At 38.6% G+C, this 125,260-nt stretch overlaps 9 protein-coding genes, 1 long non-coding RNA gene, 6 other non-coding genes and 1 pseudogene across 17 annotated transcripts; 2 read left to right on the forward strand and 15 right to left on the reverse strand.

The window, feature by feature from the left end:
- Positions 1–3,653: 3,653 nt before the first annotated feature.
- LOC102797018 (toll-like receptor 2) lies at positions 3,654–17,763 on the forward strand. Its single transcript, XM_087832678.1, has 12 exons — positions 3,654–3,692; positions 7,722–8,002; positions 8,874–9,030; positions 9,138–9,287; positions 9,820–10,026; positions 10,119–10,241; positions 10,366–10,516; positions 13,980–14,144; positions 14,249–14,428; positions 14,503–14,643; positions 14,720–15,228; positions 16,758–17,763. Exons 2-12 carry the CDS (start codon positions 7,723–7,725, stop codon positions 17,158–17,160), a joined length of 2,466 nt encoding a protein of 821 aa, XP_087688804.1. The 5' UTR covers positions 3,654–3,692; position 7,722; the 3' UTR covers positions 17,161–17,763.
- Positions 17,764–23,438: 5,675 nt separating this feature from the next.
- Positions 23,439–25,156, reverse strand: LOC148103630 (uncharacterized). Its single transcript, XM_087838165.1, has 2 exons — positions 25,151–25,156; positions 23,439–24,256 (listed from the first exon to the last, which is right to left on the reverse strand). The coding sequence occupies exons 1-2, from the start codon at positions 25,154–25,156 to the stop codon at positions 23,501–23,503; spliced, it is 762 nt and encodes a 253-aa protein (XP_087694291.1). The 3' UTR covers positions 23,439–23,500.
- Positions 25,157–29,631: 4,475 nt separating this feature from the next.
- LOC148103631 (serine protease FAM111A-like) lies at positions 29,632–30,691 on the reverse strand (annotated as a pseudogene).
- Positions 30,692–32,821: 2,130 nt separating this feature from the next.
- Positions 32,822–38,603, reverse strand: LOC102794100 (serine protease FAM111A-like). The gene is made up of 5 exons (XM_087839164.1): positions 38,574–38,603; positions 35,086–35,151; positions 34,910–34,972; positions 34,664–34,717; positions 32,822–34,570 (listed from the first exon to the last, which is right to left on the reverse strand). The coding sequence occupies exons 2-5, from the start codon at positions 35,143–35,145 to the stop codon at positions 32,822–32,824; spliced, it is 1,926 nt and encodes a 641-aa protein (XP_087695290.1). The 5' UTR covers positions 35,146–35,151; positions 38,574–38,603.
- A 3,596-nt stretch (positions 38,604–42,199) lies between these two features.
- On the reverse strand, positions 42,200–44,036 carry LOC148103632 (serine protease FAM111A-like). Its single transcript, XM_087838166.1, is given in 3 exon segments — positions 42,200–43,374; positions 43,377–43,926; positions 44,031–44,036. Coding segments are annotated over 3 exon segments (1,731 nt in total).
- A 358-nt stretch (positions 44,037–44,394) lies between these two features.
- On the reverse strand, positions 44,395–45,535 carry LOC148103633 (uncharacterized). Its single transcript, XM_087838167.1, has 2 exons — positions 45,495–45,535; positions 44,395–45,148 (listed from the first exon to the last, which is right to left on the reverse strand). Exons 1-2 carry the CDS (start codon positions 45,533–45,535, stop codon positions 44,395–44,397), a joined length of 795 nt encoding a protein of 264 aa, XP_087694293.1.
- A 5,712-nt stretch (positions 45,536–51,247) lies between these two features.
- LOC148103634 (serine protease FAM111A-like) lies at positions 51,248–53,072 on the reverse strand. 2 transcript variants are annotated; one of them, XM_087839166.1, is made up of 3 exons: positions 52,488–53,060; positions 51,369–52,457; positions 51,248–51,283 (listed from the first exon to the last, which is right to left on the reverse strand). In XM_087839166.1, exons 1-3 carry the CDS (start codon positions 52,962–52,964, stop codon positions 51,248–51,250), a joined length of 1,602 nt encoding a protein of 533 aa, XP_087695292.1. In that variant the 5' UTR covers positions 52,965–53,060. The 2 variants fall into 2 exon arrangements, with proteins under 2 accessions (XP_087695292.1, XP_087695291.1); XM_087839165.1 differs by having other exon boundaries at positions 51,248–51,301; positions 51,342–53,072.
- Positions 53,073–66,047: 12,975 nt separating this feature from the next.
- On the reverse strand, positions 66,048–78,444 carry rnf175 (ring finger protein 175). The gene is made up of 9 exons (XM_087839167.1): positions 78,217–78,444; positions 77,844–77,881; positions 77,522–77,663; positions 72,078–72,232; positions 71,487–71,594; positions 69,793–69,913; positions 69,353–69,486; positions 67,534–67,635; positions 66,048–67,221 (listed from the first exon to the last, which is right to left on the reverse strand). The coding sequence occupies exons 1-9, from the start codon at positions 78,235–78,237 to the stop codon at positions 67,101–67,103; spliced, it is 942 nt and encodes a 313-aa protein (XP_087695293.1). The 5' UTR covers positions 78,238–78,444; the 3' UTR covers positions 66,048–67,100.
- Positions 78,445–79,179: 735 nt separating this feature from the next.
- Positions 79,180–82,407, reverse strand: LOC102794754 (uncharacterized). Its single transcript, XR_437553.3, has 7 exons — positions 82,119–82,407; positions 81,800–81,910; positions 81,214–81,335; positions 80,931–80,992; positions 80,667–80,729; positions 79,711–79,768; positions 79,180–79,498 (listed from the first exon to the last, which is right to left on the reverse strand). It is a non-coding gene; the product is annotated as an uncharacterized LOC102794754 (long non-coding RNA).
- On the reverse strand, positions 79,573–79,665 carry LOC118455502 (small nucleolar RNA SNORD14). Its single transcript, XR_004844164.1, has one exon. It is a non-coding gene; the product is annotated as a small nucleolar RNA SNORD14 (small nucleolar RNA).
- LOC118455508 (small nucleolar RNA SNORD14) lies at positions 79,839–79,930 on the reverse strand. Its single transcript, XR_004844170.1, has one exon. It is a non-coding gene; the product is annotated as a small nucleolar RNA SNORD14 (small nucleolar RNA).
- On the reverse strand, positions 80,800–80,892 carry LOC118455506 (small nucleolar RNA SNORD14). Its single transcript, XR_004844168.2, has one exon. It is a non-coding gene; the product is annotated as a small nucleolar RNA SNORD14 (small nucleolar RNA).
- LOC118455504 (small nucleolar RNA SNORD14) lies at positions 81,066–81,158 on the reverse strand. Its single transcript, XR_004844166.2, has one exon. It is a non-coding gene; the product is annotated as a small nucleolar RNA SNORD14 (small nucleolar RNA).
- Positions 81,423–81,515, reverse strand: LOC118455507 (small nucleolar RNA SNORD14). The gene has a single exon (XR_004844169.1). It is a non-coding gene; the product is annotated as a small nucleolar RNA SNORD14 (small nucleolar RNA).
- On the reverse strand, positions 81,980–82,071 carry LOC148103635 (small nucleolar RNA SNORD14). The gene has a single exon (XR_015718696.1). It is a non-coding gene; the product is annotated as a small nucleolar RNA SNORD14 (small nucleolar RNA).
- A 1,905-nt stretch (positions 82,408–84,312) lies between the features above and the next one.
- On the forward strand, positions 84,313–107,760 carry LOC102798201 (tripartite motif-containing protein 2-like). The gene is made up of 14 exons (XM_087832682.1): positions 84,313–84,480; positions 97,493–98,170; positions 100,001–100,149; positions 101,245–101,425; positions 101,568–101,827; positions 102,991–103,129; positions 103,225–103,410; positions 103,979–104,174; positions 105,483–105,586; positions 105,667–105,834; positions 105,961–106,129; positions 107,033–107,103; positions 107,234–107,374; positions 107,466–107,760. Exons 2-14 carry the CDS (start codon positions 98,072–98,074, stop codon positions 107,616–107,618), a joined length of 2,016 nt encoding a protein of 671 aa, XP_087688808.1. The 5' UTR covers positions 84,313–84,480; positions 97,493–98,071; the 3' UTR covers positions 107,619–107,760.
- Positions 107,761–114,141: 6,381 nt separating this feature from the next.
- Positions 114,142–116,239, reverse strand: LOC148103636 (uncharacterized). The gene is made up of 2 exons (XM_087838168.1): positions 116,210–116,239; positions 114,142–114,957 (listed from the first exon to the last, which is right to left on the reverse strand). The coding sequence occupies exons 1-2, from the start codon at positions 116,237–116,239 to the stop codon at positions 114,142–114,144; spliced, it is 846 nt and encodes a 281-aa protein (XP_087694294.1).
- Positions 116,240–125,260: the final 9,021 nt, after the last annotated feature.

The following is a 125,260-nucleotide window of genomic DNA, read 5'->3' on the forward strand; positions in this document are numbered from 1 at the left end:
GACTGTGGGGATGGTCTTCTTTGGGTCACAGTCCACATTACATTCCCTCCAAAGCTGTTTGGCATGAATTCAACCTGCATTTTTGTCTTCTTCTGACCACAGCATTTTTGATATTCTGTGTCTATCTTAAAATAAGAGAGAGAAATGAATCTACCATAAAATTAGAGACCATAATTATTTCCTCCATTTTAAGGAACTGGATTTTTGTTCATATTTTGGTTCTATCTTAAAAAGAGAGAGAACTGAAACTACCATAAAATTAGAGAGATGAATTATTTTATAATTCATATCATATCATATCATATTTTATAATCACTATAAGGAACAGTGGTTACACACATTAGGAACAATTTATTGTCTGCTACCTGAGAGCTAACTGAGATTAAAACAATACTCAGAAGTGGGATTTGGTTGTGGTTGTTGTTTTGGTGGTGTTGCTGGTTTTCTACTATAGGTCTCGTCCCAAAGGCACACATTCATGCAGCGCTTTTATCTATGTCTAAGTGCAATCTAGCATTCACACATGCTCTGATGTATGCATCAGAGGCAACTTTGGGTTCAGTATCTTGCCTGTGGATACGTAAAGCGTCATCCACCAACTTTCCAGTTGGCAGATGACCTGCTCTACCACCTTAGCCACAGCTGATCCAATTTCTTTTGGCCCAAATGTTTGCTGGTTGACCAAAAATTCTTCAGCACACCTGATTGTTCTGTAAATAGTTTTAAATGGTTATATAAAAAACGGCTGCATTTTATGCTCTGAGTCAATAAACTTAGCTAGCAAAGGGAGGCATCCACACTTAAGCCAAATCTGGTAGGAGGTGCCCTCACCTCTACTAAACCCTTAGCTGTCAGTGGGTTTCTGTTTTTTGTTTGTTTTCCAAATAAGATCAAAACTCAAGAATGAAAATCTTTCATCTTGATTTTGCATGCTGGCAACTGGCAATGACTGCTAACTACGGAGCCCCGCAAGGGACATGGGAGAAAAAAAAATAAGACGGACTTTTGCGAGATCTCTCAAAACAAACTCGGAATCTTGCAAAACTTGTTTTAGCTGCATTCTTCGGAGGCCGCCAGCTCGAAGCCGACCGGGAGGTCGAGGCACGATGTGCCGCCAAAGCGGTGTTCCTCCCGGCTGTAGTAGGTCTCGACCTCCCGTTAGCTTCGAGATGGTGGGTGTCAGATCTCCGAAAACGTCGGAGCACTTTTGCAAATATGTGATGTTTTGTAAACCGAGCAGGTATCTGACGTTTACACAACTACATTCACGCCTCAAAATATCTTAAAAGTGTATTTTGTGACCCAGAAAAAGTAATATTACAACTAAGTAGCTGCCGCCATTGTTGGAATTCAACTTTTGTTTGTTTTGTGAGCTCTCGCAAAAGTCCATCTTAATTTTTTTTTCTCCCATGTCCCCTGCGGGGCTCCGTAGCTAGCCGACATAAAGCTGTAGGTAGGCTTTAGGTTTTAAGTGAAACTGGAAATTGGTAATTGCTTTGCTTTGGTCACTAGATTGTTGCACTTACTTGTTGTTTATAAAATATGTCCGCTGACTTGAAAACACTGCAACTACAACCACGAGATCCAGCATTAGAGAAACTGTGAGGCAAACCAGGCTACAGTCCCATCATGTGGTAAGATACCTGTATTGCAAACTACCATGCAGGTATAGTCACAATTTGGATTTTTAAGGAAAATTTAGGGGCGCGTGTCATTGTTCCTCAAATGTTGATTCTGTGTCGAATTTTTTTTTTTTTTTAGTTTCTGTCTCAATGTTGTTTCCTGTTTTATTCTTTATGTACTTTGTAGTGAATTTAACTTTCGTTGTCTTGTTATTTCTGATGTGTTCCCATTGCATTTCCCCCCTTTTCCCTCTGCCCTCATTACCTGGTGTATATTTATTGCCTCCACTTGTCCTTTGTTGCAGTCTCCTTCAGTTCTGTGTGCTCCATTGCTCTGTTTCCCTGGATTCTTAGTTTTGTATCATGAAAGACTCCAGCATGAAAGCTGCTTTGAGTTCATTTCTTGACTCATGAGTCCTGGTCCTAATCCTCCCTGCCACACAGTTGTTTCATGGCATTGTTATTGACACATGTGCTGCTATGGGCAACTGTAGCTAGTCCTCACCTCCAGTAATTGGAGTTACTGTACTGGAATTATTTACCATGTTTGTGCCTTTTTATTGTCTTATGATTTTTCATTTAAATGTGTTAAGCAACCATTTACATCACTCTGGTTTAGAAAAACAGTTTTTTTCCTGTAATTTTGCTAAACAACATGGAGGATTTCACCAAAAAATGTTGTGGAAATCATGCCAACAAAAAAGAAAGTTTTGAACCCAATCTTAAAAGTAGAGAGGGTTTTTGTCTCAAACTGGGAGCTGGTTGAAAGCAGGCATGAAAACTGAAGGCTCTGCCTCCCATTCTACTTTTAAATACTACAAGTAGGCCTGCAGTCTGAGAGGGAAGTGCTCTAATAGGGTGATATGGTACTAAAAGGTCATTAAGGATGACCTTATAGTACCTGTTTATTCAATAGGAGAAGGAGTATACATTCATCTCTGGATTTAGCAGGGAGCCAGTGAAGAAAAGCCAATTGAGGAGACTAACAGGGACTAAATATATATTAGTCCCTGTTAGTATTCTTGCTGCAGCAAATTAGATTAACTGAAGTCTTTTACAGTAGTTCAGCCAAGAAGTAATAAATACATCAACTCCCGAGTCATAAGAGAAAAAAAATGATATAAATGAATGGTGAATGACCCTGTGTACTGTCATCATCAGTCTCTCAAATTTTTGTCCCTGTCGACATGGACTGGTGTCAGTTTGAAACGTTGAAACAGATCGCTATGTCTGTTTCCCTACAAGTATGACACAGTGCACTAGGTTATTTGTTAATAATTAAGCCGAAATGCAGAAGAAGTCTGCGTGAAAAACTAAGTACACCCTTACTGCTGACTGATGATGATGTACAACAGAGCTGCCTGTATCTCGTTTTTCAGTTTAACTATCATCAGCACTGTGTGAAATCAAAAAAATATTTATGCTCGTCTGGCCATTTTTGCAGCGAGCGGTTCGGGTTGAGGGGAGGAAGACAAGACACTGTACACTATAAATATAAACATTTATTTATTATTTATATGATTACAATTACCTTTCTCCAGTAACATCATATTAAAACATAGACAAGTGCAATTTTAATGTATATATAAATATATATGCTTGCCTACAAACTATGCATGGTAGTTGTTTATGTGTGCCAAAAGGAAACAGGAAATCATGGTCATGGTACTGTGCACACAGCGGTTGAAGCATGTTCTGGAACTGAAACCATGTGCATGATAATAATTTTATAATACTGGTACTTCTCCAGCCAGTTTTTTTTCCTGATAACAAATAGTATATGTGATTAAATTTAAGTTTATTTTTCTCTTGATACAACTTAGCCTAATATAATTTTCCAATTTTAGTTCAGAAAGTCTGAAAACAGTTAAATAGTACATTTGAAATATATTTTTAAACTTTTGCACTCACAAGGTTTCCTCCCAAAGTTCACGCTCACTACCTCTTTTCACACTTGGTTCCAGCTGTCACCCCTGAGATTTATACTTCCTCTTTATGAAGTCATAAAACACTTTAACTCATCCTGTTGTCTTTAACGAGTTTCAGCAGTCAGCTCGGCAAAAATATAAGGTAAGACTTTGACAAACTTCTGACAGAATCCTAAGACAAACCATGAAAAAAACGTTATGCTGTAAAGTTTTGCTGATTTTTACAAGATTGTTTCAGTTTTTATTTTTAATTTTGCAGCAGCAGTGATGATACCATACACTGATTGGCTCTGTCACAGATACAGAAAAAAGGGGAAGAACTTGGGCTGAGTGCTGTAAAAGGCTCAGTAAAAGCTGTTTGCACACCAAACTAAGGTTTGCTTAATGTCTCATCCACCACTTTCCACCGAAAGATAAATATTAAAAATAGTTTTATGGTGACATACTGCAGAGTAGCTGCATTTATTGTGAAAGTTGAGGTTCTGAAAGTGCATTTCTATCACCGGGATTGAAAAAGAATAAGAATAATAAAAAATTAGAAATTAATTAGGACTTTATTGTCAATATTCAGTCCTATGCAATGGTTTCTGAGTCACCTCATTTTAAAAAAAACAAGAAGAAAAAAAGAAGAAGAAACAGGTTCAGGGAAGCAATACTGTATATAATCACTTCTGTTTGTGTGTTTGTCTGTCTGTCTGTTTTTTAGCGGTCTAGCATCCACAGTTTTCAAGATATCGCTCACAAATTTAGTATGGTAGATGGTAGATGGTAGATACCAACAACAGCTCAAACTAACTGAACTTTGATGAAAATTGGATAAAGGTCACACCAAATGTGAAAATCAGTATAAAAGTTATACTGTTTTTCAACTGCAGTTAGTCCAGAATGCTGCTGCACGCCTTTTAACTGGCACTCGTAGATACGAGCATATCGCCCCAGTTTTATATTCACTTCATTGGCTGCCCGTGCATTTTAGGATCCATTTTAAGCTGCTTTTATTTGTTTTTAAATGTTTGTCCAATGCTGCCCCTCTGTACCTCTCTGAGCTTCTTCATCCATACATACCTTCCCGGTCCCTCAGGTCCTCCTGAGTGTGCCCAGGACTAATCGTAAGCTCAGAGGGGATCGGGCGTTTGCTGTGGCAGCACCAAAATTGTGGAATGAGTTGCCTTTACATGTTAGACAGGCACCTTCCTTATCTGTTTTTAAATCACGTCTTAAAACATATTTATTTACCTTGGCTTTTAGCACAGCAGGACTTGTTGATGTCTCTTAATATGTTTTCTTATTAATTACATTATTTTTAATTTTAAGATATTTTATATGTATTTTAAACTGTTTCCTCTCTGTTTTATATTTGTAGCACTTTGGTCAACATTGTTGGATGTAAAGTGCGTTATAAATAAAGATGCTATGCTATGCTATGCTAATACCCACAACATGTTATGGATCGTCTTCAAAGTTCACAAGCACATGTTTAGTCCTAGGGGACACGAGTCCCTGGGTTGACTAAGCATTTGACCATAACCTTCAGTTTTTAGCTCCCAAAGTCAGAGTTAAACTTGAAAAAAACATGTACAAGAAATTACATTGAGAAATACATCATGTGTAGGGGCATGAGGAGATCTGTATAACACACCTTTTTATTTTCTCAATACGATCCCCTATGACATCACAATGATGCCATAAAGTTTCTCAGTTAAAGTTTAGTTAAAGTTATTTATAAATATATCCTAAAATCCCAAGTTTTTACAGCTCAAAGGAGCCAGCAGTTTGAGCCAAGTCTGTTTCTAGGTAAACATTATAAAACAGACTGATTTAGGATGTAATACTTTAATGTCTTAGGTGACAGCTTAGGGTCACTTGAATTAGAAAAAGATCATTTTCCAACTTTAAGCTGTTTTAATCTGTTTTAAAGAGCTCTTTTTTAAGTTATTTAAAACATTATCTTTAAAAACAAAATTATATGACTTTACAATGAAAAGAGAAGCTGAATAAACTCGAGTAGATTTCCATATTAACAATGCTGACATCACTGATGTCAGCATTGCGGATTGCTAATGTCAGTATTAGCAATGCTGACATTAGCATAAAGCTGTTCTATGTTTCCCCTTCAGGGGGAGTTATGGTCTACCTGAGTGCTCTTGTTGAAATGTTCAAATACAACTGGAAATACAGTATATTAGGCAAAGAAGTTTAAAAAAAAACCTTTAAAAATTAGTATTTGGCATGACCTTTTCACAGTATCAAAAACAGGAAAAAGTTCCATGTGATGATATCACAAGGTCATTTTTAAAGTCTGCAAGTGAAATCAATAGAGAGCGCTGCAAGTCCTTCTGTGATGAACTCCATGAAGACGGGGCAGATGAGATGAGCTCTGTATGAACAGGTGAATCTAATAAAGTCCTGAGTCATGACTAAACTGTTTCTGTAACATGTAATCTGACAAATAAAAGGGGAGAAAACCAGAAACAGATTAATATATGAAGATATAAATGAACCATCCTGAATAAGGACAGTGGGGACAAGTCGACAGTGGTGTGTTAAAGGTTTACATCTAGTTATAGATTTTAATGCCCCATTATAAACACAATCCAAAGGATGAAGAGAATAAGTAGATATATGTAAATTATATCACCATAATCCAGGAGGGGTAAAAAGTTGGCAGCAACAAGCCTTTGACTTGCAGTGAAAGATTTCATAAAAAGAACTTCAACTTAAGCCACAGTTTGTTTATCAGGCGGTCAATATGTAGCTTTAAGGAAAAACTATTATCAATCACAATACCTACTGTAAGTATTTGTATGAAGCCACAGTTTCAACACAAATTGTCTTGAGCAAATACAAGAGAGGTAAGTACAGCAGGTATGCTGTTTCTATTTGAGAACAACATGATCTTGTTTTTTTCAGCAATTAAAATCAGTCTGAGCTGACACAGCTGTGACTGTATAAAATCAAAAGCCAGCTGTAATTGTTTAAAGACCATCTTGATGTTTGAGCACAATAAATACTTGTATCATCTGCATAGAAATGTACAAATGCATTAAAATTATGTCACAAGCCATTAACATAAATAGTAAATAATTCCAGCCCCGGGACAGAATTCAAAGAAACCTCAAATTCCTGCAAAAATCTCCGGCTATGATATTTGTTTTGCTGTGATGAAACATGACCTTCACTGCAGGATGTGAAACAGATTTTTGCCATATTTATGTACATGTGTTCAGATCACATTTAGCCCCGGTTTCCTGTCCACAGCTTCATATCTGTGCTCATCCGTGAATGCAAAATCTTGATACAAATCATATACCTTAAATAGATTGACAGGCCTTTCTTTAGGACCTCACCTTTATGTTTAAGCTAGCTTTTAGGCTTGGCGAAGGTGTTGATCCCTGTTTGTGTGTGTCCGCATTAATTTGCAGAACAAAAAATTGATCCTAATGGGATATGCAGCCTGGTTTAAAATTTGCAGTGGTGTATTTGGCTTTTTGGACCCACCTTTACATCAATTTACATACTACATATTTCTATTTTAACATTTGGAAAATTACAAAAAATTACAAACAATTACAAATATATGTGTTGTATTTTATACAATTTTCATTTTACATTACATTTTACATGATATGTAAAAATGTATGTATCGAGTTGTGATTAATGTATAAAAAATGCACAAATATTAGACAAGCATTTGCTATTTCTGAAGTGAAAGGTGGAAAGGTTCTTTTTCCCATGGGATGAACTGCTCTATAAATGTCTAAATATAAAATGCTCACAAGTCGATGCTTTGAGATGATATTTGTTGCTTCCTGCTCTGATTTCAATGCACTGGCTTTGTTCAATGAAGATCAATACCCTGGAGCCATAAGAATGGAGGCTGTTATTTACAACATGACTGAAAACTTCATGTGCTTATGCTTTAACGGATGAAACCATTTTGTGTAGGGTGTGTGACAAGCTGAAGACATCTCTGTTTTCTGATAACACCTTTCACTTTGGCAGAATTGTGTTGTGAATGAAACTTTTTAGGCTTCCTCTTTGAAATTGTGCTTCTTCCCTGTTGTTCTTTCACTTCTGTGTGTGGGTCCTCTGCATTCTGTATGACTCACTTTCTCCCTGATTTATAAATCCTCTCAAACACAACTTCATGTCCTTCACTGATTTCATGCAGCATGAGACGTCCAACCAGCTGCTCCTGTGCTCTCTTCTTCATCCTCGTCCTCCTCTTCCTCTCTGAGAGCTGGGGCCAGAGGTTGAACACAGACGACAAGAAGCCATCCTGCGATCACTGCAACCAACAGCTCTTCTGTAACTGCTCCCACAGTGGATTCACCAGTGTTCCCACTGTAACAGGCAGTGCCTTGAGTCTTGATCTTTCCTTTAATAAAATAACAGCTGTGACGAACGATGACCTGACAGGCCACACGCAACTGAAGGTTCTTGATCTCCACGGTAACACATAAAGTATTGATTGAGTGGGTGTTGGTGGACAGGCAAGCTGTGGTGATGAAAAAAAGTGAGAAGAATACCAACAGCTAACTATAAAAAAAATATTCTTTTGACAACATTTTATTTTGAAAAGTGAGACTATTTCAGCCTTTTTATCTGCTTTTTCTGTAACTAGTAGGATCATCAGCATATCCCAATGGACAAAATACTGGTTTTGTCTACTCACTCTGTATTGTGCAGGTGTTGCTGCAAGAAAAATCTTCTTTTTTTAAAAAAAAAAAAAGGGAGTCAGTTGGATTTGTGGTTGCATGTTTTAGTCATAAGGGATGTAATTTGAAGCCAGAAGTCATATTGTAGTGACTGGGTGAAAATCTACCAAAAGTATATACATTTGGATGTGTAAATTATGCACGTCAAGGGACACTATGGCCATGAAACCTTGTCCTGAAATTTACTTTAAAACATTGAAAAGGTGATTTCAGGTTAAGTGCATGGCATCATCACACTCTCACTTGAAGACTCTAGGGGGGGAGGAGGGGGGGGGCAGTCATGCATAAAATGTGAACTATGATTGTGAAAAACTTGCAAAAGACATCAAACCCCCATAATTGAAGATAAAGCCAAAGTCTTGTTATCTATTTAAATATTTACTTTACAACAAAGTGTGCCATGAACAAGGGCTCCCAATGACATTATGATGTTTTGTAACAAGTCATTACAAATCCTTTATCTGCTACAGTTATTTTTTACTTGTTTGTTTTCCAGTTGCTACAAAAAAGACTTGGCCGAGCTCTGGGATTTCAATTGAGTGTTTGATTTTCATCAATAAAATGTGTTTAAAATTTGTTTTAAGATAGATGTTACTATCCTCCAGGCAATGGCTTAGCTGAGATCCATCCATCAGCTTTTGACTCTCTGTGGAGCCTGGAACAGCTGGATCTCTCTTACAACCAGCTGACTATGCTCAACCACAAATGGTTCAGCAAGCTGGAAGCTCTGCAGCAGCTCAACCTACTCAACAACCCATACAGGTAATAAGCTAAAGGTACCAAAATTGTGACAAGACAAAAAAAAACAAAACGTAAGTTATTATTATTATTACATCATGGTTATTTTCTTTTCCTCTGCTCTCATCTAGTTACCTCGGTTCTCCTCCGGTATTTGGGGCCCTAGTCAGACTAAGGAAGCTGGCCCTTGGAGGTCCTTCTCTGAAGGAGCTTAGGGGAGGAGATCTGTCTGGAGTCACCCAGCTGGAGGAGTTAACTGTTCATGCAAACAACTTGACCAGGTTTGCACGGGTTTTGATAGTGGTGTTAAGTTACTGTCTTTACTAGTGGTGGTAGCTTCAAATTAGCATCCTTTATTCTAACTGCCTTGAGTCTTTTTTGTTTATGGTTAACTGTAGTGAGGCTATGAACACATTTTTTATAGGTGGCTATAGATGGCTAAAAGTAAGTTACTTAGTAGGTTAATGAATCAACACGCTTTATGAAACCGTTTCCATCTCAACTTCAGACATGTGTGTCAAATTAATGAAGAATAACTAAGAGACATCTTTAAAGACTCCTATTTATGGCATAACTCTTTTATATATAATTTCAGTTATAAATAAAAGTTACTTTTTTAAAACAGTTCTTTAAAATGTGTTGGTTATGGTCTATTTTTATGGATTTTTTATCCTTATTTGGGCTAACAACACAACACTTCTCTATGTGCTTTTACTAAATATACAAATCAATATCTGATGCTGTTATTATTGTGTATACTGTCTTCCTTTTCACATATCCTCAACATTTAGCTTCTGTATCTTGCTTCTGCAGCTATGACGCTGGTACATTAGCACACATTTGGCCGCTAGGTCATGTCACTTTGAGTCTCCATGGTCCTTTTCTAACAAATGTGACCTTGGCTGGGTCTATGATTGATGATGTGTCATATCCTGAGACACCCATCATTCTGAAAGACATCAATTTGATTGGAGTTCAGTCTGTTCAGCCCTTTAGTAAGGCAGCCAAAAGGAGGATCAGGTATGGACATCACTTCTACTTGGGTAAAACTAATATTCTAACAAACTGGGAAACAAACCAACCTATTCTTCCTCTGTGTTGTAACTCTTCAGGTATTTGACCCTACATAATATTTCTGTGTCTGACGAGGCTATTGTTGACTTCCTGGTGGTATTAGATGGAGTTCCACTGACCAAACTTACCATAGAAGATGTCACACTGATGGGCGAAGGCTGGTAGGAAAAAAGCACATTATCTTTTTGGCATATGTCCCAGTTAGCAACTTTGGTTCAAAAGAAACGTTTGTGTATTATACAGGAAATTGATAACAATGAACCTGTCTTTTTTGGTTGGGGTTAGGTGGGGGAAAGCTAGCCAAACTGATCTCAGAAGCATAGATGAGTTCTACATCCGTAACGTTGTAATTCTGGATGTCTACCAATTTACCTCACTTCTACAATTGGGTTTTCTGCTGGAATATCCAAGAAGGGTGTCTGTCATAAACGCCAAGGTAAAAATCATTTTCTCAATATGTTCCTAACTGTGGAAACAGACAGCTTAAATCTCTGAGACAGCTTTCTGTATCCTTCCCCTAAACCATGATGGTGAACAGTCTTTGTCTTCAGGTCATTGAGAGTTGTGTTGAGACCCACATGTTGCTACTCTTCGGAGAAAATTAAAAGAGGAGGGAAACTTACGATTGACAATGTTTCCTCTGCAGGCACGGTCTCTGTGCACAGAAAGTCTGCGTTGCGCGAAAGAAAAAATTTAACCTGAATTGAAATTAAAATTAAAACTTCAACAATTCTGTTTTGCAGTGTTAGTCAGTGAGTGACTGGCTGCTCCCGTATGGGATTAGAACGATGCCACCTTATCCCATAGTCCAGCCAATGATGCGATTCACATTCATATACGCAGCTAATCAACATCGACAGGCTATGACAGCGTCTTTATGTGCCGACACCGGTGTTTTAGCTAGCAAAGCGGCGTGGCTGATGTGGAGTGAAGCCACGTTAATGACAACGTGTACAACCATTGGAGATGTCGACCAATCAAAAAATGATATGGCAAGTTGTTAAGAAACGGGGGAAGTTTTAGGAGTGACAGTGTTTTGAGATGTGAGAGATTTGCGACGTTTAGCGCAAATCTTGTGTCGTTAGTGTGTAGTGTAGTCAATAGTTTTGTAGTGTGTGTCAGAACAATGAGGCGACTGCTGAATGTTACAAGAGTGATACATCTCCTGTTGTCAGGCCTGCAGGTATCAGGCTGTTGTTCTCCTTTATCTCACAGTGGACAGAAATTATTTTTGGAGTGGCACAAATAATTTGTGTGGCATCAAATTTGATGCAGAACAGCTGATTGTTCTGTAAATATTTTGAAATGTTTATTTTAAAAAAAACGCCTTGGCTGCATTTTAAAAAAAAAATAGCTGCAAAAAACTTTGTTGTTTGCATAACTGAGTTACTTTTTTGAAGAAGTAACTATATAATGAATTGCCCAACATTGGTCTTTATATACTGTATTTTGCAGACAGAGATTTACAGGACTCTCTCCCAGACCACAGACTCATAATACAAGTTAGAGCTTTATAAAAAAAAAAAAAAAAAAGAAGAAGAAGAAAGTTGTGTTTTCAAAATTCGAGTTCAAGTTATTTTTACTTCCAATAGTGTTAACATACTGCACAGGTCAATGACTACATTTTTGTTTTACATTTTCATTGTAAGTGGGCTAAAGCAGTTAATTAAAAGTAGTCGAACATAAATGTAAATGCTGTAATTTGATTATTTTAATAAACCATGTAACTTTGATGGATTCGATGCTGGTGTAACCACAGTGCACACGTCTAATGTTGCTCACAGTGGTCCAAGGGACCGCTCAGGGAGTTTGTGTGTTCGCTCAGACACATGGAAAATTAGAGGGAACATTGACGATTGACTCTCTTAGATACTCGTTCTCATTATTGGATTCACCTGTGTATGTAGGTCAGGGGTCACTGAGCTTTCCAAGCCAATTTGAGTTCCAATAATTAGTTCTAACGGTTTTGGAATCAATAAAATGACACGAGTGCCCAAATTTATGCACCTGCCTGACTTTGTTTAAACATTTATTGCACACTTTCTGTAAATGCAATCAACCTCATTTCACTTCTCAAATATCACTCTGTGTGTCTTCTATATGATATATTTAACCTCCTAGGACCTGGCGTCCACATATGTGGACATCACATTTTGGGATGTCTAGACGAAAATACTTAATTTTTCTCTACAAGGGCCTGATATCCACTTACAAGGACATTATACTGCCACTGTTCTATCAAAATTTAAAACCAATGTCCTTATAGGTGGATCTCATTTGTCTCAGAAACAAAAATTAGGTTAAAAAAAATAATCTGGTAATTCTTTGTTTTTACATTCATCAGGTCCCAATCACCCCAAATGGCAAAGAAGATTTAAAATGCATGCCATGGAAGAGTTTGGGTCTTAGGAGGTTAACTGACATTTTTAATTGTAACAACCAACAATTTATACAAGAAAATAATGACAAGGTTGCCCAAACTTTTGCATCCCACTGTAGTATGCCGTGCCAGTCTCTAAAGTGACCAGCTCTGTAATGTATGCTGCTTGTGTAACATTTTGGAGAACAACTCTATGGAAAATATTGATTAGTTTACCCCCTAGAGACATTTTTTCAGGATATCCATACAGTGATCAACTATGATTTTGAAAGCCTTGGGTTCATTGTTTTCAGTTAAAGATGGATTTTTTTAAGCTGACAAAAAAACTGGTCAGATGAAATTAAAACAAATCTGTCTAGCGGAACATAAACAGACACCTAGATGGTCTCTTTATTTTGTTACGTATGTTTAGGTCATCTGTGAGTTTGGCTTTTGTGGAGTTTGTGTGAAGATGTGGATAATTTTCAGATCAGCTTGTATTCAAGAGAAAGGTTTTAGCTTACAAGTTTTACTTGTATATACTATTTATACATACCATAGATAAAGATGGCCATTTCATCTAAAAATTCTTGTTTTTATTTTCTCTTACCCTAGTGCAGTTGAAATCAAAGCCAGAGATTTGTTGAACTATTTACTGATATTATAGATTGTATCAACACATCCCTTTCATTTTAAGTTTTCCTTACAGAGTTAACCTCTTCAGGAGACATAAAATCAAACTAAGGATACTTGCAAACATGTTTATAATGGCCTGCAGGGTAGTTGGATGTTCTTTCAAGTTTCTACATGAAACTTTTTTACCTGATAGTTGCTACAATATACTTTGTTCATAGTCTGTTTTCTGCATTGTACATGGAAATGGAAATGATTGCCAAAGATGACCCATTTTCCTGTGCATGCAATATGTCCACCCATTTTCTTTAATTTGGCTAATCCAGGGTTATGCAGGGGCCCGGAGACTATCCCACCTTATAGGGTAGCAGGGTACACCTCGGACAGGTATCCAGTCTGTTGCAAGACTAACAAAGAGAGACAGATAGCTATTCGTTTTCACAATCAGACCTGTGGCCAAATAAGAATCAACGGTTTACCTAACATGTCTGTCTTGTGGACGGATGTTGGAGTTGTAATGCAAACTGGAGGAAAATACTAGGGGAGACACTAATGGAACTAGTCTCTCCCCTTACCTTACAGCTTCCCACTTTGCAGTCTTATTAATAATAATAATGGATTGGATTTATATAGCGCTTTTCAAGGCACCCAAAGCGCTTTACAATGCCACTATTCATTCACACACTGGTGGAGGCAAGCTACGGTTGTAGCCACAGCTGCCCTGGGGCAGACTGACAGAAGCGAACCCTCTGGCCAATACCAGTAGGGTAAAGTGCCTTGCCCAAGGACTCAACGACCAGGACAGAGAGCCCGGGGATCAAACCGGCGACCTTCCGGTTACAGATACGCTTCCCAACCCCCTGAGCCATGGTCGCCCCATTTGATGAGTTTTGGTTCTTTCCTTTAGGTGTTTGTGATGCCTTGTCTTACGTCCCATCTGCTGAAGAACCTGCAGTATCTGGACCTGTCCGACAACCTTCTGACGGACCTGACTCTGGAGGAGACGCTTTGTGGTACAACACAAACTTTGAAGGACATTCGAGTTTTAAACTTCAGTGGAAATGCTCTGAAGGTGAAGTATGAAACTGAAAATCTGCGTTACCTACAAGTATTCAAGAATTCTGAGGATTGATGACGACAAGTACTTTCCATCTTTCATTCCCCATTTCTGTCCAGTCTTTGTCCACCGTGAGCCGACTGGTCACAAAGTTCTCTAAACTGACACACCTGGACATTAGTAGGACCGGTTACAGCTTCATGCCCTCAAGCTGTCCTTGGCCTTCCACCCTGCAATTCCTAAACATCTCCGGGGCAAAGTTCACAGCCATTACCCCCTGTCTACCCCAAACCCTGGAGGTATGAAGACCATGTATTGACCTGGCAGATTGACCTGGCAACCTATTTTTTTCCTTATGCTTTATTCTTTACAGGTGCTGGATTTGAGCAACAACAACCTTAAAGATTTCACTCTACTTCTGCCTGTACTCAGGGAACTGTATCTCTCTGGCAACAAGTTTCTGAGGTTGCCCTCTGGGCTATCCTTCCCCAATCTACAAACCCTGACCATCCAGGTAATAAGTCAGATCATATGTTTATGCTTCTGATCCTCTTAGTGTTTCCATTATGATACACATTTTATTTCCACAGTCAAATACCCTGAACATGTTTGGCAAAACAGACCTCCAGTCATACCAGCGACTCGATAGCCTCCAGGCTGGTCAGAACAAGTTTGTCTGCTCCTGTGACTTTGTCAGCTTTGTCCAGTTGGAACTCCGAGGAGGTGGAGGTATACAACTGACAGATGGAGTGGACAGCTACATCTGTGACTCCCCTTTCTATCTACATGGACAGCCAGTGGATCAAGTCCGACTCTCAGTTGTCATGTGCCATCAGGTTTTGTTTGTGTCAGTGAGCTGTGGCTTGGCGTTGTTTGTAGCCACTCTGCTATCTGTGGTGCTGTGGCGCATCCATGCCTTTTGGTACCTCAAGATGATCTGGGCATGGCTCAAGACCAAGCGTAATTCTCGACAACGGCAGCAACGCAGAGATGAGGCAGACACAGAAGCCCTGATATCCTTTGATGCCTTTGTTTCCTACAGTGAAAGAGATGCTGGCTGGGTGGAAAATTTTTTGGTACCTGAGCTAGAGGAGCCAAGGTAAGTTCATCAGTTTTTGTGATATTATTTGACATAATTTCAGCCAAAGTGTCCACATTGTCATTACTGTGTTCATCAGTGAATAAAGGTTTCAGTGTAGTTTTTCTAAACAAATACAACTATCCGGCAAAAGGGTAGTTCTGACATCTGACAATGAAACTGCTCTCTGTGTAAATGCTGCATGATATAGGTAACTAGAGCTTTGGTTTGTAGCTGGCTATTGTTAATGATGGTTAAGAAGACGAAATTGGGTTTCAAACATAATTTAACCCAAATAAACTGAAACACTTCCAAACTGGGTATATCAACCTCTTTAACCCTTTAAAACCGGTGGGAGCGGGCACGCTCTGTTTTGTGTAACTATTTTTAAATCCCGGTAGCACTGCAACCACGTAAGCTAGCGCAATAAATTTTTTTGCATATGAAACCGGAGGAGTTGTACTTACATCGTATACCATCAGCTTGTCCTAGGTCACAGTTTTCTTCCACATATAGCTTTGCAAAAACTGCATAAAAAGCGCTTGCAGCAACAAAAACATAATATTCCAGAAACACGCTTTGCCGATCCGATCAGCTGTTCATAACACTTCCTACGTTGGAATAGATGTCAGTGCGAACTTTTGCATGTCCGCCATTACCTGCCCGAAACCGGAAGTGACGTCATTTTCGCGGAAATGTAGTTTTTTTTTTTTTACCATATAGCTTCATGAGCCTATACTGGTGTTTTTAAAAGTTATCTTTGACTTTATGACTTTCTGTGTCGTTTCTGGGATGCTTAGGACTATAGGAAATAATTTATTTTGATGCATATGCTGCTTTTTTGCAAATTTGCACTATAATATTTATTTTCGTTTTTCCTGCAGTATATAAAAATTGGTGTATTTCAAAAATAAAACTATGAAGACACTCAAAATAAATTTCCTGTGGTGGGAAACTATTTTGTGCAACTTTTTTGTATTTACAGTTTTGAGAGATAAGCCTCTTAAATTTCTCTAACTAGAAATAAATGTTAAAAAAGCAAAAACGATTTTCAATTTTTTTGTAGTTTATTGCACTTTTTTGCAATTTATGTAATTACTATACACTTAATGCATACATATTATTACAATTTGGGCTATAATGGTTGTATTGATGTATAGCAACTTGAAATGCTCCCAAAAATGGCTCCACAGCATGTAAAAATATAATATAAGCTCTGGCGGACTTGGTTCTATGGTAGGTCTTAAAGGGTTAAAAAGCTTCCATTTTTTAATAACCTAAATTTTGGGGTGATGTAGAACACTTGACATGGAAGATCGTAGATCAAGATCTGAGTCCAAAACAATGTGTTATTAAAGCAAATGTAATCCAGTTTTTTAAATTCTTGCATTAACCATTTTTTTTAAATCATACAGATTTAAACTCATGAAATGATTGTAAAACTTTTAAAGTATATTAATTATTTTGATTGTGCAGTCTCTGGCTTATATGCTGTTTACCAAATTAGAAAGTAGAAAGACTGAAAGCTGCTTTTTTCTTCACTTCAACAGTGAAAGCAGCTCTGGGTCTAGGTCGACATCCCACCGGCCCTTGACTCTCTGCCTTCACAAGCGGGATTTCCTTCCTGGACAATGGATTGTGGACAACATCATGAATGCTATCGAACGCAGTCGGAGAACTGTCTTCATCCTCTCCGAGAATTTTGTGCAGTCTGACTGGTGCCGCTATGAGCTTGACTTCTCTCACTTCTGGCTTTTTGATGGCCATGCCACTGGTGAGGCGGCCATTTTGATCCTACTAGAGCCGTTGTCCAAGGATGATGTCCCCAAACGCTTCTACAAACTGCGCAAACTGATGAGTTCCACCACCTACCTAGAGTGGCCACAGGAGGAAGAGAAGAGGGAGGAGTTCTGGAGGAGTCTGCGCAATGCTTTGAGAGGAAACGATAACTAAAAGAGCAGAATATGATAAAGAATGAGAAGAAAAAGAAAGAGTTGGACAATAAGGGATCCAAGAGAGGGATAAATAAAGTCAAAGTAAAGCTGTAGCATTTTAATTCACTGATATCCAAGTTATCATTACTGAAAATCACAACTCTAGCTCCAAACCCCAAACTTATTCCTGTGTTTTGGAGAAAAGCAAAATGAACGGGGTTGTGGTTGTTATCAGTTTCTGTCAGTCCAAGGAGGTGGCCTCCTCCACCAACTAGGACATCATTGTCACTAGGGATGGGCATTGATAACAATTTAGCAATCCCAATTCTTGTTTCACTTATCAATCTCATTGTCTCCAATGTGAGAGTCACCACCATCTCTAAGCAGCATATCAAAGAAATTAAAATCATACTAATTAATTACATGCTGTATGCTCAAATGTTTGTACATGTCAGAGGCATTTTCCCTCTTTGTTGTGATCAGTTTTGGGATCATTACAAATAGATTGTATTCAGTTAGATGAAAAATTACACTAATATGAAAAAAAAGTCTATTAAGATTGCTAACAAAAAGTCCTCTATCAGTGTACTTTCAACCAAAAGGCAAATAACCAAACCACATGAACATCTAATAAAAGATATAAATACTGAAACACTGATCTAACATTATTGTCGTCTTGATTGACGGACCATTTGATTTTACACTTTTACCTGAATGTGGCTCCTTTTTTTGAAAAAACTTCCTTATATCCATTATGAACCTGGCTGTCTCTCTGTACAACACACACACACACACACACACACACACACACACCTACACACACACACACACACACACACACACACACAACAGGAGTTGTAAGGTTAATGGGCATTCAGTCAGTTAGCTAGTTAGTATCAATTTCAAACAGGACAGTGGTAACCAACAGTAGGCTGCGGACAATTTAAAGTTTTAGATTTTAAATAGGCTGTATACATTTCAATGGGAGCAACAGGACGGTCATATGTCACTGATTTTTACTACAGAGCAGGACTATATAAAGAGTAACTGAAGGTTAAATGCAGCTAATATGTCCTGTTTTAAGCCAGGCACTTACACCTCCGCTCCGCTGTGTCTCAGCCAACATCGCTCTGGCAGCAAGAGCGCTAGAGCCAGAGTAGGGGAGAGCTGGAACAAACCATTTTGGGAGGGGGGGTTATCTATACTTTTGTTGTTAAAATGTTACGTCTCAAACAAGTACAGTACTGTATGCTTTTTATATTTTTAGTAGTGTGTCACACAAACAGCAAATATTGTCCAAAAAAAAGTAAGAAATCTTTGGGGGTGCTTTGATTCAGTGCTGAAGCACTGAATCAAAGCACCCCCTGGAAATTGCCCCTGGGCTACAGCCCTAAACACCAACACAAATCCCTATCCTGATGACACATATAAGCTTTCTCTTAGAATTTAGGTATGAACACAAAACAAACAGCACAAATCAAAGATGAAACCAGCACAACGAGTCTTAAAGTGATCGCCTCAATGATTCTATTTTAGAAACATCAACAGATAGAAACACAGGTTTTTTTTACCTGTTGAAGTTCAGCAGCAGCTGGCTTCACCGCAAATGACACCTCACTTTAGCATGGTCCTGAGCGTGGGTCAGCATTTACTCAGCTTTAACGTCACTCTGGGTTCTTGCTATCTTAGAGGTAGCATGCTGCCTGTGCAGGTGCATGGGATGAGCCAAAGTTGTGTTAACAGTATAATGCTGTTGTTTCTCTCCTGGAGAAGTCTCCAATTTACCATCGTGCTCTCATCATTGAATGCTATAAAAATAAAAGTAATGCCCACATTTCCACACTGTAAACTCCTCTGACATACAAACAGAAATCAGCTGACCGTAGAGAAAGTGCAAGATAAGCAGGATCGATAGGCAGGCAGACTAATGATTCAAAGGAATTGGTTTACTAGGAACCGGTTCTTGGTTCTCATCCCTAATTGCCACAATATTTGTCATTTCATCCTGCTGAAGCAGTGCTAGCAGTATTCTGTTTGAAGGTCAAAATTAAAGCAAAAGGCCACAAATAGATGGTGAAGAGATGTCTCAGTGACTCAAATAACATGAGTGGAATACTTGGCCTTTTAAAAATTGTAAACATTTATTACGTTTCTTTTGTTTTTACAATTGTAATTCTGTTGCCTTACACATATAGTAATCTATATGTGTACCATGTGTTCCTATTTAAGTCAAGAATCAACATGGACCTTTTGCTTATAATGTGATGAAATAGACACTTGTGAGAGCAGGTGGTTTATTATAGCCTGATGAGTTGCAGATTGCAGCAATAACGTCTGAATCAAACAAAGAAAAGTGACACACACTGTCTTTATAGTTTTGATTTCATTAGATTTTTTATCATATTGTCTTCATTTATGAACCAAGTTTACAGTAATTAAATTCAGGGATGTAATGATAAAAAGATAAAGGTGTCAACAAATATATTTGTTGAATAAACCATTTAGATCAAATTTCCCAAGTAATCTGTTGTTATTTTTATACAGTACATTTTTTAAGGCCCTCTACCTTTTTTATATGTCTATAAGTATTGTTTTCAATCATTTTTATTCTGAAAAGAAGTTCAAAACGTACATATTTGCTTATGAAGAATGGAATTTACTTAGGCAATTGCTTCCCGCAAAACACATTTTCTTCCTCATTTTAAAACTTAAAGCATGCTTGAGTAAATTTTCTATTAACATTAACATTAAACACTGAATGAACGTGTGCCTCTGTAATACTTTAATCAACAACAAATTCTAATGAGTCAAAAGCAGGGTGTTTTTTGTTCATTCAGTGCTTAAATTTCAAACTATATCAAATGCTTGGATTGTAGATGTGAAATATTGAAATATTTCATCCAGAAAAACATAAAGTTAAACCTTTTGGAGCTGTAAAGCTTTTAACTGTAGGTGTGTTAACCACGATGCTTTGCCAAACATCACAATAAATTATTTGTAATAAAGACAAATTACAATAAAATTAAACCTATAAAAACATACATCTATTTTCATTATCTTGCTGTTGTTTTTAAAATACACACAAGTACAAGTAGAGCTGGGCGATATAAGATTTTTTCATATCACGATATGTTTTTTCATTTCAGGCGATAACGATATATATCACGATATAAGCCAAATAACTATATTTGTAAGATTTAAATTTTTCTATCGAGAAAAAGTTATTTTGCAATACATATCGTTATCGTTCTATTGCCCAGCTCTAAGTACAAGTGACTTTTTATTCGTCATGTTCATTCATCATCTGTACAATAATTTACAAACAGAATATCAATCAAAATATACTTTAGGAAATTTGGCTCTAACACCAAATGAAAGCAACCTTCCTTTATGAAAAAGAGGAAAAGTCACATTAAAAACATATTTTAAAGGAAGCGGGACAGCTCAGTGTTCAAACCTAAAGTCCAAAATGAAACAAGAACTGAGCCTAAAATGTCATATTAAAAACAACAAGAACTTGGACCCAGGGTTTATGAGCTTCTAAGATTCTTTTTTATTTAATGTATTTATTTATTCATCTATTTATTTATTTTGCTTTTAGTCATCAGTTGTGTTTCTTTATTCTTCTTTCTTTGGTCCAGTTGTTTGTTGTTTGTTAATTAGATTTAGTTTTTTGTGTTTGCTTCTGTTACCTTTAACCTCTGAGATGTGCTTTGTATGTTTAATCTTATTAGTTAGTAAATAACAATTAGCTAATGTTGTTCATGAGACTAAAATCATCTCACTGTGGTAATGTAAATATAATATGGCCAATATTATATTATTGTCAGATTATTATGATATATATATATATATATATATATATATATATATATATATATATATATATATATATACAGTGGGGCAAAAAAGTATTTAGTCAGCCACCGATTGTGCAAGTTCCCCCACTTAAAATGATGACAGAGGTCAGTAATTTGCACCAGAGGTACACTTCAACTGTGAGAGGCAGAATGTGAAAAAAAAATCCATGAATTCACATGGTAGGATTTGTAAAGAATTTATTCGTAAATCAGGGTGGAAAATAAGTATTTGGTCACCTCAAACAAGGAAAATCCCTGGCTCTCACAGACCTGTAACGTCTTCTGTAAGAAGCTTTTCTGTCCCCCACTCGTTACCTGTATGAATGGCACCTGTTTGACCTCATCATCTGTATAAAAGACACCTGTCCACAGCCTCAACCAGTCAGACTCCAAACTCCGCCATGGCCAAGACCAAAGAGCTTTCGAAGGACACCAGGAAAAGAATTGTAGACCTGCACCAGACTGGGAAGAGTGAATCTACAATAGGCAAGCAGCTTGGTGTGAAAAAATCAACTGTGGGAGCAATCATCAGAAAATGGAAGACATACAAGACCACTGATAATCTCCCTCGATCTGGGGCTCCACGCAAGATCTCATCCCGTGGGGTCAAAATGATCATGAGAACGGTGAGCAAAGATCCCAGAACCACACAGGGGGACCTGGTGAATGACCTGCAGAGAGCTGGGACCAAAGTAACAAAGGTCACCATCAGTAACACACTACAACGGCAGGGAATCAAATCCCGCAGTGCCAGACGTGTTCCGCTGCTGAAGCCAGTGCATGTCCAGGCCCGTCTGAAGTTTGCCAGAGAGCACATGGATGATACAGCAGAGGATTGGGAGAATGTCATGTGGTCAGATGAAACCAAAGTAGAACTTTTTGGTATAAACTCAACTCGTCGTGTTTGGAGGAAGAAGAATACTGAGTTGCATCCCAAGAACACCATACCTACTGTGAAGCATGGGGGTGGAAACATCATGCTATGGGGCTGTTTTTCTGCCAAGGGGACAGGACGACTGATCCGTGTTAAGGACAGAATGAATGGGGCCAAGTATCGTGAGATTTTGAGCCAAAACCTCCTTCCATCAGTGAGAACTTTGAAGATGAAACGAGGCTGGGTCTTCCAACATGACAATGATCCAAAACACACCGCCCGGGCAACAAAGGAGTGGCTCCGTAAGAGGCATTTGAAAGTCCTGGAGTGGCCTAGCCAGTCTCCAGACCTCAACCCCATAGAAAATCTGTGGCGGGAGTTGAAAGTCCGTGTTGCTCGGCGACAGCCCCAAAACATCACTGCTCTTGAGAAGATCTGCATGGAGGAATGGGCCAAAATACCAGCTACTGTGTGTGCAAACCTGGTAAAGACCTATAGTAAACGTTTGACCTCTGTTATTGCCAACAAAGGTTATGTTACAAAGTATTGAGTTGTATTTTTGTTATTGACCAAATACTTATTTTCCACCCTGATTTACGAATAAATTCTTTACAAATCCTACCATGTGAATTCATGGATTTTTTTTTTCCACATTCTGTCTCTCACAGTTGAAGTGTACCTCTGGTGCAAATTACTGACCTCTGTCATCATTTTAAGTGGGGGAACTTGCACAATCGGTGGCTGACTAAATACTTTTTTGCCCCACTGTATATATATATAGGCTTTAAAACCAAGTTAACGCTGAAAGTACAAACATCACTAATGTCACACAACTTTGCCACATGTGGCCAACAGCAATGTTTTAATGTTCTTCGTTATTAAACATTCGCACATGAATAAGTGACGTCATATTCAGTACTTACTTTTGACAGTTCATTCTTGGCCGCTCCCTTCTGCCGTATTTTGCGGCAAAATTATCCACACCCACCGCCGCGCTATGAATTGTGGGATATATGGGACCACGAAGCGTGCACCGGACCACGCTTGATATTTGGGGAAATCGACGGCGCATCTGGAGTATGCATTTGAAGTACACTTCGAATTGGGACAGCCGTCGTCGCGTGGCGGTGACGTAATCACACTTAAAATGCGTACTTCAAGCGTGCAGACCCTGAATTGGGACACAGCTTCTGTTGTTGTTGTGGCATCTGTCATGCGCCCCTTTTTAAACTTCCTGGAGGAATCTCCTTTTTTTCCTGGATTTTGTTATTGGTGAATTTTTACAGAAGTCTGTCTCCTATGGCTGGCATGTGGATGCTGTCGGTTCACAATCTGTATAATATTTAGTCTCTAACTTGAATACATCACAATCAGACTAACAGCACTTTTGAGCATATATTAAACAACTTTGGTAAGACAAAAAACAACAACAAGATTTTAAGCAGATAAACTTAAATATGGAACAAAAATACAATTTATTTTTTCACAGACACAGACTCACAAACTGAGAAGTTCACTATTACAATTTCTTGTGATGACAAAGTTGGTTAGAATAAATCTGTACCAAGGTTGTTATAGCAAACTAAAACTAGGTTTTGGGAACAATTACAATTAAAATTACATCTCTATTGTTGTTGAATATATGTTGAGCTGCTTCTTCCTGGTACAGTTGTTTGGTATGTGGATGGGTATCTGTCGAGAGCCACGTCTTTTAGCGTCCGGGCAAAAATGCGGACTTTGTCTTTCAACAGATGGACTTTATCATAAAGACAATTTATGTTTATGGTAGAGTGTTTGGCGAAGTGGATATTGGGCAGCTTCTCACACTCTTTTTCTAGTCTGCTGTTGATCTTGTTGATGGTGTCACAGTGCATGTTTTTCATTGGAAGCAGGGCTGACATGACGACTCTGCTCTCGGGGAAAGTGTTGGAAGCTTTCTCTATGACTCCTTTCAGAGATTCTGACAGTCTGTCCTGCTCTTGCCTCAGCTGACTGGAGCCAGTGTGGATGATGATGTGGGTTGGAGTTCCCAGATGCTCCTCTGACAGAAGCTCAATGGCTTTTTGAGTGTTTGGACAATCAAATTTAGCCACTTTGTCTCTGGGGAAAAGTTTCTTCTCACGTATAAATCTTCCATTGGAGTCAATGAGGATGACGATGTCATTCTGGGCCCTCTCTTCTGGTTGTGAGGAGTCATGGTTTTGACCTATATGTGACCTTAAGAGCATCTCTCTCAACACCTGGATCTCTCTATCTTTTTCACAAAGCTGTTCTTGTAAAGCTTCTACAGTTTGTTCCTCTGTTTCTTCTTCACTTGAGTCTTCCTCATCGGTCTGGTCAGCATTGCCATTAAATGGAGGGGCAGCTGTGTCTTCACCGCTCTTATAAACAATATACAACAGCATCATTAATATAACATGCAGACGGATAATTACTAATTACTAACACAGCATGTGTGTGCTACAAAGCTGTAGTAAGTAAGGGTTGCTGCAGCACCCCCTGTTGGATTGCAGAGGATTAGCATGGCCACAACTACTTACTATAAAGACTGAATATGGAAAAACAGTTAGTTTTCTTATCTTATTCTGCTATATAATTATTTTTTTTTTAGGTCAGGCATGGTTTGCCTTTTGTCCTCTCTCTCTGCTTTCTCCCCTTCCCTCGTCCCCCACTGGTTGCAGTGATGCCTGCCCCTCCTTAAGCCTACTTTTGTTTTTCCATTAGAAAGGATGGAAGAGGTTTTAATAGGTTCTATCATTAAGTGCTGATTCATATGGGATTGAGAGATTGTTAGGTTTTCTTTCTAATATTGTCGGTACTTTACCTTACAATAAAAACCACCTTCAGGTGATTGGATTGGTGCCACATAAATAAAATTTAATTTAGATGTTTCTTCATGAAAATATGAGATCATAAACTTAATTTATTGTTTATATTATAATTTTAATTGATTCATTGAGAAATTCAAAATGTCTTTTTACAGCAAATGTGGCACGTGACTGAACACCACCTAAAATTTGATTTATAGTAATGTAATAAACTACATGTTGCTGCTACGCAAACCTCAACACCTGTCTAAAGTCTATCTGCAGTATTACGTTGTTTAATCACAGCCTTTTGGTTAGAAGGAGCTGCATACTGCTGTAATAATCCTCAGTATCTTTTTTGCTAAAACAATTGCTATTATTCCTCTTCTGAAGGAGGAATAATAATAAGCACTCAACAAAAACCATAAGAAGCTACTAATACATGATTTAGCACATACAGCCACTTACCGCCATCTCGATGCTTTCCTCTTTTGAGATTTATTCTGAAAGAGAAAAATCATGTTAGGAGGACAGCTGGAGATACTCTCTCGTAGTAACACAACACAAGTATAAAATATACCGGAGGAGTTATGTTATAGTACAAAAAAATCCTCCTCTTCAGACTCAATTATCACATTTCTGATCAAATTTCAGCCCTTTTAGAAACAGACTGTTCACTAGACTGTGGAACCCACCCCACTTATGTTATTAGTCATTTCGATTTAATGTTAGCTCACTTTACCTTCCTGACATAGACAGATGTGGAATAATAGGGAATAAGGTTCAACTCGGCACACAGTAACACAGAAAACAAGTCATACTTTCTGTTAAATGGAAAAAAAAAGGGCTGACAACATTTTTAAAGCGAAAGTAACTCAAAGAAAAATATAGCTGGAGGGTTTTTTTCTGCACTGGAGCAAACATTTTTGTTCTATTTTTAGATAACATTTTTGAAGACATTTAGATTCTACACCATCCAATTATTCATTAAAAAAGAAACAACATGAGCGTCTTACCACAGCTTTACTTGAAGAGATCAGACAGGACAAGGCAACCTCAGCTGACACCGCTTGACTGACTTTCAGGTAGTGGTGGTGGATTTTACCATTTATCGGCTGATGGCGTGGCCCTGACTTGTTTTGCAGGTTCTTTTGTACTTACCCAAGAATATTTCGTGCCCACGTCTTCAACAAGTTTTTCAGCATACCAACAATAGTTATAGTGAACAAATGCTTAAAAATGAAACTGAATGTGCATTACAGTCACACAAAGCAAGAACTGAACTGAAGAATTGCCTATGGTGGCAACCAGTACATGCCCATGCTACAGTATTGTTTGACCTGTGATTCTCCAGTTTATTGCTAGGCAACACGATGATGTCATAATATATAAGACATACAGAAATAAAATTGTCCAAAAAATTGGTCAGTTTAGCAGGCAGATTGCTAAGCAACATGATGATGATGATTTATAAATAATCTGGTTTATAGTGCTCTGCTTTCATTTACATTTGACAAATACTGAAGGTCAAAAGGTCTCTTTTAATGCATGTTACATGTTGATACTCTCTTTAGTCTCAAGTATACTATTGGCAGAAAATCACTTATGTTGATGTTGAAGTACAAGATTCCTTTACGCCTCTTCTAATTAGCACCTTGGGCAACAACAACCTACATTTGTTTTAACATGTGACAAGGTATAAATAAATAACATTACATGAACCTGACCTAAAGTAAAGCAGATCCAGTGTAGCAGGTTTCACAGCTACACTCACAGCAAAAAAATGAACCACATCCTTATTACAGTAACACCAGTGAATTTCCAGTAAATGCCTGTTGAATACTTACAAAATATTTAAAGACCAATCCCTTAATAAAATGTATTTTAGTTGTAAGATAAAATAAGATGGCCTTTAGTAGTCCCAAAGTTGGGAAATTCACATTATTAGAGCAGCAGAGCGGACAGAGCACGAATAAATAGACAAAGGATAATATAAGAACTATCATAACTACACATAAGCAACAGAAGAAAAAATTCCAGTAAAGTACCATTCTTCTTTTGTTTTACACTTTCTTATCATCTGTCCTGAGACTCTACTTTTTTGCAGGTAGATTTATTGTAAAAACAAAAAAAAAGTGATGTTTTGTTTTGCAGCCCCTCAGTGGGGTTAATTCTGGGAAAGGGAGTCCAGTTCTATTTGGAAAGGTTATAATGTAACATCAAGGCAATGATTGATGTCCACTTTGCTAAGAAAGTGTTTGAAGAGGGAACTGATTGACCCACCACATAAAGAAAAGCTAAGAATGGTCAAGGGAAAATATTGCAGGATTTCAAATCTCGAGAGTTCACCTGAAACTTGCTGATTGTGACCTACACCCGTTTTCACACCTTGGCCCCTCTTGGGGGGACACTCCCATAGGCCTTAAATCTGGGACTTTCCACTATTTGATCCTGGAACTGAAGAAGGTTCTCGGATGAGAGGTGAAACGTCTTCAAGCAACTTAAAGAAGTCCAGACACTTTTCTTTCCAAGCTCCTTAGACTACGACCTGGATGACTGAGAACCTTCACAGACATATTGTGGAATCTATTCATCTGGACCTGCAGGTTGGTGAAACCTGCAGGTCCAGATGAGACTGAAGTCACCTGGATGTCTGTCGTTTACAAAATACAAATTATTTTTACTATATCAAATATTTTAGAAGTCAGACAAGTATATCAGTATATCTCATTCTATTCTAATCAGCATTATGTTATGTCAACATGTTTTATGGCTCCAGATTTTGTGTTTTGTGTGATTCTGTGTTTAACAACTTTTTCATTTAAAATAACGTATAATGATGGGTTGGTGACACATTTCTTATCTTCATCACATTCCTACAGATGCAAATTCAGACATTAGAACAGTGGTTTTCATTACTCCAACTCATTTCTTATTTCATATTCACCAAACTTATAGTTTGACTTTTCTTTGATTAAAAATAAAGATGATTTACAAATTTCTGTTTTAGCACTCTGATCATTTTTACCACATAAGGATGGTACATTAAGATCATCAGATGTGATGTCAGGAGGAAGCCGGGGGGCTTTAATCTCTTTGTCTCACCGCTCTCAACACTTGGGGTTCTCAAATCGTATAGAGCAGTGGTTCCCAAACCTTTTTTGCTGGGCCCCCCTTGTTTTACAAGAAAAATGTTCGCGCCCCCCCTCACGCGCGCGCGCACGAACACATCCAACCACACACACCCATATTTTGCTCCATTGTGGTTTATTTCACACCTCAAACATTTAGTAAACAATTAAGCAAATACAAGTAATCTGCAATAAATTACAGGTAGTAAGAAAATAAACTACTAAGTCTTTTATGCTACGTCCACACCTACACGGGTATTTTTGAAAACGCAGCTGTTTCATCCACACGTAAACGGCGTTTCGAATCACTCTGCAAAATGGGTTCAAAAACATAAATAACTGTAGGATGCTGTTTGTCCGTGATTTGAACCGGGGGAACAAATCGTGGCAGGATCAGCCTGATGTTATTTGTATCCTGCTGTAACTTTACTGTATAAAGAGCTAACATCTCCAAAATGTCAGGAGTAGTTAGTCATTACAACAAGTGTTTGTGAACTACAAATCAAGAATGTGGGATACTGTTTGTCCGTGATTTAAACAGCCCAGCGCTGCTCCCAACAAAGGGAAAACCAATTCTGCAGGGGAGACCTACCTCGGCACTTGTGCAGGTGAAGCCAAAGGAAAGATTTGCTTCACCATATTTTCTAGTCTTTGGCTTAGAATGAAGTTGGTTTGGAAACATATTCAGCGATGCTTCATCTCCTGCTTTGCGTTTGTGTGGGCGCCCGTGCTAGCAGTGTCCAAGCGTTGTTGTTTTTTTGTTTTTTTTCCCTTTTCATGCCGCGCCCCCCCTGCAATGGCTCTGCGCCCCCCCTAGGGGGCGGGCCCCACACTTTGGGAACGTCTGGTATAGAGGAAGGTGTTGAAATACTTGAAAAAGTAGTAAACATAGGAAAATTTGCACTGTCACCTTTTCTCCGTCTACTTCTATTTCATCAGTGAGACAGCAAATTTTAAAAGGAAACTTACTAAGCCCGCTTTTAGCGTCATTCCTTCAGCACTTTGGTGGTGTTTAAGTGAAACCTAAATATATATTAAAAAAATAAATTTACAATGTTTTCGTGCTTTCTCTTTTAGTATTATGTAACAATATAAAGGGACAGAGGGCAGTGAAATAGCTTTGATTGCTTACAATGAGAACATTTTTTTTGTGAATATCCAAAAGCATTAAGTCCTTTCAGATAGATAGATAGAGAGTGTATACAACTATGTATGATTACATAGTATATTGGAAGCAACATATAAAGGAATTTTTGCATAGAACCTGTATCGTATTTTTCGGACCATAAGGCACACTGTTGATTTTTGAGAAAATGAATGAATAATGTAGCTGCTGAGCGAAAAAAACAAACAAACAAAAGAAATTGCTCAGTGCTCAAAAATACTTCAGGGCATACAAACAGGGTATTTTACTATTAAAATATCCTGTGGTAATAAAGTTTATTCCACAAAGTAGAAAAGTAAAAGAAAACAGAATTAAAAGCCACAAGTAGGTGTGAAAAAAATGAAAGTTTGATGTGATCTTGACATAATTTTCACAAGACATTACACAACATCATATCTTAAAAGCTCTGGATGCTAACAGACAGACAAACAGACAACCTGAACCAATTGGATACCGCTGCCTTCAGCGAGAAAAATACTCTGGTATGTACAAAACAGAAGATAGAATTTTATTATTTCTAATTACTATAATCATTCAGTCTCTTTATAACTATATATGTTTTCCCTCTTGCTGGAGGATTTTTAGATCTGGCTACATAACTAAGCTCCATTGACCCCTCAGAATCTGCTGGCTCAGCCTCGAGTATTTCAGTCTCACTCCATTTTATCCGAGCATTCTTCCAACAGTGCCTCAGGTATGTCTTGCTTTGACCCCACAAAAGATGCAATAATATTTTCTAGGTGTGGATTTCCCTTTGCCTCCTCCTCAACTCTTTCCACCACCTCCCCATAGCCCTCTTTCTTCAGATTATCCACAAAGTTTTGAAATAGAGTGAGCAGAGGAAAGGCATACTTGAGCACACTCTGATTAGGCTTTAGAAGCCCAAAGAAATATCCACCAGTGTGCAAACCAAACACTCGTCCATGACCATCGAAAACTGGGCAGCCAGAAGTTGTAGGTTACATAGATATTTTCAAATGGGTCATTTTTGATCATCTGATTGACTGCATAAAGAGTGATGAAGTATTCCTTGATGTCCTCACAATTTTTATTAACAGCCTCCTCTCGTCTGTCTTTCTCAATGATACATATAGGATCCATTTTTTTCACTCCTCCTCCTGGGTGTCCAACGATACAGGCCTCACCGTCTGAAGGTACAGGTCCAAATCTCTTGAGGAGCCCTGGTGGCACTTCCTCTGTTTCTAGCTTAAGTATGATGTAATCAAACTTCTTGTTGCCAAAAAACACCTTGGCATTAATCTTGTTCTTCTCTGATTCGTGTTTTTCAAAGTTAAAGACAGCAGTAACATTTACAGATTCATGACAATTAGGTAATTTTGATTGAACCCAGTCTTCAAATAAGTGGGCATTTGTCAAGACATAGTTGTCAAAAAGCACAAAGCCTGTGCGATGCTTTATGGAGGAACCAGTTATGAGACAAACTGACTTGCTCAGCTTTAGCAGCTCCCTGACTTCGTGAATTTCACTAAAAGACTCCTGGATCTTTCCAAAGTTCTCCTTCCTCAGGTTAAATGCTTCCTGTAAAGAATTCCCAGGGAATCTACTTTCCATGTGTTGTTTCAGAGGTGAACACTGGGCACGCAGTAGTTCATAAATGTTCTCAATGCTGCTGATGCCTTATTTGGCTGCTCTTTTTAGACTGATTCCTGTCCGCTGTGCTACATTTAGATTAATCTTATTTCTGTCTTTCATTGTGCATTATTTGATGCTTGTTTTGGTTTTTGCTGTTTGAGTTGCACATGGTCAGCCTGTTGATTTAATTCTTTTGCTTCAGTATTTGCTCCTCGCTCCAGTTCGACCCCCGGCTTGGACAGTCTCGGTCGTTGTGTCCTTGGGCAAGACACTTCACCCGTTGCCTACTGGTGGTTGTCAGAGGGCCCAGTGGCACCAGTGTCCGGCAGCCTCGCCTCTGTTAGTGCGCCCCAGGAAAGAGGAGGGAGACAAGGAACCATCATGGAAGGACAGGCCCCTGCACGGTATGTACCACCGGCAGATAGAGGAGGTGGCTGATATCCAGAAATCCTACCAGTGGCTGGACAAAGCTGGACTGAAAGACAGCACAGAGGAACTAATCATGGCAGCACAAGAACAAGCTCTGAGTACAAGATCCATAGAGGCTGGGGTCTATCACACCAGGCAAGACCCCAGGTGCAGGCTGTGCAAAGATGCCCCAGAGACAATCCAGCACATAACAGCAGGGTGCAAGATGCTAGCAGGCAAGGCATACATGGAACGCCATAACCAAGTGGCCGGCGTAGTGTACAGGAACATCTGTGCCGAGTATAACCTGGAAGTCCCGAGGTCAAAATGGGAAATGCCCCCAAGGGTGGTGGAGAATGACCGAGCAAAGATCCTGTCGGACCTCCAGATACAGACGGACAAAATGGTGGTGGCTAACCAACCGGACATAGTGGTAGTAGACAAACAGAAGAAGACGGCCGTAGTGATCGATGTAGCGGTTCCAAATGACAGCAATATCAGAAAGAAGGAACACGAGAAGCTGGAGAAATACCAAGGGCTCAGAGAAGAGCTCGAGAGGATGTGGAGGGTGAAGGTATCGGTGGTCCCCGTGGTAATCGGAGCACTAGGTGCGGTGACTCCCAAGCTAGGCGAGTGGCTCCAGCAGATCCCGGGAATAACATCGGAGATCTCTGTCCAGAAGAGCGCAGTCCTGGGAACAGCTAAGATACTGCGCAGGACCCTCAAGCTCCCAGGCCTCTGGTAGAGGACCCGAGCTTGAAGGATAAACCGCCCACAGGGGCGTGCTGGGTGTTTATATATATATATATATATATATATATATATATATATATATATATATATATATATATATATATATATATATATGTATGAAGTATATTCTTATACTCTCTAGACTGAAGAAATCACTTGGATGAAACAAAACATTTCTCCCACCAGTTTTAAAAAATTTTACCACTCTAACATGAAGGTCAGTTTAGCATTTATTTTTTATTTTATTTTATTCAGAACTGAAATAATAACAGGAGAAAAGGATTGGTGTTACTCACTATGACAGGTTTTATCTTTGGGAGGTTTTGCCACAAAGACATGTACACCAAACCTCACAAAATGTGTCTGACAGAAAATATTTTCCTGTGTGGGTTTGCAAGAATAGAGTGTAAAGAATCTTGACTTGAAATAAACAAATTTCCTTTTTCAGCAGGAAGGAAAGTTTAAAACAAAGAAACATTACAGTTCATAATGACAACACTAAACATGTCACAAACAGGTTAACAGCATATGGTTTGTATTACATTGTACTAAACATACACAGCAATGTTAAAACACAAGGAGTAAAAAAACATGATTTTCAAAGGATGGTTTTCATTCCACCAGTAGTTATAAAACAAAAAACAGACATAATAAAAACCCTGGGTAATACATCTGAACAGAAAGCTACACACCCACTAAGTAGAAACTTCTACTAAAATCTAAACTTAAACTAAGGCCAGCTAGAAGCTTGGTTTTAAAACATCACATCTATATCATTCATTTCCACCCATTGTAGTGTGCCTTTTTTTCAGTTTTTCAGTCGCAAAATCAGAAATTTTCTTATTATATAAATTATTTTACTCAGCATTAGGTTATGTCTGCAGTGTAAGCTTTGACTGTAATCTGTCTCAGTATAGGGCTACAGTACCTTCACTAAGCTCCAAATCCTCCTGTGCCTTATACCACACGTCCCCAGAGGCACAGGTTCAGGTTACATCTTATGTGTTCAATTCTTTGAAGAATAATGCATTAGAAAAAAAGGAATCTCTGCAATCAGAAATAGTTTGCCACTTGCCCTAATCTGTATACCTAACTGACTTCCATTGGCTCCTCAGCATTGAGTATCTCTTTCGGGTGTGGGTTTCTCTTTGCTGCCTTCTCAGCTTTTTTCAACAGCTCTTCATTTTCACTTTTCTTCAGATTTCCCATAAAGTTTTCAGTTATAGTAAGAAGAGGAATGGCATATTCAATGACGCTCTCATCACTGTTGACTGAATCACAGACATAACCTGCAGTGTGCAAACCAAAAACTCTGCCAAGTCCATCAAACACTGGAGAACCAGAGGCACCGTGATACATGAAAGTGTGGTAGGTCACTACTTTTCCTGCTTTACTTCCACCTATCAATATTTCATCAATGCCATGCTCTTTGAGCCAATCACTGATTGTTTTGATGATGAGCAGGTTTTTGTACTGATCCAAATGTTCATCAATAGCCTTCCCTCTATTTTCTGTCTCAATGATAAATGTAGGATCCATTTTTTTCACCCCCCCTGCTGGGTGTCCAATGATGCAGGCTTCACCATTGGCAGGCAGTGGTCCAAACTCACTGAGCAGCCCTGGTGGGACCTTTATGTTCTGTGCTCTTGTTTGCTGGTTTGGTTTTGAGCCTTCAGGGTTGAGCTCCAGAACTGCATAATCTAGATCAGCATCAAAGTCAATGAATGTATTCTTTGCTCTAAAGTAGTAGAAATTTGTTTCTGGCTCAGGATCCTCATAGTCAAAAATAGCAAACACTTTTACATCCTGCTGCAGCTCCTTTCCTTCAACGTAACCTTTAAACAAATGTGCGCTAGTCAGGATGAAAGTATCAAACAGCACAAAGCCTGTTCCCACACAAACACCTATAAAACTGATTTTGCAAACTGATTTTCCCAGTTCTAGCAGCTTCCTGACTCTGTAAACTTCACTGAAGGACTGTTGGATCTTTCCAAAGTTCTCCTTCCTGAGATCCAGTTCTTCCTGGAAAGTCTTACCAGGGAATCTACTCTCCATCCATCGTTTCAGATCTGGAAACTGCTCACGCAGTTGTTCACGAATCTTTTCTCTTTCAACATCACTGCTGGTTTCTATCACTGTTTTTACACGGATTCCCTCCTGTCGTGCTAAATCGATAATCTCTGACTCTGATCTTCTTTCACAAATACTTTGAGAATTATTTGTTGGGCTTTCTTGCAGCTTTTCATTTTTTTTTTTTTTTTTATCTTTTGGAAGGCGTATCTTAAATTGTTTCTGGTGACGTTTTTCTACCTTTTGTGTGCATACAGTGAGGCGTTTAGGATTATTATTGTCAGACAGCTTAAAGTTGCCAAGGTCATCAATGAAGCGACCGTCTGTCTTCAGAGCCTCAGCCACAGTTATTCCCTTTTCTCCATAAACACAGAGGTTCTTGAACTGTTTTACATCATTATTTTTAAAAAGTTCCTTTGTTTTAGTGTGCACCCCACCAACTGTGTCTATGTAGAAGACAGAGTAGTGCTCTTTTGGATGCACTATTTTGGGATGTTGGACTTTACCTTCAACTTTTTCTGCTCTACATGATATGATCAGACACTCACCATCATCAATACAAGAACAAGGGAAATGTGTTGCAACAATTGACTTCTTATCCTCTTTACCTAGCTGAATGATAATGTTCTCATCTGCACACTTAATCTTCTCATTGCATTCCTCATTTGATTTTATGGCTTCTAGAACTGTGCGGAGCTGATCACACTGAACAGTATATTCATAACTATCTTGACCAAATTTCACTGTGAATTCATGTGAGTGTTGGACCTAGAGGAAATTAAAGAGATGGTTAGAAACAGAGTGGTGCTTAAAAAGCAAGGCGGAGCAGAATACTCATGTAATGTAACAGGATATACTTACAATGGAATCACTGTCATTTTCCTTCTTCACACATCGTGGAACTGGTGTAAATCCCTGCACAAATGACAGATATTAAGGTGAAATATAAATGAGGTGAAATGTCTCAAAAAAGTCCAGACGCTTTTCTTTCCAAAGCTTCTTAGACTACGATGACCTGGATGACTGATAAGCTACACGGACATCTCAAAAACTTACAAGCGTATTTATTACTCCATTAGCTATTTTCACATCGACATAAGACCTCACCTGAGGGGATTTAGGTCCCTCTGGCTGCATGCTTGCTCTGCTGCTGCTGCCACTGGGACTGTCCTGATGAAAAACAAAAACAAAAAAAGAAAAGCACAGATAAAATTATTTGGCTGATAGATACAGAGTATAAATGGGGAAGCGATAACACTGCAGCATTGTTAGCTTTTACTTACCCTTTGCTTAGCCAAAAAGTCCCTAATATCACCTGTGTTCTTTGGCCGTTTGGGAGGCATTTTCTCCTGAAATCATGACCATAAAAGCAGAGTATGTCAAGTGCTTGTTCTTAATGGGGGAAGTAAGTCTCTGTTTTCTACTCTACTCTTCTTCAAGGAGTGATGAGTTCAGAAAAATAATTAATATCTAAAAATATCCAGAAATGAAAAATGATGAAAATGCCTGTTGACACATATCATGAGCAAATACTTAGAAAATGTCACAATGCAATCAAACTCAGTTGAAGCAATTAACCTTGGATGTCTTGTGGGTTTCTCCAACTTTCTCCAAGCTCAGGCTTGGCTGCTTTTGGAAAATACACTACACAAGTAGCAACAAATTGCCCGCCAAAAGTCAAAGCTACGTCACACTTCTAGTTACTCTTGAGCCATGCCTCTAAACTAATCCATATAGAGCCCTTAGAAGGAGGTTGCTTAGACGGACTTACACGAAAAGAGGTACCTTTTTGTTTCTCCCAAAAAGGCCTAACAGGAACATTTCTTGCTCTAGGAAACCAAAATACGGCATCTTCATACTCATTTTTGCAAGTGTTGGATTTTATTTTTTAACAAATTAGATGTAGCCTGTCTGTATATGGGTATTTTATACTCCAACAACAATACTTCAAAATTACAAGCAGAAAAAACCTGGACTAGCTGGCTCATTGGTTTTTCCTGTGATTAGCATGTTTTAGCATGTTAAGACAAGACTGGTCTAATAACTTTATGTATACAGATGTCCCTGGCGAGTGTGTTTGATGCAAGTAAAACAAACGGCTGAAGGAAGCTCTTTGTTCTTTAACGTCTCAATGGTTTGGTTAAAAAAAAAAAGAATGCCCCAGTCTGTTATTATCGTGAATAGTCATGCAGATAGCTTAGGTTTACTGGCAAAGGCCAAGTAGATTTTTATAACAAAATTCTCTTCCTTTACTCCTCTTGGCATCAAACAGACAACTTTCAGCTTACACTGAAGCAGACAAAGGGTGGATCTGTAAAATCTGACAAAGCTTGGGGAATTGGTGTGTCCGTAGTTATCAACTTTTAATGGCTTATACATGTGTGATCTGTGATTGTTTGAATATGAAATTTCGGCAGGTAATGAACAATGACTTACTGCTCGCTTCCACGTGGAAAGGAATTAATTAAAAGTGGGGAAAAACCTGGTATAGTGTGTGTGTGGGGGGGGATTCTATTGTTTAACAATGTTTCAGGTGGGGCTTTATTTTAGGTTTGACTTATCTAAGGAGCTTGGAAAGAAAAGCATCTGGACTTCTTTAAGTTGCTTGAAGACGTTTCACCTCTCATCTCAAGCTTCTTCAGTTCTGAGGGTCAAATGGTGGAGAGTCCCAGATTTAAGCCCTGTGGGAGTAACCCACCGAGAGGGACAATGGACCCCCTAATGATCCTCTACCTAATCACATGAGCCAAGGTGTGAAACTGGGTGTGGGTCACAATCAGCCAGGGTTTCGGGTGAGCTCATTGTGAAACCTGGCCCCACCCTCTCGTGTGAATTCCTGGGGTCAGATGGCCCAGGATGTGAGTGGGTGTTAAGGCGTCTGGGAAGGGATCTCAAAGCTGGATTATAGATGGCAGACAGTTGGTGTTGTAAACCACCGCCTCTGTTCAAAGATGGTCGCTCACAGTGGACATAAATGTCTTCTTTTACACCAACACCAACTGCCTGCCTTGTTTGTAATCTCATCACTAAATCCAGCATCAGTGCATTAATATGCATAAGATGGAAAACAATTAATTCTTACAAATGCAGGCCAAGAGTTGTCTGCTGATAGTAAAAAATAGTTTTATTAACCTTTTACTACCCACTGGGTCCCTGGTGACGTATCTAGCCAACTCAGGTGCCAGTGATTCTAAAAATCAAGCATGTAAATTCTGCTAACTCATTTTGCCTTCCAGACACTATTTTTTAAAGACATGCAAATTCTTCAACTTTCTATTAATCATTAACAGAAACAACAAGAAAAAATATTTAAGTAACTTTTCTTTAAGTTTTCTTAAAAAAAATTATAACTTTAAGTTATTGTGGTGAATGGTTTTAACAGAGTTGTTCCTCCCACATTTCCAAATCTCGCTTCCCCAGCAGTGTAACAATGAGGGACATTTTGATATTAGGACCAACTTGTTATGCTAAATATTGTAGTGATCTATAACGGTCAGCATCAGCAAGTCATAACTTACACTGAATAAATGCTAAAACTTGAATAATAAATGTGCATTAGTCACTCAGGATGGAAGAACTACGTATTCTAGAAATAAAGAGACAAAATAAAAGACAATAATAAACACAATAATTATGACAGGTTTTTTGTCTGTTTGTGTGATTTCTGGCTTTAACATTACGGGGTTTTCTGTCTTTTCTTCTTTTTTTAATATGCAGAGATAGTTTAACATATTTCCTAGAATAGGGTCCTGTTTATTTGTGAAGTGTCAAAAAAAACTACAGCAAAAACATAATAAATGCGATGAATATCAAACAAAACCTCAGTGTCGACTATATACATTTAATTTTGTGAAATATACTGGAATATTTATAATTAGATTTATTTGTATTTATTAGAGATATTTTGTTATATTTTGTAACTGTATCAATTAACTAATGATTAATTATTATTAATAATAATGACTCCTAAAAATAATAATTACACATGGAATTATTTGGTACAGTTTTTTTGTGCGGCTCCTGGTGAAACTTCCCAGAGTTTTGGATGCCAGCGGTTTAACAGCCATCTGTATGTGCTTATAATGACAAAACTAGAATAGATATTTGCTTAAAAGAGATTTGCTAAGCGCTAAGGTATTACTGAGGTCATAGTAGGCGGTGTTGTTATACCAGACCTCAGATATCAAAAACATTAAAAACCTAAAGATTCATAAGGGTTCACCTGAGAGTTACTCTGCTGCTTCCAGGAATGTACTATAAAAAGATACACATAAAAATGAACTCAACCAGAATGTTAAGATCATATATTAAGAAGTATAAACCAGCAGAATTATTAGCCAAGATGTTTATGTATGTAATGCATGTGTTAAGTTGGAGTTTCATTTCACAGACATTTTATGACTTCCTGGTTGGCACTCCAAAGGCACACAGTGAGCAAACAGACTGCTATAGCCCCTCCTCTCAAACCTAAAGGACTGTTTGAAGAGCTCAGGTGTGTCTCACACATAAAAGCAACTCAGATCCAAGTTCACTTGGACTTCATCTGAAATTTGTAAACTTGACAGTTTTTTCTTAGAGGTAATAATCCTTAAAAAACAACAACAACAACAAAAAACTATAATAACTGGTTATATCAGATGTAGTTTATCTGACTTTATAAGAGAGCAAATTAGATGACCAACATAGTAACACTAACTATCTAAGTGAGTTTGTGTCTGGTAGAAAGGCACAACAGCAGCTACACATCCACAGACGATCGTTTTTTACTCACCAAACTACTGCTGCGTCGGAGAGATCTGCTGACTTCTGGAAGGAAGCAGAAAGCAACTGAATGATACTGAGCGGGAGGAACCTGTGACCAAGAGAGACTTGATCTCATGGTAACCTATTAGCCAACCACATGTGAAGAGGTCTTTTGGGGGCGTTTTTACTTTGCATGTTAAGGTGAGTGTGGGAATTAACCCACAGTTGAGTTAAATGAATCAAATAAGTAATTTAAGCTTTGCACATGTCTGTGGCTCTTAGAACCACTGGTCTAGAGTTGTGTGTGCGACAGGGGTGAAGAAAGAGAGGGAGTTATTACATGAGTTTATAATGTATAACCCTCTGTAGGAATAAATGAATCAGTATGGTGTTTTCCTTCATTTACATGCTGTTTGATTGGCTGCAGTGTCCTGAGAGAGAACCTGGCACTCTGTGGATTACATCTTTCTCTTGGATGTCCTTTAACCCTTTAAAGCCTAGAGCAGGGGTCTGCAACCTGCGGCTCCGGAGCCGCATAGTCCTTATTTAGTCCTTATAGTGCTGCTCGGTGTGGTTTGGGAAAATAAATTATAAGTATTTAGCTGACGTGTATTTTATTTATTTTAATTCTTTTTTAACTTGTGGTTCTAAATTGGAAGATTATTGTGATATTGAAATATAAAAATAAAATTATATTTTATTATTTTTTCATCGCTCAAAATAAGCGTCACACGGTATACCCGCCGAAACGCCTTGCATTTATCAAGACTTTCAACCATTATTATTATGGATCTTCGGATCCACATTATGTCAGCAGCTGTTCTCCACCGTGAACTATGTTAAAACAAACACCGCTCACGCCTCACAGATGACAGCTTACAGTCCTGCATGAAGATGAAATTGACTTCGTACAGCAGCGGTCTGCAGACGCTGTGCGCAGAGGTTCAGGAGCAGAAGTTCCATTGTAAACATATCACGGCAGACCCGACGATGTTTGCATGAACACGCTTTTCAGCATCTCTTTATTGACCACTTTTTACACACGGTGAAACACATACAGACGGCTGTAGCTTTTCAGCTCACAACAGCATAGATAGCACAGACGTTAAGGCGGCGTGATTGTGGGTGCCGCTAAGGTGCGTCCTTCTAACCTGCAGCGGTGCTGCAGACCACGTCCCACCACACACATTAACCAGGTAAAATACATATTTAGGCAGAATTTCGCAAATATCTATTTTTTATTTTTCAGCAGCATAGTGCTTTTTTTCCAATTATTTTTTAAAAGTCAGGTCAAGGCTCCAAAAGCCCAAAGGCAATATAAGGGCGGCTCACAGCAGTTTTTGTTTGCTGGATCATTTTAGTTCAGCTGGGTGTCTTTCCTTTTGTTATATTTCTTTAAGAGTTCAAAATGTGTTAATTACATAAATAAAATGTAATTTTCTCTGTAGCCCTTCATGGATTTCATAAGCAACACACCTTAGTTGTTCACACAAAGCATACAAGTAAAAACCAATATATTGTCACGGCCAGGGGATCAGCAGGCTGCTGACTAGTAGCGTTCTCTCTCTCTCTCTCTTGCTCTCTCTCTCGCTCTCTCGCCAGGGCGGAATTCATGGCGGGTTCACGCTCTCGGCCCACGCCCCTCTGAAGAGAAAACACCTGGGCCTCATCAGCGCAGCCAGCATTTAAGCCAGGGAGTGGCTTCTACTCATCGCTGGATCGTTGTGTGTGACTCGCGTCAGTGCAGCCCGGCTCTGAGCAAGTTCTCTTTCGTTTCCCTGCGCAAAACCTCTAACGTGTGTTTCCTTCTGTACATAGATCCCCTGGACCCGACCCTGCATTCCCTGAGTGGATTCCTGTTTTTTGTGAGTGTTTGGTGAGAGACTGGTCACGATAGGAGAGAGTCAGAAGAGGAGCAAGTGTCTTTTCCCTACCTGGATTTCCCCGGAGCCTTTTCCCTGTCACCGCTTTGTATATAGCACTACCCCTGCACTGTTTGTAAATACACCTGGTGGAACTGTAATAAATACCAACTGTGCCTCTGAGTCCTGCATGTGAGTCCTCAAGTGAACCGTGACATATATACAGTGTTATCTTCATTTTAGATGTCAAAAAGTATTTGCGGCTTCCAGTGTTTTCTTTTGCGTGGAAACCGGGTCCAAATTGGGTGTTAAAGGTTGCAGACCCCTGGCCTAGTGTATTAAACTTGATACATGTTTTTCGTGACTTTAAATTAAATTTCTGATCACAGACTGGATGAAAGACGAGCATCACTGGATCAATGTGATACCGAAGACATGAAAAAAAACTAAAAATGTGAGAATTCTCAGCCAAGTTCTGAAGTTAAATAGAGTATATTTATTTCTGTCACCTCTAAATGGATGTATTTACATGAAAACACTGAATCACACTGAACTTGTGATCTATATATTTATTATTTTGTGTCATAAAACAGTAAGGTTATGTTTTGTTGTTCTGGTTGGTAGTGTGGTAAAACGGACACATGGGGGGCTGGTGTTGTATTACTTAAACTACAGCCTCTTATTTGATCATTTTGTCTTTCTTTGTAGTCAGGTTTCTTTCCTTTCCTTTTATTTCTTTGTGTGGGACTAATAAAGGGTTTATCTTATCTTATTTTCATCTGTTTTATGTTGGTTATGTGGGTCCAGATTGCAGCAATTTGCACTTTAATGTCACGTTGCAATGAACAAAAATATATTTCCACTCTAGATGTATGCAGTTTTAAAAAAAAAAGCAATTAAACCACTCGAAGATGGCGGTGATTTTAGCATTTTGCTTTTTATTTGACTCATAACTTTAATAATAACAGGAAAAAAGGATTGGTGTTACCCAGTCAGTTTCTTTCGGAATTTCTGCCACAAAGACATGTACACCAAACCTCACAAAATGTGTTTGACAGAAAGTCTTTTCCTGTGTGGGTTTACAAAGACAGAGTGTAAAGAATCTTGACTTTAAAAAAAAAAAAATTCGTTTTTCAACCGGAAGGAAAGTTAAAAACAAAGAAAAGTTACAGTTCATAATGAAAGCACTAACTACGTCACAAACAGGTTAACAGCATATGGCTTGTATTACATTGTACTAAACATCCACAGCAAAGGTAAAACACAAGGTGTAAAAAAGCACGATTTTCAAATGATAGTTTTCATTCCACCAGTAGTTATAAAACAAAAAAACAAACATAAAAAAAATACATCCGAACAGAAGGCTTTACACCCACTAAGTAGAAACTTCTACTAAAATCTAAACATTAAACTAATGCCAGCTACAGGCTTGTTTTTAAAACATCACATCTATATCATTCATTTCCACCTAACATAATGTGCCTTAAAAGGTAAATAAAAAGTGTCTGTGTTTTTCAGTCGCAAAGTCAGAAATTTTCTCATTTCATAAATTATTTTACTCTGCATGAGGTTATGTCTGCAGTATAAGCTTTAAGTATAAGCTGTAATCTATTTCGGTACAGGGCTACAGTAACTTCACTAAGCTCCAAATCCTCCTGTGTCATGTACCACAGGTCCCCAGAGGTTACATCTTATGTGTTCAATCCTTTAAAGAATAATGCATTAGAAAAATAGGAATCTCTGCAATCAGAAATAGTTTGTCACTTGCTCAAGGAGAGACTAACCCGTATATCTAACTGACTTCCATTGGCTCCTCAGCATTGAGTATCTCTTTCAGGTGTGGGTTTCTTTTTGCTGCCTTCTCAACTTTCTTCAACAGCTCCTCATTTTCACCTTCCTTCAGATTTCTCACGAAGTTTTCAAATATAGTAAGAAGAGGAATAGCATATTCAATGAGGCTCTCATCACTGTTGACTGAATCACAGACATAACCTGCAGTGTGCAAACCAAAAACTCTACCAAGTCCATCAAACACTGGAGAACCAGAGGCACCGTGATACATGAAAGTGTGGTAGGTCGCTACTTTTCCTGCTTTACTTCCACCTATCAATATTTCATCAATGCCATGCTCTTTGAGCCAATCACTGATTGTTTTGATGATGAGCAGGTTTTTGTACTGATACAAATGTTCATCAATAGCCTTCCCTCTCTTATCTGTCTCAATGATACATGTAGGATCCATTTTTTTCACCCCCCCTGCTGGGTGTCCAATGATGCAGGCATGTCCTGCATTGGCAGGCAGTGGACCAAACTTGCTGAGCAGCCCTGGTGGGACCTTTATGTTCTGTGCTGTCTTTTGCTGGTTTGGTTTTGAGCCTTCAGGGTTGAGCTCCAGAACTGCATAATCTAGCTCAGCATCAAAGTCAGTGAATGTATTCTTTGCTCTAAAGTAGTAGAAATTTGTTTCTGGCTCAGACTTCTCGTAGTCAAATACAGCAAGCACTTCTACATCCTGCTGCAGCTCCTTTCCTTCAACATAACCTTGAAACAAATGTGCGCTAGTCAGGATGAAAGTATCAAACAGCACAAAGCCTGTTCCCATAGAAACATCCTTAACAATGACTTTGCAAACTGACTTTCCCAGTTCTAGCAGCTTCCTGACTCTGTGAACTTCACTGAAGGACTGCTGGATCTTTCCAAAGTTTTCCTTCCTCAGATTCAGTGCTTCCTGATACAAATCACCAGGGAATCTACTCTCCATCCATCGTTTCAGATCTGGAAACTGCTCACGCAGTAGTTCATAAATCTTGTTTCTATCAACATCACTGCTGGTTTCTTTCTCTGTGGTTTTTACACGGATTCCCTCCTGTTGTACTAAATAGACGATCTCTGACCCTGATCTTCTATCACAAATACTTTGAGAATTATTTGTTGGGCTTTCTTGCAGCTTTTCATGTTTTATTTTTTATCTTTTGGAAGGCGTATCTTGAATTGTTTCTGGTGTCGTTTTTCTACCTTTTGTGTGCATACAGTGAGGCGTTTGGGATCCTGATTGTTGGACAGCTCAAAGTTGCCAAGGTCATCAATGAAGCAACCGTCTCTCTTCAGAGCCTCAGCCACAGTTATTCCCTTTTCTCCATAAACACAGAGGTTCTTGACACACTAAGTTCCTTTAGTGTGTAGCCCACCAACTGTGTCTATGTAGAAGACAGAGTAGTGCTCTTTTGGATGCACTATTTTGGGATGTTGGACTTTACCTTCAACTTTTTCTGCTCTACATGATATGATCAGACACTCACCATCATCAATACAAGAACAAGGGAAATGTGTTGCAACAATTGACTTCTTATCCTCTTTACCTAGCTGAATGATAATGTTCTCATCTGCACACTTAATCTTCTCATTGCATTCCTCATTTGATTTTATGGCTTCCAGCACTGTGCAAAGCTGATTACACTGAACAGTATATTCATAACTAGCTTGATTAAATTTTGCCGTAAATTCATGGGAATGTTGAACCTAGAGGAAATTAGAGTGAGATGGTTAGAAACACAGTGGTACTAAAGAAGCAAAGCAGTATTTTGGTCATGTAATGTAACTCGGTATACTTACAGTAGAATCACTGTCATGTTCCTCCTTTGGTCGAGTTGGTGTAAATCCCTGCAGAAATAACAGATATTAAAATATATAAATACATATCAAATTATTCAAGATTCAAAGTGTTTATTGTCACGTGTCCAAAGAAGAAAAAAAAAAAGCACTTCTCTATGCAATGAAATTCTTTCTTTGCTGTCCACCCTCAGATGCCGGTTAATATATACAATAGAAATAGAACAGAAAAAATACAAATAGTGCAAATAAATAAATGAAGACAGAAAAGGAGACAAAATATTGAAGTATGCAAAGATGTGTGCAAAAGACCTGTGGCTGTAATATGCTGGCTTAATATGCAGGATGACCTGATGTGCAAAAAATGATTTTTACTGTTCAAAAATAGGTCAGCTGTTCAATGGCAGTGGGGAAGAAGGAGTTGTTGAGTCTGGATGTTCTGGATTTCACACTTCTAAACCTTCGTCTCGAGGGCAGAAGTGTGAACAGTCCGTGTTGGGGGTGTGTGGGGTCTTTGAGGATGGAGGCATCTCTTCTCTGGACTCTGTGATTGTAGATGCTCTGCAGAGAGGGCAGCGGGGTCCTGGTGATCTTCTCCGTGGTTGTTATCACTCTCTGCAGGCGTTTGCGGTCCATAGCAGTAGTGCTGCCGTACCATGCAGTGATGCAGCTGGTCAGTGTGCTCTCCACAGTGCAGCTGTAGAACCTGCTGAGGATCTTGGCCGACATACCAAATTCCCTCAGCCTCCTCAGGAAATACAGCCGCTGCTGAGCCTTCTTGACCAGCTGTGTGGTGTTCAGTGTCCAGGTGAGGTCCTCAGAGATGTAGACGCCCAGGTACCTAAAGCTGCTCACCCTCTCCACTTCAAGTCCCCAGATAGACAGTGGTTGGTGAGGCCTCCTCTTCTTTCTCATGTCCACTATCATCTCCTTTGTCTTGTCAGTGTAGAGGGTGAGGTTGTTGTCCTCACACCATGACACCAGACCGGCCACCTCTTTCCTGTAAGCTGCTTTGTCCCCTCCAGTGATGTGGCCAATCACTGCAGTGTCGTGCGTGAACTTCAAAATGTTGTTATCTTTGTTGGAGGTGACACAGTCATGGGTGTACAGGGTGTAGAGCAGGGGTGTCAAACTCAAATATACAGTGGGCCAAAATTCAAAACTGGATCAAAGTCGCGGGCTAACATTAATATTCATTGAAAAAAAAAATCTTCCTCCAAATATAACAAGGAATCTTTTCTTATGGACTCAAACAAGTTTTGCTGAAAAACTGAATATGGAACAAGCTTAATACTAAACAATATATATAACTTATATAAACGTATATATAACTTAATATTGCACACATGCAAAATCAAAATTCCAATTAAATAACACATCAGTGGAATTCATTTCTTAAATAAAAAATGCATTTGCAGCCTTCTGAATTAAATTTTTATCATTTTATCATTTATCAAATTTTCATCATATTCTCCCACCTGTCCAGAAAGCTCCTGTTTTCTGCCTTTCTTTTTGCCATTTTGGGATAGGTAGCATGGCAGTATTTGCATGGTTGCTATGACTATGGTCAACAGAGGAGAGGGTGCTAATGGGTCCTGTCATGACTGACGTGGCAAAACACCAACAGAGCATTCTGGGAATTGTAGTATTAGCAGTACATGCACTGTATAATACTGGCAGGCCAGCTCTAATATTAATTTTGTATGGCTTCGTGGGCCAAATGTAGTTAGGCTGTGGGCCAAATTTGGCCCGCGGGCCAGAGTTTGACACCTATGGTGTAGAGGATGGGACTGAGGACGCAACCCTGTGGAACTCTAGTGTTTGTAATAATATTGGCTGAAGTCCTGTTTTTTAAGGTTAACCTAATAATGTCTTTTGTCTTGCTTTGTTTTTTTTAGTTTGTAATGTAGATTATTTAAAAATACCTTTATGTCATGTTTTTTGAATATTTGGTATTAAAATGTTGCATTCTGATTACAAAAGTGTGAAAAATGGTGAATCTCCTTGTATGACCTTCCTTTGTCACAATTTGTGGGTTGCACACAGTGTTGGATAATATGAAGCAGATCCTTGCAGAGATGTAAAGCATGAAGTGGCCCTCAGACCAAATCACTGGTATGTGCATATCTCATCAATCATACTTCAACTCCCTATAAAGCTCACACAGATTCAGTTTTCATTGACAGTGTCAGAAAGGTAAAGGTTTATATTTCATGATTACATAAAATATTAAACATCTCAAAAACCTACAAGCTTGTTTATTGTTCAATCAGTTATTTTCACACTGACATAAGACCTCACCTGAGGGGGTTTAGGTCCTTCTGGCTGCATGCTTGCTTTGCTGCTGCTGCCACTGGGACTGTTCTGTTAAAAAAAGAAAAGCACAGATAAATTAATTTGGCTGATAAATACAGAGTATAAATGGGGAAGCAATAACATTGCAGTATTATTAGTTTTTACTTACCATTTGCTTGGAAAGAAAGTCCCTAATATCCCCCATGTTCTTTGATTGTTTGGGAGGCATTTTCTCCTGCAATCATGAACATAAAAGCAGAGTATGTCCAGTGTTTGTTCTTAAGACAAAAAAAAACTGTGGTGTTTCGAACAGTTTTGTTGTCCAGAAGACTCACATTGAAACTACACACACCTCTGTTTTCTACTGTAGTCGTCAGGGAGGGATGAAAGAGTTCAGATGTTGATATCCTGATAAAAATAAATAATTAATATCTAAAAATATCCAGAAAAGGAAAATGCTGAAAATGCCTGTTGGCACACATTATGAGCAAATAGTTGGAAAATGTCAAAATACAACTAACCATGGATGTCTTGTGGGTTTCTCCAAGTTTCTCTAAAGTGAGGCTTAGTTGCTTTTGGAAAATACACTACACAAGTAGCAACAAATTGCCCACCAAAAGTCACATGTGTGTGCTGCTTACTCTTACTCTCGAGCCTCTGAACTAATCAGCATAGAGCCCTGCCCAGCAGCTAAGGTTGCTTAGAAGGACTTACACCAGAAGAAGTACATTTTTTTCTTTTCCTAAAAACGTCTAACAGGAACATTTCCTGCTCTAGGAAACCAAAACATGGCCCATCATACTCATTTTTAGATTGATGTGTTGGATTTGATTTGATTTTGTAACAAACTAGATATGGCAGTATGTCTGTAAGGGGGTAATTTAGCCAAAAAACATAAAAAGCAAAAGGAATGCTCAACAGGTATAAATTGTTATGAATTATTATGGTACATTAAATATCTTAGATTCTGAAATTACAACCAGAACAAAGCAGGGCCATGTTAAGATAAGACGGGTCTAATAACTGTATGAAACACATTTCCTTTGTGCGTGTGCCTGATGCATGTAAAAGAAAGGCTGCAGGAAGCACTTTGTTCTTTAATGTCTCAATGGTTTGGTTCAGCAAAGAACAGTGTCTCTTTACTAAAGCTGCATTTGTGCCGGCAGATGCTCATCTCATCTCCTATAAAGTTGTCTACTGAGTGGCACAGTCTCAAAAGCCGCACAACCGCCAAAGAATTAATACTCCCTGTGCTGTGGCTATGGTTTTCACTATGATTGATGACACACCAGCCAGCAAACTATGGGCTATTCCTCTGTCTAATAATACAATCAGCAGGCAAATATCTATGTCAAAGAGGAGCACCTTAATGATAAGGTGCGTGACAGCCGCTTTTCTCTGCAGATGGATGAAGTTTCAAATTTAATTGTTACAACTTTCTTATGAAACCTTGTGGCATACCTCAGTGACATGTTTCTGAAACTCAATGAACTGGATTTCCGCTTCAGTTTGTTAATGCACAGTTAAAGTGGCTTTGTTTAAAGCGTATTGCACAGCGCTATGTACTGCCCCCTTGTGGTCATCCTACAAACAATGCAGCATGAAGAAGCTGCATGTTGCATATAATGATGCAATAAGGATCCTTTATAGGCAGGGGGCAGTGCCAGTTCGATGTTTGCAGCTGTGGGTGTTTGGACACCTTTAAGACATTTCATGTTCACATTTAGAGGTGTGTGCAGCTGCTTTTTCTCTGCAGATGGACGAAGTTTCAATGGCTCCAGTAACAGTATCATTTTAGCACTCACAGATCCAACAGTGAGTGGTTCCCGTTACTCATCCAGTCTGAGGAAGCACTGGTTGAAGTTTTTGTGCATTTATTGATTTCTTTTAAGTAATTGTCTATTTTATGTATAATATGGTTTTAGATTTTTACAATGGATCTGAGCGAGTTTAGACCCCTGGAGCGCGGACCCTCCCCCACCTGTATATTGAGCCTTCCGGTGTTGTTTAATAAAGAACTGTTTAACTGTGTCAGACTGCACCTGAGTCTGTCCCGCCTGCAATTACACAGGTATTTCTTAAATCCAGCTTCACACACACTATTTAATCTAGGTCAGTTTTTGAGCAGGTTTCACTGGTGTAAATTAGCCTATATCCTCTGAGATACAAACACGGGTGAGAAAGTTACAACTCACCTTTCCTCCAGATGTCTGTGAAGGTTCTCAGTCATCCAGGTCATCGTAGTCAAAGGAGCTTGCAAAGAAAAGCGTCTGGACTTCTTTAAGTTGCTTGAAGACGTTTCACCTCTCATCATGAACTGAAGAAGCTTCTCGGATGAGAGGTGAAACATCTTCAAGCAACTTAAAGAAGTCCAGACGCTTTTCTTTGCAAGCTCCTTTCCTCCAGATGTTTCCAGATGTTTCTCCGGTCAGGCTGAGAGAGCCGCTGACTTTCACAAACACGCGCTGAAAGCAGTTGGGAAGTGGATCAAAGATCCACAAGATTTTGTGACAGCAGCTCGTAAAGTTGATGATCGGGTGAATAAGGGCGAAAGTTGGGCGAGCGCTCAGTCCTCTGACCGCTTCGGTGCGAGAGTGAGTCAGAGCAGTCAATACTGGCGCCTATTCACCGGGAACAAATCAGCAAATAGCCCTGCCCATATCTGTTTAATTCAACCCAATTGAATCACAGAAACAGGTCTGCTCAGCATGAAACGTATGGCGGGAGTGTGAGTGTGACATACATTTTTGTGGCTTGTTAACATGTTTCTATTTAATAATAAAACTGTTTCATTTAAAACTATAGTTTAAAAAACTGTCCTGGCTAAATTGCACCACAAAAACTCCCACTTTAGAGCAGTGACTGTCATATCTAACGGATTGCGGTGTGTGTGTGATTATGTTTCAAGTCGGGGACACACACATACATACAAAACCTACATGTGTGTGTGTCTGTGGTCAAATGTTTGCATAAATGCATCATGGACATGAATATCGTGGTATTTGTGATTGTACAACATACATCTTTAATGAGTTTAAAATTTGTATTTAATCTAACATTGGCCTGGTGGTGGTGCTGTTCATTTTTTCTGTTATGTATATATCTTTGTATGTATGCATCTTTTCTGTAATGTAAGTGCAAGGTGTCAGCTGGCTATTGGTGGGAGACTGGAGGCAGAAAATTTAAATTGCTGACAAGACCTGCCTTGCTCTGCCTAGTTCCTGATTCTAACTTAACTGCTGTATCCATTAAAAGTCTAAAACTAGACATTTATGCCCATGATGAATAGTATAAGATCAAAAGCATTAAGTGATATCCACCTTGCTAACAAAATGTGTGACAGAAAACCGAGTGACCCACCAACTAAAGAAATGTGAAGAAAAAGTGAAGAAAAAATATTGTGAAATCTAACATTCATTTGGATCATCGAAGAACAATTCTCAGCTGGAGTACATCATCAGAGTTAGGAGGAGATGAATAATGCTACCATGACAATATGTATTGAGAAACCAAAAATCCCTTCTGAAAGACACTTTGGCTTCTTCAGATGTCAAGTAGAGGAAGCTAAACTCCAGGTTAAATTTATCTAAGCTCAAAATCCTGTTTTACAGTACAGACTTCCAAGGGCACAAATTTAAATAAACAAAGCCTAATGTGTTCAGTCACAAAGAGAGTAATCATTAAGAGACTGGAAAAAGATCAGTCTGATGATGAAGTTTCCAAAATGCTCCTGTCATTTTCGTAATTTTCTCTATAAGCGGTTTTCGAAAAAGGTCTTGTATACAGAAATCTTAAAAAAAAAAAAAAAAGTAATTGAAACTCTCAAAACAGACTTCTCGAGCAGCAAATCTTTCTACTCTAGTCTAAAAAGTACATTTACTGATTCACTTCTGAACTGATTTTATTGCAATTTTAACTTCACTATATGTTAAAGTTAACAATCAAACAAAACAAAAAAAACAACAACAACAAGAATGACTTTTTCCCACCACAAAACATTGAAAACTTCAAATATCTGAAAAAGTAAAAATTAATTGACGAAATTATTGGCAGGTCACATTTTATGATGGAGTCAAACTACTACATGCTGTGTTGCTTCACTTCTCATTTATTAACAACCAAAATCTTCACAAAAACATAAATTTTCCTCATTAATTCAAACTAAAGCAAACGTAACAAATAATGAATACTGTCCAACATCAGAACAGAATATTTATCCAAGTAGATTTTAATAAAGCATAAAGTCAAACTTTACTTGAATACATACCAGTCAGGTTACAAGCATTAAGAATTAAGAATTAAAGACTCATAAAAAAACTATTTACTATTTAAATTTTTTGTGATGACAAAGTTACATTTATTGAGCCTGTTTTAAGGTTATTATAAAACAGGCGTGTTGTTATTTCAGATAACTGAAATAACAACACGAAATGCACTTTTGAAAAAAATAAAACAACTGTACATACATTAAAGTAAAAATTAAACAATTTGTCCTCAGTTTAAGTCTTGGCCAAAATGGCTACATTTGTAAACCTGGTTATCAACACTTGAGAAGTCTATGTGACTACTCAACCCCCGAGTAATATTGATGACAACAATAATAATAATAATAATAATAATAATAACAACAACAACAACAACAACTGACACTACAAACCAAACTGAAATAAGTAAACAGCATACTAAAAGCTAAACAGAATTCAAAATAAAAGTTCAACTACAGTCTATATAAAACAGAAGGCAAATTTTCAGGCAGGCAAAATAATTACTGTGATCATTTTGTCTCTATACAGCCATATGTGCTCTGACTCTTGCTGGAGATTCTTATGCCTAACTGATGTCCATTGCCTCCTCAGAATGTGCTGTATTACCCTCAGCTTCTTGCTCCTCGGACCTATGTTTTCCCTCTTGCTGGAGGATTTTTAGATCTGGCTACCTAACTAAGCTCCATTGACTCCTCAGAATCTTCTGGCTCAGCCTCGAGTATTTCAGTCACACTCCATTTTATCTGAGCATTCTTCCAACAGTGCCTCGGGTATTTCTTGCTTCGACCCCACAAAAGATGCAATAATGTTTTCTAGGTGTGGATTTCCCTTTGCCTCCTTCTCAACTCTTGCCAACAGATTCTCATTCCCGTCTTTCTTCAGAATACCCACAAAGTTTTCAAATATAGTGAGCAGAGGAAAGGAAAACTCAATCACACTCTGTTTAGCTTTTGGAAGCCCGTAGAAAAATCCCCCACTGTGCAAACCAAACACTCGTCCATGACCATCAAAAACTGGGGAGCCAGAAGAGCCGTGATACATGAAAGAGTTGTAGGTCACATAGATATTTTCACAAGGGTCATTTTTGATCGCCTGATTGATTGCACAAAGAATGAAGTAATATTTCTTGTAGTCCTCTAAATTTTTGTTAACAGCCTCCTCTCGTTTGTCTTTCTCAATGACACATGTAGGATCCATTTTTTTCACTCCTCCTCCTGGGTGTCCAACAACACAGGCCTCACCATCTAAAGGTACAGGTCCAAATCTCTTGAGGAGCCCTGGTGGAACCTGGCTCTCTGTTTCTAGTGGCGCTTCAGTTTTTTCTAGCTTAAGTATGACGTAATCTAAATCAGTGTTGCCAACAAACACCTTGGCATTAATCTTGTTAATTTCTTTAAACTCTTGTGTTTCGAAGTTAAAGTCAACTGTAATATTTGCAATTTCCTGCCAATCAGGTAATTTTGAGTCAATATAGTATTTGAATAAGTGGGCATTCGTCAAGACAAAGTTGTCAAATAGCACAAAGCCTGTGCCCTGCTTTATGAAAGAACCAGTTATAAAACAAACTGACTCGCTCAGTTCAAGCAGCTCCCTGACTTTGTGAATTTCACTAAAAGACTGTTGGATCTTTCCAAAGTTCTCCTTCCTCAGTTTCAGTGCTTCCTGGAAAGAATTTTCAGGGAATCTACTTTCCATCCATTGTTTCAGATGTAGAAACTGCTTACGCAGTAGCTTATAAACCTCCTTAGGGTCAATGCTGCAGCCTGTTTCTTTCGCTGCTGTTGTTATACTGATTCCCTTCTTCTGTGCTACACCTAAGACTGATCTTGTTTCTCTTGTGCGCTCTGCATTATTTGATGCATGTGGAGGATTCTGCAGTTTCTGTTGCCCAGGGATGGCTACTTGATTTACATCTGTTGTTGTTTCTGCATTGGCTTTCTGTAGACGACATATCAGGAATTTCTTCTCGTCCAGTCTATCAATTTTGTCTGTGCACTCAGTCTTACGTCTGTCAGTGATGTTGATCAATTCAAAGGAGCCGAGGTCATCAGTGAAGCGGCCATCTCTTTTCAGAGCCTCTTCCACAGTTATCCCCTTCTCTCCGTAAACACAAAGATACTTGAACTGATTTAGTATTGTGAATTTGAGATGCTTGTTTGGTTTTAGGTTTTTCCCTCCCTTTGTATCAATGTAAAAGACAGAATAGGAATCTTTTGGACGTATATCTCTAACATCTTTAGTCTCCCCTACCTGTTTATTATTTATACTTGATATGCTTAGGATTTCACCATCACTGATACAAGAACAAGGAAAATGTGTTGGAACAATTGATTCGTCGTCTCCTGTACCCCTCCGAATGATAACATATTCATCTGCACACTTAACCATCTTCTTATATATTGCTTTAGATTTTATGGCCTCCAGCACTGTGCAAGGTCGCTCACAGTCAATGTTGTATTTCTCTGAACTGAATTCCACTGTAAATTCATGTTTATGTGGGTCCTGCAAGAAAATCAAAAAACAAAAACAGTTTGTTTGTTTTTTCCTGAGAATGGGCTAATTTTGCAGATGTGATCGGGGCTGGCTATATGATGGGGCAAGAGGGGGCAATCCCCCCTTAAACAAACGTCCTGCCCCCTTAAGTAAAACATTTAGAAGTTGAGAAAGAAAATAATAGATTACCCACAAACTAAATATGGACAATATTACTACTACAGAAGCTAAAAAATCTGCTGGAAAAGGCACAAATGAGTTTGTGTGCAGGCTCACACAGCACTTGTCAGAGAACTCCCCTCCCCCTAGCTAAACATCCATGCAACACATCTTGCCATCGCCTTCAAGTTGGAAGTTTATCAAGAACTCATGTGAAAGTGTTGTGGTTAAGTTAAATCCAATTTATTTACCTACGTCTATGATGAAATGCAGCTGTAAAGAACGTACTTTCTCCCGTTTAGCTACGGCAGGCAATGAGGTGCGTTTAATATCTCTCTGTTAAGTAGATTTTCCATGAAAACGCAATAATTAGGTATTTATGTTGTGTTTTTTATTACTATACCAACACCTTTTTAGTTTTGTAAGTATTGGCTATATTAAGAGGTCTTATTTTATTTTATTCTTACTTCATTTTGCAAATTTATTTGAATTAGGCCCTCCATTTAAGAGATTTTATGTTGTTGGTTGTAAAGATCTAGATTAATATTTTATTTTATTTTTCAGTTTTATTTTTCAAGACTTTGTAAATTCTCTTTTATTTAATATTACTGGGCCTACCCTTTTTAGTTTTGTTAATATTGGCAAGAGTGAAAAGTGTTTTTGTTAGTTTTGAATATACTCGATATAGGCTATCCAATTAAGGTAAATGGTCTGTTTTTAATTGTTAGAATCTGATGAGCAGTATTTCATTTCATTTTTTGTTTTTTTGCTTTCTTTTTTGCCCCTGAGGGATTGCCACCTTAACGTGGTCAGGGGGTTTGCGTGCCTTAGTGACCATAGAAGCTAGACCAGAAGAAGCTTAGCCTTCAGGTGGGACACCCAAGTTGGTCAAGTCTAATTACATGAAAAAAACAGTTATCCAGAGTAGGGCTGCCACAGTTAGTTGAATAGCCATGATTACATCAACTATCAAAATTGTCAACAACTAATTTAATAGTTGGCGTGTCGTTTGAAGCTTTGTAAAATCCTGAAAGATGAAGAATAACTAGAAGGATTTAAGAGTGTAATAACAGACTAAAAAAAAAAAAAAGATGGTAGCAATGCATGTACAAGGATGCCAGCTGCTGTTAAACACCGAAGAAGAAGAAGAAGAAGAAGTAGCAGTCTACATGTGAGTGAAGTTGCCCCCCCCCCCCCCCTTCTTTTTTTTTCTTTTCCAGCAAAAGTGGTATCAAACGTTTGTGCTCCAAAAATTTTTGCTTGTGCTGCTATCATTTTAAAGATATTAATAAAAATTTGTAGAGGTCATCAGAGGTCAACCAGCACCCCCCCCCCCCCCCTCCCCCCACACACACACACACACACACACACATTAATTGACTTCTTCAGTCTCAGCTGACTGCTGGTTTCCCCAAACTTATAAACAGTACATTTGCACAGCGAAGGAAACTAGCACCACTGAATGAACAATGTGCTGGGGGGTTAGTTCCATGATTGTTAGTATGCAAATTCTTATGACCATTCTTCAATGACAACTAAGCAAAGCCTACTGATCAAAGCCCATGAGTACCATTGACAGAGAGTTGGGGAATTGACTACAGTTTCGTTTGATTTATTTAATGTGTGTGGGGGGGTGGTTGACTTCTGATGATCTCTACAAATTTTTATTAATATCTTTAAAATGATAGCAGCACAAACGAAAATTTTTGCAGCACAAACCAGCACAAACGTTTGATACCACTTTTGTTGGATTTGAAGAAGGTGGGGGGGACAACTTCACTCACATGCAGACTACGGTATCGTGGCCATGTCCAAATTTAGGGTCCACATCTTAGGCCGCATTTTAGGCCGATTACATCACAGTGACACAACGAAGACTGTCCAAATTCGTAGACTCCGACAAATGCAGCCGACAAATGCGTCCTTCATTTCCCAAGATTTGAAGGAAGGGTCGGGTGTACCCTTCACGGCCCAACTATCCCAGAATTCATAGCGTGGCCCAGCCAATTTGCCATTGTTGGTAATTAGTTTTAATATTACTCATATTACTCTTTCTGGGTCACAAGAATGTAGCTGTGTAAACTTCAAATATCTGCTTGATTTATCAAGAGATCACATATTTGCAAAAATGCTTCGACGTTTTCAGAGACGTCTGTTACCCACCCACTCAATAGCTAGGCGGGGGTTCAAGGCTCACTAGAGCCGGCAAGCTAACTCTTTTTTTTTTATTTTTTATGATATATAAGTCACTTAGATAACCTAAAAATGTTATTGTTTGGCTTTTTTCAGTGTTTTATTTGTTCCTGGGTAAATCAGTTTGGCTGAGATTAAAGTTATAGTTTTCACACAGCTGAATAGACATCACACGGACAACTGATTAAACAGAAGTGTGAGATGGTCGAGAATTTACTCCATTGTCCTGTTATATATTAGATAACAAGGAGCAGACAGCTGTGTTGATTAAACTCCGCTGAGACAATCTTCAAATTTTATTAAAAGTTTAAGTTAAACTATCATCTTGTCTTTATTTTTAGTTAGCACATACCTTAAACACTTAAAGCTGTAAGCTAATGATAGTTATTTAAGAGCAGATGCTGCTGGTGCAATAAGCTGTACGTTTTACGTCCAATGGATGATGATCTGATTAGTCGACTAATCGCAAAAATAATCTGTGACTAGTCGACTATCAAAATAATCATTTGTGACACCCCTAATCCAGACCACCCCAACCAACCCCCACACCTTTCTTGCTTCCACTGCCACCAGGTGCCACCTTTACATTTCTGTCTGCCCCCTCATATATGACTGTCTAGAACCGGCCCAGGATGTGATTGTTCTTTACATGAAATTGTCCAGGAGCTCACCTGAGAGACTGTAGCTTCCTCTAGCTCCGGTTTCACTCTCCCCCTGCTACCACCAGAACTGTCCTGTTGAAGAAAAATGCACAAACAAATTAACTGGGTCAATGCAAGTGAAAAATATCAAGGTAATGAATGACAAAGCATTAATGGATTATTACACAAGGTATGTAATTTGTTTGTTCTTATCAAAGAACATAAGGTGTCAAAAGTGTTTAATTTTATAAAGAAATGTAATGGCTTCCACTGTAAACTGCTTCAAGGTCCAATGGTAAATGACTGAACTTGTCCCATCTTAAAAATTGAACAAAATTGAACAAACAAAAGATTCAGATTTATTCTGAAAAGAAATAATCACGTTACAAGGACAGATATGGACAGTTTCAATACCATGCACAATGCAGAATACATGAATGAGAAATTACGCGTCATGGTGGAAATTCCTCCTTAAAAAAAAATACTCACACTTAATATGCTTGTTCTTAACAAACCCTTTAGTCCTTTTAGGAACATATATGGATTTTGTTTTACAGGTTGATGCCAAGTTATCACCTCCATACTTTTTATAAGAGTGTGGATTTATCCCACTTTTGTTGTTTGTAATCTCATCGCTAAATCCAGCATGTGCATACGATGGAAAACAATTTATTCTTATAAATGCAGGCCTAAGAATTGTCTATTGATAGCATAAAAGGTTTTATGAACCCCTTACTACCCACTGGGTCCCTGGTGACGTGTGTAGCCACGCCAGGTGCCCTTCATTCTAAAGATCAATCGGTTTTTAAATTCTGCTAACTGACTTTGTCTTCCAGACATTTTTTTTAAAGACTAGTCTTTAAAAAAAAACTCTTCAAGTTTCTATTAATCACTAACAAACTACTCCCACATTTCTAAATCTCGCTTCTCCAGTAGTGTAACAGTGAGGGAGCATTTGATATTAAGACCAACTATCATCTGTAATACTCACATACTCAGCAAATCATAACTTACACTGAATGAATGCTAAAATGTAAATAATAAAAAATTGAACTCAAAACCTGCCTTTTCTGGCAATAAAGACAATAGTAAACACAATAATTCAACAATCCTTTGTGGCATTTTGTGTGTGTGTGTGATTTCTGGTTTTAATATTAGGCTTTTTTTTCTTTTTCTTTTTTTAGATGCAGAATTTGTTTGTTTGTTTTCTAGAATAGGGCCCTGTTTACATGTGTGTCAGAAAAAATACAGCAAAAACATAATGTGATAAATATCAAACAAAACAAAAAAGGCATATCAAAACAAGCTTCAACAAATTAAATTTGCAGTTTTTATGAGAGAGAGGAAAAAAAATCCCATCGTGTTTCAAGTACAGTTTGTATGAAAACATAATTGTTTAAAACAGTGAAATAGCACTGTATGAAAATCAGATCATTTTAAATTCGAAACTGCAGGGAGATTAAAATTCTACAAGTATCACAGTCTAAAATGATATATGAAAAAAAAAAAATTGAACTAACATTAAATGGAGCTGGTGGTATATTATTTTCCATACGACCTGAGGAGCTGCTCCTTTCAGCTACAACTTATGAAGAAAAGTACCAACTTCTCAAAGTATTTCTTATTTCATCTGCTTAACTGGAAAGGGACACCTCAGTGTCAACTATATACATTTCATTTTGTGCAATGTGTGCAAATTCCCTGCTGACTCGGCCTCAGGATGTCTAGAGGCAAGAATCAAGCGCACCAGTGATCATGTGTGCATCAGGCAGAGGGAGAGTGAGAGACGAAGCAGCAGCAGAGCATGGCAGTTGTATCGCAGTTTGTGTGATTCCGTGTGCGTTAATGAGACTGTAAGTGTTATTACCTTTGACAGGTTAACTGGTATGATAATAGTTATAGTTGTTTGTGTATGTTCAAGCTAAAGGTATGCCTCAGTACACTGCTATCACGTTAGTAGGTTTATTTAATAATTTAATTAATTAGCACTAAGTTAATACCAGTGGTCAGAATCTCCTCCAATGACTATATCCCGCGGTTAAAGGATTTTCGGTTGTTTATTGTTTAGTTTAGCTGTTGTTAGCTAGCCACATTCTTGCCTTAGTACTAGCAACTGGGAAATATGTGCTATTTAGCCAACTTCTGGTCTTACGGCGACCCCTTGTGGACATTGTAAAATATTGCTGTGTTTGAGTAGATGATGTGTCTGATTGTTGCTTAGTTATCTTTGACCCTGCTAATTATAGTATTACCTGCTTCTGTTTCCAGACAACCATGCTTATAGTCACCTATACTGCATCTGCCACAATTATAAGTGCATATCTGGCTGTATCACAGTTGGATTTATCCTGGCAAGCCCTGTTGTAACCAGTTGTCCTGTGAAACTTCATTAAAGACAGTGAACTAAACTCCTGGACTGCTGCAGTCTTTCTGACCGAAGACTTAGGCCAGACTTGTATGCCCAGCACTTCCAGTATAAATATATTCTACACAATGTACTGGGATATTTATAATTAGAGTAATTTGTATTTATTAGATCAATTAGCTGTTGTCTGTTTTAGTACGACTTTAGTAATCTACGAAGCTGCACCGCTTGATGGATTATCGGAGCATTACAGCTACCGTAGTCAGGAGCCTCGTGGAGTAATCTGGGTCCAAACGCCGCTTCAGGTCCCAAAGTCAAACAAACACTGCGGCATCACTGAGAGTTAAATCCCGGTACGCCTTACGGTCCGAAAAATACGGTGCTGAATTTAGTTAATACGACCACATGATTTCTTCTTGGATTAATAATGTATTCAGATTCTAATTCGTTTGTGAAAATTCACAACTACAGCACATTTAGAATCACTAATTAACCCAACATTAAAGTATATTGATTCTTAAAATAATAACAGCATATTAACCTGGAATTAAATGGTCAAATCGCAATCTCAAGTACCAGATTTTGTGCAGTTTCTGAAAAATTTGAATTTTCTCCCTGAGTTTTGGATGCCAGGAGTTTAACAGCCATCTGTAGGTGTTTAATGACAAAACTAGAATAGACATTTTCTAAAAAAAGAGATTTGCTAAGTGCTAAACTATAACTGAGGTCATAGTAGGTGTTCTTGTTATACCAGACAAGGGCTGTGCAGAGATGTTTGAAGGGGCAGGTGCTCAAAGTTAAAAAAGGGGCACACAGAACCAGGCTGAAGAACAACAACCCACATTCATCAGGAATCTAATATGGAGTCGAATCATACTATATCACTGTGATTAGGTGGGGACAATGCAAAGCAAATGTAGCCTATCTTGATGCATTCTCAATCATCCAGGAAAGTAAATCTTTCCAATGAACAGAATCAACTTTTGGAGAAATGTAGCCTATATTTTACCTGATGGGGTACACTGTTGCTGTTGAGGGGTTTCTGCTGCTGCTGCTGCTCCTGCTGCTGGAGGGCAGGGCTGTGCTGATCTGAGACTGTAGACATTAAAAAGTCCACAGGAGAGATGGTAGCTGATTAAACAGGTGTTATGAGATAATAATAAAATGCAAAGATTGGTGACACTCTTTGTCTCTCTTCCTCCTTCTGTCTCCTCATCTCATCTATCACTCTCCACTTGCTGTCCATCCGAGAACAAGGCACAATTTACTATTGCATTAATCTATTATTTTATTATCCACAGTTTAAAAACTCTAGCACCTAATCCAAAATAAAGTAATGATAGAAAAATGTTATAGAAACAAATCAATGTGTTTATTATTGGTTTTATGCTTAACTATAACTGCAATGCAACAACTGGTACATGTGATATTATTACCTGTGCTCTTCTCTTTAAGCCAGCTGCTGAGGGGTCCACTGCATTTAGCCTCACGCGGTTTCCTCCTGTCCTTACGAGGCATGGCTGGACAATGTTATATCATGAGTAATCATTTTTAAAAGATCTATACACATAAAAATACAAACACACATATATACAGTGACATTTTATACCTTCTCCAGAATACTCTATAGACTATGGCCACAAGTTTGCAGCATGGTGCTGATCAAGAATCTAAGGAGGACTTGCGCACGCCACAGTTTGAACGCAGCACACAATAGCTGTGTCCCAAAACCTAGGACCCGGCCCACGTGTCTTCGAAGACCGAGAAGGGCGGAAGTGCGAGGCTATGAAATGGGATGGTCTAGCCTTCAGATTTGCGTCACCACTGTCTCGGTGGAGTTTAATAAACTCTGCCGTCTGCTCCTTACTATCTAAAATATAACAGGACACTGGCGTAAATTCTCGATCATCTCACACTTCTGTTTAATCGGTTTTCTGTTTGACATTTATTCAGCTGTGTGAGAACCCTGGAGGAACCCACCTGAGGGATTAATTACGTTTTGTTTACGTAATTTTGTTTGCCATCTATAATCCAGTTTTGAGATCCCTTCCCGGACGCCTTAACGCCCACTCACATCCTGGGCCATCTGACCTCAGGAAATCACATGATAGGGTGGGGCCAGGTTTCACAATGAGCTCACCCAACATATCTTAAAATTACAGGTGGATACAGAAATGAAGCCCAACAATCATGTTTTTACAGTCCCGTGGTCTCAGCCTCAGATACTTAACGAATCAAAACATCTCATTAAAAACACAAACAAACAATTTTCTCTCCTTCATTTCTGTCAAACAATGCTGTATGAAACGTTTCTAGCGGTTAATATCATGGTTGCAAGACAACGGAGGCTAGACCGTCCCATTTCACAAGTCTCGCACTTCCGCCATTCTCGCTCTTTGGAGTACCCGGTGTTGTGCCAAAAAGTGATTGTCTGCCAAAAAGTGATTTCCGATATTTGCCAAAAACTGATTGCTCGTATTTAAACTGCTATAAGTAACTTGTTGGGCTATAATATGTGGAACATATGTTAAATGCATCCCTCATGGATGACATAAAGTCATATTGAGCCACAAACAACATTCGTGTAACAAGATAGAAGCCGCAATCAGTTTTTGGCAGTGACTTTTATATAACCGTTATTTATGCCGTTAAAAAATCTCATTAACATTAAAAATGGCTTTTGTCAGAGTAAGCTGGCCAAGAGGACAGCAGAAATGGCAGCAAATATGACAATAGTTCTGTAAAAATATTTTAAACGAGGATAAAGGACCGGATTGGTTATAATGTAAGTACAATAACACAGAGCTGTAAAGATACTTGAAAAAACAGATAATTTTTTAATTCTATATATAACCCCTTTGTAAACGCTGTTCACCGAAGTCTATTTATCAACATACATCAAGATATTACACTTAAAAAAAATACACGGAAACATTGGACATCGTTTTTTGGCAGGCAATCACTTTTTGGCACAACACCGGCCCACGTAGACCGCGGAGGCCGGGTACTATGAAGTGTGCAGCCCCTTAATCGGGACACAGCTAATGACGTGCTCTTGCGCGACCAATTAAAACGAAGCCACACTCATCACTGGTCGGGATCGTTACAAAGCTTTCTTCTTTATGGATGAGCGATACATTTTTTAAAATTAAACATTTGAATAAAATACAACACAAACTCTCGCAGAGGATACAAAGTCAGATAAAATGTTTTTAAATGACAAGGCGCAGCGCATCTAGTACATGTACAGCTGCTGCAAAAAAATACGTACAAACAGAGCTCAGCAGCCAGTACAACACAAGCTTTGGATCCTTTGCTCTAGTTAGCGATGAGCGCACCGCATACCGCGTCCGATGGGAAAGGCCCTTTCACTTCAGTAGTTGAGGGGCCGTGACGCTACACTCACACACAAAATGAAAAAAAAAAAAAAGCCTCTAGAAAAGGACACAGATCAGGAAAGGGGCAGATGCTCAAGTCCCCCAGCCTCCCTTTAAAAACATAAAAATAATTTAAAAAAAACCCTTAAGATTAACAGTGACATGCTCACCTGAGAGTTTGAATCACCTTGTAGTTTCGTGCACTCTGCTGCTACGAGGACTGTCTGGATAAAGAGATGCACATAAAAATAACCCAACCAGGATCTCAATATGATAAATGAAGAAGTATAAATCTGCAGCATTATTAGCCAAAATGTTAGTTGTTTTTTTTTTTCTTTGTTTTTTAATGTATGTGTTGCATCTGTTAAGTTGCAGCTTCATTTCATAGACCGGTTGACACACCCTGAACACAGTAAGCAAACAGGCTGCTGTAGTTCGTTCTCTCAAATCCTAAAAGACCGATTGAAAAGCTCGGGCGTGTCTTACGCCTAAAAGCAACTCAGATCCTAGTTCACTTGGACTTGAAATTTGCTTTTTTTTAAGCCAGTAATTCTAAAAACAAACAAACAAACAAAAAAACTATAATAACTGGTTATATCAGATGTAATTTATCTGACTTTACCGATCGGTTTTTACTCACCAAACTACTGCTGGGACTGAGAGATCTGCTGACATCTGGCAGGAAGTGGAAAGCAACTGAATGATCCTGAACAGAATGTACCTGCGACCAGGAGAGACTTGCTCACATGGTAACCTATTAACCAACCACTTGCGAACATGTGTTTTGGGGGTGTTTTTACTTAGCGTGTTAAAAGCTGGATGGGTGGGTGTGGAATAAATCGCCAAAGTAATTAAGACTTCTTACAAGTCTGTGGCTCTTAGAACCGTTGGTCTGTAGTCCTGTGTGCCGACAGGTGTGAAGGAAGAGAGGGAGATATTGCATTATTTTATAATGTATAACGCTCTGTAGCAGGAATAAATGAATCAGTGTGGTGTTTTCCTTCATTACATGCTGCAGTGTCCTGAGAGAGAACCTGCTACTCTGTGTAAATATTTCCCTTGGATGTGCTTTAACCCTTTAAAGCCTAGTATATTAAATTTGATACTTGTTTTTCGTGACTTTAAATTACAATACATTTTGAAGCAAATGTTATTATTTTAAATGCTAGATTTAGCAAATATGATACAAATTAAAAGTACATTAACTAAAATTAACAAAAGTATAGTAATTAAAATCTAGAGGGTGCCAAGATGAGTAAACCTGATGAAACTTTAAACCAAAACAAATAATGTATTAAGAGCAGAAGGAAGCATGTTGCTGGGTTAGTGTAGGGACTAACTCGTTATTAAGTAACGCGTTACAGTAACTACGTTATTATTGTGGTAACAAGCACGGTAACTAGTTATTATGCCAAAATCAGGAATGCGTTAATTGTTACTGGGATTTAGATAGGCTCGTTATTCGTTACTTCGTGTGGTGGCTATCACGGAGCTTCCACAGATTCAGTAACATTATCAAGTGGTGGAGGCAGCAGGTGGAGGAGGGAAAGGGAGGCAGAAGGAAAAGAGACCCGAGGCAGCCGCCAGTCCAAGTGTGAACTGAACTTCAGGTAAGAAGTTATGACCTGCAGTCTATCTGGGTCAGATATAAACCAAGTTTAGGTGGAGTTTATTTTCGTTATTCTGACTTTTTCATACTAGGTACTAGCTAGCATGACGGAGTTTCTATACAGCTGGGTGGGTGCTATGATGTTACTGATGTTGAACTTTATTTTGTTCATAAGCTTAATTATTAGTTTCCAACCATCCCCTAAAAAACGGAATCGTCTCGGAGAAAATATCACGCGTTTTGTATTGAGCTGAAAAGGAACACAGTTTGTCCCGTACTTCAGCTACAATGAAAAAGACACAAAGCTGGATTTATTCCGTGTCTTTATGCTGCAGCTGTCTCTTCTTCTCTCATTCTCTCTCTCTCCTGTTGCTACTTCTATCATGAAACTGATCAATGATCAGCTGATCGGCTTTTCTCTCTCGTTTGTTTATCGCTCACTTTGCGCCAGAAAGAAGAAACCAACGGAGGTCAGAATCTGTGGCAAGATCTGAAAACTGCTGTTCACAAACGCTGTCCATCTAATCTGACTGAGCTGGAGCTGTTTTGCTATGAAGAATGGGCAAGAATTTCAGTCTGTAGATGTGCAAAGCTGGTAGAGACATACCCTAAAAGACTGGCAGCTGTAATTGCAGCAAAAGGTGGTTCTACAAAGTATTGACTCAGGGGGCTGAATAATTACGCACACCCCACTTTGCAGTTATTTATTTGTAAAAAATACTTGGAATCATGTATGATTTTCGTTCTACTTCTCACATGTACACCACTTTGTGTTGGTCTTTCACGTGGAATTCCAATAAAATTGATTCATGTTTGTGGCTGTAATGTGACAAAATGTGGAAAAGTTCAAGGGGGCCGAATACTTTTGCAAGGCACTGTATTAAATGCATCACCACAGGTGAGTAATCAGGAGGGTCTTCCATTTTCATTTAAACACCATCATGAAAAATCTCATAAGTGAGCAAAGTTAAACAGGTAAGAAGGTAAATTATTAGCTGCTCTTTTTAACTTTCTCCATTTCCAAGCTAACGTTAGCTAGTCTTTCTCACTGTTGATAATGGCACTCATGAGTGCAAGTACAGAAACTCTAATCCAAGTCCTTAACATAGAAATAACTCAAAGCTCTTAGGGGAAACTGTGAGAGTCAGCTACGGTCTGATTTTTCTAAGCACATTACCAATAAACAGGATTTAATACAATGAAAAAGCTGCCCAACACACATTTATATAGTAAATGAACTATATAAATCTTAATTATGCCAACAGGAATTAACCTTTTGGCATAATTAATATTTCAAACATGCAACAGAATTTTCTTTTTGAAACCACATATCCAATAAAAAATAAATTTCCATCATTTTAACCACCTTTTGTTGTTTTTATTACTTATTTAATTAATACAAAGTCATCCGCAGCAGTCGTGATAAGAAAGCAGTTTGATTTGGCAAAGAAAAGCTTTGTTTCTGATTCATGTACAAACTGTTAAATGTTTACAGTTTATCACTGTTACTACAACAAATTCCATTTTAAACATAAGAGTGGGACCCAGTCCCATCGTGTTCCTTACTGTCATAGATTGGATTTACCTGATAAGTATGGTGGATGGCCCTGAGAGGTCAAACACAATGCAACTTAAGAAAGCACCAACAAACATAAAAATACTCTGGTAGCACACAAAACACAATAGAAGTAAAAAACAAACAAACAAAAGAACCAAAATCAACACGCAACACAAAATAGGAGTGTTTTTTAGGGAGACATTAAGGTGACAGAACTGCTATATTATGCAAAATTATTAAAAAATTATTATTAAATTATGCAAAGAACTACACTAAGAGATGCAAGAAGCAAAGGGTTCATCAGTGTTGTGAGGGAGGAAATTATGCTTTTAATGTGTTTTTAAATCACATTCATATAATACTGCAGATAAATATTTGCCATTAGCTATTTACTGCTACCCTGTCCCTTCCGCAGCTGTTCCATCACATTATCATCTCCCCAGAAACACTTCAGTTGAATAAAACACAATGCAACTCAACCGAAGTTGCATTGTGTTTGACCTCTCAGGGCCACTGTAGATTAACATCTGTGGGCAGACAGACTATGAGGACTGCCTCGTTTGTAGAGCAAGGCAGTCCTCATTAAAGGAACTACAGTGTTTGGCACTTGGTCACATCTCATCAAGCTGTACTTACTCGTTTCCATGACAACAGAAAAAAAGTTTTCTTTCAGTAACCACAATCTTCCTTTAATATGAAAATCCTGAATCCAAGAAAACAACTTTTCATTAGGTTTTACAGGTGAACTGGTGGTTGATGGAAACAGTATCACCGCTCCAAGTAAACAACAAATATATAATATAAAGTAGTTTGTGTGTGGCAAAGTTTAACTAGAAAAAAAAAAAGACATTTTGAATGTGCCAGTGCAATGCGTGTTATATAGCTAGACCACATACTAATTTTTCATGGTCCTGGAGATATTTATATGGACACAGTTGCAGGAAAGAGATCCTATTCTTCAGATTTTCAGCTCAAATTTGGAAACCGTTTATAATGGGCCTTACTAGAAGAGAACCTGGAGGACACAATAAGCTCTGAGGTGATTTTTAACCACAACCTTAAATCCACTGACAACAAGAGTAACATTAGGTGAAAGCGTGATAGAAATCCCAACATTTAAGGGTGCACTTTGTGAATATAGAGGCATGAAACAACCAGAAGACCATGTCATAAAGCCAGGCTGAGAATTCAGAGTGATTGATGTCATCCGACTGTGGCTGCACAGTTAAGGGAAAACTATTTTTCATCAAACCTGAACTGTGACTTTGATAAACATGATTCAGTTATTACAAGTCTAACAGCTGTTAAAACCAGTTTAAACTTGAAATGACATTCACATGATCAAATATGCCAGAGAGCTAGTGCATAAGAGCAGATTTATTTTCACTTTCATTAACATGGCAGGATAAATTACAACACCTTATGAATTCTATGAAAACTGTGCAACAAATTGCTACCGAGAGTCACACCGGACCTTTGCGTTTTATCAATGCTGTGGGAGACGTATTCTTTCATTTCTACCACAGTTCAGCATAACAAAAAGAATCAACATTACACATAGTACACAGCGTACTTCAGTAATTTGCATTGGCACAGTCAAATACTGTCATGTTACAATTAATCAATGTGTCCAAATGTTACCCAGAGCTGTCCTTATTATAAGCAATGTGCAAAGAGCTGCAACAATCCAATACAGATAAAATCTAATGAGAAAGAGAAATGTTTTATTAAAAAACAAAAAAAGAAGAAACAAAAAAAAGGGGAGTGTGCAAATTAAACACAAAAATCTGTAAGACAGAACAAAGTAAAGCATCTTTCAGCTCAACAGAAACAGCATGCATGACAGCAACACTTCCAGACCAAACTAGATTGATCTGTCAAAATACTGGCTCTGCGCTCCAATCACTCTGTTTGGGTTGGCAGCAAGTTTGAGGTCGTGTTGAGACTCTGACGCTTTCCGTTTACTCTGCAGTAAACCGTGCGAGAGTTTAGTCCGAGAACACGAAACAAAATACTTTGAAAGCAGCTGCATTCGGTTCCTTGTAGCGCCTACTGTGACAGTTTGCTACCACACGTGTCCTGAGTGTAACTCGACTCCAGCCGTACTTACGGCGGTGTTCCTCTGGGCTTCACTCGAGGCCCAGGGAGAAATTAATGCCGTGAACGATACCAATGATGATGGGTTGCCAAGCAACCAAGTATCTGAGCCAGTCGAGAAGCTGCCCGTAAAGGACATGCGTCTTTTCCCAGCTGGAAATTGAGGAATTAAGGACAAAAATCATGTTTTCTAGACAAATTTCAGGGGTGCACTGTACTGATAAAGAACAGTGAAATCAAACAGGTAAAAGCACATTATGTTGAATGTTACAAGGGCAACGTTAATAGTTTATGCTTTTTCAGTTATTTTGAGATCACTTAGAAATCACTTTCTATGAAGATCTTAAGAAGTCTCTACTTTTTTGTTCATTAATTCTCTTTCTAAAGAAAAACAACAACAACATATAACAAAAAAACCCCAGCAATACTTCAATTGTCAGCCCTTAATGGAGCGCAAAAGGATACGGGTTGTTCATCATCCTCTTCAAGTCAACCTTCTCATTGCAGTAAGGACACGTCTGCTTTTTACCCACAATGCACCAGCCACGGATGCAGAACTCGTGGAATCTGTTGGTTGAGGTTCGAGTTAAGGCTGAAAGAGCAACCTGTTACTGAAATAAATCATCATCATATAAACTCCATCTGGGTAACTAAAGCCATTTTGATTTACAGGCGGCTCCCTGACATAGGCAGCTGTAGCTGCTACTTCTCTGCTAAGCTTGGCTAACTAAAGTCACTGAACCAGACCTCGAGTGTGTTTTTTCACATTTGGAGCATTTTAATGTAATCGTATTTAAAATAATATCACTTGCTGTGCAGTTAAGAGGCCAATAAATTTGTCCTTGAAGCTAGCAAGCATGAAAGTTAGCGTAACACTCCACCTCTAATATTCTTCAGTTCAAAAAGATGATGGAGACTATGGTCGTGTCCAAATTCATGGGCTGCATCCTCCTGAGGTCGCATTTGTAGACCGATTACGTCACAGCGACGCGCCGAAAGCTGTCCAAATTCGTAGACTCCTCTGAATGCAGCCGACAAATGTGTCCTCCTTTTCCCCGAATTTGAAGGATGGGTCGGGTGTGTCCTTCGTGGCCTACCATATCCCAGAATTCATAGCGCGGCCCAGCCAAACTCCAGTTTCCAACAATGGCGGCCGCTACTGAGTTTTAAAATTACTCATACTAATCTTTCTGGGTCACAAATTAAACTTTTAACATATTTTCAGGCGAGAAAGTAGCTGTGTAAACATCAAATATCTGCTCGGTTTATCAAGATATCGCATATTTGCAAAAGTGCTTCGACGTTTTCGGAGACGTCTGCTACCCACCAGCTCGATAGCTAGTCGGGAGCTCGAGGGTTACTGATGCGGCCGAGAACGGCACAACTCCCGGCACATCATTTTCAGATCACCGCGGACTTTCGCTGCTCGGGTTAAACTGGATATATAAGTCACTTTGATAACTTAAAAATGTTATTGTTGGGCTTTTTTCAGTGTTTTCTTTGTTCGTGAGTAAATCGGTTTGGCTGAGATTAAAGTTATTAGATTAGATTAGATAAAACTTTATTAATCCCTCGGGTGGGTCCCTCCCTGGTTTTTACACAGCTGACTAAACGTCAAATAGAAAACTGATTAAACAGAAGAGTGAGACGGTCGAGAGTTTACGCCAGTGTCCTGTTATATTTTAGATAGCAAGGAGCAGACGGCTGAGACAGCGGTGACGCTAATCAGAAGGCTAGACCAGCCGTTTACTTCGGGCCTACCCGACCATCTGAGGACCCGACCCACGTAGACCGCGAAGGCCGGGTCCTCAGGAGGATGCAGCCCATGAATTTGGACACGACATATGATGGAGGACTCAATCCTACCTTTGCCCCATGTGACCTAACAATTCACATGTGAATGGGGCAGGTTAGGGTCTCTCAGGAACACCTCCACGGATGGTTAAATAACTGTTGGAACTGAAGAAGCCTTTCAGATTAGAGGTGAAATGTCTTCAAGAACCTTAAAAGAAGTCGAGCTGCCATCAATTTAAGCACTTAACCAGACCTGAAGCACTGGACCTGCGGATCTATGCAGACATACGTCAAGATCTCTCCACTCAGTTAGGAACCTTCCTATGAAAAGCTGACTGTTTGACCACAATCCTGGTCACCTCTAGAGCCGCAACATGACTATAGCCAAAATGTAACCATATTACATCAACATCACTAACTTAAAACACAATATTAATTGAAATTCTAAAAAGCCTTTGGACCTGTAGGAAACAACGGGGCTTTAGGATACAAGTGTCCACAGGAGAGCTGGTAGGTGTCTTCTATAAATCCTTCCTCCTCCACGTTCACCAGGATTCTCTGACCACAGACCGCACAGATATCATTGGTTAGGCTCCTGCTGGGCATGCCACCCTTGTTGTAGTACTGAAAACGCACAGGTGCAACATCAGCAGGCATACACATAAATGTTGTTGTTGTTTTGTGTTTTACTTTTATTGATTTATATACGCAAACAACAGTCAAGTTTCTGTAGCCATTTTCTTTCAAAACTGTTTTTTGATTGTGTTTGTGTTAAACTTCAAAAATGATGACAGACTCTAAGACTATGTGTACTGTTTGTAAGCACTTAAGCTTAATTTAATTGTACTTTAAAACACTGTTAACTTTATTTATTCACAAACTACCTGAAGGCTGCCATGGAAAACTAGGAGGGCAAAAAACGTGTTTTACCCCGATTGTAGAAGCCATGCAGTCCGAGCAGATCTCAGCAAAGTCTCTGCCCATGACGCCGTAGTAAAGTCCATAAAACAGCATAATCACGCCGACATCCATCGAGTCCTCTGCTTTGATCCTGTACAAAGAGAAAAAGGAATAACTCAGTTATTTAGCTGTACTCATGTCAGGACAGCTAATTGAACTGTGCTCAATGGAACTGAGAGACATTTAAATGGAGCTTTGTAACCATCACCACTAAAGAGCCACTAAAGAGGTGTTACACTGTATCTGAAGGTATTCTGTCCTGGACATGTAAAAGGTGAAAGGTCAACTGTTTGACAGCTCACTCAGCCAAAATCATATTTAAGATGTTAAGACCACAGTTTAATCAAATTAACCATATCTTTAACTCTTGACCCCTCAGTCACCTGATTTATTCAACTTTAATTTGTTTAAAACTTGCAAACATTTACCTTCACAGCATGAATATTTTCTAAGCCAGTTAACCTAGACAAGAGGTGGATTAGCATTTTGTTGCTTTTAATTATGTTTCCTGTATCCTTTGGCCTGCTGGATATCTTAAGCAAGGGGATACCCACATCTGGAATGAAAGTATGTTTGAGATCTGTTAAAAACCACGAGCACATCAACTGCAAAATCTAGTTTGTATCAGGGTCAGTGGATGCTCTCTTCATGATTTGTTTACCTGCCTGTTCAACTTGTGATAAATGTATGGGGACATGAAGGGACATTCATGTCCACTGTATCGTCCTCATATACTGGTTCAGAACTGATTTTTCATGGAGTGACTCTGAACTAAAACTTTTCAATACTTCCATTGAAACTGGTTTATTTGTGTTTTGTCCCACTATCTTAAACTCTTCCATGCAATTGAAACCTCAAATAAAACATAACTCAGGGAAACTCAACCAGAAGTCAACACTGTAGCACCATCTACAGTTCACTGCTACACTGCAGTGAACCAGTGGCACTGGTAGCTTTCTGCATGTTTAGCCCGTTCTGGAAATGAAACTCAGTGCAAGAGAAACTTAATGAAGTGAAACTTAATGAAGTGAAACTTAATGAAGTGAAACTCAGTGAAGTGAAACTTAATGAAGTAAAACTTAATGAAGTAAAACTTAATGAAGTAAAACTTAATGAAGTAAAACTTAATGAAGTGAAACTCAGTGAAAACAGAAAGCTCAAAAATAAAATGTATTTACAAAGTACACAACTCCAATAACCTGGGTTTCTGACAGTGACTGAAGCAGACTGTGTCTCTACATTTGGATTTCTGAATGCTTTTTGTTTTAATACTTTCAGTGTTTAACAGCCACTATTGTATGAACAGTGGCTCCATTCTGCATAAGGGTTTTGTCAGGAAGGGCATTCAATTCAATTTTATTTCTATAGCCCCAAATTACACACAACAGTTGCGTCAAGGCACTTAATATAGTAAAGTAAAGATCCTACACGAATACAAAAACCAGAAAAAAGCCCAGCAATCATATGACCCCCTATTAGCAAGCGTTGGAGACAGTGGGAACGAAAAACTCCCTTATATCAGGTGAAAAAAATCTGCCAGAACTACGCAGATCTAACTGCTGTGGTAACTGCTTGTGAATAAAAGAACAGCCAAATCTAGCTTTGAATAAACTCTGTGTGATTAAACAAGCTCATTAAGAGCTGAGCTGTCAGCACTGACTCACCTGAAGAAGACGTTGAAGCCGAACATGGTGAACATGATGGCCATGTAGCCCAGAACCCCGACTGCATAACTCAGCTTGTAGATGAGCAGAAACCACTTGTAGACCATCCTGGAAATTCAAAGAGACAAAGACAATAGTTGTCCTGTTAGTCATCATTCACCATGACACACTGTCATGTGTCACTGGATACCTCTGCTTTAAATAAAAGGGTTTAAATTAGGAGCCAATTGGTTTTGCTTTGTTAAATTTTATGTATGTATATCATTTTATTTGCCTTTGTTTTGTAGTTTTGTTGGTTTTATGTTTTTCAACTTATTATAAAGTATTAACAAGGCCAAAAAGGGCTCACAAGTGTATAAACAGAAAATACTTAATTTTAAAGCTTGATTTCTATATTATTTATAAACATAATGACCCAGATGTCTACAACTGTAATGTAACTCTTTCTAAACTGTATAATAATTAGCCAAACGATAAAATAGGGAGTAATTGTATGCAAGTTGCCATACCCCAGATCCGTTGTGAAATCTTCGGTCTTTCCTTTATTTCAGTAAAATAAACTCTTTAGTTTGTCTCCACTGTTCCCCTTACCTCGGCGTCCTGCAGGACAGCGGCTTGCGGGTGGCTCTGAAGATGACGTAGCTAGTGATGACGGAGAACATCCCCCACATGGACAGAAAACGCCACCAGTACAGTTTGATGGTGAAGTAAAGAGGAACCACCCACATCTGGACCAGAGTCACCAGCTGTTGAGGACAGAGACAGTTCGTATTCAGTATCAGACTAAGCCTGCTACATACAGTGGTGCGATGGGTAAACGAAAATAGCACGTTTCTTCTCTCCCAGAGGACCAAGTCCTTTATACAATATCCTTCATTCACACAGTCACACAAACTAAACTTTAGCTGCTTTTTCACTAACATTCACAGCAATTTGGAGTCTCCATCTTTCCCAAGGAGAATTGCCTGAAGCAGAGTAAATACAACATGAATTATTTCCAAAAGTTATCCAAACCTACCTGGCCATATGTGAAAAACTAATTGCCCCTAATCCACATAACTGGTTGTGCGACCCTTGTGGGGAAAAAAAACTGCAAACAACTAACTGCCAATGAGCACAATGGAGGAATTTTGGCCCACTCTTCTTTGCAGAATTGTTTTAAATCAGCCATGATGGTGGGGTTTTGAGCATGACCTGTTTAAGGTGAGGCCAAAGCATCATGACTGGTCCAGACTTTCACTGAGCCACCCCAAAACCTTCAATTTGGTGTTTTTGAATCAGTCACTTGTGGATTTGTTCTGCTGCATAATTGAACTAAGCTTAACTGGACATTATCCTTCAGGATTTTCACCTGCAGATGGGGAAACACCATTGTTGTACATCACTGCAAGCAGGAGTGAGCATATGCTAACAGCTGCAGTTAAGCTTACATGTGCAGAATGACACTGACAATGACACAAATGCTTGTAAACAAGTGTAAGGTGACTTGTTTCCTCTAAAGGATTTCCTTTGTGACCAGAATTATTGGGCCATATTCAACCTTACAACTTCCACTGCATGCTTAAACTTTTGTTAGTATGGTCATGATGCACATGGTTAAAGCTGTTAACACTCCACACTTTAACTGCTCAAATGATTACGCAGAAATCAATTTGATATACAGCACCATCGCAACAACAGTCGGCTCAGAGCACCTTATACTGTATTGTAAAGACCCCACAATAACACAGGGAAATCCCCAACAATCAGATAACCTCCTATGAGCAAGCACTTTGGCGGCAGCGGGAAGAAAATTCTTCCTTTAAACAGGAAGTAACCTCAGACAGAACCAGACTCAGGGAGGGTTTTTTTTATTTATTTGGTTTTTCTGTTTTGGCTGTTGTACATTGTAGATGGTTCCTTCCCAGATAGAGATCAGTGCCGTTTGTTCAGGTGGGATTCACATGAGCTTGTACCTCACTGTCTGAAACTAAAACTAGTGCACAGACTGCTCTCTCAGAAATTTTTAACCCCATACCCAAAATTTAAATGTATTATTTAACCCTCTGGGGTTAACAGACGCGGCGGCACGTCATAATGGCGATTTAAGATGACAGCGAGACAGAGCCTCACTGAGATTCGTTTCAATTTGTGTTGAAAGTGCAAACTTCAAATTATGTACCAGTTTTTAAATTGTGTTGATAGGCCAAGAAAAAGTTGTGATTAATAATATTCGCATACTCCCCGTTTACTGCAAGAAGAGACGATAAACACCAAACTTTCTAAAGACAGCGCTCACGTTGCAAGCGAAACCCCACACCCCACCCCACAAAACAGCATCCCCTTTCTTACTGGTGAAAAATTAACCACATCAATCAATCAAAAAAATAAATAAATAAATATGGCAACCTACAACATTTGGTTGCTGAGGCTGAGGGGAAGATTGTGGGAGCTATGGTGGCAAGTGATTGACAGTAATATTGATAGTGAGATTTGAAAATTTGTTGTTGTTTTAAGTGTCACAACAATGAGACGGCTACTTAATGTGGATCAGGCATTGAAACCTTTTTTAGGCTGGAAGTAGTTTCGGAGCCAGACTTTGAGCCGGAGAATGATGAGTATGACGATGAAGTGGAAGATACACTTTTTGTTCTACAAGAGGTAAAGAGGGGAAGAGGAGGGGAGGAAGAAGAGCCTCTCACATCCACACATAGGCTGTATCCCAATTCAGGGTCTGCAGCCTTAAAGTACGCAGCCTCAACGATCCTCAAGGGCCGCGTACTCAAAGACCGCTAAGGCCAGAAGTGCGAGGCTTGTGAGATGGGACGGTCTAGCCTCTGTTGCGCTGCCCAGGTTGCCTAGCAACCATGATACTAACAGCTGGAAACGTTTCATACAGCTTTGTTTGACAGAAAAGGAGAAAATCTTTTGTTCATTTGTGTGTTTGTTTCTACATGAGCTTTGATCATTCTCTGTAAGATTAAGCTCAGCTATTGAACGGCGTATATTTTAAAGTAAAGGCTTTAAAACCAAGTTAGTACAAACGTCACTTATGTCACATAACTTTGCTGACATGTGGCCAACAGTAATGTTTTAATGTTCTTCGTTATTAAACATTTGCACATAAATAAGTGACATAATATTCAGTACTTAAAGTTTACTCTTCGGGTGCCCCTCATCCGCCGTTTTTTTGCAGCAAAATTATCCACACCCACCGCTGTGCTATGCATTCTGGGATATGTTGGGCCACAAAGTCTACACCGCCACGTCCTTAAAATTCAGGGAAATGAAGGACGCATTTGAGGGCCGCATTTCGAACAGCCTTCAAATTGGGACAGCCTTCGTCGCGTTGCGGTGACTTAATCGGCCTTAAAATGCGGCCTTTAAGGCTGCAGACCCTGAATTGGGATACAGCCAGAGTGCGCTAGGAGGTCTGCAGAGAGAGGGAAGGCGTGACACACCCACCAGGTCCAGATCTCCACTGGCCCAGGCAGCAGAGCCACACCTCAGCTCAGAGTCCTGGAAGTCAGAGAAGGATGCTGACATTGCCCCAGAATTTAGCAGAACACCAGGAGTCCAGATAGACACACTTTGCCCTCATAGCCCAACAGACTTTTTCTTATTGTTTTTTGCTACTGACACAGTCAATACAAATTTGTGCAAACACGAACAAAAATGCTGCAAATAAATAAATAAAAAATAAATAAACAAAAATCATAATTTAGGCAAAAAATACAAATGCACTGAGACAGAACATCTCTATCAGTTTTTGCTCTCCTGATTTACATGTCACTTGTGTCACTTCCAATCTCAGAGATTACTGGAGACTAGGGCTGGGCCATATCATACCGTTCACGGTAATACCGGTGTAATGTTGGGCAATGATAAGAAAATGAAATATCGCGATAGAATATGGGTAAAACACGCATGCGCAGTGCCTTTGTTTACATACGCACATGGCGGCAACGCCGAATGAGAAGGGCGAAAGTGGATCGTTGAATGAAACGGATGAACCAGAACTGGTTTGTTAAAATGCTGAAACTTCAGTGGTGTGGAACTGGTTTGGCTTTCGTCCGTCAGATACACAACAAAGCACTATTTTTGGTAGAGCATGCTAGCGGGCCGTCGTTATTACCGTGTTGTTTGGAAAATACGGCACACTTAAAATCAATCCTTTGATTTTTCTGAAAATCGACAGAGCCCCTTTAATCCCGTGTGCCTTATGTATGAATTCTGGTTGTGTTTACTGACCTCGAAACGATTTTATGTACACGGTGCTCAAAAATCTGTCAAATGTTTTAGTACGACTTTGCTAAGCTACGAAGCCGCACCGTTTGATGGATTGTCGGAGCATTACGGCTATCGTAGGCGGGAGCCTCGCGGAGTGATACGCACTGTGCTTCAACATAATGTTACCATATTGTGTGTATATAACCTCTTTTTAAGTTTTGTGGATATTCTACATGGTTATGATCAGGTTATGTCGACCAATTTCCACTGGAAATACCTTTTGGTTAAACTGTCAGCGAGGAATTTGCACTGTTACATTTTTATATAACTTTAATGCACTTAAAAAACAGCTGCTTGTTTAAGTGAAAATACATTGATGGGTTTTTTTTGCACTAATAAAGTTGTGGAGTTGTAAAGTATTTTGTCTAGTGTCAATTATATCGTCAGTTATATCGTTATCGCAAATTTTCAAATGTATATCGTGATAAATATTTTTGGTCATATCGCCCTGCTCTACTTGAGACCGAATCATATCTTGTCTGTGCCTCTTCCATCCATAGTGATGATGAGAGACAGATTCTTCACCATATTTTGGAACATCCACCTCAGTGATCCTGAGGTGGATTTTAAAAAAATGACGCAAAGAAGGGAACACCAGGCCATGACAAGCTTTTTAGAGTCAGACCTCTAAATGATGAGACCCTCAGTGCCTGCCAGGCTCATTACCAAAAAGGAGGGAGTTGTCAGTAGATGAAAGAATGGTGGCAACCAAAGCAAAAACTGGGATGACACAATATATGAAAGACAAATCGACTAAATGGGGGATGAAAATGTTTATATTGGCTGAATCAAGAAGTGGCTACACCATCAGCTTTACCATATACACTGGCAAGAACCAAACTGCAAGTGAGCATGGGCTGGCCTATGACATGGTGATGAACCTCATTCGGCTTTTTTGTCTTGGCACTGGATACCATGTTTACATAGACAATTTTTATACCAGTCCCAGACTGTTCCTGGACCTGACCAGCATGAGGTTTGGTGCATGTGGTACCTACAGGGAAAACAGAAAAGGATGTCCCAAAGACAGGGCAAATGCTCTGAACAGAAAATGTCAGAGGATCTGAGATGGATCAAGGCCCACTTGTTTTTGTGAAGTGGATGGACACACGGGAGGTGTCCGTGTGCTCCACCATCCATCCCTGCATTTTCAGGGGAGACGGTGAAAAGAAAGGTGAAGGATGGACACTTAGCTATCGGAGAAATCCCCTGTCCCACACCAATCATGGCATATAATAAAAATATGGGCGGGATTGACCTGTCTGACCAGCTCACTCAGTATTATTTCACTCACAGAAAGACTGCCTGCTGGTACAGGACCATGTTGCTGCATTTTGTGGACATTGCGACAACAAATGCATTCACCTTGCATCATGAGATATGCAGTGCCAACCAGGTTCAGCCCGTAGCGCACAAAGCTTCTATAGTGTGTGTCAGCTTTGTGGGATGGACAAGACAGGTGCTCCCCACAGCAGGAGAGCTGAACACATTCCTGTTCAAACTGTCACCGACATAGATGCTGCCCAAAAAGCCACTAAAGGCAGACTCAAATATAAGCGCTGTCTCCAGGAGGACAACAGGTGGACCCTTAAAGTGTCAAGCCTGTGGTGTGCCCGTCTTGTGGTGAAGAGTTGTTTGAAAAATTCTACATAGGTTTTTTAAAATGTACTATTTATATTAAACATGATTTGTTAAACATGTTTGTGGTTTTTACCATAAAAAAGAGGCAAATCAGTGCCTTTAGCCTCCCAGCTGGCAGCACTCACATTGTAGGAGCGGTGGTGCCTCTGCTTCCACTGCACCAGGACTATCTGAGCCACCACCAGCGTGGCGATGAGGATCAGCACCATCTCTGCGTGCATGGCCTCATGTCCTCTGTGCTTCATGTGCAGGTGCTCGTGTTGCACCCTGTAAAGTTGAAGAAGAGGAGGATTAAGAAAGGAGTGAAGCATGTGCCGGAGAGTCAGGACTAAACATGAATTTGTGGGGGGCAAAAGCTGCATTTATTTTCATATTTGTTAAAAAAAAAAAAAAGCAGATGTTTTTGTATATAACGTGTAAAGAAAATATAGAAGAGGGTGTACTCACTTCCAGTTTTCTCTGTGTGTCATTTTCAGCAGGTCGTCCTGGAATGAGGGACAGAAATAGCAGCTGGGAGCTTTGTGGGTCTCACTGGACGCTAATGTAGGTTAACACAACTTCCTAAACTGAGAGACAAGCTATTTGATGAACTGTGTTTCCTGCCTCTACCATAACAACATAAGACCTAATGTTTCTGTAATAAGAAAGGCGTTTCCTTAAACATGCCTCTGTTGTGCCACGTCGAAGCCACAGTATTCACAGCTCACCTGAACTACGGAGCTAATTAGCCTCAGTTAGCCGCTGTTTTCTTCACTTGCCACGGACAGTAACGGTCGTTAAAGTTTATAAACAGCTAGACTGAAGAGTTTAGTTCACTCACCTGGGGATGTACACCCGCCATCGTCTTGCTTTCTGTGCGCTTCTGGTGCAAGCTATCCGGCAACCAGCAGCTAGCTTAGCCCGGTCCCTACTGACTGAGTAAGGAAGGCCAAGGGTGCCAAAATTAAACGCGATTCAGAGCGACCCCTCCTTGTCAGCTATGAACAAACCTATTATAGTTTCATTTTTAAATCAGATATTATTTAACACTTTTCCAATTCAGTTTAGCTTGAGTTAGTTTCCAGAGTGGGTGAAGTTACTAAATTGTGAGAATTTTTTTCTGTCACTTATTTGCCTGCATGTATCAGGACATATTTTGTTAAATTGTTTGTTCCCAAGGTAACATCTTTGAGTAAGACAAGGCTCCACACGGTTGGTTTATGCTTCAAGTACCCCGAGTGGTGTTCAATTTTGTATCCATAACAAAAGTAAAGTAAATAAAGCAAAACTGTCATTAAAAAATACAAGCTTTTAATAATAGTAATTAATAATAACCCATTAGCATTATATAAAAATGTGGTACTGCATAACAGTGTAAAAGTCAGTTGCTTAGAAATATGTAACTGTTTTACCAAGTAGAAAATCAGGTACACCCATTTACCTACTTGTTAATACGAAGAACTTCTCCGCCAACTCAACATTTCATGTATAGCCTGATTTATTTCCAAAATAGTCCTAGACACACTGGGTTTTCACAGTATTGTGAATTAATACAGCTTTTTAATGTCTGAAAACATTTTACAAATGTTATTCTGTAGTGTTAAAATTTACATGATGCAATTTATGTTCTCCGGGATTCTTCTTCAAGTTAGATGTTGAATAGTTTTCACCAGTTAAAATCTATCAAATATTTAAGCATTTGCCCAAGCAATGCAGCCCAACGAGAAGCAACAGTGTACAGTCTAAAACCCCTTATTGGTTAAACCCCGTGTTTGAATGACAATTTCAGCAAGAGAAGACAGATTAAAAACCAAAACAAAATTTTTCCACACCTATTGGATCTTTATTACTTTAAAAATTATGTACAAGTAAAAATACAAAAAACTAAACACATAGGCTGTCTTTGCCAGCATGTATGGAAAGCAAAAATCAGTTATTTCAAAACTAAGAACATCTCATTTACAGTCACAAAACTGCTAGCTTGTTTTCTGTTTAAGATTCATTTTATTTTTAAGATTAGATGACAGCCATCTTTCAAACTTCAACCTACAAAACAAACAAAAAAAAAACCCTACACAGCTGACTCATGTTTGATTGCAGGTCCATCAATGTTGACGTCCGGCCTGAAAGTGAGATAAATTGAGATAAAGTTAGATCTGGAAAAGAAGAGTTCACAAGCAAAGCTGCAATCTAATGTTCGCTCAGACATCCAAGGAAGATTTGAACCATCTTTGGTGTTTAAACCTCTGGTGGAAACTACGAATGGCAGGAAAAATCATCATCACAGCGATAAACTCTTCAAAGACGTAAGACTTCAACAAGTAACCGTACATACCAGCTTTAACAGCCTGGAGAATCCACAGAGTAGCCTCGTATCCGTGGCAATTATCTCCCTGAAAGGGAGAATACAATTTAGTTCTTAGAACAAAGACATTCAAAAGTAGAGCTACAATCCTCTAATGTTCGCTCAGACATCCAAGGAAGACTTGAACCATCTTCGGTGTTTAAACCTCTGGTGGAAACTACGAATGGCAGGAAAAACATCATCACAGCGAACCTTCCACGTTTTAATGAAGACTGTAGCTTCACGGGCATTTAAGGGAGAAACAAACAAAAAAAATCTATACGTGATTGCTATCACATGTACTTTTTTGGGGGGAGAAACTCAATTAAGAGTTAAATGGCTACAGTCAAAGTTAAAGGGGACACATCTGGACATTATATTCCTCATTTCCAGTTAATATTTGTACAGCTGCTGTTATTGTGTGTATATATATTTATATTTCTCATACATTCTTATATATTTCTATACTGTGTATTTTGTTGTACAGTTATCTTATTTTCAACTTTAATTTATATATTTTATCTTATTCTTTCCCAGTTAAATTTACCCTTCATTCTAATTTGTGTTGTACAGTTATCTCATTCTTAACTTAATTTTTTTATATTTTATTCCTTCCTGGTTAAATTTACCCTTTTTTTATCTTATTCATAGCCTTTTCTTTTTTTCTTTAGGTCACGAGCAGTTGTCCAAGCATTTCACTGCATATCGTACTGTGTATGACTGTATGTGACAAATAAAAAATTTGAATTTGAATCTACAACACCCCAGGACTTTAAAGCAGAGTACAAACTTGCAAATATACAAGTAATGTGACCCATTTTTTTTTTAAATGTTCAAATGGTGATAATTTAAAAAAATAAAATTAAAAAAAAGGGATCCAATATCTGTTTTTGTAACTACAGTGTCATACATCTCCATCATAGTCAAGAACAGCTTGGAATACTTACCAGCTTTAGGAACTCTGACCACCAACACTGGTGCTGGAGAGTCTGCAGAAACATCCATTCAGCCTGAAAGTGAGATCGAGTTTAGGTCAGTACATAAGGCAGAAAGACACAAGATACAACATGAATCAAATGTTCGCTCAGACATCCAAGGAAAATTTGAACCATCTTTGGTGTTTAAACCTCTGGTGGAAACTACGAATGGCAGGAAAAATCATCATCACAGCGAAACAATTTCAAAAGTCCAAAATATTAACAAATACATACCGGGAGCAGCTTTGGTGACGCAACAGGTTTACAGCTGGTGGGCATAACTGAAGACGTTCATCCTGAAACAGAGATTGAGGCAGAGTCAGCTCTGAAAGAAGACGTGTCAATAACAAGAGTTAAACTTCAAAGTGTTCGCTCAGACATCCAAGGAAGACTTGAACCATCTTTGGTGTTTAAACCTCTGGTGGAAACTACGAATGGCAGGAAAAATCATCATCACAGCGAACTGTAAACTTCTCAGAGCAGCTGTACCGCGATCAAATGACCTTTAATAACTTACCCAGAATCAGGTGCAGTGATGCTGATCCACATCTGCTCCTCTCTGTCCAGAACTCCCTGAACCCAGCATGCTAACACAGCTGCAGCTTCATGACTTTTACTGAAGGCCATTCTCTGCAATGACTGGCAGAAACAGAAAATATGAAAAGTTAGGAGCAAGAAGTGACAATCTGATTTAAAACAATATATATAAATAAAAAATTCCTTCAGTCGCTCAGACATCCAAGGAAGACTTGAACCATCTTTGGTGTTTAAACCTCTGGTGGAAACTACGAATGGCAGGAAAAATCATCATCATAGCGACTGAAGGTTTACAGATTTAAGACACTTTTCCAGGGGAAAAAATATTTAGATTTTCTCTGTATTTCAGAGAAAATATAAAGTAATTAAAATTTGCATTCTCAATTTGCATGTCTAGAAATTAAAGACGTACACTGTATAGTCTGTACCCTGGAAAAAGCAGTTCAAAGAAATCCTTAAAAGCTGAAAATCACTATGCCCATGATGAGTGGGCTAGAGACCAGGCACAGATTTAACTGGTCAGTTTTAGTTAATGCATCAGTGGGTAACTTAACTGATAAACTCACCTGCAGATTTTAATTGTTGAGGAATTCACCCCATCTCGCATCCTGATGCACCAGAGCACCTTCTGCACAGTGCTGTCCCCGTTAAGCTCATTCTCTGTGGCTGATGGGAACCTGTGGAGACAGTTGCTGCATTAGAAAGCCAGCATGTTAGCAGTAGCTGCTAATTAGGAACAGCTAGTAACGCTCAGACATCCAAGGAAGATTTGAACCATCTTCGGTGTTTAAACCTCTGGTGGAAACTACGAATGGCAGGAAAAACATCATCACAGCGCAGGAAGACGCTTCATATGCATAACAAAAAGCACAAAGGAAAACTTACCTCGACTGTGCTGGAGACAAACTGTTGTGTGCGTCATCCTCGTCAAAAAGAACGCTTGTTGAAGCGTCAACATTAAACTGAAAGAAGAAAACACCATTCAGTTAATAGTTCAAGGCCCCAGTGACCAGAGTAACTGGATCTCAAGAGAGTTAAATCAGTACAATTACTCCACATTAGCTTTTACACTAGTCTGCCTACAGATCTGTGCATCTACAAAAGGGCCAAAATCTTGACACCTTTAGCCTTTACAATCTTGTTTTACTTCATTTATAAATACAGATTAGGCATAAAATTTTTTCTATGATTTAGTAGTTCCTATGACAATTTAGTAGGTGTGTGCATACCATGTATTTTCTTTTAAAGAGTTCTTATTTGATTTTATTCAAGTGAGCATTTTACTGACACCGACAATTTGTAACTTTGCTATGAAAACTACATTTCATTCTTATTAGTCTTAAATAAGTAACTGATTTCAAATCTGATTACGGCAGACATTTTTTTAAAATTATATCATGTAAATGAGTCAAAATCTTAGAAAAAAAAGCCTGCATCTTGTTAATGTTTAAACAGTTTCATTTAATACAAGTTTGCTCTAAAGCCATACTTTTGCACTTTTTGTAGTTCGGGGGATTTTTTAAAATCATTTTATTTTTCATGCATTTTTAGTAAGTAACCCATTCATTAATCGTATACCTAACATAACTAAGCTTAATGCTGTTTCACCATATCTGATACCAAAGGTCCATTTCCCTGATTATAATTTGTGCAACACCCCCACCACGTGTTCAGCTGATGGAAACTTCTGGATGCTCGTTGCTTATCGTTTTAAATAAAGGGCGAGTTAAAAAAAAAAAGTAATAAAGTTGTAAAAATTATAAAACAATTGAGCTATTATTAACATGCCTATTGATAAAACTTAAAATTATTCCATCTTCAGTCAGATTTTAGACCCTCTTCATGCCACCACATGGTTTTAATTTATATATCACTTGTATGTATGACTAACGCAACGGTGTAACTCTAACTGAAGTGTAATTAACTCTGAATAAACTCTACAGACGTGAGGTTACGAGAAAACCACGTGACAAGTTTACAACGACTCCCGCACAATCTGCCGCCATCCGTGAAATAAACGCCTCGTCGCTGGTAAATATCGGCACGTTACATCTCAGCACAAAGTAATTAATAAATACAACGTTACATTTGTTAAATAAAATAAAGATTAAACGCATATTTACCCAGACGCAGACCGACACCGTCCACCTCGACTGCAGGCTCAAATGACGGAACACAGAGTTCCTCACCCTTTTATCTACAGGCGGCGAATAAATGGTGTAATTCAGCTTTACCGCCACCTGCTGGACCGGAGGCGGAACTGACACACTGTTAGTGCCTTCTTTTTAAAATGTTATGTATTAATTTCACGTAAATAAATAACTAATGCATTTCATATAAATAATAATTTCATATTATATTTATATTTATTGATATAATACATGGTTTCCACCAAGTGTGGCCTTCTGCTGCTGTAGCCTTCCTATCAGATTGAAGCAGTCTGACCATTCTCCTCTGACCTGGATATTTTTCTCTTTTTCAAACCCTGTTGATGAGTGTGGAGGAAAATCCCAGATCAGCCATTTCTGAAATATTCAGACCAGTCTGTCTGGCAACAACAACCATGCTCAAAGTCACTTTAATCACATTTTTTCCTCGTTTCGATGTTTGGATTGAACTTCAGCAGGACATCTTGACTATGTCTTCGTAGCTAAATCATTGCGTTGCTGCTGTGTGATTGACTCATTAGATATTTGCATTAAGGCAGAAACTTATATCATGAAACAGACAGAAATAAACACATAAAAAAATAATAATTAGAATATATGATAAATAAATAAAACCAGCAAAACTTGACTTCTCTTTAATTTAATATTTGATTAAAAACACAATTCTGTTAAACGTATTTTTCTAAAACAATTTAGAGTGGATTAAAGGTTGATCAGAGGGAGAGAGACACAGAGATAAAGAGAGAGAGAGAGCCTCCCTCACCGCCACTGAATAACTGACTAACAGAACAGCCAATCACCTCTGCCCTGTACTCTCCATCTCGCTCCTGATTGGTGGATGCTGCAAAGATGACTGTTTGGTGCGTTCCTCCTCTTCCCCTCCTCTTCATCCCCTCCCTCCTCCGTGTGGTGGTGGTGCTGCTGCTGCAAGCTGCTGGTGTTGCCGTGACGATGATATCCTCCCCCTCCCACACACACACACACTAAGAGGACAGGCAGCAAACAAGACGCTCTCGTGACGCGATGGCTTCAGGCTGGAGAACAGACAGCAGTGATCGGCTGCGTCTGAGGAAATCATGGTGAGTGCTCTCTTTAATTTCCAAGATGAGAGGACAGACGGACGACTGCGCGGACAGATGGGTGGCTGGATGATTGATGGGTGGAGGAATGTGTGAGGATGACAGCAGCAGCAGCAGCTGTAGCATGCTGTGTTTTCTTGATAGGGAGAGAGAGAGGGAAGAGGGGAGGATGGACAGACTGCAGATGGATGAAGGTGGAGGACTGAATGAATGAATGAATGCAGGAACAAACTGATCAGCTTTAAAGCACATACAAGCCTGTGTGTGTGTGAGTGTGTATGTGTTTGTGTGTGTGTGTGTGTTGCCAGGCCTGTAAATGCAGGTTAGCATCCTGAGTGCTAACAGTAACAGTAGGTACGTCACTCCTGTGAACCAAAACTGGGCTGATCTGCTTTCATTTCTACAGCCACATATAAACAGACAAACACATACAGATATGGATGGATTAGCAAACAGACAGCAGGGGCAGGGAGCAGCAGGTCAGAGCTTGTTTGATGTTTGAAGTTAATGTTTCTTCATTTAAAGTCAGTCGAGTGACTACAAAAAATAAACTGACCACAGAGATGAAGAGAAGATGTTGAAATTACTGAAAAGATGCCAAATTAGCAATAAAGATACAGAAAAAAAGAAGACATGAAAAACATCTACAAGAACAAGCAAAAATGACTAAAGAAGATATGAAAAAGGCACAAAATCGCTGCAAAGAGACCCAAAACTGAAAGTTAAAAGCAAAACAAAATAACAGACACAAAACTACAAAGAAAATCAAACCGACTGCAAAAGAAATGCAACAGTTAAAATTTGTGAAAAATCTCCCCAAAGACGCATCGAGTCACCACAAAGCGAAGCAAAGCAATCAAAAATGCAAAAAAACCCATATGCAAAGCAATAAAAAAGTACTCCGAAAGAAGAAAAACAACTGAAAAAATCACTAAAGAGATGCTAAATAACTTTTAACAGATGCAAACATTCAACAAACAAATAACAAATATAAAGAGATACTAAATTAAAAAGACAAGACACATCTGACTATTCTCTTCTGCTTATCCAACACCAAGATAAAAATCTAACATTATAAAAAACACAAAGATTTATACAATGAAAATAAAAGAAACATTGTAAAATTACTATAAAGAGACACAAAATTAGCATGAAAAGATGCAAAGCAGCTACAATGACACACAAAACGACCACGACAGATTTCACACACACAAAAATCTTCTCCTCACAGAAAAAAACCTCTGAATAGGAAACAAAAACCGTAAATCACTACACAGACACACCAGCAACCAGAACAGAGGCAAAATGCTACAAAGAAGAGAAGCAAAAATACTGCAGAGGACATGAAACAAGAAGAGAAATAAAATATATAAGATAAGACGAGCATTAAAAGATGCAAAATCACTGCAAAGGCGAACAAAATAAATAAGAGTCACAAAACATTAAGGATGGACCAGGACTTCATTATCATCACAGTTATTGTGTTACATTTAATTTGTAACTAAATAGTTAGAGGTTTTGTAAATGGTCGTATCCAGGACAATCTAACCCTGATAACTGAGCTTAAGTGTTTGAGTTTAAGTATGTTATGACCAGAGATGGGCAGTAACGCATTACAAGTAATGCGTTACTGCCATAAAAAGTGACAAAAACATTAGTGTCCGTTGTGCGTGGGAAGAAAACTTATTTTTACAGTGAAAAAAACCCCTAAACTTCCGAGCAAGCACCGAGTAGCTACCACGTAATGGGAAACTCACAGAGAAACTCGCGGATTCTTCAACTGACCGCTGCGGCACACCTGCACCAGAGCAAACCTCCGCCTACCCTACTCCTGCTTTACAGGTAAAAATAGAGCAACAGGACCGCTAGTCTTTGATTTTATTTATTTTCTGCTGTGTTTTACTTGCATCTATTTGAAAGCGTGAGTGTAAACACACAAAAAAATATATATTTTATGTGCTGGAATGTGCAGAAAATAGGTTTAAATATTAAACAAATTTCTTCCAGTCAGAGAATGGTGCATATGATTAAATTTTTGCTTGATGCATAAAGTTAAAAGATTAAAACTAATAAAACAAGTTTTAAAAAGAGACTTTTCCATTTGATTACATTTTGTATGATGGATTATGTAGAAAAAGTAGAATTGGGCTGAAAGATCTATCGCTTTATCACCTATTCAGGTTGTAAATCGTGTTTTTAAAAAGTAACTAAGTAACTAAGTAATTAATTACCTTTGAAAATAAGTAATCAGTAAAGTAACGGGATTACTTTTTGGGGGAAGTAATCAGTAATTAGTTACTGATTACTTTTTTCAAGTAGCTTGACCAACACTGGTTATGACCACATGATCAGTAGTGACAAGCATGAAAATATATGTCTGCAGGATGAACTGGATGAACTACAAATTACTAAAGAAGGAGCAAAGCTACTAGAAAACACATCAAAATGATTACTAATCATCCATTTACTTAACAGCTCATCCAATATAGTCTATCCTAGCTGAGTGCAGAGTGACAAGTTAGGTCACAGAAAAGACCGGATGACTATGACGAGATAAAGAAAAACAAGATGAGAGAAGGAGCCAGAAAACTAAGAAAACAAAAACAGAAAATTGACTATAAAAAGAAAAAAAATATGCACGAAGAAGTGCAAATTGCAAACAAGCATAAAGATAGTGAAAAAGAGGTGCTTTGATGAAATCTGTAAACTGGGCACAAAATTAAAAAAGCCTACAAAGACAAATAAATAGATGAAGTGATAAAACATTTTCAATAGAAACCATGGAAAAAGAAAAAGGTAATTATAAGCTATAGAAGAGACAGAGGAGTGATTAAAACATAGAGAAAAACAGAAACATTCCCACGGGAATACAAAGGGAGACAGATCAGATTACCTGACTCTGTGTGTATGTGTGTGATGCCACACTGTATATTTACTGGCAAGCTCTTCAGAAACTGGTTCCACTGGTACGTTTCTCAGGCTGCAGGCAGGATGTTTTGTTTTTTCTTTTGACTTCGAAAGAAATCTCACAATCCTCTAATGGACGCTGCTCTGCTGAGCCAACATGATGTAAGTCTCTCTCTAATTAAATCAAAGTATTTCGTTTGTAATAACCAGCCGTTTGTTTAACCGGCATTCAAAATCAAGTGAAATTAATGTATTACTATGTCAGTTGCCCGTGATGTCTATCTTTTAATGAATACAACAACTTTGATTACTTACTATTTCTGATTTAAATGATGACTTTTCCATTCAGCGCGTGCTGTTAGCTTATAAAGTGTTCATATATATGTAATTAGTTAAGAGTTTCAGTTTCTTCCTTTGGAGTTACTGCACTGAATCATTCACTTCCATCCTTCTATGTCCTCCATAAATCTCTTGAATGCCAAGCAGTAACTTAGGCTACGTCCACACGTACACGGGTATTTTTGAATACGGAGATTTTCCGTTTTCATTTTAAAAAATAATCCCGTCCACACATAAAAGGCAGAAATGAAGGAAAACGCTGCTAGGAACATGCCAAAGCAACAGGTGGCGATATATTCCTAACGTGCAGAAATGTTGGCCAATCAGAAGTCTAGAAGCCTCGGTGGGAAATAGTAAACAAAGCTGGGGCATAGAAGCAGAACCGAGTCGTATGTGTGGAGGGACAGTAACTGTGTGTGTATATGTAAGCATTTAAACACTGCAGAGAGTACAATTAACAGTAACAGTATTGTAGAAATTCATTTCACCGAAACAATAAGGTGGCGCACAGTGTGACATCAAATAATGCGCACACCTTTGACGCTGCGTTTTCTCCGTTTTCTCCGTTTTTCTCGTCCACACGTAAATACAAAAACAGAGTTTTCAAAAATATCCACCCTGGCTGGAGTTTTTAAAAATCTCCATTTTCGGTGACCAAAAATGCCGTTTACGTGTGGACGAAAGGTGCAAACGCATAGAAAAATCTGCGTTTTTAAAAAAAAAAAATACCCGGGTACGTGTGGACATAGCCTTAGAGTCGCCTTACTTCTAACTTTAAGCCTCAACAAAATCCAAACAAATAAGCTATTAAAAACAAACAAACTTACAAACAAAGGTTTATGGAAGCTATACAAAATTTGTACAGCTTCCATAAAGAGAGAGAAACACACAGACGAAAGCATTCTTTGTAGCAGGCTGTAAATATTTCTGATGTACACATGCTTTTAGCAGAGCTGTCTATGGAGATCTACTCATGTTTGGAGCCTCTAGTGGTCCATAGAGGAACTGCAGTTTTTTGGACTTGAGCATGACCTTTTAACCCCTGACACTGTATATGCTTTATGAGCATATTTAGTTTATAGACAGTGAGCGGCCCAAGTTGATCACAATTTAGCTTTAAATGGTAAGACTGTGAATGCAGATGAGTTAACAGCAGTTTGAGCTCATCTGGCCAAAGAACCATTGAGGTGAGGCATCCGTCCTTCCACAGTTCACAAGAATCATTATTCCTCCTACAGTATTTGTCAGATTTTGGTGAAACTTGCACACAACGATCACCTAATAGGTCTTCACCCAAAGCCAAGGTCAAAGTTAAGGTAATAACCTGTGAATAGTGATGAACTGTGAGATCGATGAACTACTACATTGTTGATGTTACTGTTTATAATCTCTTTGAAGAGAGCAAAGTGACTCCTACAGAATTACTTTTACAATGAAACTGTCCATGATAGATATATTTTGGGTTTTTAGTTGCATTATTTAGACTTTAATAGTGCTGTACCTCTACTAAAGCGGGGAACGACGAGAAAATATCTCAGTTCAAGACCACTGTGATCAAAAGAGGACGATCATTTTCTTCTGCAGTAACTTGCATTTGCTGGGAGTTCCCGGCCCATTCATTAAGATACAGGGAAAAGCAGAAGCAGGGAGATGAGCAGCATGACAAAAAATGGCCCGTATTTATATAGCGCTTTACTAGTCCCTAAGGACCCCAAAGTGCTTTACATATTCAGTCATCCACCCATTCACACACTGGTGATGGCAAGCTACATTGTAGCCACAGCCACCCTGGGGCGCACTGACAGAGGCGAGGCTGCCGGACACCGGGCCCTCTGACCACCACCAGTAGGCTACGGGTGAAGTGTCTTGCCCAAGGACACAACGACCAAGACTGTCCAAGCCAGGGCTCGAACCGGCAACCTTCCGATTACAAGGCAAACTCCCAACTCTTGAGCCACGATCGCCCATCTAAACATAAACACTAGGAGCTGAAATGGAGGTGGGTTGAAAGCAGCTTGCAGATGTGCACCAACAGCAACTGTGGGCAGGTTAAAGCAACTTATATAGCGTCCTGTGTGAAATTTACCAGCTGGAATTGTGGATGGGTTTAACTTGTTAGCTGATATAGATCTGAGCAATATAGTGTAGCTATTCCTCAAAATAGAGTGAGAAGATTAAACACAGACATCAGTGTGAACCCGTGTATGGGAGAACATGCAGATACATTCAAAGCATTGATGAATCGCCGACTCTTCTTTATGAATCTGTGAGGAAAGAAAACAAAACAGAGAGAAAGGGTTCGATTGTCTCTTTGCACTGTGACAGTTACAGGCAGCCACCACACACAAGTGCACACAAACACCCAAACACAGCAAAAGCATTGTAGAGCAAAGAAGGACTGAGAAGAGAGAAGAGTGGAAAGAAGGGAAATGTCAGAAAGATAATTTCCTTCAATGTGCCACGTTTGTGTGTGTGTGTTTGAGACAGACATAAAGTGTGAGCTTGTCTGTGTAAGGTTGCTTTCACGTCAGTCGAGGTTGTGTTTTCTGGGGGAGGAGGTGTTAAAATAGGATTATATACAAGATCACAGAGAACTCGTAACCATAATCCCTCCTCTTTATGAATTATTCATGAAAATATTCCTTTTTATATTTTACACACAGATATGGGAGTGTATATGCTTTGGCTGAGCAAAGACACCTAAACCTAGACACCAGACACAAAGAGAGAAGGAAAACAGTCCGGCTTCCAAAAACAGCACTGCTCATAACCTTGTTTTGTCAACTAGTTTAAATCTACATGGATTTACAGCAAAAGAAAAGCAGCCAATTACTTAAAACTGAAAACATAAAAACAACATTTTCTCTTATATAAAAAAATATATATACCTCCTTTGTATATACTTATTTAGGTATATAAATGTGTATGTATAGACATAGATATATGATTGTTTATATAATGGTAATTATATTTTATGTAAAAAGGAGAGGGAGAGGAAGGAAGGGAAGGGGAAAAAAGGGAAAAAAAACTTTTTGTTGCCTGATTTGAATAAAAAAAAGAAAAAAAAAGATATTATTTATGGCTTTTACACTTACCTGTTTTTATTTACATACATGTTAATTCATAGTAACATGGTAATTTCACTTACTTTTATTTAAAAAGTCAAGTGAGTTTATTTTCTTTAATTCTAGCAATTAAAGAAAAATGTTAAATTTACAAGAAAGAGAAAAAAAGAAAAATCAAAAACATTTGCAAACCATAATTAAGAGCACAATTATTAATGCAAAAACAACATTTACTGTTCACAACAGTACACAGTTAGTCATTCGTCACATGTGTAATAAAATATGACATTCATTTTATTTTTATTGTATTTTGATTTATTTGCACTGGTGTAGAGTATACACACAGTAGTCAGTATTAAATGTTTTTAAATGTAAAGTTATTTTAATCCTTGCATATGAAACACTTAACATGTTTCATTAGATGCATGTTCCCCCCTTAACCCACAGGCAGTAGTGATGGGTCGTTCGCGAACGAAATGGCTCTTAGAGCCGGCTCTTTGAAGTGAACGACGCGAGCCGGCTCCTTATTGGGAGCCGTGAGGTTTTTTTTTTCTTTCTCTCACCCTCTCTCTCGGCCTTTTTTCCGCTAAACTCGCACGCGCGGCCTGTACTTTGCGCTGGGCAGAGGGGGGAGGAGCGTTAGTTACACTGGCAGTAGCACAGGATCAGAGCCAGAGAGAAAGAGAGCGAGGGACAACAACGTCACATTAGAAAGGTATAGTAATCATCCACTATTTTCAGTTGCAGATGATAAAGGATTCAGAAATCATGCAGGCCCATATGACAGAGAATGTGCATCTTCTTTTTGTTTTAATATTTTAATTTATATTTAATTGTGTTGTGGTTTGCAGTGTTTTGTGTTGTTTCACGTTAAATTTGTTTAAAAGGAAAAAGCTGAAAATTTAAATAGTTAAAAGTTAAAAATGTAAATAGTTGTTCTTTGTATTATATGATTTATTTATTACATTTTATGTGGAGTGAATAAATAAAGTATATTTATGGTGGCCCTTAGAGATAAAGCACGTACAAACTCCAAAACACGTAAAAACTCCAAAACGCGTAAAAACTCCAAAACACGTAAAAACTCATACGCACTTACAAACCCTGAAGCATGTACAAACTCCAAAACACGTAAAAACTCAGAAGCACGTACAAACTCCAAAACACGTAAAAACTAAGAGGCACGTACAAACTCAGAATCATGTACAAAAGCCAACAGAAGTGCTCCAGGATGCTAGGGCGCAGTGTTGAGCTTTTGTTTCCTAGTGGCTACACAAGCCAGGAAGTATCAACAACCGGATTTGGTGTGTGGTAGTAACAGGTAAATGATTTTTTTTTAAATTATTTGAATAAATATGAGTGCTTGTCTATAAATACACAAACAATACACACATGCTTTCAATTGTGTACTTTAAGTGATCTGGGTAGCTCTGTTTTGGAAGTTCAGTTCATGCTAGAAATGTGTTTTGGAGTTTGTACGTGCTTTTTGGAGTTTGTATATGCTTTAGAGTTTGTACGTGCTTTGTCTCTAGGGGCCATATATGAACATATATAAATAAAACCACTTTTTTTACATTAGTAATTCCTTTTCTGCATAATTTCATATTATTGTTAATGATTAAATAATTAAAGCAACAAAACAACCTGAAGAGCCGGTTCGGAGCCGAAAGATCTTTTTAGTGAGCCGAGCCGAAAGAGCCGGATCTCTAAAAAGAGCCGGAAATCCCATCACTAACAGGCAGTGATCCTGCATCTGTTATGGGGTTTCCTGCTTTATGTGAACAGTGCACTGTACACTGGTAGTGTGTATTTAGTTAAAGTGTTGTTGTTTTTAAAGAACTGACAGATTAATGGTTTTTTTTCTCCATTTTCAGTGGAACAAATTGAGCTTTTTTCTATCATGTGCTGTGGGACCATAGCTAAAAGCCTATTTTTAGGCGTTCACACTGATTCAGCATTATTACCACCATCTCTGTGACTTTAACATGATAGTAAAAAGAAAAAGCAAAAAAAATAAATAAAATAAAATAACCAAAAAAACAGACCTGGAACACTTTGTGAACCGCGCCATAATCATTGCAGCTCTCAGCACACTGCCAGCTAAATTTAGACTAAATTTCTGGGATTATAGAGGACATGATTGCTTCACTTTTTGGTGTATTTCCTCCTAGCTGGTGAACCCCCTCACCCCAGTCCTATGCAGTCTGTTACTATGGAAACCAGAACCTCCCTCCCCACCGGCTCCCTCTCTGTTCTCCATCACTTTGAAGACATTTTGTTGACCTACATTACTGCTTCCAGAAGCTCTTCATAGTATCTTACTCCACATTTGCTGTTCCTGGTGGTCCAACAAGCATCAACATGCAGTCATCCCCCTGTTTGTGGCATCTGTCCATGGGCTTCCTCTACAGGTTAAGCTTGATGTACCGTACCATTTGGGAGGCTATCCAGTCAGGTGTAAACCCACCTTTAATGCATTATGTTTACATGATAGAGGGTGAGTAGCAACCAGGTGCAGCCAATCAAATGCATGTGGTTAACTGCTTATCAACACCTCTATAAAACTGAAATTTTGATAGTCGTCAAATGTGAAGCCATCTGTGCAACAGCATAAGCTTGGTCCAAATTGGGTCATGCAAAAGGAAAATTATCCCAAGCAAGTGAATGTTTAGCAGAATGGCTGAAAAAGAAAAGAACCAAGATGCTGCAACGGCCCACTCACGTCCAGATTTCACCCTGACTGAAATGCAGTGGTGGGACATTGAGGGAGCTGTGCATAGATGAACTCTAGCAAACCTCAAACAGCTGAGGCAATGTTGTAAAGACATAAAACGTTTAAAGAAGAGTGGCCATATATCCTACGCAACAATGTGAGAGACTGATAAAGTCATGGTTCTTTAATGTGCTGAATCATGCAGTGTCATTTTAAAAGAGTTTTTCACCAGACAACATAGAGTGCTGTGAAAAAAACCCCTCTTTTTCATGTGAATATATCAGCATTTGTGTATTTTTTTCCAGCAAATACACATAGTACTATAAACACACATTTATATTGGCAACTGGAAAAACGTTGTCGATATTAATTAGCAGTTCCCGGAAAGTTGGAAGAGTTTTTAGAGGCAAATAGTGGCCTTTTAACAATAAACCAGTGGACATGTATGTTACCTCTCGTAAAACCTCTCAAACGCAGCATTAATTAAATGCATTTGAAATATGGAATCCAATCCAATTTAAGAGCAACTTAAAGCCAGGAAATATTAACATAAATCAAACAGCATCATATCTAAATATTAAAGTTAGACTATGCCAAACAAAGCCGACAGTACTAAAGCTTGATTCATTAGCTAACATTAAGAAACGCCAGAAAGAGGACCAGGCTGGCTAGACAAGACAATTTAAACCACTTTTAACTACATGTAAATCAAATATGTCAAATTTGATTTACATGTAGAAATAATTTTACAGTTTGCCGATATTTGTTTTTCCTAAAAAACATTATACAATCTATCTGTAACACAAATCTAAGAAATTAAGTAAAACAAAGAAAAAAAGAAATGTTATCAGATCCAACGAATAATGAATTTTATAAGTTACAAACACAGTTACGAAGTCTAGTTCAGTGAATATAATGGAATAACATATGCCAAGTTTCATTGAGCCTGGATAATTGTCAGTCAGCTAGCCAAAACTGATTGGAAACGTGGTTCCTCACAACAAGTATTATTTGTCAGATAATAGCATTAAAAATGCTTTGAAAGGGACCAATGGCTCAAACATGGTTGAGAAGTCAAAGTCAGTGACTCAGCTCAGAGCAGGTGAAACTGAGCAGACAACTATCTGCTCTGGCCGATACTTACTTTTAGGGATGCACCGATACCGATACTGGTATCGGGTATCGGGGCCGATACTGTAAAATGTGTGTGTACTCATACTCGTAAAAGTTAACCGATACCATGAACCGATACTAACTTATTTCATTAGTCAGAGGGTGGCTTGTCATTTCTGTTGTAGTTTTCTAGATTGGTCACTAGGGGGACATCCCGCACTAAACAGGCACAGGGTTAGGCGAGTGAGACTGGCGGCTCCAGATAAAAAAGAGAAACTGGAGGCTGCTGTAGCTAGGCTAAACAAAATGTCAGCAGTGTGGACCGGAACAGCCAACTTTAACTCAGGTTTTGGAAAAGCGATGAAAAATGTCAAGAGAAAATCCACGGGCAGTTAAAATAACAGAAGCTCTGATTCATTTTATCGCTCTGGATGACCAGCCAATGCCGGTCGTGGAAAACATAGGATTGCATCGTCTTCTCAGCATACTCGAGCTGCGATATGAAATTCCCAGCCGCCCATACATCAGGGAGATAATGGTGCCAAAACTTTCTAAAGAGGTAAAGACAAGCAGTGTGTGCGATGTCAGTCCTTGGTTTAATGGCACAGTGGACTGATGATCCACGGGCAGATAGGGAGTTCGTTTGTCAATGCCAAATACTTTCGTTATTTTGTTTGTTTGTTTATAATATGGACACTCTGCAATAATTTAAAAGTTTATTTTATTGTCAAACCTAATTTGTATTTATTTTATTCCAAACAGAAGTGTTTATTTATTATTCTGAAAGCTCAAGACAGTGCCAATAGTTCAGTGATATTTTGTTAAATTACAATGTGGAGACTCCGCAATAATTTAACAGAGGCGCTTATTTTTCACTTGAAATATTTTTTGTGGTCATTTTTATTACGATTTTATTTTTTATCGGCAGAGAATAAAATAAAACCTGTCTTCCAATTCATTGCATTTGTGTGTGTGTGTGTGTGTGTGTGTGTGTGTGTGTGTGTGTGGTAGAAGTATCGGTTTTTGTACTCAGTATCGGCAAGTACTCAGGTCCAAGTATCGGTATCGTATCGGTTTGAAAAAAATGGTGTCGTTGCATCCCTACTTACTTTATAAGTAAGTTGGCCCTTACTTTATACCATCAACAGGCTAAACTGCTGAGTTACATATAAATTTTATCTTTTAGTTGTCATAAAGGGGGAATTAGCTACATAGACCAATGATGTATTTCATACCAGACGTTTTAATGGAATAAAATGGTAATTTAGCTCACATATGGAGACAGGCTCAAGTGGCCACTGGAGGAACTGCAGTTTTTGGAACTTCTTATGTTTCATTTTTAAACTGGTGACATTGCTGCTTGGTGCTCTTTAAAAGAAAAGCACTCTATACTGTTGCTTGTGATTAGATAAAATTTCTGAAATGAAAATATAGAAAAGAAACTTTGGAAGCATGAGAAATGACTTTTTTTTTAAAATTACTTTCATTCTGACCGAATTTGCTTTGTCCTATAGCGTGTTTGCAGACTGTAACCAAGACAACTCAGCTCCACTTTATGGCCAGTAAAAGCAGATCACTGGCTGGTTCATTCAGAGGGAAACTCATACATGACACTTGGTCAAGTAACTGCAGGATTTTGTGATTCCGTGAATGCCTGAAAAGATAAAAGGCATTGCACACTCATTACCCATGGAAGTACAGTTTTCCCAATGCCATAAAGGTTTTTCATTTAGTGGCAGCGAGAAGAACAACAATTTGAGGTACTTTAACTGTCATGATCCTGGGTCCTGTTGACCCAGCGTTTTGTGTTTTCTATTAGTGATTTTGGTTCTGTTGTTCCTTCTGTTTAGTGTTATTCTGTTCTGCCCATCTATTCCTGTGTTAAGTCCGCGTTTCCTAGTCTGTGTCTTTGCGTGTGTGTGTTTCCTGTTTTATTGTGAAGGTCTGCGTCTTATGTGAGTGTTTTCAGTTTGCCTCCCTAGTCTCGTCACGTTAATCACTCCCAGCTGTGTCCCCCACCTGTGTGTAATCTCCCTGTGTTCTCTGAGTGTTTTTAAGTCGTGTCTTCTGTCTTAGTCATTACTGGTTCGTCTGTGTTGTTTCCCCTCGGTCTCCCTGCGTCTCGCCATCCATCTCTCTGTGTATATTTCCCCGGACCTCCCTGCATCTTTGTTCTGGTTTGTTTTGTTAGTTTGCCCAGTTTAGGTTTTCTGTTACAGCTTCACCCGCGCCATTTCTGTTGTATTTTCTTTTGTAAATAAATACTCACCTGCACCAGAGCTGCCGCTTCCGGGTCCTAAATAATTACCACACGGCTTGCCCCGGCAGACCGTGATATTAACCCATCCATCCATTTGCTTCCATTTATCCTTTTCAGGGTAACACTGGAGCCTATCCCAGCAGTCACAGGGCGAGAGGCAGGGTAAACCTTGGACAGGTCGCCAGTTTGTCGCAGGGCTAATACACAGAGACAGAAAACCATTCGCACTCACATTCACACTTATGGGCAATTTAGATTGATCAATCCACATTAACTGCATATCTTTGGACTGTGAGAGGGCGTCGGAGTACCCAGGGAGAACCCACGCAAGCACGGGGAGAACATGCAAACTCCACACAGAACTCATTGAACTCAGGACCTTCTTGCTGTGAGGCAACAGCGTTAACCACCGTGCCACCGTGCTGCCATTATAACCCACATTTATTAATCAAATTTAATCTACCTGATTTAATCTTAAGACTGAGACAAAGGCAAAATGACAAAGTATGAAGGAACACAGTCAAGAGTTCAAAGCTTAAGTAAATAATCTTGTCTCTCCATGTTTATCTGCTTTCCCAACTAATCCTCATCCCTCTCTCTGTCTCGTTTCTGCAGGACACAGTGTGATCTACCCTCAGCTTGAACCCTATGTGAATCAAATTAACACCATAGTTCATTGCTTTTCACCCAATAAGACCTAAAGAGGATTGACTACTTTCATTCACTTGGTTTATGTGCTTGAAGAAACAACACATGGAAGCAGAAAGATGTTTTAAATGGGATATGTACCTAAATGTGGACCCCTGGACACTCTTTCCCCCCATAGTGGAATAACCTATGCCAAGTTTCATTGACTACAAGCTCACAAGCCTGGATTACTGTGCCCTGAAATTACAGAAAAACCAAACCTGCATCTGGATTTCTGGCATTCTTCTTTGCGTGTGAAATGTTGATGTGCTTTTCCCGAGATCTAGCATCCGCCAAGAGTTATCACAAGGAGTTCATATGAACATTTGATCCTTTTTATGTTGAATACACAATGGAATAAAAGGGTGAGACAAGGAGCTTACAAAGACAAACAGTACAAAAATACATCTGGAACCTTGTATCCAAACATAAAGCCCCTTCCCCTGGCTGCAGAGTGGAAAAAGGGGTGTGTTTGGAGGTTTACCCTCACCAGGCTGCCACTTGCAGATGGAGGCCCACCAACACTCCCCAGATAGCAGCAGTGAGGAGTGCACCGTCCTGGAGGCTCCACCTGGCAAAAACGCCTGCCCACAACATGCAGGGAAGGTAGGTATTCAATAGGTGTGCAAATGTCCTGAACTACATATGAAAAGTGACAAGCAAAAACTTGTCCACATATCGCACAAAGCCAAAATCAGCTTAAACCTTGGAGGTAAATTTCAGTTGGCTAAGAATAAACGTTTCTGTTAAACATCAGTGGTACAAAAGGAAACCAGAAGTCTTCCAATACCATACAAAGTTATGCCTCGCCTGTTATTATAATCCTTATTTATTTTTATATTCAATCCATATTTATTTATTTTTATTACCTCCAATATAGACTGTCCCTGCCAGCTAAACTGAAACTGAAGCCAAAGATAGGACATCTACCTACAACACATGACAAGCGTCTCGAGTTTTACACAAACAAACGATAACTCTTTGATTTTTTCGGACTTGGGTTTGGTAGTATATGCCTATATGAACAAAATGAGATTAATTTAAACGCCATTTAACTTGAATATCGGATGTTTTCACAGATTATGTGTGCTGATGACATCTGGAGTTTTTATAGATCATTTATGCTAATGTTAGCATTATTCATATGGAAATTTAGTAAAGCGTATTAATCTTTTGTGTCATTGTGAATTCAAGTAATGTTGTATTTTTTTAAAAAGGAGCTCAAACAAAGAAAGTTTCTAGCTCCCCCAAGGTTTTTCTTGATTCGTGTGACCCAGACCTTTGACCTATGGCCTTGAAGCATTGCATACTAAAACGGTGTATTTTATTACCTTTGCCCACATGGTGGGAGCAGAATCTGCAAAAATTATTGGTTTTTATCATGTAAAAACTCGAGATTTTAACATATATTTTTACGCAGTTCGTGATTCTACAAAACTCTATGGTTTCATTGTAATATCGTATGGAATAGTATTGCAAAAAAAGTGCATGGTACAGCACACTCTATGCCCTTTCATAGTGTATATATCACACTCAATATAGTTTCTTTAAATCTTCTCTTCTATGTCAACTTTGACCTTTGGCACTAACAATGAAGGTCTAAGTCAAATGCTTAGCCATCCTAGGTACTCGTGTCGCCCAAGGCCTAGTATATACCTGTAAAGTTTAAAGATTAGCCATAAAACTATTGGGGTAATATAACATTTTTACTGATTTTCACTTTTGGTGTGACCTTGAACTGATTTTCAGCAAAAATAAAATCAGCTTGAGCCTTTATTGGTATTTACCATAAATTTGAACATGATATCTTGAAAACTGTGGCAACTAGCTTGCTAAAACACGGCCAGATAAACAGACCAATGGAACCAATTACATACTTAGTAAAGACTGGACTCTAAAAGACTGGGTGGCTGTAGCTCATTAAGTAGAGCAGGTTGTCTACAAACTAGAAGGTTTAAAAAGTTGCAGTTTTATAGGAGGTATGTGTGCTGCTATTTCTTGGACAGTTTAAGTGACTATAACAGAAAATAAAACTGTGCACTGTTAAGAAATATGATGCAAAAACACAAGTTTATAGGACAGATATGAGCAAGTTATGGTTCTCAACAGGAAATTCTGAATTCACATTAGAGATTAGATAAAACTTTATCAATCCCTCGGGTGGGTTCCTCTGGGAATTTCTGTAACATGTATTTTCAGATTCAGATTCAGTCATACATATAGAAATGACTGAATCATGTACTGCAAAGTGTAAGCCCAAATCCATGTTATCTATATGTTGTTCCTATTTAATCCAGTTACTGATTAGCAACTGTGCAACAACGAGACTAAACTAAAGACAAACAATATATCTAGGCTATCATGGGGCATTCAATTCTTAATAGTGTAGCTTCTCTCTCCTCTTTCCTCCCTTCATGTAAACCTTTCAATTTGCAGGTTGCTGACTTGTACTGCTCTGCCTGCAAGTGCGCTCTGTGTGAGGACTGTCTTCCTAACCATGCAGAACACCCTAAAGTGGCCCTCAGCCAGGCCCTCGAGCAGCACCGCAACAACCTGCAGGAAAGACTGGGCACTGTTCAGGACAGGTACAGGTTGAAATACTTGATACAGCATTAAGAAACTTTATTCAGTCCATTAATCTGTGCCCCCAACAAACCCTTATGTTAAACTGTTGTGCAGTGGTGCTATTTTCCATTTATCAACAAAAAAACACACAAAACCCCTCCAAAAAATTTTAATGCTGAATTACTTTTTTAAAAATATATATTATAAACTGCAGAAGTAAGCCAATGATAAATATCAGCTGGAGTTTATTAGGATTTTATTATCTTTATATATTGTATATTGTTTTAGTAACTCCCAAAGACCAGGAGAGGGCTCTCTCATTAAGAGTCACTTGGGCAATGCTCATTGATTGTTTGTTGCAGCAAAACACAGATGTTCCCTAAATGCCTCACATTTGTTTAGAAAAAAAAGATAGAAGAATAAAATAGAAGAGTGACACTGTGTCTGGGCCAAGGACTTTTCTCAAGAAAGACAAATAATCTCTGGAATTTAATTTAAAAGCTACTGTGGGAATGAGATAGTCAAAAGATTTCTTAAAATACATACGGGCTTGGGTAGAAAGTTAAAGAAGTTACTAAGTATTTATATTGAAAATACCCATCCATTCATGTAGGGAATTATTAGTAAACGGGGAGTAGTAAATGTAGGTCCCACATTCAAATTGCACATAAAATACTAAAAGTCACATTTTTTTGTTTGCAAAATTGGAAAAAAATAAAATACAAATCAGCTGATAGCATTTAATTCTTGTAGCTCCAACAGGTACAAATGTATTTGCTGTGGAGAACAAGTTGCATAACAACTGACATATTCAGTTAAAGTATAATGTAGGCATACTTAATATAACTCAGTCACAAGTAACTATTAACAGACAGTGGATGGAGGAAAGAAGAGATGCTGACATCTGGTGGACAGTGAGCAAAATACAGTACAAATGATTTACCAGGCTATAAAATCTTGATATTAACAATAACATGTTATTAATTTTTCTCAATTAAAAATACAGATTGCATATGTAAATATTTAACATAAATGTAGCATAAAGAAATCTTGCTATTGTTGTTTTGCAAATTAAATATGTAACTGCCTTTCTTTTTTGTGCGTGTCCTCTCTAGACTCCCTCAGATTTCAGATGTACTGTCCTTTGTTAAAGAGATCCACCAGCAGCTGACCAATCAGAGGGCTTCCATTGAAGAGGACATTCAATCGAGCTTCGAGGACTTACACAAGCAGCTGGATGTTCGAAAGAGTGTACTGCTGATGGAGCTGGAAGTTACATACGGACTCAAACAGAAGGTGAACAGAGTTTGTTCAATTTTCCTTTGATTCTTTGGTAAAAGTACAACCTCCTCAGTCACTGGTATACTTCTTTAAATAAAACAAATCAAATGAAAAACTCTGAAACAGTCTAATGAAACTTTTCTTTTTCTGTCTCCAGGTTCTCCAAGCCCAGATAGACAGCCTTCTACGGGGAGAGGGGGACATCACAGCCACCTGTACGCAGGCAGAGGAGGCTCTGGCTGGAGATCCCTGTGTGGCGAGCCTGCAGTTGGAGCGAGAGCTGTGGGAGAGGCTGGGTGAGCTTGCTGGTCTTGGTTTGCCATGCCAGCCGGAAGAGAACGACCAGCTGGATCTGGTGATGGAGACAGATGGGTTAAGGAAGTCCATACACAACCTGGGGACTATTGTTACAACCAGGTGAGACAATTCAAATCAATTTCAACTCAGTTTTACTTATTTAATGCCAAATCACAACAACAACTGCCTCAAAGCAATTTATATTGTAAAGTAAAGATCCTACAATAATATAGAAAAACAGAATAAACCCAAAAGTCAGGCAGCCCTGTATGAGCAAGCATAGGGGAAGGAAATGGAAAGGAAAAACTGCCTTTTAACAGGAAGAAACCTCTGGCAGAAGCAGGCTTAGGGAGGGTCAGCCATCTGCCACACTGGTTTAAAGTGAAAGGGGAAAGACAAAAGACTGTGGAAGAGAGCCAGAGATTAATACTAACTAATGATTACATGCAGAGTGGTGTGTAAACACATAGTGAATAAAAAAGGTGAATGGAAAAAAACAAAACAGAAACACTCAGTGCATCATGGGAACACCCCAGCAGCCTAGACCTACTGCAGTGTAAAACTTAAGTGTTTTAAGCCCAATCCTAAAATCAGAGAAGCTCATTGAGACTTGTTTGTATCATTTATGCACAGCTCCCTATAAGGTCCCACCACAGCATTTCAGTCTGGCTGAAGACTGGAATGGGCCATTGCATCCCCTTGATCCTTTTCATTTACAGCCATTCTGTTGTACATTTGCTGCTGTGCTTGGGAACATGACTCTGACTCTGAAGAAAATAAGAGCAATCTATAAAATCCGCTGTATACCAAAGTATTCCAATCAGTGATAAATAGCAAGATGTTTTAGCTGTATGAAGGTCTTTTTTTTTAGAGAACAACAAACTGTTTTTCCAAGCTAAATTGTCATCATCTAAAGTATTAAAGATTATTAAGCACCCCAGCTTATCAGCTATCTGCTTTAAGGTGCATTTTTGAAAGTTATACCAGGAAGGCAATTCTGATTTAAGTCTTTCTTTGTCAGAGGAGCTACAGTATCCAGAGTCGTACGCAGTGACGATATAAAACTATTAACAAGATAACAAACTCTGTAAAAGCAGAGTTCAGGTAACTGCTCTGCACTGTGTTGGTATAAGGCACTGAAGAAGATGCAGCTGAGGAATTATATCCATGGCCGACACAGTCTCTAAGGGGATGGGGTTTTGAATGATGATGAAACATATTGAACCCTGTGGTTTTGGATTTGATGCCATTTCATTAACACTCGTCTTTCTTCTCGTCCTCAGTGCGGTGGCAAGCCAGAGCGAAGCCATGGGTGCAGGTCTTGAGCAATGCATTGTTGGGCATCCTGCCTCTGTTACCATTGTAACAAGAGACAAGTCAGGGGGAGCCTGCAAGAGTGGAAATGCGATCCTCTCTGCTGAGGTTCATTCTACACCTAAACTCCATAAAATTAAGTACTACTCTGTGTTCACACTTCAATGCAAACAGTGACAAAACGTTATGATGTGTTGATGTAGGTATTCACACCAGACGGCAGCATAGTAGATGGTGAGATAGTGGACCACAAGAACGGGACATATGAATTTGTGTACACGGTGCCAAAGGAGGGTGACTTCTCACTGGCTCTCCGTTTGTACGACCAGCACATCAAAGGAAGTCCCTTCAAACTGACTGTCACCAAGACTCTAGAGGCTGAACTAGACGTAGGTGGATCTTTCTTTCAATATTAGTGAATTTCTACTGTCCATTTGGCAAATAATGTCTAAATTCCTTTAATATCAACTGTGATATACACCAACAGCCTATGTATGGCTCATTCATGTCCAGTGTCCTTTAGCATCTGTGCGGAAGGACACTGGACATCAGGACCTGAAACATCAGCTTATGACATTACTAAGAAGAATCTGACACTCACTTTTTAATTATTGTTATGAAGGCCTAGTCAAGTAGTTTTGCCTAAACCTAAGAGGTTGTTAATCCTCTTCCCATCAAACGAAACTTGCATTCAAGTATGTACAATCTCACTGCAAAAACAAAAGCTTGTATTGTTGACCACGTCGTGCTTGTCTCTTGAAGTTCAGAGTTCTTGAGCAACAATGATTCAAGCAACATGACTTAAGCAATTATAAAACCTACATTTATTTGATTGAGCTTACCCTAAATTCATCGATACATTGACTTTGGCAAAGGATGTAGGAAGCTTTCCAAACAAAAACCATATAACCTTCATAGTTACTGTGTATTGTGTTTCCCTTTTTGCTTTCTCTCCAGGTTTCTCCCTCTACAACAACGGCAACCAACTCAGCAGCCAATGCTACGCCGTCCACTGGCTCATCTGAAGGAGCAAAGAGACGAGGAAAGTCACCTGGTCAGAAGAAGAAAGGCTCAAAGAGAGCCAGCAGTGCCCTTGGTACCCCACGGCGCAAAACTCAGAACCCCATTGAGGACGACCTCATTTTTAGGATTGGTGAGACATTTAGCTGGAAGAAACGAATCGTACAGACAGACTAGGATATTGTACACTTGCTTTTTTAAAGCTAATATATCCTCATTTTTGTGACACTGAAAGGCCTTTTTAATGCTTCAATCAATTTGGGCTTATTTCTCCCCATCACATGCATCATTTTTTCCAACATGGTGGAATTTTCATCTGGCTGATTCCAGTGTCTGTTACTTGTTTCATGTTACAGTTTATGAAGGGACTAAAGCAGTGGTTCTTAACCTGGGTTCGATTGAACCCTAGGGGTTCGGTGAGTCGGTCTCAGGGGTTTGGTAGAGCGTCCGCCGTGACATGCACGGCTCATTTTGTGCACAAATAAAAAACATATCTATGTCTTGAATTTGAAATAAATCATATTTTATTTTTCACTAAAGAGGGGTTCAGTGAATGCGCATATGAAACTGGTGGGGTTTGGTACCTCCAACAAGGTTAAGAACCACTGGACTAAAATAATGACATTGTAAATTTTAAAAGCTCAGATTCACCATATTGTCAGTATTGTAGTATTGTTTTGTTTTTTTGTTTTTATCGTAGCACACAAGTATGATGGGACTGTCATAATAATTGTAGTATTGGCATCATAGCTAATCTTAGATTCTCCTACCTTAAACACTTCATAAATTTGTCCTGGAATTGCACCACACATACAAACATTTTTGTTTCAGAATAATCCAAATTAATTTGTAATAGCAAGAACAATAAAACAATATGACTCTTCCCACAAATAAACAAGTCATTTCAACAAAAAGGACAGGGTTTGAGACAGTTAACATCATCACATAGTGCCCTACTGTAAAAAATATAATTGCCTCCCTGTATCATTCTATCAATCCAACAAGCAAAAAGTTATTGAAAACATGTTGAAGACAACTTTGATATTCAGCTAAAATGATAAAGGTGAAATGCACAGATTTAGTCTTCATAATAATATTCCACTCAAATGTCTTTTAGACCTCGCTTCAATTCATTCAAAACTTAGGTAAATGTGAAATGGTCTTCCCATAGAAAGCCTTTCTTCAAAGTCAGTAACACAAAAAGAAAACATGAATTTTCACCTTTTACTTTCAACAAAATTTACACAAACGAGCCTTCTTTTTAAAATAGAAAACACAATCCATGGGTATTTTGTGCTTGAGGCGGCAGGTCTAGTCCAAATGTATGTTCAAGGAAACTTGAACTCAAATTGAAGCTTCATGCAAAAGGTTAGTGTCTCAGTTGTTTATGAAAACATTTCTATGTATAATGGAATTTAAAATCATATTTTGCACTATTCAGGAACAAAGGGAAGGAATAAAGGAGAGTTCACCAATCTTCAAGGAGTAGCTGCCTCTTCCAATGGTAGGATACTGATCGCTGACAGCAACAATCAGTGTGTCCAGGTATGGCCATCGAAAAGCTGCAGGGTTCATATAAAAACCCCAAATTTATATTGAAAGTTAAACAATGTATATATGTCCAGATTTTCAGCAATGAGGGAGAATTTAAGAGTCGTTTTGGAGTGCGGGGACGATCGCCAGGTCAGCTACAGCGTCCGACTGGTGTAGCCGTGCACCCCAGTGGTGACATCATTATTGCTGACTACGACAATAAGTGGGTCAGCATTTTCTCCTGTGAGGGCAAATTCAAGGTATGTGTGCTGATATGTCAGGGTTGAAGGGGTATTGTACTTTATTGAAAGCAAACCCTCATTCTAATGTTTTCAGTGTTGTTGATCTATGCAGCAATCTTATTGCTTGTATTTGTTGTTCACCAGGCAAAACTTGGCTCTGGCAGACTCATGGGACCAAAGGGCGTGTCTGTGGACCAAGACGGTCATGTTATTGTGGTTGACAACAAAGCTTGTACTGTCTTCATCTTTCAGCTGACTGGAAAGCTTATTACCAAGTTTGGAAGCAGGGGCAATGGTGACAAGCAGTTTGCAGGTAATGTGGACTAAATTATATTATTTCACGTAATTTAATTCCCAAAAATCTACTATGGGCTGTTCATTAAAGAATAAATATATATAAAGAAGAAAAGGCAAATGTTTGATTCTGGATTGTCTTGAGATTAACGGCTCTTTAAAACGTTTGTACTATATAGAAAACATTGATGTTTTTAACCCCATGAGGTCTGAGTCATCACTGGTAATGAAAGCAGTACTAGCTGCCCTAACCCCATTTTTTGGTGACCAGCACAAAGTATAAGAAATACTTATTGCTCTAATAGTCAGTTAGAGCAATTAGATTGCGTACCCTTTTGTCCCCTGACTGCCAAAACAATGAAAATGATACGTCCTAAAAGTTAAGGATTGGGACAATCACCACTGATGGCTTAGATCTGAGAGGGTTAAAACATTTACCCCACAACTTTTGGCAATAAGGGAACAAACAACATTTTAACTTGCATTTCTTGTTTGTCCCAGGTTTTGAGGCTAGGGTTGTAGTTATCACTGATGACCTCAGAAGGTTTACGTGCGCTAATAAAAGTACTTAGGTGATGGTTGGCAGTTGAATAATTAACTTGCTAAGTTTGAAAATTGACTTAAGAACTGAGTGCATTTGAAATTCTGTTTAAAGTTTAACCCTATGACATTTAAATCACTCGATGACCCCAACCTTTAACTGTAAAATATTGTACATTTTGTTTTTTCTTTTCTTTTTTCCCCTTTTTCTTTTCATTCTAAGAGACTTCAAAAACTATTCAGATATACAAATACCAGTGTTACCTTTCTCTAAAATACTTGCGAATTGAAAGTGTTAAAAGAGGCTAAAGCTAATTGAAAATACATTGTTCGTTGTACAATGTGCAACCTATTTCTTTGTTCCTGTTTTTCTTTCCTAAAGGTCCACACTTTGCAGCAGTGAACAAAAACAATGAAATCATTGTGACAGACTTCCATAACCACTCTGTTAAGGTACAGCAGTTTACTGAGCTTAAAGGATAGTTTTAGTGTAATGTTATGGTAAAACAAGCTAATATTTCATATCAAGTATGGTTTCAGAGGATTCAAAATAATATATCTTTATCATTATTTCTTTGATTAGGTTTTCACGCTTGAAGGAGAGCTTGTACTGAAATTTGGTTCAAATGGGGAAGGAAACGGCCAGTTCAATGCTCCCACTGGTGTAGCGGTGGATATTAATGGGAACATCATTGTAGCTGACTGGGGCAATAGCAGAATACAGGTAAAACGTTAAAATATGAACCTTTTATATATGAAAGCCCTACTGTGTAAGGTTTTTATATATAAATAATACATATCTTTGACATTTTCAGGTGTTTGATGGCAGTGGCTCCTTCCTGTCCTATATCAACACATCAGCAGACCCTCTTTACGGACCCCAAGGTCTGGCTCTGACTTCAGACGGACACGTTGTAGTGGCTGACTCTGGCAATCATTGCTTTAAAGTCTACCGCTACCTACAATGATGGAGGCTTGGATGATGATGGGGGATGGTGACGTGGACGCGATAGACAAGTTGAGGTTTAAATGAAGCGATAGAGTGAGCACTGTCAAATAATATGAATTACTGCATGAGCCTCTAACTGCTCCCTGTGAATGTTGAAAATGGGATAGAAGGGATGAAAAAGTCAGTGAAAAAGTGTCCAGTTCCCATTCTGCGTTCCAACCAGAACTCATGACGGAAGTACCTAATTTGAATATTTTTGGTGATTATTATTAGGTAAGATCATAAAAAAATAAAATGAAAACAAAACATTGATAGCAGATGAGTCTCAAGACGGCTTAAGATCGGCTCACGTGAAAATCTCAATAATTTCCAGCTGTCATACAGACATTGCAGAATGGGATGTAGATAAAAGTTATGCAATACTGGTTCAGAGATGTCAAATTTGTGAGGTCCAGTGTCTATAAACGGACTAATGAGGAAAGCTTTAGATAATAAAATGAAAAAACCAAAACCAAACAAAGGCTGCAAGAGAGATGACAATGATTTCTTCAGAAACAACTGCTTACTAAATTTATGATGTGGTCAATGAGACATAAAAAGGAGCAAAGGCATTAATATGGACACAAAGGGACATAATAATAATGTGGAGAGAATGAAATGAAAGACTGAAAGTTTTGTAATGTTCTGCCTTCTTGTGCTGTATGTAATACACAAAATAATTGATTATGAGCTAAAAGAGACCTATGTCTTCCAATTTCATTACATAATTAGAGACTTCCACTGTGGATTTGGTGCCACACTTTAACATCCCTTGAGCAAAGCACTTAACTTAAAGGTAGCGCAGCTGGAGAGGACAGCAATTGTGCTGAAGCATACAAGATTTTATTTCTAAATATGACAAAAAAATTCCAAATTTATAAGACATAGACCACTTTTAGTCCAAAGTGCATTGTTTGTACATTAGGATTGTTTGAACATGGAATGTTATTTTGATCCCATATAACAGTATTCTTTACAAATCTTAGGTAATAGATTCATTATTAGAAATGATTGCTTGACTCTAATTCTGACTGTCTGAATTAATGACTGATTGACTTGATTTGACAAAAAGCATTGTGTGTCTATGCTTGGTTTGAGTGTTCAGATATTTTTTTCCTGATAAACCTGTTGCAATGAGAAAAAAGTGAAAAATTTATCCTATATATTTGTGAAGATACGTTTAATAATATTGCATAAGCTGTAATCAACATATTTGGACTCAGTAACAGCAGCCGTCTTTTGCAGGAACATTTACAGGTCTGGCGCCCTCATGAGCCCTTTGAGCCATTTTGTTTCCATTGCATTGTAGGATCAGTTGATTTTATGATGTGAACAAACCAGTTTTACAATGTCAAGGTCTGTGATACCAATTCACAACGCATAAGTTAACAGAACTGATGTCCCATGAAATCAAAACAACAACAACAGTGACAACAATGGAGGGCACCAGGATGGCTGTTGCGTTTACATTTGGTGTGCTCCCCAGAACTCCTCGCTATGTCCTGCAGTTGAAATGCCCTATTTTTACATATTTCTCTATGCTTGTCACCATGGCAACAAAATATCAGCAGGATATTTTGGGGGAAGGAATTCTAGAATGTCTCTATTCATTCTTCCTTATTGATAAGGATACAAGAATGCTTTAAGAATTCTGAAAAACTGTTGTTGCCCGCTTGTAAAATTCCACATATTCTGTCAAAAAAGAGAATACCTCAGTGTTCTAGAAGCATGCCTCTGTTGTTATGTAACTGTTGACACCAAACATATCAGACATCTACTGCGAGCTCCCATTTTACAAGTCTAACCTAAAAGACAATTTACATTAACATCAGTAAAGTATAGTTAAAGTAATGTTAAAGTCTCAAGCATTAGCCATTTACATTTGGAAAAGTGCTATATGCCAGTAATAAAGACACTACAAAGCATTTACATAAACTGTTGAATAGGTAAGAGAAAAATTTATGTTATTTCCATCCGCGATGAGTTGGGGAGATTTAACATGCACTATTAATATACTGCAAACTTCTTTGTTGATTGTGGTAGTTTAAGTGGCATCACATCAATTACTTACACATTTAGTCTTTACTGAAACAGGAATTGAGAAACTCATCATGTTCACAGTTGGTCAGAGATTCTCTAAGTTATATATTTTACTACTTCTATTTATTGCTTATTATTTATTTATCTAATTAGTTATTTTCATCTTGCCATTTGATTGTGTTACACCATGTGCATTTAAATTCATAAGTGCCCGTTACATTTCGTCTTACTAGACATTTCTGTCTTTAGGCTGTATTGAAATGGGACTGGGATTAGAACTGCTGTTAATATTTTGTCAAGTTTCCTTATTTTTTTTTAATCTTTTGTTAAATTAAAAAAAAAAATCAAGCTCATCAGTTAGCAAAAATAGCTCATTAGCACCTCATTTTGGGATCAACAACACTTTTAACTCAAAACTAATAAGTTAGTTGTAAAAACAGTGCAGTACAATGATCAACCTTATGAAAACATTAGCTTTAAATGGCTAATACTGCTTTTTTCTTACATAACTGATTACAAGCTAACTTATTAATTTTGACTTGTTTGTAGCCGTCCGTTTTGATGTTGAATGTTGATCATTTTTCACATAGAAACAACAAAATCACTTTTAATAACAATGAAACAACTTCATCTTCAATACAATGACAGTAATCAATATTCAGTCCAGTAAAAAAAAGGTTGGCGCCTCCTCGTTTGTGTAATTTGTTAGTCTGTTCATGGATTTGCTAAGACTATATTTTCTAACATAAGCATCCTGTAATGCTGCTAAGTGTCAGATTTTGCTCATCAACTTGAAATAAGATCTTCTGATTTGTTGGTACTATTGATTGTTTTAAAGAAATTCGACTGTGTTTCCTAATGTAACCTGGGCTTTGTTTACTGGATATTGAGCCTTAATGTTGGTATTACATATGAATGTTGTTTGATCGGGTAGAATTGCCTTCTCAGTAATTTTGAAGTAATGATTGTTTTGGAAAAATACAGTAAAGAAGATTTAATTACAATTTCAGACATAAACAGCTCATTTGTAGCCAACACAACCATTGCAAATTTTCTTTTGGAAACCTGAAAAATAAAAAATGCCATTGCATATATGTACAAATGTGGGTGTTTTACGTGTAAGATTTTTAGCAGAAAATGCAACAGCATTGTGTATTGCACTGGTTTGATTTTTTCCCCCTGCAATCCTATTATGGTGTTTTAGAAGACAGCTTTTAAAATACTGATCGCTTTCATACAGTGTCACTTTCAAGGTCTTTCTTGCTCTGTAACTGCTGTCATGTCTGTTCACTGTTATGGGCTATGACTTAATATTCACATACACTCAACACTGAAAATAAAGCATTGATTCCTGAATAGCAGCTGTTACTATGGCTTGGTTTTGTCCAAAATGTGAGCAATGTCAACTAATTTACCATCTATATACTTGGAGTTAGTCACAAATGTTAGAAAATATCAAAGGTTTACATGATGGCATGGGAAAGTATAATGCCTGTCATATTAAGAAAGCAGTGTTAAATATCTCTACACCAATGACAGTCTTGTATTTTCATTTCTTTGAACAACTACAAAATGTTTATATAACATTCTTCAAACATCACTTAGGCTATGATATGACTACTTTGTGCTTGGAACAGTTCACAGCCGAGTGTGAAGCGGTGGGAATGAGGATCAGCACCTCCAAATCTGAGGCCATGGTCCTCAGCTGGAAAAGGGTGGAGTGCCCACTCCGGGTCAGGGACGAGTTCCTGCGACAAGTGGAGTGAGTGATGGGAGAAGGGAGCTGGAGACTGACAGACGGATTGGTGCTGCGGCTGCAGTGATGTGGACGCTGTATCGGTCTGTTGTGGTGAAGAGGGAGCTGAGTGTAAACGCGAAGCTCTCAATTTACCGGTCGATCTACGTCTCTACCCTCACCTATGGTCACGAGCTGTGGGTAGTGACCGAAAGAACGAGATTGCGAATACAAGCGGCGGAAATGGACTTCCTCCGAAGGGTGGCTGGCCTCTCCCTTAGAGATAGGGTGAGAAGTTCGGCCATTTGGGAGGGGCTCAGAGTAGAGCCGCTGCTGCTCCACATCGAAAGGAGCCAGCTGAGGTGGTTCGGGCATCTGACAAGGATGCCTCCTGGGTGAGGTGTTCCGGGCATGTCCCACCGGGAGGAGGCCCCGGGGCAGACCCAGGACACACTGGAGAGATTATATCTCTCGGCTGGCCTGGGAACACCTTGGTGTTCCCCTGGACAAGCTGGAGGAGGTGGCTGGGGAGAGGGAGGTCTGGGCTTCTCTGCTTGGGCTGCTGCCCCGCAACCCGACGCCGGATAAGCGGAAGAAAATGGATGGATGGATGGATGGATACTCTGTGCCTGTGACAAAACTGGAAGGTTAAAAATTGACTGTTGCTCTTTTGAGCATTTGAGTACTAGGGCATCACAGTTAATATTTGGCTCACTCTTAATATGTGTATAAGGGCACTCAGTGATGAATATGAATCAACTTTACAAATTTAAGCAGTTTATTTATTTATTTTTTTAACTTTTTGGTTCAGTTATTTTTTGCTAAATACCTGACTACCTGATTTACCTTTAGATGTCAGCCTAACATTGAAAACAAGATGTAAAGATGCATTGAATTACATTTGGTGTTTGTCATTCATGATTTCATCTGGTTGCCTCTCGAATTCTACACTGCAGCACTGTTTAAAATATTAATATACATACATTACATTTTACCAATACATGTTGTAAGCAGTTCATTACATATTTTAATGCATGCATTTCACACAGGCAACTATAATGCTCAATGACATGGACATAGACTATGTTCCCCAAAGGACCACAGTTTACATTCATTTGTGCTATAGATGAACATCATGGAAACCAGAGGGTGATTCCTACATTTTTTACTAACATAAATTTAAATAAAGAATCTACTAATGATGAAATGCATTTTAACTGGCATCATGAAGATGCTGCATGTCTCAGCTAAACATACTTTTGAACTTGCAATTGAACCTAATCAAAACGGTCAGAAAAAATAATAAATATAAATATAATATAATAATAAATATCATAAACATACACAAATTATTTGCTATTATTATTATTTTACAAAATCTGAATGTGAAGAAAATTATATAGGAGCTAAACCCCATTAATTATTTAAAAGCTTAATAAAATAAAATTAAAAAGTTATGATTACTTTACTTTTCTCATGTATGTGTGCTTACAGTACAGATAAAATGTATATGTTTATATATACAAACACACACTGTTCTGTCCTTATTGTGTGTCCCTTTGCCCAACTTGACAGACAGCTAACGGTTTCAAGGAACATTGGAGGCGGAAGTAAGTTTAAGGCTTTTTACTTCGTCAGTAGTTCAATGATTGACATCCTTTTCTTCCCGTAAAACTAAAAACAAACACAAAGTAAATGTCACATAATGTCTTTTCCTTTTAACTCACACTTCTAGGATATGAACTATACTGTTATATAGTATGTGTAATCAACAGCGACTCAGTATTGATCACAATACAACTTAGCGAGTTTAGCTTCCTCAAAGATAAACATAGCAGATGAAATAACTGGTTTCTAAACAAATCTATGTAATAGAAATGCACCAAATAAACTTGTAAACATGTTGTACATTAATACTCACAAGCAATAACTCTCCAAGGCAGAAACGTTTTAAAGAGCAACAAGATATTCTGCAGGCTAACAAGCAACCAGCTTCCTGTTTCCTCTACTCACAGGAACACAGAAAAACCCTACCAAAATATAAGCTGGCGATTATTCCCACGATGACCAGCAGAGGGTGCTGAAGAGAAAGAACCTATGCATGTCATAACACACACAAAGCAAAAACAAGCATTGTACGAATAATAAAGACAATTTCTGCTGTCATTTGGATTTCTGTTATTCTGTATTGGAAATGTATACTTTTGAAAAACAAATCGTTTATTCTGTGTTGCATCCATCGTTCCCCTGCTTTAAAAGGCAGTCTAAACACATTGGCATTAGCTCTGATCAGTCACACTTCATCAGTGTGGACAAATGCAGAATAAATGTGTCATTTGTTAAATATATAAAAAAAAGTTTTGTTAAATATAAATAAAATAAAATAAAAACCAGTTTGATCATCATTATCTTTTAGACACAGGGCAGTGTCAACTCCAAAACCTCTTGTTAAAAAGAATTCACTAAACATCATGATAGAAATCACCTACCTTTGACAGCTGGTCTGTCACTTAAGCTTACAAAGGTGCGTTAAATTACCACTTAAGACTTATTCTCTTTTGTTTCTTAATTTTCTTGGGTCTACGTCTGGATCTAAAGTGTGGACTTGGCCCTGTATTATATTAATAACGCTACTGAAACTGTTCAAACGTTTTAGCATACTATACTCTTTCAAACCATTTAACTCTTTATACTCTGCTATACTCAACTCTGTATTCAATACTTGTCTTTACTTGTTGTTATAACAGGGTTTTCCTGCCCTATGCAGATACAACAGAGGTAACACCAAACAGCTGGGCAAGTTAAACCAGATGAGACACATTAACACCAAACATTTCACAGTGCTGCTCACCAGAGGTGAGTCGTAAAGAGCATTTGATACAAGCAACCCAACAAACCATAGCCACACAGCACAGCTTATAGCCGTGACAGTGTAGAAAGCTCTCAGCTTTGATTGGTCAACCATCTCCCTTTCCCCACCCCCTTCCCCTGGCCCTGGGCGAATCAGAACAAAGAGAACAGAGAGGCTGCAGAAAGATATGATTATAATGGATGGAGCCAAAAGGCAGAACGTTGGGGCAGATTGGTGGTTAGGAGGTAATAAGAGTGCAACACCCATCAGTCCAAAGCTCAGCAGCCAAGCACAGCCGATGGTGATGTTTCTGATCCTGACCCCACGAGCATTTCTTAGACTCATGTAGGTGATGGGATGAACAACAGCCAGATAACGCTCTACACAGGTCAGGAGGTGGAAAAATATCTCTCCATAATAAGCAGTAATAGAAGCAGATGATCCTACTGTCACACTCACTGAGTGATTAGTGTATGTGCCACAATACATGACCAAACACCCTAAGATCCAGATCAACTCCATGGCAGCTATATGGTAGGTGAAGATGTCAGAGTGGCTCGCTGTTTTAAAGAAGCGCCGCTGCCGCCATCTTTGGTGACCAGAAAAAAAGACGAGAACCAAGACAGTGAGGAGGAGGACGATTAGGGAATCAATTTGGAGGGATTTATGGGGCAGGAATTGTCCAGAAGATCGCTGGAGGTGGAGTTAAGTGACATAACTACTGTATGATGTAGATCTGAGGAGAAAAAGAAACACTCAGTGGGACAGACAGTGGAAGTGCTGATAGTTCACAGTTATAATGCACCTTATTAAGGAAATGTTAGAGAAGAATTCTGATTACTACAGTGCCAGATGGGACAGGCAAAAATGTAGCTTAATACAGCCCTTAGTGTAGCTTTGGGAGTAATAGTGGGAGTAATGACTGGTCATTGAAATCGTTTTTTTCTGTCAACAAACACTCTGACATGGAATGTTAATTGTAAACCAACATTAAAAAAAAAAAAAAAATCAAAATGTGATGCATAGGAAATTTGTAACAGTAGAAAAAATACTTCCAGAAACTAAGAAAAATAAGATGCCAGTGTGTTGCTCACGCGTAACATCCTATTATCAGGCTGGTGGAGTACAAAAACAAAGAACTTATCATTATCCTCTGTTATCTAAAATGTCATAAAATTGTGGATTTTTCCACACTGGGAAAAACATAAATCAAAGCAAACGTTAATAATTGAATGATACTTAAACAAAAGTTCATCTCTCACTGACTATAAATATTCTCAAATTCAAAACACATTTTTTTCTCTTATCCTTGAAATTATACAATTCTGTAATCCCAGTAAATTGTCTCTGATTTATCAGAGACTATCTTGTTTCACAATAGTTGCCAAGTGGGAGCAGTTATGAGTCCAGGCAGAATATACTATGTTTGCTTCATCAATAAAAATCAACTGATTCCCTAAATTAATCTAGTGAGGATTACTGCTCAAAGCTGTAATAAAACAACAGCGCTGTGACTTGGACCAAAGCAAAGTGGGGAGAGTAATGCTGAAAAAAAAGTTCCAAAATTGTCACTGAATTAGCTTTTACAACACTATTAACAACAAGCACCTAACATATAAAGGAAGTGATCTAATCACAGAAAAAGGAAAGCAAAAAAGTAGATCATCCATCGAATAATAAATTAATGTATAGTTAACACAGATTAAAACACTTTTATCTGGAATCAGTATAAAAAAATAAATAAAAGATCTCCAGCCACTGGCTTCAGGTTATTAGGGAGAACACTGAGGCATTTCCAGACTATTCATGAGATGTAATCTTCTCACTGTGTCCAGGTTCTACCCCGCAGCCTCCCTCTGGTGGGACACACCCTCTCCCAGAAGGCCCCCTAGTCAGATGCCTGAAGCACCTGAACTGGCTCCTTTCGATGTGGTCAACATCTCACCGTATCTCTAGCGGAGAGGTCAGCCACCATTCAGAGAAAGTACATTTTTGCCACTTGTATCTGTTTTTAGTAACATGGAAAACTAAACCCCAAGGGTCTGTTAGTTATAAAGGACTGGAGTAACCTATAAGTACTATTACTGTTGCTGAGTAATACTCAGATTTTTACCTATAATCTTTGATGAAGGGTTAAAAAGAGAATATCCACAATGTCCAAGACTCAGAATGTCTCATATTTATGTTCTCCTTGTGTATATATGTCTATTTATATATGCTTTTCACAGCTTAACTGTTTATTCTATCATTACATATATAATTCATTAGATAATAAGTCAAGCACCATTTGAATACAGCATTCAAATCTAATGTTTATTTACTGTGTGTGATGCTGTTTTTCTGAGGACTAATTTAAGTCTTCATAGTGGGGATATAGTGGTATTTTGGAGGTATGTAAGGACGACACGAGAGCTTATCACATTTATTCTAACTTTAATCTCAGCTTCACTCACTCAGCTTTCACAAGACGGCAAAATATCTCCTAGAACCCAGAAATATTACTCCTCTCATTGAAAGAAGCAATGACAAACAGCAAAGAAAAACTCATTTTTAATAACAATGAAAAAACTGTTCAATACAAGACAGTAAACATTGAGTCCATATAAAAACCCATGCCATCTTCCCATTCATGTAATTTGTCAAGGATCTGTTAACAGTATATTTTCTGAGTTTTACGCTACATTGACACTGCAGGCGAAAGCGCATGAAATCCGATTTATTTGACCCTATGCGACCCATATCCGATCATGCTATGACAGTGTGAACGGCACAAATCCGATATTTTCAAATCCGATCTGGGTCACTTTCGTATGTGATACTGAATCCGATACATATCTGATGTTTTAGAAAGCGACTGCTGTTTGAACGGTCATGTCACATCCATCTTTTACGTCACTGACACAAGGAAGACGCCAATTATCAGCGCCGGAGAAGACATCGCGAACGCTTCCTGGCCTTCCAGTGTAGATGTCAGTGAAACTGTTGGGAAGACAACGTGAACAAATACTCTTCCTATTTTCAAGTTACAAAAAAGAGCTATAAGAATTATAAATCAATCAAACTATATAGAACCAACTAACATTTTGTTTATTAATCTGAAAACCCTGAAATTTTATGATTTAGTTGAATATAAAATGGCACAGATACTGTATAAAGCACAAAATAACTTGCTTCGCCGCAGTGCTCAGAAGCTGTTTAAAGTCAGAGAGAGTCAATATTCTATTCAATTCAATTCAATTCAATTCAATTCAATTCAATTCAATTCAATTCAACTCAATTTTATTTATATAGCGCCAAATCACAACAAAAGTCGCCTCAAGGCGCTTCATAGATACAGAGAAAAACCCAACAATCATATGACCCCCTATGAGCAAGCACTTTGGCGACAGTGGGAAGGAAAAACTCCCTTTTAACAGGAAGAAACCTCCGGCAGAACCAGGCTCAGGGAGGGGCGGCCATCTGCTGCGACCGGTTGGGGTGAGAGAAGGAAGACAGGATAAAAGACATGCTGTGGAAGAGAGACAGAGATTAATAACAGATATGATTCAATACAGAGAGGTCTGTTAATACATAGTGAGTGAGAAAGGTGACTGGAAAGGAAAAACTCAATGCATCATGGGAATCCCCCGGCAGCCTACATCTATTGCAGCATAACTAAGGGAGGATTCAGGGTCACCTGGTCCAGCCCTAACTATATGCTTTAGCAAAAAGGAAAGTTTTAAGCCTAATCTTAAAAGTAGAGATAGTGTCTGTCTCCCGAATCCAAACTGGAAGCTGGTTCCACAGAAGAGGGGCCTGAAAACTGAAGGCTCTGCCTCCCATTCTACTTTTAAATACTCTAGGAACAACAAGTAGGCCTGCAGAGCGAGAGCGAAGTGCTCTAATAGGGTGATATGGTACTACAAGGTCATTAAGATAAGATGGGGCCTGATTATTTAAGACCTTGTATGTGAGGAGCAGGATTTTGATTTCTGGATTTAACAGGAAGCCAATGAAGGGAAGCCAAAACAGGAGAAATATGCTCTCTCTTTCTAGTCCCTGTCAGTACTCTTGCTGCAGCATTTTGGATTAGCTGAAGGCTTTTCAGAGAGTTTTTTGGACATCCTGATAATAATGAATTACAGTAGTCCAGCCTAGAAGTAATAAATGCATGAACTAGTTTTTCAGCGTCACTCTGAGACAGGATATTTCTAATTTTTCAATATGACTTAAGGAGAAAAGATTTCTTTAAAAAAAACAAGATGAGGACAAATAGGAATCAGAGATGTGTTTCTGTTAGAGGAGTTAACCTGTGGAATAGTTATCACAGTGATTTAAAAAGGTGTGGTTCATTTTCCTTGTTTAAAAACATGTTTAAAAATAGAGTATTAGAAAAATATATTAAACAAGAATGAAAAGAGCAAAATGTAAAAAAAGAATCTACTGATAATGAAATGCATTTTAACGGGTGTGATGTAGATGCTTCTTGTCTCAGCTAAATATACTTTTGAACTTGCCAGTGAACCTAATCAACATAGTCACAGTAAATATCATAAACATGCACAAATTATTCGCTATATTACAAAATGTGAGTGTGAAAACATATATAGGAGCTACAATTAATTTGGCTTTAAATAAGCATAGACTTTATTTTTTTAAAGTTGTTCATCTGTACAGGGAAGGTTTAAAGTTAAACTTTATATGCAAACACACACAAAGCACAAACAAGCATTGTACAAACAATCAAGATGATTTGTGCTGTCATTTGCATGGCCAGCAGCCATTATTCTGCATGTGACATGAGAACACGTCATTAAGTCAGTTTTGCATTTTTTCCCCAATTCAAACAAGGATGAAAGCAATGTGGTTAAAATTTCACTTCAATCCAGAACCCTTTTCAAAGATTAAGATGACTATGACAGCTGACCATATCTATGATGTCACATCTAGAAATAACAAGTGATGGATCAAACATGTATCTTATGATTACTGTAAGAGCCAATTAAAGGTTAATTTTATTGGTACTGGTAAAATGATTAGAGGAGAAATATACATGTTTGATGTTAAGAATATAATTTCTAGTTAATTTCAAAATACTGTTTTGTTAAAGGTATAGAATATAAAAGTGTGACATGCGCTTTTTAGTATTTTGGGCTTCCGGCACACTGTAATTACGTAGTTGGGGAGTCGGATAAGCTGGAAGCAACAAACAAAAACAAGTTTTTTGACCGAGTCTTGCCATGTAAATTAACCCTTTAAAACCTACCATAGAACCAAGTCCACCAGAGCTTATATTATATTTTTACATGCTGTGGAGCCATTTTTGGGAGCATTTCAAGTTGCTATACATCAATACAACCATTATAGCCTAAATTTTAATAATATGCATGCATTAAGTGCATAGTAATTACATAAATTGCAAAAAAGTGCAATAAACTACAAAAAAATTGAAAATCGTTTTTGTTTTTTAACATATATTTCTAGTTAGAGAAATTTAAGAGGCTTATCCCTCAAAACTGTAAATACAAAAAAGTTGCACAAAATAGTTTCCTCCCACAGGAAATTCATTTTGAGTGTCTTCATAGTTTTATTTTTGAAATACACCAATTTTTATATACTGCAGGAAAAACGAAAATAAATATTATAATGCAAATTTGCAAAAAAGCAGCATATGCATCAAAATAAACTATTTCCAGCAGTGCAATATGAGTCCTAAGCATCCCAGAAACGACACAGAAAGTCATAAAGTCAAACATAACTTTTAAAAACACCAGTATAAGCTCATGAGGCCCTGATGGTAAAAAACTACATTTCTGCGAAAATGACATCACTTCCTGTTTGGGGCAGGTAATGGGGACATGCGAAAGTTCGTGCTGACGTCTATTCCAACGTGGGAAGTGTTATGAACAGCTGATCGGATCGGCAAAGCGTGTTTCTGGAATATTATGTTTTTGTTGCTGCAAGTGCTTTTTATGCAGTTTTTGCAAAGCTATATGTGGAAGGAAACTGTGACCGAGGACAAGCTGATGGCATAAGATGTAAGTACAACTCCTCCGGTTTCATATGCAAAAAAAATAATTGCGCTAGCTCACGTGGTTGCAGTGCTACCGGGATTTTAAAATAGTTACACGAAACAGAGCGTGCCCGCACCAACCGGTTTTAAAGGGTTAAAAGTTTCAATAAACATCTTTTTTGCAAGAAAAGTACCTGGACTTGCTCGCGTTTCAAATGCATGTTGCCGGACTGACTTCAGACTTGGTGGTACAGAAGAGTGAAATAGAGACGGAGTGCCGCCACTACAATTACTTTCTTTTGAGTGCAAAAAGGACACTTTTCTCCCTTGCAAAAACACGTTAGAATTGGTCTTGTACGCTTTTCGAACCCTGAACAAGCTGCCTATAAGCTACTGGAACCAGTTCATAAGCTAGAAGGATAGCACTTTTCAGCTCATCATAATTCAGACTGTCCTAAGCTGACAATGAGGAACACATTTCCTGAGCCTTGCCTACTAGCTTGCATTTCAGCAGGATGGCCTACACATCCTGCAGCCAGCGGAAGGCTACAGCTATACATTCAAATGACTCAAAATAACTGTCTCAGTGTTATGAAACACCTGAGCCAGCTGACTTTTTTCCTACATCAAAAGCTTCCCCTGGATGCAGAATGGAGGCAGACGTAGGAAGGGAGGCCTGTTGGAGTTCTCACTGTTGAAGCTAGACAGTTGTCTCCACTTCCACCTTTTTCAACTTGTGATTACAAAGGCCAAATAAAAAATGAATGCCTGAAGGAAGAGCCTACACTCAGCTAGACACTCCCCTGTACTAACTGGAGAGAGTGTCCCAAATACACCAAGTTAAACAAGCAACCCCAAAACAACACACAGACTAAATCTGTATGTTGTTTATAAGACTGGGGAAACCTGCAGTCAGCTGAGACTGAAGAGGTCACTTGAATGAGTGACGAAACGTTTTTTTCCACAAAAAGCTACGTCCAGATGAACAGGATCAACTTTTGGAGATTTACTTACCTGGATGATTGAGCATACATCAAGACATGAAGACAATCATAATAAATTTCCTGTGGTTGGAAACTATTTTGTGCAACTTTTTTTGTATTTACAGTTTTGAGAGAAAGCTCTTATATTTCTCTAACTAGAAAGATATGTAACAAACCCCAAAACACAAAACAAAACAATTTTCAATTTTATTGGAGATTTTTGCAGACTTTTTTGCAACTTATGTAGTTACTATGGACTTAATGCATACATATTATTACAATTTGGGCTATAATGGTTGTATTGATGTATAGCTCAGAAAAATGGCACTACTGCATGTAAAAATGTAAACAATAAGCTCTGGCAGATTCTATGGTAGGTCTTAAGAGGTTAAAGCAGTAAACCTTCCCACTGCTCCCACAACTCCAAACTACAGCAACCACACCGTAGGACCTTTGCATTCCCTGGAAAGCAGAGCACAGACACGTCTTCCCTAACACATATAACACCTGGGAGTTAATTGCTGACTGGGTCCAGGTGCCAAACAAGTGAATGAGCGACAGCTGTGTCCTGGAGAGAGAGCAGTCAGAGAAAGAGAGACAGAGAGGGGTGGAGCAAGAGAGGAGGAGGCGGAGAGAGAGCAACACCCCACCCACACACTCCCACAGCCTCACGGGATGTAACAGTGGGACATGGAGCTTACAAAAACAAACAAAAATATATCTGGAACCTTGTATCCAAACATAAAGCTCCTTCCCCTGGCTGAAGAGTGGAAAGAGGGGTGTCTTTGGAGGTTTACCATCACCAGGCTGCCTCTTGTAGATGGAGGCCTGCCAACACTCCCCAGATAGCAGCAGTGAGGAGTGCACTGTCCTGGAGCCTCCACCCAGCAAAAGCGCCTGCCCACAACATGCAGAGAAGGTAGGTATCCAATAGGCATACAAATGTACTAAACTAGTACAAGTCAATTTCAGGTGGCTAAGAACAAAACTTTCTGTTTTCCGTTGTCTTTGATCTAATGACTCAGGCTACATTCACACTGCAGGTCTTAATGCTCAATTCCAATTTTTTTGATCAAATCATATTTCTTTTGTCTAGTTGTTCACTCTACAAATAAAATGTGACAGCAAATGCATTCTAGAGTAAATGGTCCACGGCCCTCAAAGCGGCCTGAATGAAAGAAGATGTCACACACAACGCGCTCTGTTTACGGAAAAATGGCGGCTACAGAGCTGTTGTTGAAGCAGTCTATCAATTTCTGCACAGTGATAACCGACAGCATTTTGACAAATTAGTTAGAGAGCCCGTGCTTTAACAATGGCCTTGTTTGGACCAGTGGCTGATATCTCTGTGCGGAGGTTTGTCTCCGGCACTGATATTTGGTGCCTGTCTTGTGTCAGTGATGTAAAAGACGGATTTAATGTGACACAACCAGCAGTCGCCTCCTGAAACATCAGATGTGTATCGGGTTCAGTACCACATATGAAAGTGACCCAAATATCGGATTTGTGCTCTTCAAACTGTCATACCACGACACACACTACTGGCAAACTACATTGTAGCCACAGACGCCCTGGGGGGCAATGACAGAGGCGAGACGAGGGTGCCAGACACTGGCGCCACCGGGCCCTCTGACCACCACCAGTAGGCAACGGGTGAAGTGTCTTACCCAAGAACAGAACGACCGAGACGGTTCAAGCCGAGGTTCGATTACAAGACAAACTGCAAGACGAACTGACAACTCTTGAGCCACGATCGCTTAGGTTCAAAAAAGTCGGATTTGATGTGCTTTTGCCTGCAGTGTGAACATAGCCTTAGCCTCTATGGGCACAAAGCCAGCTTTTGAGGGTTTCTGGTGTAGCCAAAAGGTATCTGGACAGATTACTTCCTATTCTACCCTCCACAGAGACTGTTTAGCTGCATGCAACCAAAGCCTGCTGAAACATGATCAGTGGTAGCCAATACAACTACAAATGGAACCCAGAAGTTTTCCAATACCATACAAAGTTATAATAGTCATAATTAGAGCACAATTGGCTAAAGTTATTGTTTTTTTATGTAACATATTCATATACAATGCATGCTCAATCATCCAAAAAAGTAAATCCCAAAAGGTTGATTCTGTTACGTCCGAATTAACAGAATCAACCTTTTGGGAGATATTCAAAATAGTTTCTTTAAATCTTTTCTTCTATGTCAACTTTGACCTTTGACACTAACAGTGAAGGTCAAAGTCAAATGCTTATTCATCCTAGGTACTCATGTCACCCAAGGCCTATTATATTCTTGTAAAGTTTAAAGATGAGCCATAAAAAATTGGGGTAATATAAAGTTTTTACTGATTTTCACTTTTGTTGTGACCTTGACCTGATTTTCAGCAAAATTAAATCAGCTTAAGCTTTTGTTGGTATCTACCATCAGAAAAAATTTGAAAATGATGTCTTTATAACTGTGGCAACTAGACTGCTAGTCAAAGGAGCTTGCAAGCGTCTGGACTTCTTTAAGTTACTTGAAGACGTTTCACCTCTCATCCGAGAAGCTTCTTCAGTTCTAAGGTCAAATGGTGGAGAGTCCCAGATTTAAACCCAATGGGAGTGTCCCCACACAGAGGGACAAAAGGACCCCCTGATGATCCTCTAATCGCCTGAGCCAAGGTGTGGAACTGGGTGTGGGTCCCAATCAGCCAGAGTTTCAGGTGAGCTCATTGTGAAACCTGGCCCCACCTTATCATGCGAATTCCTGAGGTCAGATGGCCCAGGGTGTGAGTGGTCATTAAGGCGTCTGGGAAGGGATCTCAAAACTGGATTATAGATGGCAGACAGTTGGTGTCGTAAACCACCGCCTCTGTTCAAAGATGGTCGCTCACAGTGGACATAGATGGCTTCTTTCACTCCTCTTTCAAACCATCTGTCCTCTCTGTGCCACAAACCAGCCAATCACACACTTGGATGCAAAAATATCTGATTGGCTGTTTTGGTCTCCAATCAGGTCAAAATGACAAAATGCAATATGCCAGAATCCATTTAGTCCAAAACTCAAAAAAGGCAGTGGCGGAGTTTGAAATATTACTCTTTCTAGGTCACAAAATAAACTTTTAAGATATTTTCATGTGAGAATGGTGCTGTGTGAACTTCAAATATCTGCTAGACTTATCAAGACATCACATATTTGCATAAGTGCACTAACGTTTTTGGAGATGCCAAAATTTCTCCTCAAAATGCAACACTTGCACCTTCAACTTTTTCACGTGCGCTCAGAATAGTGGCACAAAAATAACGCCATAGGTATAATGATAAATGACGTGACAGAGACTGTATCTCTGAAATATTTATTTTAATTCAGCTTATCATGTGGACTCTCCATTAAAGTATCATAAATAAAAAAGAAAATTCAAATAAAATTGAAAATCCAGTATATACAGCCCAAAGGAGGACAGTGCACATTATTTTGAGCTGTACATAAACATCATGACAACTATAGGTTGATTTAATTAACATACATGTAAATAAAGAAAGTACTGATGGCACAATGAAATTTAACTAGCAAAATGAAGATGCTGCATGTCTCAGCTACATGTTTGAACTTGCCAATGAACCTAGTCAACAGTCACAAAAACATACAAAAATTATTTGCTATATTAGGAAGGCACGCCCTGAAGAGAAATATTTTGCTATACACCACTAATTCTGTAAAAGGTTAATAAAATAAAAAGTGAATGCTGTCTTTAATTTTCTCATGTATGTGTGCTTACAGTACAGCTAAAAAAAAAAACCCATACCGTCCAAAGCAAAACAACCTGCCGTATTTATCTCTACCTGGTGAATTTGATACAAATGTGTTTTCAACATTCTGTTAATGATGAAGTGAAGGTTCTGTTTTCAAGCTTATAAATACTACTAGTTTAAATAAATCATTACTGTCTGCCAGGCCTAATACAATCTCACACAAAGGAAAAACACGCACAAATAATTTATTCTGTATTGCATCCATAAAAAGCAGTCTAAACACATGGGCATTTGCTCA

This window comes from Neolamprologus brichardi, chromosome 3 (assembly GCF_056152115.1).
Source record: "Neolamprologus brichardi isolate AB-2024 chromosome 3, ASM5615211v1, whole genome shotgun sequence".
NCBI lineage: Eukaryota > Metazoa > Chordata > Actinopteri > Cichliformes > Cichlidae > Neolamprologus > Neolamprologus brichardi.

Bases quoted from the DNA above. Each gene is read 5' to 3' on its own strand.
- LOC148103636 (XM_087838168.1), bottom strand. From the start codon at position 116,239: ATGGTGGCTGACCTCTCCGCTAGAGATACG. The intron at 114,958-116,209 runs GTGAGATGTTGA...CTCCACCTCCAG, and splicing joins ACCTCTCCGCTAGAGATACG to CGATCTTCTGGACAATTCCT.
- LOC102797018 (XM_087832678.1), top strand. From the start codon at position 7,723: ATGAGACGTCCAACCAGCTGCTCCTGTGCTCTCTTCTTCATCCTCGTC. The intron at 14,145-14,248 runs GTGAAGTATGAA...ATTTCTGTCCAG, and splicing joins TCAGTGGAAATGCTCTGAAG to TCTTTGTCCACCGTGAGCCG. The intron at 14,429-14,502 runs GTATGAAGACCA...TATTCTTTACAG, and splicing joins GTCTACCCCAAACCCTGGAG to GTGCTGGATTTGAGCAACAA.
- rnf175 (XM_087839167.1), bottom strand. From the start codon at position 78,237: ATGGCGGGTGTACATCCCCAG. The intron at 71,595-72,077 runs GTAAGGGGAACA...TTGAATTTCCAG, and splicing joins CTGTCCTGCAGGACGCCGAG to GATGGTCTACAAGTGGTTTC. The intron at 69,914-71,486 runs GTGAGTCAGTGC...CTCTTTGTACAG, and splicing joins GGCTTCAACGTCTTCTTCAG to GATCAAAGCAGAGGACTCGA.
- LOC148103633 (XM_087838167.1), bottom strand. From the start codon at position 45,535: ATGGCAAAAAGAAAGGCAGAAAACAGGAGCTTTCTGGACAG. The intron at 45,149-45,494 runs GTGGGAGAATAT...TGTATATTTGAG, and splicing joins AACAGGAGCTTTCTGGACAG to TTTGACACCCCTGCTCTACA.
- LOC102798201 (XM_087832682.1), top strand. From the start codon at position 98,072: ATGGAGGCCCACCAACACTCCCCAGATAGCAGCAGTGAGGAGTGCACC. The intron at 98,171-100,000 runs GTAGGTATTCAA...TTCAATTTGCAG, and splicing joins GCCCACAACATGCAGGGAAG to GTTGCTGACTTGTACTGCTC. The intron at 105,587-105,666 runs GTATGGCCATCG...ATATATGTCCAG, and splicing joins GCAACAATCAGTGTGTCCAG to ATTTTCAGCAATGAGGGAGA.
- LOC148103634 (XM_087839165.1), bottom strand. From the start codon at position 52,964: ATGGTTAAGTGTGCAGATGAATATGTTATCATTCGGAGGGGTACAGGA. The intron at 51,302-51,341 runs GCACTGTTGGAA...TGGAGTGTGACT, and splicing joins CGAAGCAAGAAATACCCGAG to GAAATACTCGAGGCTGAGCC.
- LOC102794100 (XM_087839164.1), bottom strand. From the start codon at position 35,145: ATGCCTCCCAAACGGCCAAAGAACACAGGTGATATTAGGGACTTTTTG. The intron at 34,973-35,085 runs GTAAGTAAAAGC...GTTTTTCATCAG, and splicing joins ACTTTTTGGCTAAGCAAAGG to GACAGTCCCAGTGGCAGCAG. The intron at 34,571-34,663 runs GTAAGTATATCC...AATTTCCTCTAG, and splicing joins AAAATGACAGTGATTCCATT to GTCCAACACTCACATGAATT.